Here is a 144,179-nt window from a genome sequence, read left to right as displayed (position 1 = left end):
TGACACGGGACCTGACAACTGGTAAAATAGCGGATGACGTTTATGCAGCCAAGACTGCGGTTTCATCAAGATTAAAACTTTAAATAAAGAACATCATTTTGAGTCAAGTCACCCACATCATGTCTCTCACAGTTTACTTTAAACAACATATCGAAATAAAAATACGTAAAAATAGTATTAATATTGGATATTAAGTCTTTTTAGGAATATAGTTTCTACACATGTAGGTTTCTGTAGTCTCTTGTTGTCCATGAAGTGATGTCAGCTTGAATTGGTCCATAATGGCTTGATGAATTACTGAGTAACTTTTAAATAGTCGTGGTAAAAACTACAGCATTATTACTAAAGCAGACAGCAGCTCTAAACAGATAAACAGCACCTATTTATTATTGATTGACTATTTTCAAAGCATTGATAAGCTGCTTAAAATACATTCTTTTACAGCATTTGTCCATTATTCACAACATTCAACCATGCACAATAAAATATATGGATATTATGGGCAGTGAAATGTTTTGTTTATAATTTAATTATAGACTATAAAATAAATGTATTATTCGATGACTGAGTTTGTGTATTTTGTGTATTTTTTTTATTTTTTTTTTATCTCTGACACATTTGAAGGACAATTCTGTGAAATGTTATGACTCAAAATTATTATTCTCCATGTTTTTGTGGTTAAAGAAGAGCTCAATGCTCAAGCAAATATCAAATTATTATTTTTTATATCTTCTGCGGCAGCTGCTGCGAGACACACAGACACATCAAGGATTTAGGTACATGAGCAGCACTCGGAACTGCCCTGCATTGTGCATTTTCCTGCATATTATCTAGAAAATCATGTCCGTGACGACATGCCCCTAATATTATCAGTGGGATTTTCCAGTGTTTTTGGATGTAGCATTTGCAGTCAAATTGTGAGACGAAACTTCTCAGCAAATGCTAATTACTAATGTGTTGACTCATTTGTACAGTATGTATTTCCCAAATCAGTCAACAGATAGAGAAAAAGATTCAAAAAGAAATCTCAGTTTAGACTATTATTCCTTTAGGTAGGGACAGAGGCGGTGGCAGCCGATTTTGCCTGGGCTTCAGCCCCGAATGTTTTGAATGTAGCCCCGAATGTATTTTGAAAAGTTGACTGACAAATATGAAACCGGACAATAGACTATGTAAACCCCCAAAATCACAAGTTGCCTTATTTCATTGTGTTTTGGCTTTGCACATACTGCATACAGCCTGTAAAAATAGACAAAGGCATAATCTATAGAATAAGTTCCTTTGCTGTCGGTAGCCTATGGGCGACTCCGTTTCTTCCTCTCCGTTGAATATTCAGCAGGTAGGGGAGGAGCTTGCACAGTCGCTGACATCAACTAACGTTACTTAGTGGCGAGTTAACAGCAGTTAGAAGGAAAGACAGCAAAAATGAAGCAAATGAGGCTTTGGGGATTTTTCCGAAAGAAGTCAGTGGGTAAGAATTCACATTTGTTTTTGTCCTTAAAGTCTGAAGATCATCATCTAGCTGGCTTTCACCCACAGGCTGAACCTCAAGAGGTCCACTACCGACTGCCAATACATGTTGTAGCCTCCTTGAATAGATTGACACAACTTGTTAGCTCCTTTTTAGCGCTTTCGCCTCTCACGCCGGAGACCGCGGTTCAAGTCCCGTTCGGAGTGTACTTTTCTTGTTTATCATGTGTTGTTTTCGCTAAGGATAACCAATAAGCATTAGCATAAAATGTATGTGTGACTTGTTTTGTGATATTAGTTTGTAGTAAATATACACTTTGATTTGATTAAATGGTTTTGTAGAGTGTAGCAAAGATGAGCAACAGACTGAGGAGCCAGCAGCAGCAGCTGTGCCAGAATCAGGCATGGAAACTGGTAACAATTGATCAGTCACTTTACTTTAGAGAAAGTTAAAAGTGAAACATTGTTTATCCCAATGATCCTAATGAAAGGATTTTGACAGATGAATTATTCTCATAGAGATGATGAGAATTATATACAGTTCGATGCCATAGTGTGTCAATGAACTTAGACTAAAGTCATTCATGTATTGCTTTAACTTAGGATCTTATACATCATTTTGACTATTTATGTCAAAAAATATAAATTATTTATATTCAATATTTTTTTTACCTCACTTTACTCACTATAATATAACTCTTTTATGATGACTTTATGGTAATGTACATGAAAATTCAAGAATCATAATAGATCTTAGGGCAATCCCACTGATCTGCTCTTCCCAATACATTTTCTTCAATGGTATTGGTCTACAATTTGAAATATGTAGCACTTGATGAATTAGTTGTTTGAAGCTGATTTGCAATAAGTTATGTGCTGTACCTGTTCTTTTGCATCACAGATGATTCGGGGAGGAGAGAGGATGTTGAGGATAGTACTAGAGTGGAAGATTTAGGAACTGTTAAAACCGGCTCAGCCAGAGCAAAACTCAAAGAATACCCTCTCACCAGCTTTGGACTACAGAGAAGTGGTTGCTAGTGTGAAAATAAAATTGTCTGGGCTAAGCCCCGGATGTCCTTCAATGCTGGAAACGCCTCTGGGTAGGGATCATTTTAAATAAAACTAAATTAATGTCAAAATTGTGTAAAAATAAACTAAATAAAATTTTTAAACAATATTAACTCTGGTTGTAATGACTAATGCAGCTTTCACTTTCTTTAGTCTGTGTTTGAGTGGAGGGAAAAAGCAACAATTAATTGAAATGTCATCAGAACACAATCAGAATTGTGTTGAAGGACAGTTTTGTCTTCATACACATAAAGCATCTGAAGTCAGTTCAGCAGGAAACTAATAATAATATATATATATATATGAAAGGCAAAAGAGGTGTTTTTGTTATATTAATATTGACACTGTTTTCCTTAGCTGTGAAGTTTAAAATAAGCTTAAAATATTGATGTTGAGTTTACAATTACAATTTTAATTCAGACTCGTACTCGACTCTAACTTTATTGTTTAAAGACTCGGACTCGGAACACAACGCTAGTGATTGGTTCTTTTACTGTCAGGTAGAACTTTCTTTTCTACACCTGCCAAATATGGAACTACAATTTCTTCCATTCATATTAAAATAAGAGCTCTGTCTTTGGTTAAATAGTATTTAGAGCACCACAGTAGAAAAAGAAACCATAACAGAGTCAATGAGCCCGGATCGCTATGGTGGAAATGCGCTTAAGCGAATGGTCGACAACCAGGTCCACAACAGTACAACAGCCTCGATTTTTACAGCCTCTATTTTTTTTTTTCTTGAAATTTACATAAAAAATGTATTGTATATTCTGAATGAACTATAGAGACAGCTTTTGTGGAGCTATGGAACTCTAAAATGTGTGGTTAAAAAATTTCCTGCTGGACACAGGCTCTGCTTGTTGCCAATGGATCATTGGGAACAACCTGGATGTGGCTAGCATGAAGTGGTGCGGGATGGGTGATTAAAAGCCCCATTTATGACACTTACCACTGGCCCAGAGTTGAGGTCTGCTTTGCTAAAGCTCAACAAAAATGAGAATTTCAAAAGAGAGACTGGCAAAAGCAAGAACAGGATGTTGTGTACCGTCAGGATAAAGGTTTTATCCATTAAACAGGCCATAATGGCCATTCATCAACACAAGACAGCCTGGCACATTGTCAAAGAACATATCTACAAAACAAAAAAAATGTCTGTCAAATACGGCGTCAGGCTTGACATTTCTGAAAAATGCTCATTCAGCTGTCCATCCAATCTCTGACCTCTCTCTCTTTCTCCGTAAATGTTAGGATATGCAAAACTACCACCTCTGTGATTTGCAGGTGGTTAGAGGCTAAGAGGTTAAGGGCAGAAGTGTATTTGTAGTGTGACAGCACTGGAATGTGCCGATGTGTTCACGGTGCTAATATGTAAGCACAAGAAAACAAGACATGTTCCAACAGCTCACCCCCTAAGGTCCCTAACTGGCTTTGGCTTTGCTGTGTGTTTGTTTTGAGAGTGCTGAATGAAACCGTGCACTCTCTACGACATAGCCCCATCGTAATGCCTCCTACACCTAGAGGATTAATTTGTTTCTTTGTTCACCTCTCCAACCATCACGTCCGGAATGGTGAGCACAGGCGTTTATTCACAAAGCAATTCTTTCAGGGGCCCAGAGCCCTCAGGCAAGAAGGTCCACAGAGTTGAAGAAATGGAGGTGTGAACAATCTCTATTTTCTCCTGACCTGGTCCCGAGACCATTCGGCTCAGTTCTGCAGCCAAAACAAGTTTGCTGTTAAGTCTTTGAAAAAATTTGGGACTAAAATCGTAGAGGCTAATACAATGATGTGCTGCCAACTGGTACTGGGCCGCAGAAGGGCTTTAAGAAGAAAATGACATAAAGAAGAATGAGAGGGAGAGAAAACATAAGGGGGTTTTCCAATTCAATGGCTATTCATTTGGGCTTCAAAGATTTCAATCACTCTTTAAGGCCAGCAGATAAGATCTGCCAAAAGTTTCCATTAACAAGCACTTCATCTCTATTACCCAATTACTGTCTCTTGGGGAAATTTGAGTCAGAACAGTTCAAGGTACAACATATAATTATAAAAGATGTTATTTATATCAGGTAAGTGAGGGTTGGCAGTAGTAAATATAGAAGCTGCTCATAAGGATAAGAACAGGCGTTGAAGAAGGAAGAAGCTGGATTTGTACCCATGAATTATTCCACTATTTAACCTCCTTAAACCTGGCAACTTTTACCAAGCTGCAGTTACATCTGTTTAACCATTTATATGTGGAACCTTGAGTATGCTTTGCATATGGAAATGATGTTGGTCTTTAACAGTAGGGTTGAATAAGTGTTGCCAGAGACTCAATCATCTTGACTTCTGTTAAACTATGATGTTTTGCTCTGGAGCTGCACCGTGACACATGACTGCCTGAACGTCTCTTTGCATATGTGAACGAGTGCGAGTGCGTGGACATATTATCCTGCAATAAACCAGAAAATTACCTCAGCGGGCAAAAACGCAACATGTTCCGCTCACTACATCTGGTTCACTTTAGCTCCAGCATCCCAAGGAGCTTTCACCTCAAGAAGCATGCACACACTCACACACACAGAATATTAGATTTGTGTGTGTGCAGGGGGTGAGTTGCAATGGATTAACTTGAATAGCCTCCACTCATTGTATTTTTCTTGAGGTTTTAGGGCTAATGTTTTATTTATCAATAACTTTACTGTGTTATGCTTGAAAGAGCCATCCATATTCACAGAAAGTGCTGAAGGGAATAGCACAGTCCAACTACACTTTCAGTGTACCTTTCATACACTGAAGCGATCTGCCATACTAGGTTGTGGTCTGTGATCCAAGCTGTCAATAAAACAGGAACTTGTGATGAATTCGCTTGAACTGTTTTCTACATAATGTGACTCATTGCAGCTGGAACTTTCTGCTTCCCTGAAACCATTTTTAGCTCTGAAATGCAAAACGCAGAATAACTGGCCTTGATATGAAATTATTATGGCACTTATGTGATACGGGACTGTACTACAATACCAAATGTACCCCATGTTTACAAGTGAGATACAGTATGTAATTTTTTTCCCATGTTAAAATCCTTTCGGTAACTCTATTTTAAGGGTCCAAAATAATGCACTAGTTAAGCATGAAGAAGACCGTAATTAATACTTCACTGAATAAATTCTAAGGCTATCTTAGCCATAATTTACAACATTTTAAATGTCTTATTTGTGTGTAGAAAGTAATGTAATTAATGCTCTTTCAGAGATCATCTATCAAGTTTACTAAACAGAGTCAAACTGTCCTTATTTTAAAAATGATTACCAATTAGGCATGCTGTCATAATATATTTAAATCAAATTAAACTGATTAGCCTTAATTACTGGCATAATATTGTTTAGTAAACTTAATATATGATGGATTTCTGAAATACAGCATTAATTACTTAATAATTAAAGATAATGACTTTCTACACTAAGGAAGGTGTTTTATAAATGGTAAATTATGCCTAAGCTAGCCTTAGTTTGCATTCAGTTTATCGTTAATTAAATTTGTATCCATGCTTAACTGCAGAATCATTGTGGACCCTCAAAAGAAAGTGTTACCATATCCTATCCCAGCCTAATTTGCAAAGACAACAATTTGTAGGTTGATTTCCTTTAAACTTGTAAACACTGAGGCACTGTAGTGCTATCAAAACACTGTTTGTTGTGTTGTATCCTAAACCAGCATGACACAGCAACATTGGCTAAACCAATGGCATGAGTTTGGGGTGGGACTACCTGTTTCTTTGACCAATGGAAGATGGGTTGAGTGTCCAGGGAACCTGCTGTTTGGAAACACTGAGCAATATGTTGGTCATTTCAACTTTACTGTAGTCTGACTCCTGAACATGTTTCTTTAACTCTGCATACCCAATTTGTTCATGGCTTTCAAAAATAATTATGTCACATGCAGTGTTATTTATTTATTTTTTACACAGCTGTTTTAGCCACAATTTGTATCTTTTGACGGAAATCTCTTTTAAATTTAGTTAATAGTTCATCATGTCATCTTAAACATGGGCACAAGCCGCTCCCACTGCAATAAAACGCATAGGTTCTTTATATAATCGAGCAATAAAACTTTTGGATAAAAAACCATTACGATATCATCATTGCAGCATCTTTAAGAAATATAATTTAATGAATTTTGATAGCTTTAGCAATTTTTCCTTTCTTAAACTAATTTATAAGTGCATTAATCATTTAGCACCTGAGCCACTAAGTACATTTATTGAGAGGCAGGACAACATCCGAGTCACTAGGAGCTCCACAAATCATGACTGTAAAATAGCATACTGCAGGACCAGCTTTGGACAGATGACCTTCTCTGTGAATAGTTCTAAACTCTGGAACTCATTACCTTTTGAAATCAAGACTGTGCCTGACTTTAAGATGTTCACTTCCAGGCTTAAAAACTGGTTAAAAATAAACCAAAAGTGTACTCATTTTTAATTATTATAAAAGTTGTACATGATATGTATGTATGTTTATATTATTATTATAATTTTTTATTTAATTTTTTTTTATTTAAGTAGTTAATCATGTACATTTTATTGTGTATAAAAGCCCTTCCAGGGACAGGAGTTGAAAATTAGCTATAGCTATAAACTTTATGTGCAACACATTAGTGACATGCTTGGTTTTGACACTATGTTTGTTTGCATTGTCCCTGTCAAATAAAATTTAAATAAAAATAAAATTCATTTGAGTCAATATCCCTAATTTTAGTTGAAACAATTCACATATTTTAGTTGACGATAATGTGTAAAATGACAAAAACATGTATCAAATTGTGACAAACCAAAGTTTAAACAAATATTCAAATATTTTGAAACATCTATTATTTTATTATTATCAATTATTTAAATGTGTACCAAACATATTAGAGATTAATATGAGAAATCTGTCAAGAAAACCTGAGCTCCTGAAATAATATCATAAAACACAATTTTAAGTAGAGATGTCCAGATCGATCGGCTGCCAATCAAAATCGGCCGTTATTCGACTGGAACAGCAAATGGCAAACTGATTTAAAAAAGAAAGTCCAGAGTTCAGTAAGTAGCATCACAGTCTAGCTGGAAGCTTGCATGTGGTAGGTTATTTCAGTGAAGTCCATCCTAAGTCTGAGGTTCAGGTAGTGGCAAAGTATTTCAATATCTTACAGTTGGGCTTGGCAGCAGTTCATCCTCTGTGATGTCCATCATAGTAGACTGAAGAGATTTCTGGCTGGCACAAGCTGTAGTCAGTAGTCATTACTTAGCGACACATAGGGGTGGGAGTGGGACATCTTAGAGGACCAGAGTTGGATCTAGCAGGCTCTAGTAAGCTCAGGATGTGTATCCCAAGGATAAGACAGGGAAGAAAATAGAATAATATTAGCATAGATGCCATTTAATTTAATACAGATTTAGAGAATCGGAGGAGTGTTTCTGGTTCCAGTGGACCTGATTAATGCAGCATAACTATGAGTTGAGGGATAAAGTAGGTGTATGCCTGGCTGAAGAGATGAGTCTTTAGTCTAGACAAGAGATGCCCAAACCAGGATCAGCAGGCCAAAGTTGACCTATGGGCTCATGATGACCTATAATTTAGCCCACCTTGCCATATATGACAAGAGCAAAAACAATAAAAAAAATATGCCATTGATGCAGATCTTCATCGCTTTAGTTACGCAGATTTCAGAGTTATGTTTTTACTATATATATATATATATATATATATATATATATATATATATATATATATATATTATATTTTAATATAATACAATTTGATATAATGCAATGTTTACTTTCGGTCCAAAGCCCTTAATCAATTTGAATATTGGCACTTTGTAGGAAAATGTTTGGGCACCTCTGGTCTAGACCTAAATTGAGATAGTGTGTCTGAGTCCCAAACAATGCTATTAACAGAATTTTAAAATGAATACAGAATTAACAGAATTTTAAAATTAATACAGAACTTAACAGGAAGAAAATGTTTTGATGATAAAATGTGATGATATAATCATTTTTGCTGGTTCTAGTCATCACTCTAGCTGCAATTTGAACCAATTGAAATGTATTTATTGAGCCTGCAGGACATCCTCCCAGTAATGCATTACAATAATCTCATTCTGAGGTCATGAACACATGAAAAGTTTTTCAGCATCAGAAACCAGAGAGCATGTATCGTAACTTAGCAATATTTCTGAGGTGGAAGAATGCTGTTCTACAAACATTGGAAATGTGATTTACAAAGGACAGATTGCTATAAACTATAATATAATAATAAGTTATTTACTGTAGAAGATGACGTAACAGTTCATCCATCGAGTCAAATTTCATTTTAGCATCTTATTTTAGACGTTTTTTTCCCCCTAATTATTAATAGCTTTTCCAGAATTGAGTAAAAGGACATTTCAAGCCATCCAATCTTTGATATCATTGATACACTCTGGTAATTTGGAGAATTGGGAAAGTTTGGTTTCATCGGCGTAACAGTGAAAACTAATTCCATGGTTCCTGGTAATGTCTCCAGGGAAAGTATATACAGTATAAGGACAAAAGCAGAGGCCCTAAAACTGATCCCTGTGGCACTCCATGCTTAACTTTAATTTGATCAGACTATTCCTCATTTACGCAGACACAGTGGTAGTGGTCATATAATAGGACCTAAATCAAGCTAATGATAATCCACAAATGCCAACATAATTCTCAAAACTATCCAAGAGAATATGTTGATCTATGGTGTCGAAGGCAGCACTAAGATCTAAAATCACTAGAAGTGAAATGCAGTCGAAATCAGATGAGGAGAGCAAGTCATCTGTAATTCTGTAAAAATTAACATACTGCAGTTGGGAGGACAATACCTTTTCTAGTGTTTTAGATATAAATGGGAGATTTAAGATCACTTTATGATTAGTTAACTCTCCAGGATCAAGCTGTGGTTTCTTGATAAGCAGTTTAATAACTGTCAGCCTAAAGTTTCTTGGCACATGCACTAAAGATAGCGAGATGTTAACAATATTGAGAAGAGGTCCTGAGCTAACAGGAACCACCTCTTTCAGTAGCTTAGTAGGGCTAGCATACATGTTGTTTATTTTTATGCTTGAATAAATGTTTTGAGCTCTTCTTGACCTTTGACAGTGAAGGACTGTAGTTGCTCTTAGGGGATACTATGAGACACTGCCTTCTGAGGTGCAGTTGCAGACAGTTGCATAATTCCAATTTTGTTTCTGATGGATTAAATTTTATCAGTAAAGAAATTCATTTAGTCATTACTACTGTAGTGGAGGTGTTCATAAGTATATTTGAGAGCAAATAGGATGAATAGAGAGAGAGAGAGAGAGAGAGAGAGAGAGAGAGAGAGAGAGAGAGAGAGAGAGAGAGAGCAACAGAAGAGAGAAAAACAGGAAAGGAATGCATATTGTGTTTATAGTCACACTCAGTTAAGATTCAAAGCCAAAGTGTATATCCAATTCCAGGGAGCAGAAAGTGGAAAGAGATGCCAAATCTCACTGAATGCCTCAACTGTGTGTACCCCACATCAGTCTAGAAGGAGCCCTTCCAAACACATGTACAGCATTGAGGTTCACTTCAGCACCTATAAAGGAGTCCCACAGGCAGGCTAGTCCCACTCTACTAAACCTGCTCTCTGTCCTATTTCCCTGTACTGAACAAAGAATTCTTTGTTCCACTAGTAATACTAAAGCAAAAAATGGCAGTAATACTGTTCCATGCTGTAAATCACTCCAAGCAGATGGGTTGCTGTTTTTGGTGGAGTTTATTACTGCTTGGGCTTATGGGGTATAAGTCCTTTGGGCTCTTATGAGTTTGATGCACAGCTGGAAAGCCAAGGCATGTGCTGTATGGACGATATCTGGGCCTGATTCCTGGGTTACATCAAGTTTCTATTTAAACTCGCTCCTCAATATGGTCCACAAATAAATCTAAACCTGCTTCTGTGTAAACCTCAAGAACTTTACAGCATGAACTTTTCCTTCAACGAAACAGGTATTTTATTTATCGCATATGGTAATTACAAACCTTTTGAAATTTGTAGTTTGTTTGTCTTAGCACACATTTAAGACATTTAATATCATGGTCCTGTTACCTTGCCAGGTTGGGTTTTTGTCTGAGGGGACTGTAGCATCATCGCCCCATGTTCTGTCTTGTATTTAATGGCCTGTCTTTGAGTTAAGCGCACTGATCCGGGCGTGACTTACCACCATGTGCTCTTCAGTCGGTCTTGTTCATGTCCAGGGTATTGTGTCTGGATCCTGACTTCCTGTCTGGCTCAGTTTTGGTCTGTGTTGGGATCCGGACACTCATGCTCCATGTTCTGTTTGTTTTGTTCCAAGTGCGTTGACGTTTTCTCCCATGTGTGTTTCAGGTGTCACTGTCCATGGGAAGCCTTATTGTTTCCATGGGAATGGTGATTATGCCATCTTTCAGCTACAAGGGGCACATGTCCCTTGTTTGTTCCTGCATGTTTTAATCCCCTCATGTGTCCTGTCCTTTGCAGGACTGTGGAATGTAGTTTATTGAATGTTGTCTGTAGTGGTTGTTTGTGTGTTATCATTATAGAAAGCTGTTTGATGTGAAGTACTTACCTCACTCTCTCTGCCTAGTTGGTCCTGTCTCGTATATCTGTTTGGTTACCCATCTCTGCCCATGTGTCAGGAATGTGGTTGCCTTCCAGTTTGCTGTATGCTTGTTCTCTGCGCTCTCAGTTCTGCAACGGAGGACTCCTCATCTCTGCATTCCGAACAAAACTTCTGCGCTTGCTAAGAGTCAGTTGTATTGTTTTGAAGTGGAGAAAGGCTGAGAAAGTGAGAATGGCACCCAAGTCCGTAATTGGTGTTTTTGCTTTGTTGAGATATCTATAGAAGAAATGCTTTAGAAATTTTGGAAGTGAGTGATGTCGCATACATGCAATGGAACACAGAACGCCGCAACTGCACCTGCTGGCGCCACCTGCAAGTCCCTGTTAAGAATGACACATTCATTTTTGCTTTATGTGATGTCACAAAAGAACATTTGTGCCCTGCAGAATATTCAGTGTGAGCCTGCATACCCTTAATAATGCATTTTGTCATTGCTTTGTATAAATTAGGTTCCCCCGAAGAGTATTGTGTATAAATATGCATATGCACCACATCTCTACACATGAGCACAAGCTATTTTAGAATACAATTGAGAATATTTGGATTCAAACGTTAACATTGCTAATATTTTTCTTTTAATCTGATTGTTTTAGGTCTACACCACCCCTTCAATCAGATGGAAATTTCATTCGAATCCAGCTCAATCGGATAATATTGAGCATTCGGATTCTAAACAGTGTCATGTTCACTGTTGTCTTCTGTTTTTGTGCTTTTATGTTGAAGTTTAGTTTAGTTCCTGTTTCCTGTTTGGTTTTTGTAGTCCTTTGTAGTTTCTTTTTATTATTGGTGTTCCCCTGATTGTTCCTCCTTCCCTCATTGTCTCCCCCAGGTGTCCCTCATTCCCTTGTTTGTTCCTTTTGTATTTAAACCCTGGTTCTTTGTTCAGTCCTTGTCGATCGTTGTTGAATGTTGATTATGTTTTCTAGTGTTTCCTGATGTTTGTTCATGCCTGTTCATGTTTTCTCCTGAATGTTCTTTCATGTTTTTAGTTTCATTTTCCCATCTTGGACCTTTCATTTGTTCCTGTGTTTGTCTGATTATTGTCGCAATAAACCGCAGTTAGATCCAAACCTCCCGTCTGCCTTCTCCTGTCTTCCCACAAGCATAACAGACCGATCGACCCAACAATGGATCTAGCGGTGCAACACGCCATCTATCGTCTGCTCTGTCTGAAACAAGAGGACCGTCCGGTGGAAGACCACATCCGTGACTTCCTGATCCTGGCGAGTATCTCGGATTTCCCAGACTCCTCTCTGTGGTCTTCTTCAGGGACAACCTGCATAATTTGGTGAAGGAGCGGTTGCCACCGGCGACGCGTGGCTGGACTATCCGTGACTTCATGGAGGCGACGTTACTGGTCTGCGGCTCGCCATTCACTGTGGATGTTGTGGAGGAGGATCCTGCCTCTCCTCCCACAGTGGTGACCCTCCAGTCGTCCATGGCTCGTCCTGTTTCGCCTGCCCTACCTGCCAGCAAGCCAACCCCCACACCTGTCGCCGTCAACGAGCCAGCACAGCCCACTTTGTCTGCCCGGAGGAGGAGGAGAAGAAGGGCTTCCGCCTCCCAGCCTACGTCTGCCCCGGTCTGCGAGCCAGAGCCAACGTCTGTTCCGGTCTGCGAGCCTGAGCCCACGCCAGCCCCGGTCAGCGAGCCTGAGCCCACGCCAGCCCCGGTCAGTGAGCCTGAGCACACGCCAGCCCCGGTCTGCGAATGTGAGCCCACGCCTGCCCCGGTCTGCGAGCCACAAGCATAACAGAACGATCGACCCAACAATGGATCTAGCGGTGCAACACGCCAACTATCGTCTGCTCTGTCTGAAACAAGAGGACCGTCCGTGGAAGACCACATCCGCGACTTCCTGATCCTGGCGAGTATCTCGGATTTCCCAGACTCCTCTCTGGTGGTCTTCTTCAGGGACAACCTGCATAGTTTAGTGAAGGAGCGGTTGCCACCGGCGACGCGCGGCTGGACTCTCCGCGACGTTACTGGTCTGCGGCTCGCCATTCACTGTGGATGTTGTGGAGGAGGATCCTGCCTCTCCTCCCACAGTGGTGACCCTCCAGTCATCCATGGCTCATCCTCTTTCGCCTGCCCCACCTGCCAGCAAGCCAACCCCCACGCCTGTCGCCGTCAACGAGCCAGCATGGCCCACTTCGTCCGCCCGGAGGAGGAGGAGAAGAAGGGCTTCCGCCTTTCGTCAGTGAGCCAGCACCTGTAGCCTCAGATGTCCCTGAGCCAGCGCCTGTAGCCTCGACCGTCCCTGAGCCAGCACCTGTAGCCTCGACCGTCCCTGAGCCAGCGCCTGTAGCCTCGGCCGTCCAAGAGCCAGCGCCAGTAGCCTCGGCCATCCAAGAGCCAGCGCCAGTAGCCTCGGCCGTCCAAGAGCCAGCGCCAGTAGCCTCGGCCATCCAAGAGCCAGCGCCAGTAGCCACGATCGTCCAAGAGCCAGCGCCAGTAGCCATGATCGTCCAAGAGCCAGCGCCAGTAGCCATGACCGTCCAAGATCCAGCGCCCCTCAAGCCTTCCTAGGCTCCTCCTCTCGAGCCTCCCAGGGCTCCGCCTCTCAAGAGACTTCAGAACCTTCCAGGTCTCCGCCTCTGAAACCTCCTACGGCGCCACCTCCCTCAGCTCCACCTCCAGAGCCTTCCAGGCCTCCGCCTCTAGAACCTCCTACGGCGCCACCTCCCTCAGCTCCGCCTTCACAGCCTTCCAGGTCTCTGCCTCTAGAGCCTCCTACGGCGCCACCTCCCTCGGCTCCGCCTTCAGAGCCTTCCAGGTCTCCGCCTCTAGAGCCGTCCTACGGTGCCACCTCCCTCGGCTCCGCCTCCGGAGCTTTCCATGTTTCAGCCTCCCTTGGCTCCGCCTCCTGAGTCTTCCTCGGCTCCGCCTCCTTGGCCTCCCGAGCCATTCTCGGCTCCACCTTCCTCAGCTCCGCCTCCTGAGCCTCCCATGGTCCCTTCTCCTGAGCCTCCCACAGCTCCGCCTCCTGAGCCTCCCATGGTTCCGCCTCCCTTCGCTCAGCCCCCTGAGTCTCCCTCGGCTCCGAATCCAGAGCCTTCTATGGTTCAACCTCCTGAGCCACCCATGGCTCTGCCACCTGGGTCTTCCATGGCTCTGCCCTCAGAGATCCCCATGGCTGTCCTATGGCCACCTCCCAGGCCTCCTGAACCTGTCCCTGCCCTGTGGCCGCCTCCCAGGCCTCCTGAACCTGTCCCTGTTCTGCGGCCACCTCCCAGGCCTGCCCTCTGTGCCCCCTTGGACTGCCTTCTCGCCCCTTGTGCCCCCTTGGACTGCCTTCTCGCCCCTTGTGCCCCCTTGGACTGCCCTCTTGCCCCTTGTGCCCCTTAGACTGTCTGTCTGCCCCTGTTACCCCTGTGGTCTGTCTGTCTGCCCGTTGTGCTCTCCTGGTCTGTCTGTCTGCCCCTTGTGCCCTCTTGGATTGTCTGTTTGCCCCTGGTGCCCTCATTTTGTTTGTTGTGGGTTTTTTTTGTCAATTTTTTTTTAAGATCGTCTGGAATCCAATCCTTTGAGGGGGGATTCTGTCATGTTCACTGTTGTCTTCTGTTTTTGTGCTTTTATGTTGAAGTTTAGTTTAGTTCCTGTTTGGTTTTTGTAGTCCTTTGTAGTTTCTTTTTATTATTGGTGTCCCTCATTCCCTTGTTTGTTCCTTTTGTTTGGTTCTTTGTTCAGTCCTTGTCGATCGTTGTTGAATGTTGATTATGTTTTCTAGTGTTTCCTGATGTTTGTTCATGCCTGTTCATGTTTTCTCCTGAATGTTTGTTCGTGGATTACCTTGCCCTTCATGGATGTTCTTTCGTGTTTTTAGTTTCATTTTCCCATCGTGGACCTTTCATTTGTTCCTGTGTTTGTCTGATTATTGTCGCAATAAACCGCAGTTAGATCCAAACCTCCCGTCTGCCTTCTCCTGCCTTCCCACAAGCATAACAAACAGATTATTTGGTTGAATGTAAATGTCGCTTCTATCAGCTGAAAAACAGCAAATACTTCAGTGTAGTAAATTATTAAAAAAGTAGTGTTCCATTTGAAATTATACTACACTTTGAAAAGTCATATACTAGCTAGCTGAGTGCACAGCTTTAAAATATTTGATGGAACAAACCTTGCTAACTTTTGTAAATCTAGCAACTAGTTTTTCCTTCATGTGGCATCATGGTTCTTTGTAAACATGAGTTTGCTTCCCAGTGTGGACCGATAAAACCCTACATCATGACTACAGGTTGTAGGGTTCTTCTCAGAAGCTAGCCAGTCAGATTCAAGCTTGTCATTGAGGCTATAAGGGATTGTGGGATTACTGTGGAATATCAAGCTTTGAGTTTATTAGCATTTTAGCAATTTACAGGGCCCTAAACACCATAGATATCAGAGGGCATAGCCTCTCAATATTAAGATTAGTGGTTGATCAATATGGGTTTTTCAAGGACAGATTCTTAAACTTTTTAGTTTTGTTGCTGTTTATTTCATGTGGGCCTACCTACAGCTACTCTCTGACTGTGCTCTCTGAGGACTTCGATTAATTATTATTCTAGGTCAGTTTTTAGGCCGTCTGCAGGCAAACTCGCTATGTAAATCCTGCCAAAGAGATCAAGCCTTTGCTACATCGGTAACTTGACAACTAATCATAAAACGAGGTGTGCAATAAAATAAAAAACCTACAAGAAAATCTGTAATTCTGTGGGAGTTTAAAAGCTAAGCTGTGGTCAAATATAAAGACAGACAGGGGGAGGAGAAGTACCCAGCAGGGAAAATTGAGGCGGGACAGCAAACTTAATTTTAGTTGTATCTGATTCTGTAATCCTATCTCCACAGCCACTCTTTGTGTGCTCGAAATAAGACTGTGGGCTTTGGCACTTGCTGATTCCTAGCCTTGATAAAACTTCCACTTTTCCACCCCCATCAGATGATTGTATAAGACAAAGAGATAAAAATACAAATAAAAAGAACATGGGGACAGAGGAATTGGGGAGTTTTAGATGAAAAATAGAAGCTGGGGAGAGAGATTTGATGATGAGGAGAAAGACAGAAGCTAGAAAAAAAGGAAACTGAAAAAATAAAAGAGGTAGTGAAGAAGGAAAATGGAGAGAGGGGTGAACTGAAGTGCAAAGAGAGTTGGGCGAGAGGATAGGGATATTCTGGGCCCAGCTGTGGCTTAATTTGGAATTTTGACTGGAATTCCCTGCTGACAAAATACGTGTAAACCTGGTCTCCCAGCTTGGTCAAGCTGATCTGTTTGCTGTTTTAAGAGGAGTTTGTTGCAATTGTCAGCAGGTCAGGCTGGAAGTCCAGATGGCCAACCATTTAAACCATCTGCACACCAGCCTGGCCAGGATGGGAGACCAGCTATACCAGCTTGGAGAGGCTGGGAGACCAGCTAAAGACACGCTTGAAAGGCTGGGAGACCAGTTAGACCAGCTTGAGAGGCTGGGAGACCAGCTAAAACCAGCTGAATATCCGCTTGAGAGACTGGGAGAGCAGCTAGACCAGCTGAAGACCAGATTGTAGAGGCTGGGAGGCCAGCTAGACCAGCTGAAGACCAGCTTGATGGGCTGGTAGACCAGATATACTGGCTAAAGACCAGCTTGAGAGACTGGGAGATCAGTTAAACCAGCTTGAGAGGCTGGGAGACCAGCTAGACCAGCTGAGGACCAGCTTGTAGACTAGCTAGACAAGCTAAAGACCTGCTTGAGAGGCAACGAGACCAGCTAGACCAGCTTAAGTGACTGGGAGACCAGCTGAAGACCAACTACACCATTTTAAACCAAATAAGATCAGCAAACAATCTCAGGCTGGTTTAATATTGTTTTTGTTGTTGTTGTTTTTAGTTTTTTGCATCAGCAGCAGCAGGAATGTCAAATTAACTTGAATATGATAAATGGTTAAGCTATTTTGGTATTTCACCAAACCTGAAGACCACAAGCACCTCAGAGGGAACAAATAAAAATGTATGACTTTAACAATGGGGAAACCTTCAACCTACTCAAGTGAGGTATTGTCGAGAGTGACCGATCACAGGCCAAGTTAGTTAACCTTTGATTGCGGTATCATTGCCTAGTGCCAGCTCGATATCATCAGAAGGGAGACCCTGGGCCTGAGAAGGCAACATCAGAAATGAGTAGCTACACTGTCTGTTCCCAGGGACAGATGCTGAAGTGTTTAATAAAAAAAACCGGGTGGGAGAGTGAGAGACTGAGAAAGACAGACTTTGAAGGCTACCCTCATTGTAGCAACACAAAATCTGCTGCCAGTCATAACATAACTACTGTTCCACTGAGGAGTGATTACTCCCTGCAAACAATGAATCTATCAGGGAAGCTCTGCTATGTGTATTGGACTACTCATTTTTCTTCAGCTGCTTCTGGTAGCAAAACTTCTCAATGACAGGTTCATTAAATTGACCCACTGGTAAACCTAGAGCCATAACACAAAACAAACAAGTTTCAACTCTAACACAGTGGTTGTCAACTGGTTTTGGAGTTTTGGCTTGGAGTCAAAAAGGTTGAGAACCACTGGTTTAAATTTTAGGGGAATCAGCCTATCAATGGCTCACTTATAATTGTCTTTGCATATTAATATGGCAAAGTAGAAAGTAATTTAACATCCAGCAGCTTTAATAAAGGAGATCCGCCATAACAATATAACTAATGTTTAATGATAAAATAAACAAAAAGACAAACACACAAAGGTGTCGACAGCTGCCTGTAAATCTCTCTCTCTGTCCCACTGCAGTCTCCAGTCGGCCTTTATCCCTCTCTGAGGCTTGATTAGCCTGATTAGGGGACGGGTGTGTAGCATCATGACCCGGCCCTGCCCCGCCCTCCGCCCTGTCACAACCATCAAGCGACCTCATCTTTCTCTATCAAGATTTTGAAAGTTACTTTTTTCTTCTGGAACCTACTGTTGCACTGGATATCTAAGTCCTCAAAATAAGAATAAGACTTTTAACTAATTTTATGCTAGCTTGCTGTAGTAGCAGAGCTAACCCTGCCTTTCTGAATGTAAACAAGTGTGGCTTTGTCTTCATAGGGTGACACAGATAACACAGGATTGTGTTTTGTCTGTGCAAGCTTCAAGCAGTGGCGCTTACAGTTTATCTCAGCTGGGGAGTGATGTGACCTGTCAACAGGCTCAAATCTTAGGAAAATACAGTTCAGATGAGGCTGGGTTTGGGCCAATGCATCTGCCATTAAAAAACACAACCCTCAGTAAGACATTGACCTCTATTCACCTCACGACTGACACAGAGCGTCACCCCCACACCTGCTTCGCAATAATCTTGCAACCTTTTACTATGCCGTACTTGTATGAACCTGCATCAGCGGTAAGAGAGGGTAAGTGTTTTTTGGCTCTTTGTCCTCACGGAAGGTCGTAAGCCCTATGTATACATCCTGTTTCAGCGGGGCCACACTGACCCCTCAGGGGCAGACACACACGTGGGGCTGGCAGGGACAGGCACACATCCTGGTCCTGAAACAACAGGTCAGGCAGCCTTGGAGGGAAGAGCACCCTGCCTGTGACCTGAGCCATTGTGTCACTGTTTATCCCCATGGATCTTTGCCCACCACAACATTCACACTTTTCATCATTCCAACACATCTCCTATGCCTTCGTAGTAAACACGAGCAGAGGGGCAGGTAGCTTGTGCATGTGTTTGTCGAGGGAGCTGATCAGGATTGCTGTTATCACACAAAGACTATCACTTCTTCACTATTCACTTATGTTGAATAAGAAATAGTAACCATCTGCCGTTTTGTATACAGACAAAATGCAAGAGTCCTCATGCTGCAATTATGTATAAGTATGCTCAAGGTGTTGCTTTTCTTGATAGGATACAACACTTTCATCTTTTGTATACTTATAAGTGTGCTAGAGAATGTGTACACAACTATATATGAACCATGAAATTGAGAAGCTTTGCTAAGATCTTCAGCTGTTGTGTGTCATTGTCTCTTTAATATTAATTTAATACTTAAGTCTGTATATTTATATTTCTGTATAATACAGTTTCCTTCCCTGCTATTTAGGGGTGGCACTGCGGAATAAATTATATTTTAGAAGAGATAAAAAGTCGGGGTACTGAAATAAAGACTTTTTACTACATAGTCTTCAGTGGCTACAGCCAGGAACAAACATACTAATGTAATCTGATTCATGAAAGAATGATTGAATGAAAAAGTCTTCCAGAGCCATGTGTTTGGATGGAATCATTGTAATTATAGGAACAGTTCACCCAAAAATTACAGTTAAAATAAACAATTTGCATGACATCATAATACTTTGTCATGTAATACACAAGAATCAAGGAGGTTTGATGTCGCCATCTTGGATTCAGCACTGTTTACATAGTATATTAAAGATTTGAGAGTGAAAACAACTTAAAATTCCAGTCTTTTCATTATAAAAAGTGATTGTATGCTTTCAAAAGTCTTTGAATATAATGCATGAACTACTGTCATGTTCATTGGTGTCTTTTGTCTTCGTGCTTTTATTTTGAAGTTCAGTTTAGTCCTTGTTTCCTGGTTCCTGTTTCCTGTTTGGTTTCTGTCATGTTCACTGGTGTCTTTTGTTGTTGTGCTCTTATGTTGAAGTTTAGTTTAGCCCCTGTTTCCTGTTTGGTTTTTTGTAGTCCTTTGTAGTTTGTTATTATGATTGGTGTTCCCTTGATTGTTTCTTCCAGGTGTCCCTCATTCCCTTGTTTGTTCCTCTTGTATTTAAACCCTGGTTTTTTGTTCAGTCCTTGTCGATTGTTGTTTGATGTATGTGCATGAATGTTTGCTGCCCTGGTTCTCCGTTTAAGTTTATTTCCCCCTTGTGGGTTTTTCCTTTGTTTATTCGTTTGTTCATTTAATAAAAGTCTAAACTGCATTTGGATCCGCATCTCCTCGTCTGCCTCGCTGCTCAAACGACTACAGACTACTTTTAGGACATTTGTGAGTGCTACATTAAGTGAGTCACTAGCTGGGGTTCCATTTGTATGCACATTTTGGGATATAGCATAAAAATGCTGGATGGAATCACCAAGATGCAAATAAAATCGCCAAAAAGCTCAAAAACGTATATGCTCACTAAAGGTGGATCCGTTTTTTTTTTAAACATTTTAATCACATGCATTTGCCTCAACAAATCATGTGACTCAATAATTCACTCATAACCAGACTAGCCAATGGACTAATATCTTCGCAAAGCATTTCAAAAGTTGCTCTGGTCATTCTGAAACGCCAGAGCCAAAACCTGTAATTAAAATGATTGGCTATAATTACCTTCCACAACTGCCTGACATGCTTTTGCTCCCAGATATAAAGCATTTCATCTGCAAGCTGTAAACTACAAGTAATTGATTACATTCAACAGGGATGTAGCATCACTATTAGCTACTACTAACTTGCATTGAGACAGATTTTGTACATGCTAATGCAAATACCAGGCACTCCAATAGAGCTAATGAGAATTTCTAGCTGTACAAAAGAGATTGCAGGTTCAAAATGGAGCCGTTGACAGGCTCACAGCGGACTCACTGGAGCAGATAACCGCACAATTCAAAGCCCCTTTGTTGCAGGCAGAGTGGGACAGACCATTTTCCATCTAGTGCTGCTCTGATCTCACCAGCCAGTGGACAAAAGATGGGCTCCATGTGCACGAGACTAACCACATCACACACAGCTCCGTCTTTCCTTTCCACTAGACCGCAACTGTCTAAATACACACAATCTCTGATTTGATTCCATCTCACCCTTTCTTCCATGGGGAGATGCAGGGAGTGGGCTCAGAAATACATTGTCAGGCTGTAGTAACTGCAGTCTAGTCAGTGAGTCACTTATTTATAAAAGAAGAAATGTTGTAAACTTACAAAAAAGTATAATGATTTTTCTTGCCAAATTACACTGGGATTCACAGATTCTAAGAGTTATCAAGCTTAAATCAACTTTGCAAGAATTGTTTCAGCCATGAGAGCAAAAAAAAAAAAAAGAAAAGAAAAGAAAAAAAGAAGCTAATCAGCAACAAACTTAGGATGTAACATGAACAAATAACCACTTAAGACAAGGAGGAATACAGAGTATAGACATCCACAGAAACCACATCCTCAACCCTGTTCTAATGCACTTCATTAACTCTCATCAACAGCATATCTGATTCAGACACTCACAGCTAACAATTGGAAGTCCTGTCAGCCTGGCTGAAGATAGAACAATGGCAGCATTTGTAAAACAGCTACTGCACATCTCCAAGGGCATCAACCCATGACAGTGAATCAGGCTGAAGACTGACACAGCTGTTGGTGTACTGTATATTGCTCTATGGAAAATGTTTTGCAGTAATCAGGGAATGCTAAAATTATGGAGAACCTCCTTCAAAATAAGGAGCTGATGGAAGTGATTATAGATGTCTGGGTGTAATTCAACGTCCCCCAGTCTTGGTTCTTAAAATAACCTGATAAAGAACGGGGAGAATGGAGAGTGGATGTGGGAGTTCCTGCTCTCTGATGTGGTGGCTGGAACCACACGAGTATGGCTGCATGCCCACCCCTGGAGAGATGATACACACATGCCCTCCAGCTCAAATAGAGACCTGCAAGGATCTTCACGCGTGGACACACCACCTAACCACCAAAAAATGATTGTGAAAGAGCAAGCATATGAAAAATATTGGGATATCATCTGTGTTTTTAGAATTGTAATGATGTCCAGAAATATTGTCGCATAGCCCACTTCGTAGCTTATTTTGGAAAAGAACCTCCCACTGAGACATAAATGGGCTGTTTGACAAGCAAGTTAATTTTTATTTATTTTGTATATGATGTATAAGTGCAGGTAAATACTGAATTGACTATTTCACAATAATGGAGTGCAACAGTGCCCACCCCATTTTTGGGTAAATGTTCTGACCTTGGCACACAATCCTACAAACACAGCTCTTGGCATTCGGAAGTGTTCCACAGCTGGTCATAAAAGAGAGTCCTCATAAAACAGTGTACAATTGCTCCAGTACCGCAAATACAACTCTCCCCTAAGGAGATCATTCTGCTACTCCACGATGACAAGGCTTTTTTTATTTTATGAACAAACAATTCTAACAATTTACATGACAATGACCATATGTTACTGTACATGTCAATATACAAATACATCTATTTACAAAAAGTAATCCATCCTGAAAAGGTAGGCTCCATGCACGACGTAGTGAATGAAAACATGCAATGATTAGCATTTGCTTAAGTCAATGCACTTAATAAATGCAAAACTCTTGGATGGAAACCCAGCTAATGTGAAAACTCATTCAAATAATGTTGCAGCAGTCTCTGCGAATGGATGAATTTAGTAGAAAATATAGAAGAACTTACCAAAGAAACTCCTTAAGAAAGTTCTTCTTAAAAACGAATATGTAGATAAGCTCAAGGATATCAAGTTTACTTGCTACAAGGTGCATCAAACCAAATTTAGAATTTCTTAAATAAAAATTAAATTCCATAAATTCTACCTTCTCTAAAATTATGAAGTGACTTAAAAAAATTCAGATAATTGTTTCCCTGCAGACTAGTAAAAAATCTGTTTCTGACTCTGGAAATTGCATAGAAGCCAGCCAATCAGATTCAAGCTGATTATTTTGAAAAGCCCTTGCCTTTTTTTATGAGCTATGTGCATGTTCCCACTTGTGCAAAAGCAAACTGCAAAGGCTCATTAGTTTCAAACAGGGCTTATTTTGTGTGGCGGTACAGTTAAAAAAAGATATCATCTACTGCTCAAGTCAAAAAGATGTGACCTCATAGGAAATGCCAGTCATATCATAAAGACAAAGTTACACAATGCAATCATATCTTTGTGTTATGCATAACAGTTCATGTGACCAGGAAATGTTGAATTACTAAAAATCTCCACCTGCATCATATGACACAAAATTAACACTAAAAGTGTAAAGAGTCAAAACAGACAGTCAAAGGGTCAAACACAAGGAAGATTATCTAATTTGGGTTTCCTGTAACATGCTTTGAATCCCTGTCTCAGTCCTGGGGCCCTCGAGGGTCCTTTCCATTTGTTTTTTTTTATCACAAGCTTTTCGCCTCAACCCCTCTAAATAACTTTGTGTGCTTTGTATGCTCCTATTCAGCAGTCATGGCTTCATCGTGTGCTTTGCAGAACAGATCACAATGTCTTTTGCACTAGGTTGTCAGAGAGACTTTAACTTGTGGTTATTATTTTCTTTTAGTTTTGTTAATATATATAATTTGGAAGAGTTGGTGGTGTAGCCTAGTGGTTAAAGATCTGGTCACTAGATTAAGGCGTAGTCCACACTAATACGTGAGGCGGCGTTTTTGTCCACGAAAACAGCTTTTTGAAAACGCACTCCAAAGTGGATACATTTGAAAACTGCGTTTTAGTGTTGTAGTGTGGACTGTGAGAACGGATGCTTTGGAAAACGATGATGCATATTTAGTCATGTGATCTATCCAACCAAAACAATCAAGATGTCAGCCTGTGTTATAGTGGCGCTGTTGTGCCTGATACTTACTTTGATAGCGTTGTTAAAAAATAAATGTCACTTTGTACAACCTTCACATTGCATTCCTTCAAAGGTGAAGGGAATTTACCCGTGTAAAGGGATCAATAGAAAGGAGGAGGCGAGAACCGGCTTTTCAATATAAATAATAGTTTTAATGATAAACTTAAAAGAAGACATAAACACACACACATGACGGACATGTCCGCTAACGATCTCTCTCTCCCGCACGGCCCTCTGCAGTCAGCCTTTAAACCTCACGGAGGCATAATTAGCCTAATACGGGACCGGTGTGTAGTATCACGACCCGGCCCCGCCCTCCGCCCTGCCACAACCCAGAATTGGTGTCCGGCGACGAAACACGAGGACAATTGCGTTTCAGACCGTACATGCAGCTGGGATTTTCCACCTGCGCAGTGACACAATTTAAGCATTTTCATACGTTTCAGTGTGGACGAGCAACTTTTGGAAAACACTAGAAACCGTGGTAACACTTTAGAATACTGTATCTTACTTAATGCATAACTAATAAGGAATTACTGCAGAACTAATACTACTAAGGAAGATGTGTTAACTAATCAGTATGTAATAGCATTTTATAGTTGTGTTAAGTAACAATTAGCTAATCAATAACTATTGAATTCAGTCATGCCTCCTGATGAACTACTTTTAATTATCTACTAATTCAGCTTCAGGAGAAATAACTATTGAGTAACTACTAATGAACAGTTACTTAACACAACTATAAAATGCTATTACATACTTATTTTTTTAACACATCTTCCTTAGTAGTTAATAGTAGTGACTTAAGTGTTAATGAAGAATTACTTATTAGTTCGGAGAGCATTTTGAAATGAAAATGCCGTTTTCAAATGTATCTGGATTAATATAGACATCCAACAGCTAAAAGATAAAGTAGTAAAGCTGGATGGAATAGATACAAGTATCAGGATGCCAAAGCACTTAATTGAATAAAGCTGTCGAGTAGAAAACTCATACTGACATAGCTGACCAGCTAGTCACAGAACTCTGAAATATTGGAGAAAAAACAGCAGGCAGGCCTGTTATATCCTTAACAAGACAATCCTAACTATAGTTTGTAAATTCAAATGGGTTTTATGTGGTGGAAAAACTTCCTTGCCTAATTTTTCTTGAAGCAAAAGCTTTACCACCTGGAGCTTTCTTTCAGTGATTTATGGGTAAAACAATTAAACTAATGACATCTGAAGAGTGTGATGTCATTAATTTTGACTGATAATTTTTATCTTTCAAATGGAAGTCTACGGAACCATTTCTAACTAAATAAGGAGAACAAAATGTAAATGGTATGTACCAATTTTTGTCATAAAAGTTGCAGTATAAGGTCAGCCTTGTCAAAGGAAATTTTATGGAGTGCTGCAAAATGAATCAGACAAGCTGTACGAGCATATGTGACTTACATTTGACATACAATCAGGGTTTGTGCTTGACCCTAGAGTAACTAATTCCCTTGGTCCAGCTGTGCCTGAAATCCAGAAGGACCCAGGGTCGGCAAACAGGCCCAGAGTGTGAGAAGTCCTGTCACTGACCCTTCTTGGCCCAGTTAAGGCCTCCCTGTACATGTTTGGATTGGCTCAGCCAGATCCAAGGGAACAACCGTTAATCTACACAAGAACATCTTTTTAATTATCAGTGAATTCTGAAGGAATTGCATAATGAGATCCAAATGAAGAGTGCGGGCAGGAGAAGGTACAAGGGAGAAAGGAGATACAGCTCTGTGGCTGAGACTGACCCCTGGCTGACCCAGCACATGTACGCCTCCAGAAGACTGGCTCCAGGCTGAGTGGGTTACTGTGAGCTGGGAACAAGATCCAGAATAACATTGACTAATAGAATCACATGGGCCCTAACTACATTATCTAACGCCCCCTCCACTAGAGACCATCTCTGTATGATGCAGTGCGCTGATCTGGATTGAAGAGACCTTTGACATCACATTGATTTGGCCACAGGATCTTCATGTGAATGCAGTGGTATAAAAATCCAAAAGTCTGACCTTAGATACCTGTTGCTGGTTGAGAGACAAAAGGAGTAATTCTATAGCTCTCTGTAGCAGACATAACACAGCACACTGTCAAATCCACATACAACATAATACCAGAGCCGCCTCATTCATCTTCATTGGATGTGTCGGAATCACAATTATGATGCATGGCATTCCGTCTGTGCTCCTAGTCCCAAGATGCAGGGGAAGTCTAGACAAATACTGTAGATAGAGTGAACTTACCATGAAAGCGACTTCACTGCAACTTAGACAAACACCACAAAAGCAAAGTACAACATCCTTCTATTATGTGCATCTGATGGAGGACAACACCTCTCAGTTCCTCTGTGGACCACCCTGAAAGATGGACTGACCATTGTTTCTGATTGCACAGTGCTGGCATTAGGCCAGAGCAAACTAGTCCTCGTCCCTCCACAGGATGCAATGCAGTAGTATGGCTATACTGCTACTCAGCCAGGTACCAAAGGTTCATCCGGCAGCCGTTAGCCCAGCGAGAAGCAGACGCTAGAAGTGGGTGGGAAGATCATGAAGGCTATCATTGCACTCTCAATAAGGCTCAACATACACCAGAGGACAAGCAGAGTAGACCAGGGTCAGGGCAGCAATGGCCCCATCACCAGTTGGCTGCTCTTTCAAAAATGATCTCATTCTGGACAAGAGCCAAACTCAGGCCTTGAATCCCGAGCCATCCCTATGAGGTCACAAACCAAAACACTGCCCCCTGAAACCCTGTCAAGCCAAATGCTATCACCAAAGAAGTCGAGCATTGACGGAAACCCGTGGTCATATTTCATACATGATGAAGATATGTTTGGCAAAGGAAAACACTATTTGAGAAAAAGTTCTGAGAAGACACAAACAACATTCGTAATCTCAATTACAGGATGAGGCTGGTCATTCTGAGCATTTTTGGCTCTGCAGGAAGCCAAGAGAGGTCTGCTACTTTCAGGTTGAATCTGGACTCCAGATCCATGTTATGTGGTCCGTTGAGCCAGCAATTCAAGAACAGTAAATTAAAAAATAAGAGAACAGCATAAAATTATACACTCGATGCTCAACAAACTAACAACATCTAAAGTCAAGTAAACACGTTAAATGGTGTTACTTCATTGGGTTAAAATGAATGGTTTAAGCAAAACAGTTGACCAGGTAGATTTTAGCCCATTACCTGATTACGCAAGTAGCATATAAAACCTTTACCGCCTTTTTATATGGTAAGTTTTCTCTTTCAGGTCAACAACAGTCATTCACTTCACTGTTTGTATCACTCCGAAACAACCAAGGGGGACCCAGACAAAAAGTGAATCTATGTTTTCCCTTGTGGCGCGACCAAATGCATGTCACATCAACATCGTGGGAAACCTGGGTTCAGATACTGTGTTAAAACCAGGAAGTAATCGCGTTCACATAAAAGTTTTGTCCGCAATTCTTAGATTGCACTTTTCTCTCTAACATAAAATGTTTACTCCACTGATGGTTAGGATAAGGTTTGGTTTGAGGTGTACAGTTTATGAAGTATGTGCAGCTGAAAATAACTTGCCTCACAACTCTATTTTGGCACCCCTCCGTGGACATTTCACCCTAAAAATGGAGCTCACGCGTGCTCATTCGCCCAACAACACTCACCGCTTTGGCCACTGGGGGTAGTGTTTCACATTTTGTTAAACACAGACCGATTTTAGCTAAAGAAAAGTCAACCTACTGTTTTACTATGAGAACAGTCTGTTTGTGTACTCGTGTAAAGTATGTTTTGGGCCTTACTCCTCATGGAACATCAGATCGTGACAGAGACACACAGCCTCTTGTAAGAGGAATCTGGTAATACTTCTCTAGGTAGAGAGAGAGTGATAGGGAAATGAGAATCTAATTGGGGGCTGTCTTCTTTATCACAAGCATGTCCACAGGCACAGACCTATGGCTTAATAAGAACAGAGAAATGGGAAGTAACAGTATTTATAGACCAGCAGAAGACCAGTAGCTAATCTAATTTAATGCGATAAGATAGAACTCATGAGCTAAAATGCAAACAAAAATATTACTATGAATGAACTGATAATGGCAGTGTTGTTACGAAATGAGGCATACTGACTGTGAAATAAACTGTATTGTGTATCTGAAATGTCAGTTAACTTGAAAATTCATGGATAGTTTTAGATTTATATATATACATACACTGCCGTTCAAAAGTTTTGAAACACTTTTGAAACACATTTGAAGATGTATGCTTAAATGTTTGAAATTAGTTTTGATGACTTGGACCGAATAATAAAGAAAATAAGCTAATAAGTGCATTGATGGGAATTCATTCAATACTGTTTGAAAAGTATCTCAGTGTGAAACCTCAAGAAGTTGGTTGAGAAAATGCCAAGGGTGCATTTCTGCAAATTCTAGGCAAAGGGTGACTACTTTGAAGATGCTAAAATATAACACAGTTTTGATTTATTTTGGAATTATTTTCAGTCACAACACAATTCCTATAGTTCCATTTCTGTTTTTCCATAGTTTTGATGACTTTACTATTATCCTTAAATGTGAAAAATAATAATAATAAAGAATGAGTAACTGACCCTGAACTTTTGACAGGTAGTGTATATCAAAATTAAGATTTTAGGTTAAAATTCATATGAATGTATAAAAGAAAGTTTATTTTTTAGGTGCTGTGACCACTGGTCACACATTTTAAACAACTTTTCTCTCTTCACTGGTTTTAGATTTACATTTAGATTCTATTCATGTTAATGCACAAGGTAACATAAACTAACAATGGAGAATGATTTGTAAAGCATTTATTAATTGAGCTTACTCTACGCCTGCGTCATACGCCGGAACTCAACTCTCCCGTTAACTCGTGGGCGGCTGTTACCGGAAGCCAGTGATTATAGTTTATAAAGTTGTAAATATGAATATTTTTCTTACAAAAACACATCGCTTAGCTTCAGAAGGCCTTTATTAACCCCCTGGAGCCGTATGGATAACTTTTTTGATGGATGGATGTGCTTTTTTGGGGTTCAAAATCTAAGGTACCATTCACTCACTTTAAAAAGCTTGGAAGAGCCAGGGTATGTTTTTATATAACTCCGACTGTGTTTGGCTGAAAGAAGAAAATCATATACACCTAGGATGGCTTGAGGGTGAGTAAATTATGGGATAATTTTTGTGTGAACCAACCCTTTAACTCTTCTAAGTTCGACATCATCAGCCACTTATCAGTAACCAAGTGTGACCTCCCAGTCAATTAGCAACATAGGCATACATTTGCACATGCTATTGTATATAAAAATGGCCTGCCCATTAACCCGCATTCTAGCCGCGATCCAGAATCCTCCGTTCACAAATTACTATAATTCCTAACAACAAATTTATGAGGCGGTGAGCACATGCCTCGCAAACTGATCATTAAGACCTTTTGGAAAGATATAAGGATTGTGGTTTCCTGGTGAATGACCGCATCAGCTGTCAAAATGATAATCATAGCATCTCTAGCTATTTCTACTGTAATCATATAATTACAATATATCTGCTATTTCAATCATACAATTACATTATTTGCCTATTTTCTCAGTAAGATACCCTTTCTTGAGCCTCTATATTTTTCAAAAATGAAATATCTGTGAAAGTCCAAAGATGTTTATCTAGGAGAGAGCCACGTGTTTGCCATTTGAATCTCTGCTTTGACAAATGTTGAGTTGGCTTCCTAGTTGCAAGTAGAGGCCGCTAGCCTAATATATGATAACATGATGATGAACCGGCAAGGACTTATATACATATATATATTTTCTTACAGAGTGTGAGAGCAAAACATTTCCTGTAGATCCTTGTTCCACCACACACAGAATGAGATCTAAAAACATGATTCTTTTTGAAACAGAAAGCCCTATCTCAAAACAAACATTGGCTCATTAGTTTTTATAACAGCAGCGTTGTGAAATCACAGTTCTCTCACAGTTGTCGCAGCTAGTTTTTCATGTTTTTGAAAACGTATCTCTTTAAAAAGAGGTTCCTTTGTCTGTATGAGATAAAATTGTTTTCTCTTTTTACTGGCCTTTTGGAAAGTTCATTAGTGGAGACAGCTGGCATGTTTTATCAAATAGATGAGCTATACTAAGGCAATACTTTGATACTGTAAGCATTTTCTAAAATATCACACATTTTGGATCTGCATTTTTTTAACATTGTAGCAGAATGGGCAGTTCCTCTCTAAAATATGTTTGATAGGCCACACCCACTTAGGATTGTGTTAAGTCATTGGCATCCTATCACTGCATCTCTGCAGAGTTTATTATGGCAGTTACGTGCCACCTCGGTAGGTGTCTTTGTTGGATGACCGCCCCTTCTGTAATTCCGTTCGTGCGTCCATGCTACAGCGCCCTTTCATGAGTATATTGCATGTTTTCATTGAGTGCCTTCACAGAGCATATTCACAAAGTTTTGTTGGAGGCAGCTTGTAGCATGGCTTTTGTTGGAGGCAGCACTGAGCATGGCTGACTGCTGCCTTCCAGCCTGCTTCTGCCAATTGAGTTTTTTGGCTGATGAACTAATGACTGCGTCTCCTTATTCTGGTTGTGTGTTTCCCGACAAACTGATGACCGCATTCCCGGTGAATATAATCTGCAATAGCAGCAATAGTGAAGCAGCAATAGTAAAGCAGCAATAGGGTCTCAGGGCTTAATTTTTGATACTGCTGTTTTATTTGTATTTTGTTTTGCTGTTGTTTTTTTTGTTTTGTTTATTTGATTGCAGTGTAGCCTTGCCCTTCATATTCAAACAATAATATTTGGGGGTTGACAAACAAGCTAAAACCGCTACTGGTGCCCAGAGTTCTGTTATATTACTGGGTAAACAGTGTTTTCATTGTTTCCGATTCTGTTGTTAATTTGAGTCTTTGTGTTTGTTTCAGGAGCTGAAGGTCCCAGAGAAGGGAGGATAGCCATTTCCCCATTTTTGGTGGTGGTCTCCCCTTCACAGAGTGCTGTGTTGCTACATTCACCATTGTGTGTGTGTATGTGTGAGTGATGCAGTGCAATTGAGGGTTATGTGTATCGTATTTTAGAGGGATCACTAAGGCTTTGGCTAGCCTGCCCACTACTGGTAAGCCTCAGCTCTATGCATTTAAATGTTTTTTTTTTTTTCTTTTGGATGTATTTATTAATAATAATAAAAAATTGACACATAAGAACAGTTTATCTGTCCTGGAGCCTGTATCTGACATTTCTCAATCAATTGATTGTGTACTAATTGTCTTTTTAAATTGACTTTCTTACACATTGCAGAAGTTTTCTATTTCTGTTTTTTAAGAGATTCAAGAAAGTAACATAATTTTGTATCCACATCTCTTGCCCTGCTTATTGGAAACTTGAAACTGTGTGCCTTTTTGAGTGGGGTTATTTCCCTGTGTATGTTACAGTGTTTGCACAGTGAGGAAAGTCAATCTACAAATGGTTTATTTGTAGTTGTCTCTGCATATTAAGCACTGACATTTTTTTTAGCTTTCATTAGCACCATGGTCCATAATTAAAGACCCTCCACAGCTTCTCCCTATTAAATCCTGGTCATTATAACACAATTATATCCAACCAGTCTTTGCCAGTCAGGCACTAATGAGCTCAGGGTGTAATTTATCTCCCATCAGGTGTTAGAAGCTCCAGGATTGAATGGTGTAGTTCCACCTGTGTATAATTAAACACCCCATTTATTTATCACAATTTTATAAAGGGCCCCACATACACAGTTACCTAGGGCTGCTTCCAGCAGGGCTGAATTTATGACTCACTGACCAAGCCTTCCGTTGAATGACATACATATGATGCGGTTCTTATTAAGAACTGCTGAAATAAACAAAGCAAATAAAAAATTTATGTTCTATGTGGAAACCATCATTTGGGTATGTACATGAAAATCATTATGCATGCAAGCTACACAAACCAGAAACATTTGGTAAAGAGAAATGCAGCCCATTATGTTTACGCTAATTGTTTATGCTAATTGCTTACCAGTAGAGGTAGGCAATATAATGTATGTGCAACAGTTCTACTATACCGTCCATACAGCATCATAACTATGGGATCATATATTAAAAAAATGACAAAGCTGAAAACTATCATTTATTCTCCAAACTGTGTTGTAGACAGCTTGATTAATTATAATGGAGTGATTTTGTTCTCACACATATTGCTTTACTTTTAACACATTTATTTTATATAAAAATTAAAATTTTTTTGATGATCCAGTGAATTTAATCAAAATAAATGTAAGGGTGGTATATAATCAAATTTATTTTCCTATAATGCTCAAACCAGCCCGTCTGGCAGCACGGGTCTAAGAGCAGTTTGAAATGCACCTTATTTTCCATATTCTCAACAGTATTGTACAGTAATAACAAAATAAAATAAAACAAAATTTATATTCAAATGAAGCTAAATGACCCACAGATGTGTTCATTTTGAAAGTTTTTAAAATAATTACCATGTTTTTTTTTTTTTTTTCAACTTTTGAGGAAATAATGTCCCAAAATCATCATGTTTTTCAACACACTGACACACGAAAAACTAATATATATCTACATCTATATCTATATCTATATCTATATCTATATTTATTTCCAGGAAAAATTATTATATTGACACTTTTACTGTGATTCTAAAATTTCTTATACCCTGAGATAAGATTTTTGTCATAACCCCCCCTACTTGTCTACTTGTATGACAGCAGGGTGTGTCTAAAAACATAAATGAATATATGGAGAAGATATTTAATTAGACATGCTTTTCTTGTCCTGGACAAGATACCTTAGAAGAACATTAACATGGCCTCTTCCTGGAATTATAGTTTAGAGACACACGCTGCGAACGCTCCACCCAACAAGAGGACACATTGTTCTTTCCAAAAGGATGACTGAATGAAAATAGATAATAATCAAAATCACAAGGTCTGGATGAACAGAGTAGAAGAGATATGTGTCTTTGGCTACACGTATTTCCACATATAGTGCTGAGATGAAAGCAGTTTTTCATCTGTACATATACCGAACTCTCAGAGCTGCATTCAAAATGAAACATAACACATGCAATGCACTTATTCTTATGAAGAGAACGATCAAGTTGACATACCTCATATATCCTGCTGTATACATTTGGTTTCTTCTTCCATCCATATGTGGAGCAAAACTTACAATGCGATACAAAGGTGTGATAAGCTTGTACCATGTTTACAATGGTGCATAAATGAATTAAAGAAAACTTGGTTAATGGATCAAAATACGAGAATTGCTATGATATTTTTGTGGTTGTTTGCTTGCTATTTGTCTGTTTCTAAAAGAGAAATAGTCACTAGGGGACTACTATGGCATTAAAAATTACATCCATGTGTGGGAAAGGATAAGACCATTTATATTTGTCAATCTCAAAATGGATTGGGCATAGCGACTTGACGTGGTTACATGGCAGGATATGGAAACATGGTGAAACAAAGCTCAGGTGAAAAGATGGCATGGAGCATGAGACCAGGGGGGAGCCTGTGGGCGGTGGAGCCATGAGAGGCTCCAGGGGTGGAGTCATGGAAGGCAGAGCTGTGAGAGGCTCGAGGGGCAAAACCATGGAGAACTGGATACCCGGAGAGTAGCTGAAGACTCGAAGGGCCAGAGTGGAGCCGAGGCAGGGAGGACCAATGCGGTGCCATTATCTCAGCAACCATGACGTGGGACTCAGACTTGGCGTGGCCATGACGTGGGACTCGGGCTTGGCGCTGCCATGACGTGGGACTCGGGCTTGGCGCGGCCATGACGCGGGACTCGGGCTTGGCGCGGCCATGACGCGGGACTCGGGCTTGGCACGGCCATGACGCGGGACTCGGGCTTGGCACGGCCATGATGTGGGACTCGGGCTTGGCGCGGCCATGACGTGGGACTAGGGCTTGGCGCGGCCATGTCGTGGGACTCGGGCTTGGCGCGGCCATGACGCGGGACTCGGGCTTGGCGCGGCCATGACGTGGGACTCCAGCTCGACATCGGCCTCACCCACAGTGAACGTGGAACCAATTATCTGCAGGGCAAAGTCGATATACTGAGCCAGATTTAGGGGACTGCAACCGCCAGGCATCAGGGAAGAGATTGGCTCATTCAATCCCACACGGAAAATGTTCTTGAGGGCGACTTCACTAAAGTCCACCCGGCAGCGCAGAAGTCCTCCACATAATTTTCCACGGATCGATTCCCCTGTTGAAAACGAAGAAGCTGGATTGCTGGGTTCATTTTGGTCGGTCAGGTTTTCTGTAACGCAGTCGAAGAGACAATTATGTGTGATGAACCCAAGTGCAGTTTTACATACAAACGTGATATCCAAAAAAACATAATTATATATGTGCACAAAACTAAATATGAACTTGACTAAACGTGACTTGAACTAAACATACAACTAGACTTGACTTGACATTACATTACATGACTTGACTATGAACTTGGCATAAACAATAACTTGATGTTACACAAAAAAAAAAAAAAACAATACCTGACCATGGACAAAGGCAAACATGAAGCTTAAATACATGGACAAGGGAGAAACATGACAATGATAACCAATGACAAGACAGAACTGATAACAAGGTAACTAGACAATTAACCAAATTAAACAAGACACATGAACATGAAGGAAACATGAATCACATGACCAGGGGACCACATGACAAGGAAACAGGAACAAACATGGCATGGAACGAAACACATACAACTAGCACTGTTGTTAACATCACATTGGAGAATGCATTTGAGCGGACATGTACTCCACCTGATGATCCATGTTTTCCAGCATGATTTGAGAATGTTCCAAAAGCATCTTGAGTGGAAATCTGATCTTTTGTACAAAGAAGTTAATATGGCCAATGTCACAAATGTGCTTACATTTGATAATTGTCATAGAAATTTAGCAGAATCCTAAACATTTATTTTTCATTTTAGGTCATTGATGTTTCTTTGTTTTAAATCTTTCAAACACCCAAAACTTTGTGTATTTCCAAGTTTAAATTATATTTTGATTCCCAGATTTTCTGTGTGGTCTCAGACTTTCAGACCTCTCTGAATTTCAGTGAAGAAATGCAAGATCTTCTACTCCTGAGAAAGTGTTTTTTATCCACTGTGCATTTATATGCAACTTGAATCTAAGCTAGTAAAGTTCCCTCTTGTCAAGACAGTGGGTTTATAGCTTGTACTTTATTAAATCACTATTAACAGAGAGCCATAATCTCAGAATGGTGTAGATCGCTATGGGCGGCACCTAATTCAATAACAAACAGCAAAGGGGAAAGTAGAAAATGCCCTGCCGCAAAATCCCAGCACTGCTGAGTGGATGAGAACCAAACCCCCCCCCCCAGCCTCTTTAAAAGGCCTCCATTGTACAGGAATCATTGCCATGGCTACAGTCGGGCAACTGTAAGCCTTTTAGAATTATTAGCATTCTCCCTGACTATCGGCACTGTAGCAGATCCCCTCGGTATTCAAGCAACCCACCCAGATAAAAACACAGGTCTTTGAATTACTAAAAGAACTTTCCATCTCTCCCCCAAAATTAATTAAATTTGAATTACGAAAGGTTGGAGGGAATGAGAAGTTGAAACCTCATACCATCACAACACCCAGAGATTGTGTAAGGTGTATGGATACCGCCATATGGACTGCGGTGCTGGCTTTGCACAGCCATCATGGAAGAAACTTCAGATAAAAACTCAGCAGTGCTTAAAACCATAGTTTAACCGTGATAAAGTGAGAAGTGATAAACTTCCTTCCATGCATAGGGATGTTCACACTGACAGCAGTTGGACACAACAAAGTGAATAGAAATCATTCATTTTCAATGAGAGATTGACAGTAACATGGGTGACAGTAATATTTGGAGATGTGACAGTTGAAAGGAGCTCAATTTAAGGAAATGAGCAGTGATGCTGTGACTGCCAATGGGAGTGCAGGCAGTGAAGTTCACGTGACTCGCTGCCAGATACAGTTGAATAAAATGTCAAACAGCAAAACAAATCTGTGATCTCCAGCGATTGACTAAGCCAGTTAAATATATGTTTTTTGTCATGACAAGAATCAAGGACATTTTGACAGATGGTTTCTATTTCTGCATTGCACTGTAATAGAAACTGACTAATAAAATAGTTGTTTTTTTTCACCACAAAAACCAACCTGGTCTTAGAATTACAGCACTATACCAACATTTTGGAGAAATAATTTTTATGTGGCTCGTTGTACATTTTGTTCCAGTTTTCTGGTGAAATGAACACTAGAGGTGCTACAACAACAACCACTTTTATTTTCTTTCACAAATCTCAAGTTGAACGGCAGATTATTAGTTAATAAACACGTTTCATCTTATGACATATAAACATTTTACTATAGTTCATGACCAAATACATTTACAAGCTTGTTCAATTGCAATCAAAACATGCAGTAGCTCAGCTGATAGAGTGTTGCACATACGATGCAAAGGACCGGGGTATGAGTCCTGAAGAGCACAAAAGTTGACAAGTGAGCCGGAAGTGTCATAAAAGCATCACAAAATGACGTGGTCCCTTCAGTAATTTTCACGTCACATTTTTGTTTTATTATAAAACTGTCAATTAGGTTTAGGTTAAGGAGGTAGGTTTTGTTGAAAACCTCATCAAATTGGAAGAAAATGTATACCGTTTTTAGCACCACACAGTGGACATTTTACCCCAGAACTGCTTCAATAAGTGTATGGAACCATGTAATTTTTACATTTTGTTTTGTATCAAATTTGCAACGTGATAAAGAAGCAATAATCTTTTATGTAAATCTGAGTTTTTGTCTTAACCAGCCACAAGTGCAACAAGCGACAGGACATTGTGTTGGTCAGTTGGTTTATATTTTTGCCTCATAGCCCACAGTAAATGTCATCGGACCAAAAACCCACCCCACATAGCAATTCACTAATGAAATAAGTTCTGATTGGCTGTGATTGTGTTGCATAGTGGATTATTTTCGCAATGGACAGACAGACGTTACTTGGGATATTGTCACGTCGCAACTGTTTAGGTGTTCGTTGTATCCAGGACACTGTCCCTCTATGACAAAGAACATGGTGTTCCTTTATTTCAGGAGTACAGGCTGTTTTAGCAACAAAGGCACTTTGCAACAGATTATGGTGACTCCCTGTGTAGGAGACCTTTCAGAAAACTTAATCAGCTTTGCTGATATTTGGAATGCCATTACAAAAATGTCTTTGTTTATTATATGAAAACCCTATATGTGTTTTTTCCTGGACCTATAATTAAATGCATTTATTTATTAATCTTACAATTCCTGATCAATTTCTGCATTTTGATTCCAGCAAGCTTAACTAGATCTTAGACACAACAAGGGCACTCTGTGAGATACAATCATAATACCCCAACCAGATTAATAGTAAAAAAGTTCTGTCATTCCTCACTCCTTGTTGTTCCACACCAGAATGCTGTCATTTTTTTCTATGGAACACAAAATGAGATTTTTTGAAGAATCTTCATGCATGTCTTTTTAATACAACCACAAGTACTTAGTGATCATGACTGTAAAGCTCAGAAATAAAAAAAAAAAACACCTGGCACGCTATATTCAAATGCAAAAGCAATGTAAAAGTAGAATAAAATGTATTATAAAATACATCAGCTTTTATTGTTCACAGAAAATCTCCTCTGATGCAGCTCTCAAATTACTCTCTCTCTCCATGAGTGTATTTCAAAAATATATTTTAGACAAATTTTTTATATTTATATTAATATACTAATGTCAATAATGATGCAGCAGTGCAGAAAACATTGGAGCAATTGTATAAAATATGTAAAGACTCTATGGATCAGAATTTCTCTAAAAAAATAACAATTAGAATAATAAAAAAAAACTACATAAATAAAATATTAATGTCAATCATGTTAATTAATTCAAATATGACTTAATTTCATAATCATGCCATATTATATAATATTTAAAAATATATATTTTAATGTCAACATTAAATATTTATATTAAAATATTAATTTCAATAATGACACAGTCTCTGAATGGATGTGCAGAAAACACTGGAGCACTTGAATAAAATATGTAAAGATCAAACTTTCTGTTCCAAAATTATAATAAAATAAAATTAAATAAATAAATAAAGAGAGACTAGCCACTTGAATACATGCCATCAGAGAAAACCAGGACTGATATGACCTTACCAAGTGAAGTCTGTCCTCTGCCAGGGCTTCCTCCCCTGTAAATGTTACCGCTTTCCCTGGAGTATAATGAGGCAGATTAGATTGAGTTTCATTGCTAAGTTGCTTGACTGGAAAGCTGTTGTGTTGGCTGTGAGACGGAGGGGAACGGAGTGGAAGAACTAATTGTTTGAGGGTGTGAGAAATGGATGTAATCTAACAATAGGTCCCTGTGCTCTTATGTTCCCTCAAAAAAAAAAAAAAAAAAAATACCAATTTGAAGGGGTGAGTCAAAAGCACATTTTCTTAAGAGAAAAAGCTGGGGAATGCTGAGATAATGTTTATTCCATTGAAGCTGAACACAGAAACCCCACCTTCTATGCCACTAAAATAAATGTATGCTGTGCATATGCTTGATTAAACATTAAATGTATTAATTAAAATGTTGTCAATAACTAGCAATTACCCTGTACAACTAAGAGTAGAGATGCAGTTTTTGTTAAACATGTGTTAAGCAGTTTATGACCACGATTAGACCTGATATTAACATCTGTTTCGGATCCACGTGGATATCAGTTTACAGTATACATGTGTAAAAGGGGTCTGATTTGTTTTGTGTAAAACACACCCTATTATTTACAGTATGTTTCAGCCTGCATTCATCAATAGTTCTCTAAATTTACTAATTCAATTGCACAAGCTTTCCTTAAGATTTTAATGATGGCTGGTCATGTGGTATTAGCTGAACAACATTATCTGACAGCAGTGAAGAAATATGGTGACGTCTGGTGGCCTGCAGAGCCGCCCAGGTGCTTTTGTCCAGGTAAGAATGAATGGAACTATTGGGGTGAACTCTGAAACAGACAAATGAGACAGAACAAACAGAAGACATGACAAATGCGCTAAAACCAATATAAAGGCCTATTCACAAAACTATTCAGCTCCAAAGGGATTCATAAGATATTGGCGTTTTGGTCATGTACTTGGAATTAGCTTGTACGCTATAGATATTGCTAGTCTCAGAGTACAGGTAATTACATGATAAAAGCTTTTGTTTTAGTTTCATTCCAAAAGATATACTGGATACACATTACATTTTTATATTTGCTCTGAAATATTTTAAGGGTTAGGCCAATTAGATTCAAGATATTCATTCATGAAATCACCTGATTAGTTATGTTATATTAGCTATATATATAAATTAGGGCTGTTGATTTGTTGTGTTAATTCAGTGTGATTATATAAATATATATATATATATAATGCAATTAATCATGTCTCTAAAGAATTTTCCTAATATCTGAGCATTTCAAGCTTAAAATATTGTAGTGTACACAAACCTCAACTTTTTGTATTGGCTAATCACTGCTTTAATCATCTGCCATAATAATGTAAAGTATTTTAATTATCAGAAATATATACAGTTGCTATCAAAATCACCCCCAAGACAGTAAGGATTTACAAAGGTAAGTTTTTCTAATGACCCAGTATATATATAAGTTGAGTGACACATTCAAAGTCTTTTGCTCATGAGACACGCAATTATATATCGGTCTATTTGAAGCTTTTGCTCATGAGACACGTGTACAAATTCCAATAGAGAAGTGTCCGAAGCCTGATAACACTTACCTGAAACATTTTATGGTATTAAGGATAAAGGATGCTCCACAAATGATTGGATTTGTGGTTGAATATTTTTTACATAACATTTGGGGAGATAATTAATAATTTTTTATTTTAAAATTTGGGTAAACTGAAATCTTTGTTCTCAAAATCACTCAAATGTGTATTAAAAATGTACTTTGACTGTTAATGAGGATTTGGTTGATGTGTTTTAATTCACATTATGAGAATGTATTGCTGGTCTGGGGGGGTTTAATAATTTTGATTGCAAATGCATATACACCACTGGTCAAAAGATGTAAACACTTGACTAGAATGTTTCTCATGATCTTATAAATCTTTTGATTTGAAAGCGTATGCTTAAATGTTTGAAATTAGTTTTGTATGGATGACTTTGGATGACTTGGACCAAATAATTAAGAAAAGCAGCCACTAAGTGCCCAGCATATAGATGGGAACTCCTTCAATACTGTTCAATACTAAAAAAAAAACATCTCAGGGTGATACCTCAGGAAGTTGGTTGAGAAAATGTCAAGAGTACATTTCTGCAAATTCTAGGCAAAGGGCGACTACTTTGAAGATGCTAAAATATAACACAGTTTTGATTTATTTTGCATTTTGCATAACATAATTCCCATATATGTTATTCCATAGTTTTGATTACTTTATTATTATTATTCTAAAATGTTAAAAAAATATAATAATTATAATAAAGAATGAGTGTTTCAAAACTTTTGACTGGTATGTATATATATATATATATATAATTGTTTAGTCATTATAGATTGAATAATTTTTATTTGGGGGCTGTATTCAGAAAATATCGATGTATGTGATTAGACATGATTAATTTGATGAATTAATCGACATATCATGTACTTAATTAAATACAAAATTTGAATCGATAGGCAGCCCTAATATAGATTATTATAGTTTATAATCAGGACATGTTTTCACTAAATGAACTTAAGGAAGAATTATATTTCTCATTTAATTTGTATAAATATACAACACAGTAGTAAACAGCAATACCACCAACATATTTTTTTAAATATATTTTAATAAATGAAAAATGCCATACAGGGGCGCATTAACATTTTTGAGTGATGACCACTGATCTATAATATTTCTATATCAGTAGTGATGATGCAAACAAGTAGTTGAATCAGAGTTTTGGATTTATACATTGGACTGATTCACAAAACTGAATCTAACGCAATGTTTACTATTTAAAGGGGTCACGATGATGCCTTTTTTATCATTTTAATATGTTCCTTGAGGTTAATTTATAATATGAGTAAACTCTTTTGTGCAAAAAACAAACAAAATCATATATTTGTAAACCATGATCATTTTCCACCCTCATTCTGACCCTCTGTCAGACACTTACAACGACCTCTTATATTGTGTCAAAAGATCAAGGAAAATGTATTTCCTCATTTCACGATCCCCTTAAGTTTAAACATTGACGATATGAAAAGAAATGTGGATAATGTATTAGATTTTAGACAATCTGCATCAGACTCAGTGTAAACAGGCCTAAAAAGACATTTTGGACTTTATAATGCAATTCAAAAATGACTTCATATTAAAGAAAAGGGCATCTTAATCACAGATAGAGAAATCATCTTTTCAGCTGAAATCTCATGGTTTCTGGTTCTGATTAGTAAAGCTGAACATGCACTAATGCATCCAAACACTTTATCCACCCACCATCGGATGAGTAATGACAGAAGCAGCATCTGGATTTCAGATGATGAATGACTCACACAGTATTCTTTCCCACAAACCACTTCTCCTTATGTGTTACCTTGGATATGAGTGTCAGCCTTGGCAGTCCCAGCCAATCACAGAGCTGATTCCTGTTTGTCCGCACTGTGGCAATGTCACTTTCCCCTAGAGAAAAAACAAAACCATAAAAGCTCATTGGTAGCTCATGCTCAACAGTGTAAGAGAGTTTCGGACCAACTGATGAAATTGTCACTTGCCATATAGGGCCAATGTTGCGTTGTCACTACTTTTTGTGAAGTACATATACATATATGTGAATTTTTTATTTGTCTCACAAACATAAACATTTAAAAATAGTTAGAAATAGGCTGATAATAGGTTTAACCAATATTTTTAACCGATATTTACACTTTTTCACTTAATGGATTTTCGGTTCTTTAACCTCATGTGACACCGTGACCACATTGTATTTTGACTTCGCTATACGCAATATTACGCTGTATTCTATACGCATAATTTCAATACGCTGTATGCAAAATTTCAACTCAATACTGTTCACAACTCTCTACACTGTCATTTAAGGGTTAAACTTTTGCCGCCCTGAGTCATGTGACACAACAGCATGACTTTGATTTCCATGAAGCGCTTCTACGTGCGTAGCACCAACAAAAGTGCTACGCACTTTTAACGTTTTTTAATTGATCCCTGTTTGGGTGTAAAGAGTAGCGCCTCTAGATTTGTTTGATATGCCACTTTAAAAAATGTATTAATTTATCAAATTTTTCATTTTTTGCTGATATACATGATGTCCACATATGTGGAAAATGGGACATTATTCACTCAAAAGTTGAAAATAAACAAACATTTATTTTAGTTTGAATAACTTTCAACATTAACACATCTGTGGGTAATTTTGCTTCATTTTAATATACATTTTGTTATATTTTATTTTGTTATCAAATGTAAAATACGGTACAATTCATTAACATTAATAAACGCATTCCTATGTTCACTGTACATTTTCACATTGACAATCAATGGGTTCATCCAAAAGCTGAAAAATGTTGCTTTCAGAGGCTTTATATTGAGTTAAAATTAAAATAAGGTGCATTTCAAACTGTTCTGGGACGAGTGCAGACAGAGAGCACACTGGATGTTAGTCATTCGCTAAATAGGGAGCAAGGGAGCATACTATAGCTTTCTATACAGCTAAGTGCATTCACTCAAAATCTGATCAAACGTTCAGTTTCAAGCTGCAGATGATGTTTGGAACACTCATCATGTTTGGCAGACATGGGACAACGGAATTTTATAATGCAAATTTGTATCTTAACATGGTTGGCAGTGACTGGATGATGCTGACCATTACTTTGAATAATAATGATTTATTCAGCTTTACAGAAATTCAGTTGTAATGTATATAACGTCTCAAAAACATGAATAACCAAAACTCCTGGAAACAAACAATTTGATAAAAAAAAAAATACTTTCTATAGCTTGGCATTATTAAAAATTTAACAACTTGGTCCCGCAGTCCACATATGTGGACATACATTTTTAGGAAAACTACAGTATTTGCTCTAGATTTTTATTTTTGCTTCTTTATTAGGTGCTACTAGTTACAAATGAAAAAGGCACATGGAAAATGCACACAGCAGTCACGCTCAGGTCTCAAGGGGTTATTTTCGGGTTTAGAGTAGGACACGAAATACTTTACATTTCAAATAATAATTAAATTTGAACAAGTGCATATTGCAACTAAAACTAGTAAAATATTCTTTGTATAATATTAGTTTTGAGTGTCTAAAGTGTCTAAAAGTAGAAATAAAACAAGAATTAAAAATCGGTTATTCATATTGGTTATCAGACACTTAAACATAAAACTGATCAATATCGTATCTGTCATCAAAAATCTATATCGGTCTATCTCTACTTTGGTAGTCTTGGATCAGCATCAGTTAGAATGGTTGAAAATTATTAAAAAATCAGCACAAACAAATGTGTTGCATTTCTTACATTTATCTAATGTTACATTTGAGCTGTTTACAGGGGTCCCACTCTTTTTGACCAATTAATAAAAAATAACAATAATAATTTAATTATTTAAATTCACACTATTTTTCTAATGGACCATTCAGACCAAACTGTAAACCAGTTCAACCGATTCATTGAAAAGAACTGACTAAAAAGAACAATTCACCCACAAAACAACATCACTTTGGCTTGAGAGGAAGTATATGTAGCTGATTAAATATTTTGTTTGCATAACAAGAAAAATTTTCACTACTTTCCCATATTTTTTTATTTTACTGTATAAAACACAATTTTACAAATCCCTGATATTTCCAGGCAAGCAATTGAAATCCTTACAGTTAAGCCCCTGTCATCTGCCCTTCATTCTCCAATAAGCCCTGTCTCAACACTCACCAATTAGTGTCTCTAAGCGAGGCCATATCATCAGCCAGCAATTGATCATCATCTATGACATCATCATAGGTCAAGAGCATCTCATACACCTGGCTGGCAGTCGTCTTTCTGATCTTCACACCCAAGAGAATAGAAAGACACAGAACAGAGTCGATGATGTCAGAATTATATCCAGGATACAAACTAAGTAGTGGCTACAGTATGTCTGGGGTGAAGTCTTATACATGTATGTTCTCCCTGCAGACTGTCGTAGACCTAATCAGCTCATGTATAGAGTCAGAGAGTGGACGCACACAACGGGGAAGGGGTGACAGAGCAACATCAGCAGCTGCACTAAGACAATCTTCCTTACATCACCCTGAAACTGCACCATTCCACAGAACCTAAGGGGAGAAGAGGAAATATCAATCTCAATGTTTTAAACCTTCTAAAATATTACATATAAACTCAACAAAAAAAGAAACATCCCTTTTTCAGGACACTGAATTTTAAAAATAATTTAGTAAAAATCCAAATAACTTTACAGATCTTTATTGTAAAGGGTTTAAACAAAGTTTTCCATGCTCGATCAATGAACCATAAACAATTAATGAACATGCACCTTTGGAACTGTCATTAAGACACTAACAGCTTACAGACGGTAGGCAATTAATGTCACAGTTATAAAAACATAGGATACTAAAGAGACCTTTCTACTGACTCTGAAAAACACCAAAAGTATGATGCCGGGGTGCCTGCTCATCTGCGTGAATGTGCCTTAGACATGATGCATGGAGGCATGAGGACTGCAGATGTGGCCAGGGCAATAAATTGCAATGTCTGTACTGTGAGACGACTAAGAAAGCACTACAGTGAGACAGGAAGAACAGCTGATTGTCCTTGCAGTGGCAAACCACGTGTAACAACACATGCACAGGATCAGGATCGGTACATCTGAATATCACACATGGAACAAGTACTGGATGTCAACAACAACTACCTGAGTTACACCAGGAATGCACAATCCCTCCATCAGTGCTCAGACTGTCCGCAATAGGCTAAGAGAGGGTGGACTGAGGGCTTGTAGGCCTGGTCTCAGGCCTCCAGTTGTAAGGCAGGTCCTTACCAGACATCACCGGCAACAAAGTTACCTATGGGCACAAATCCACCTTCACTGGACCAGACAGGATTGTCAAAAAGTGCTCTTCACTGACGAGTCACGGTTTTGTCTCACAAGGGGTGATGGTCGGACTTGCGTTTATCAATCAAAGGAATGAGCGTTTCACCATGTCCTGTACTCTGGAGCGAGATCAATTTGGAGGCGGAGGGTCCATCATGGTCTGGGGCGGTATGTCACAGCATCATCGGATTTAGCTTGTTGTCATTGCAGGCAATCTTAACGCTGTGTGTTACAGGGATGACCTCCTCCTCCTTCATGTGGTACCCTTCCTGCAGGCTCATCCTGACATGATCCTCCAGCATGACAATGCCACCAGCCATACTGCTCGTTCTGTGCGTGATTTCTGCAAGACAGAAATGTCAGTGTTCTGCCATGGCCAGCAAAGAGCCCGGATCTCAATCCCATTGAGCACGTCTAGGATCTGTTGGATCGGAGGGTGAAGGCTAGGGCCATTCCCCCCAGAAATTGTGGGGTAACATCTCACAGCAAGAAATGTAAGCGCAGCGTAGTTCTAGCGGGAAGACTAGCAGCTGTACATCATCGCACCATTAGCTGGGTAATTCCCAGCCAATCACATGTAAGCCATTGCTTTATAAGTCTGCTCAAAATCTATCACATTGCTGTTTCAGTGCGCTAACACGGCAACCTCCACCACCCCACCACCACCAGTTGAGTCCCGTCCTGCACAGGGGTAGGTTCCTCGCCCCTGCCTCCTATCTCCGGCAGGATATGACGGTTCCGAGTACAACTTTAGATGGTGCCTACGCCAAAGAGAGACATTATTTTTATGTTTTATATTCATCAAATAAATGTTATCTTAAATTTCACTCAAGTCTGCAAGTCTTCCTGATCTGATGGCAGATCTGATGCAGTCCAAGAGAAGGAGATGCACTGCAGTACTTAATGCAGCTGGTGGCCACACCAGATACTGACTGTTACTTATTATTATTTTCATAGATTAGTGTGTGTATATGTGTGCACATACAAAGTTATGGAAATGTGATAGCACTTCCACAAATATACATAACAACTTCTGCACATCTTTGGACTTCTTGATTTCCTCCTTACATAGTGACAGCATCTCTACACCAAATGGATGACTGAAACGAGAGATGATATCAGACATGCACACTTCATCTTCCTGTTTCAACACATGACTTGGCTGTGCTCATCCTCAGTTCTCTGTGTGAGTGCTCTTTGTGTATTTCTGCCATAATATCATGTCTCCTGCAGAGCTCTGGATGCTTTGTGTATCTGAGCCAAGGGAGGCAATGAAGGACACACGGCTTTCCCATGCTCACCTCTCCTCACTGCTGAAGAGTTCAAAGCAGTTGTTTGCAAGGATTTAGTCAATAATCTTCAGTAAAGGGACAGAGACCCTGTGGAGGAACAACGAGTTAAGTACCAAATCAAAATACTGTCAATCATGTAACTGAAGCTGACATCAATGAAAGTATTCACTTTAAAAGGAATAGTTCACCCAAAAATGAAAGTTCTCTCATCATTCACTCACCCTCATGGTATCACAGATGGGTTTGACTTTCTTCACCAGAACACATTTGAAGAATAATAGAACAATATCTTTGCTCAGTAGGTCCTTAAACTGCAAGTGGATGGAGATTTCTCTTTTGAAGCTCCAAAAATCACAGACAGTCAGCATAAACATCATCCATACAACTAAATTAATGTCTTCTAAAGCGAATCATAGCTTCCCGTCAGCAGCAGTATGCGTGTTCACATCATGAGAGAGCTGAATTCACGCGGTCTCTCGTGAGACGTAGTCAAGTTGGCATGTCACAGACGTAATCTCACATGAAAAACATACAGAAACAAATACAGATTTAAACCAAAACCAACAAAGCACGTGCGCCAATTCTCACATTAACACGCCAGCGCAATTACGTCACAAGCGCATACCACTGCTGAATGGAAGCAATGCTTTATAGTTAAAAAGTACTTAAATATTGATCTTTTTCACACCAAAAGCAATCGTCTTGCTTTAGAAGACATTAATTTAACCGCTGGTGTCGTTTGAATGATGTTTATGCTGACTGACTGTGATTTTTGGAGCGTCAAATATCTGATCACCATCCTCTTTCATTTTAAGGACCTACTGAGCTAAGATATATTTCGATTTTCTTTAAATGTGTTCTGCTGGAGAAAGAAAGTCATAAACACCTGAGATGGAATGAGGGTGAGTAAATTATGAGAGTAATATTGGGTGAACTATCCCTTTAATAATGTAAAACTTCAACTCCAAATTTAATTGAAACAAATACTTTCCAGGGCAGTAATGACTAATAAAGAGCTTGAAATGCATCCACATAAACCCTCACAGTAGGGCTGAACAGTATGATGGTAAAGTGCTGTAAAAAAGTAAATAGACACCATGAAAAATTTTCTCCTTGTTTAACATACATGGGCATACCGATACAGGAACTTTATTTGGACAATAATGATGGATGAAGGTGATGTCATTTAACAAATAACAATATGACTTGGAAATCTCTTATGCAAATAAAAGAGTTATAATAATTAACTTGCCTTATGTGACTCCTACATTTTGTAGCTGTTTTGTAAGCATTTTCATTCATTATTTTCAGTATGTTACATTGACTAGGAGACATTACTGTCCATTCTTCCATGCAGGGGTTGAAGGGGGTTATTTCATGAGTTCGCCAGGCAAGAAAGCAGGAGGTGAGCACAGTAAACATTAAAAACATGTTTTGGAGAAGAGAAAAAGTCCTGTCTTTGATACATACATTGCAGAATGCAATAAAAGGACTCCACTTCACGTCATCGAGGCTGTCTCGTTTAATTTTTTTTAATCATTTTTCTTTTATTGGGAATGCAAAAAAGGGCAACAATTGTATAAATGTAAGTGCATATACATAAAAGGCATTGACAATAGATACAAAAATAAGAAAAAGACAAAAAAAAAAAATTAAACGAGACCGCCTCGATGACTTATGCGGCCGACAAATGCAACCTCCTGAGGACGCAGCCTTCCAAACGAGGCATAGTCTATGAAACTACATTCATAATGGAGTTCAGCTGGACTATATACACCCTGACCTGATTACTGCCAGCCCTGTCCAATCAAACTAAATCAACACCTAAGCAGAACATTTTCAGCAACATGAAATTGGCTAAAAGGTCTCACCCAGTAGCACACTTTGCCAAGGTCGAAAGAAATTCCAGAAATGAGGGAAAAGGTGATTGAAATACATCAGTCTGGGAAGGGTTACAAAGCTATTTCAAAGGCTCTGGGACTCCAAAGAACCACAGCGAGAGCCATTATTCTCTAAACAGAGAAAACTTGGCACTGTAGTGAACCTTCACAGAAGTGGCTGACCTTCCAAAATTCCTCCAAGAGTACAGCTCTTGGATAGTCTACAGTATATAGATATCACAATTTAAAATTACTCAGATTTTAGTCATGCCCAGCCTTGCATAATTGCATCTGTGTGACATAGCCAGCTGTTGTGTGACTGTGCTGTGTTTAGCATTGCAGCTGGACCTTTCATTGCACAAGTTATCTCTGAAGACGTGTAACAGTGTGTCTCCAAACTGCTTCATTTCTGTGGCATCCTGTTGAACGCCCTTCAAGTACTCAAAGACTGAGAGGAGAAACGCACCTACAGACATACACCAAAAAAAAACAAAAAAAAAAACAATATCGGTTTACACTTTTTTAATTTATATATATATATATATATATATAAAATAAAAAAAGGGAAAACTGATATTGTTATTAAGTAAATATTGTGTAAAACAATTGTTAATTTCAGAAATTTTGTAAATACCTCATTTGCTGTCATAAAATTGCACTTAATATATCAGGGTTCCCAGATCTTTTGAAGAAAATATTTTCTATGATTTGTACATTTCCAGTTTACAGAATTTCCCAGTTGCTTTTGGTTACTGGATACATATTTTTAAACATCAAGCCACTGTTTTTGGCTCAGCAAAAAAAAATCAAACACACACACACACACACACACATATATATATATATATATATATATATATATATATATATATTACATAAATACAAATATTATACATATACACTAACAAATTGACTTAAAATGTTTTATATAAAAAGTGATTAATTTCCATGACCTTTCCAGGCTTGGAAATCACAATTCTCTAATTCCTTGATACAGTATTTTCAGGTTTCTTATAACATGATATCTATACACAGCTAGCCTGCTCTTTATTATTGATATCGGCAAAAGACATTAAACTGAATCGGCCGATGACAATTTTTCACTTTTTGGAGCTTTTGGAGCAGACCCGACTCTGTATGAGTTTAATAAGAAATCTGGTGTTAAAGATGTAGACTTGAAAACAGGGCTCTGTGAGTTCAGCTTGCACTGAATCAAGTGTGAAAACAGATTCAGTTTCAGTATGAGTCAGTGAAGTAATGGTTCTTGCTAACAGAACTTCTGAAACAGAAGGTTCCTGTAGTTTCTGAGTGAAAACAGGAAATAATCAGCAGAAAAAGCAGCACTTTCAATCAACTTCATTAGCATAATGGAATTACCCAGTGGACTGACATTTAATGCAAACTTCTCCCGTGTAGCAGTTTCACACGTGGTTGTATGTAAAGGGTCAGCTAAAGTATCATTAAGCACAGTATCAGTTCATAGTCTGCTCTGCGCTCTCATAGAGAAGCCCTGTACACTGTTCTCCATCATTCAGCAGCTACTCTGTGAGAACCGCTCATACTGTATAACCATCAAAAAAGAGAGAGACAGAGAGAGAAAAATGGCAAAACTCTGCATGGTCTAACGGAGGAGTGGTTTATATGGCCAGTTGGCAGATAAGTTGACATTTATTGTACTCAAAGCTCCTATTAAAGGTCTTTAACTTATTTTTTCTTCATCTACAAATACTGATGGCTATAATTAACACAAGCTTGAAGATAATGACCCAACAGCCACTGGAGCAGAGGCTCTGAGCCTAACACACTAGGGGTTTAATAGTGAAAGAGAATGTTGGGATGGATAGAAAATTAAGAGAAATAGTGCGTGTGAGAGAGAAATATGAAGGAAGAAAGAAATAAATTGTTCAGATCTGGTTTTGAATCATTTTGACTGAATCAAAATAATAAAATTGCTAAAAAGATTTGACTTAATTGATTTGTTCACGAATCGGTCATCATATCATCGAACTGCACATAGTTTACATTTGCAGATGTGTTATCGCAAAAGTAAAAATACAAATGATAAATGTTCTCTTCCAAATGTAGTGAAGTAAAAAGCAGGGCTTGACTGGTAATCTGGCATACCGGGTATTTTCCAGGTGGGCCGACACACTTTGGGGCCAATCTGGGCAGACTGGCCATAGGGAGAACCGAGCGGGCCGGTGGCTCGGCCGCGAAACGGGCTGAGATAAGCTAAAATGAGCTGCCACGTTATGCAGAACGGACCACAAAACGGCGCTGCGATATGCAGAAAAGGACAGCGAAAGTTCTGTTCACAATTCGCTTGCATTGTATGGACTTACAGAGCTGAAATATTCTTCTAAAAATCTTAATTTGTGTTCTGCCGAAGTAAGAAAGTCATACACATCTGGGATGACATGAGGGTGAGTAAATTAACTTTCATTTCTGGGTGAACTATCCATTTAATGCCGTTCTCATTACCAAGCACATGGTGTGAGGATAGAAATGTAAAAATATAAAAATAAATCAACAGTGAAAAAGAAAAAGAGGAAAAGATCATATGTGTGTGCTGATCTCACCGGTTGAAGATCCCCTCCGAGGGCCCTCAGTCACCACCAAAATGCATGTGAGGGGACATGGTGCCAACCCCAATCACTCTGTTCCAGCTAGATGTTCAAACTGAAGTCTGGCCCATTGCAGGACCTGCGGTTCTGCCTCCAAGCAGTTTACACAAACCCTGTGCATTTTAAGGCAAGGATGGGCAAAGACTTGCATTTGTGGCAAAAAATTTGGTTTATTCAAACACATGCCTGCCATTTTCAAGGAAAATGTGAATCCAAAGCATTTCAACACTGGCTTATTTTGAACGCCCAAAATAACAGACCACTTTTGTGTTGTTAGTCTTGCAAAGTTGAAATGTAGTAATGCAAAGAAACAGTAAATGGTCTAATAGTATAATTTTCCTTGAGACTATTTACACTTCTGTCCGCAGTCACCAAAGACAAACTCTCTGGTGAACAGTGTTGATGACTCCCCCTGTTGGCCACTATTGGTTATATAATCTGTCTTTCTCAATGCAATTTTAGCTAACTGTTCCACTCCTGCAAAGAAATCAGATCTAAGCCAGGGCTTGGGGCAAATATGCCACCAACATTCAAAAAAATGCTGTTCAGTGTGTAGCTAATGTGAAGTGGTTAAAAAGGAGTGGTAGATTAAAAAACAAAAAACATACAAACACTTGAACACATACAATGAGTACAAAATGTGAACTGGCAATTTTCAAAACCCACCATGACAGAGTTGTACAATCTTATTTTACCCTCATAAAGGTAAAAAAAATTTTTTTAATCCCTAAAAATGAATTCTGGTGCAATTATTAATAAAAATTACTTAACTGTATGTTATTTATATTAATTTATTTTAAAATCATAAAAGTACATTCCTGACACTGCTGCGAACCCACCGTGCTTGCCTCATCTGGTTATGATTATGGTTGCAGTCTGGTTGTGTTGTATATGTGTTTAGAACAAAGTACATTAACCAAGCCTCTCAAAGGAAAAAGAGGCGGCTAAGGGTGAATTGTGCTTAATGCTTGTGTTTATGTGGTGTAAACCTACTGTAGATTCGGTGAGACCACCCACAGACATAGTGAGGCCCAGGAGCGTGTGGTACTGGTACTGAGGCAGCCGCAGGAGCTGAGTGATGTGAGGGAAGGCCTGTGATGCAGCATTCCAGATGAGTGAGTGTCCCGTCTCTCTGCTGTACACATAAAAAACACCCAGAATGAGAGATAAACACAGATCAAGCATTCAGGGTGGGACTTTTCATCTACGGCTACAATTGTAAGCAATTGCAACATAAAACTGTTCTTTAAAGAAACTTTTATGCAAAAGTGCACCTCTTCAATTTAATGAGATAATTCAAGCCTTGATTATGCTTGACACATTCACTCTCGCGCAGGTAGTGTGCGCACCTCTGAGGCACTGAGAGGCTGAGGCCCATGTGAAGATAGATTAGCATATAAAAGAGGTGGACAAACAACAAAACTCTAAACAACTTGTCTCTTGTGTTGACTTCAAATAAATTAAAATAAAAAAAATCAAACTGCGTTTCTATGCATGGTTGAGAAAAATGCATTTATTTTTACACTGTATAAAATAAAACAGAATTGTAATTTTTTTTTTTTTTTTTTATAAAACCATAAACTATTGTGTGTTTGGACATTTTTTGTTTGTTTAACCCCTTGCCAGCTTCTATGGCTATTTTCATGGCAAAATCTAGGGTAAAAAATAAAAACAGGTAAAAATATTTAAGGTCCATTTTTTTTTATCAGAATAAAAGTCCAATAACATATGTTTGACAGATAGTGGACTCTGGCATGAGGCACATACGTAGAGCAGTAATTGTGGAGCGGTAATGTAGCGGTTAGCTCGCTGCGCTACGAACCTGGCGACCTGAGTTCGATTCCCGCGCATGGCCAACACCAGTGACGATTATCTGAACCGGTCCCGGGCCTCCCCTAGGTTGACTCAGCCTAAAACGAGTACCTGGTGCGGTGTGTAATACATCGCCACTGGAGAGGCAAAGGCGGTTGGGCATGGTGCTGGCCACCCACCCCCTCGTGTACTGCTCCGGCCTTCATAGGTGCTCGCTAACAGCACTTGCCCCTACAGTCTGTTAAGGCTAAATGGGGGATCTTTGTCTTGTTGTTGTCTGGCATGAGGCATATATGTAGGGATCTTCACCTAAAAACAAAGATCTGTGTGCGAGTAGCTTGTGATTGGCCATTTTTAAACAGTGAACAATAGGTAGTGGGCCGTTCAGACAGAACACGTTCGTGCACAAAAAAAAAAAACATCCTACATGCACCACCACAATAAGAGAAGAGCGCATGTGTTTTTACAAGTTGAAGTCCTTTTTAACTTGACTCTGTGTCTAAAAAAACACAGCTCCAGCACAAAATTATCAAAATGCATCGCAACAGTAAAAAAAGCTAAACAATGTCTAACACGTTAACATATGACAACAGTAGCTGGGTTTCCATTAAAATGTTTTGCATTTTTTGAGCACATTTCTAAAAATTTAACTACAGAAAATACGAATAATTGTGCGTTTCCATCCACTACGTTAGGCACGTTATCTTCTGAACAATCTCCTTGCTTGGAGCAATTGTACAGTAATTAAATGCTGCCAGGATAGGGCACAGAAAAAGTGTAATATCTGATATAATAAGGGCTAAAATGAATGTGATGCCCATTCACTGCCAGCCTCCACATCCCTGAGCACTCACATTTTTAAACTGTTCTAGCGGACTGTGAGGACCCACTTTAAAGACCAGCTAGGGGTTAGACACTTCCGAATGTCAAGGGCTTTGTTCATAGAATTGTGTGCCAACTTCCAAAGCTCTGTCTTTTCATTGGGCCAGTCACATCAAGCTATTGTACACGCAGAACACCTGCATGAAAGGTTAAAACACGAAATTGTTTTGTGAATAAACTGTTTTTGTGACCTTAATGCTCATTTGAATTAATGTAACACTCTAGAAAATCCACCTCCTCCTTGTGCATTAAATTATATGCGAAGAGTTTAATCGCATATCAAGCGTTTACATTAAGGATTTTTTAAGCGCAATTTAAAAATGTGCATACAAATAGTTTGATGGAAACCCAGCTAATGGTAAAACTGCACAGATGGACACAAAACCTGCTCAATTTACTACTAATCCCCACCAATAGGAGATTTTGTATTCTAATATAATAATAATAATATTAAAAATTCCATAAAAAATTACAATGGCAATTTTAAAGGAAAGCTTTGAAAATGAATGAATTTCAGATTTGGTATTGCCTCTTTTGCTCTAAAGATGGCATGCACTAAAACTTGCATGGACTCCACATGTTTATGGAAACTGTAATGATCCATGTTATTGTGTTATCCAAGTATTTTGTAGAAAGTTGTTAGCACGGTCAATGTCACAAATCTGCACATATTTGACATTTATTTGATGAATATAAAACAGAAAAGTAATGTCTCTCTTTTGCATAGGCCCTGTCTGGCGGTCTGAAGAAGTTGAACTCGGAACCATCATATCCTGCCGGAGATGGGAGGCAGGGGCGAGGAGCCTACCCCGTGCAGGACGGGACTCAACTGGTGGTGATGGGTTGGTGGAGGTTGCCGTGTTAGCGCACTGAAACAGCAATGTGATAGATTGTGGGCAGACTTATAAAGCAATGGCTTACATGTGATTGGCTGGGAATTACCCATCTAATGGTGCAATGATGTACAGCTGCTAGTCTTCCCGCTAGAACTACGCTGCGCTTACATTGATTAGAGACAGAAATACTGCAGCATCCTAAATATTAAATAAACTTCTTAATAACTTCATGTCATACATTTTCTTTGTTTTAAATTGGTTATCTTAAATTTTTTAGTAAATCTTTGTTTATTTTCAGGTTTAAATGACTAAAACTAGATACTGTATATTAGAGGTGGGTATCTTTACTGGCTTCACAATTCAATTAGATTCAAATGGTAAATATTCGATAACAAAACGATTTTCAATGCATCACAACGCATCTTGTCCTTCATTTTGTTTATCAATACACACAAGAATAATATATTAATACAAATGTATTGTTATTATTATTATTGTCATCATTAGTATTTGTTTACAATTTATAACAAGATTTAAGTGGAATGGGTTCCAAAAAATGACTGTGTGAATGAAAAGTGGACTGATGACTTTGAAATGGAAATCCAATATTCAGGACCTTTCCACTGTGAAAATAATTTTGAACATCTAAACTATGAAGCAATTTCATCGCCTCTCTCGCATAGATGCTCCATATCAACAACGCGTCTGGATAAGTCACTTCAGGTAAACATTTGGTGTTCTTTGAGAAAATACGTTAACTCAAAGGCTTATGTAAAAGATCTGGTAAATGATAGTGGACAGTTCAGGGTCTGTGGCATTCTAATTCCTTTGTTATTGTTTATATCATTGAAATGGTCAATGTGCACGTCTGACCATTTGTTTAGCATCTCACTTTGTCTCTGGCACACAAATAAGTGCCACTGCACTTATGCACTGATAAAAACTGGTGTGTGCATGGCCACGTGAAACAGAGCATTGTGGATGCAACGCACCCTGTCACAAGTGCTGTGATTATGTCAAGACATTTGGTGTGCTAACACTCGTACATGCTTGTCCAGACACGGAAAACAAAACACATCAAGTTACATTTTTATCTAAGCGCATAATGGGATTGGGATCTATAGTATTTCTTCATATATAGGGCTGCATGTTAATGGTAAAAACCATAATCATGATTATTTTGTCATTTGAGAACAAGTTTTTTTTATTACAGGGCTGCACAATTTGGACAAAAATCACTGCTGCCATTGCATAGATAAAAAAATAAAAAGAGCAACTCTCATGTTGAACAATTTGTTAAAACTATAAACTAATTTGTGATTACTTTTGACCAAAATAAAGTAATTTTTGGCCCATGCCTTACTGCCATTAGAAAGAGTTACTCTGTAGGGTGTTCACACTTATGTCCACTTTAAAAGATATATGTTATACCCTATTATAATTAGTAATTATTAGCAATATACAATAGTAATATACATACACCGAGCACTTTATTAGGAACACTATGGTCCTAATCAAGTGCCAGATAAGGTGTTCTGCTGTTGTAGCTCATCCGCCTCAAGGTTTGACATGTTGTGCATTCTGAGATGCTATTCTCACAACAATTGCTCAGAGTGGTTATCTGAGTTACCATAGTCAGCTCGAACCAGTCTGGATATTCTCCGTTGACCTCTCTCATCAACAAGGCGTTTTCGTCCACAGAACTCCCACTCACTGGATGTTTTTTGTTTTTCGCACCATTCTCTTTACACTCTAGAGACTGCTGTGCATGAAAATCCCAGTAGATCAGCAGTTACAGAAATACTCAAACCAGCCCGTCTGACACCAACAATCATGCCACAGTCCAAATCACTGAGATCACATTTGTTTCCCATTCTTATGGTTGATGTGAACATTAACTGAAGCCCCTGACCCGTACCTGTATGATATTATGCATTGCACTGCTGCCACATGATTGGCTGATTGGACAATCACATAAATAAGTAGGTGTTTTAGCACCTGCCATTGCTATGCAGTCTCACAACATTGTTTTGCCGGAAAAGTGTTTGGGAAGCGTGTGTGTTGTTGTTTCTGTGTTTAGTTTGCAAAAGCTTTGTGCTCATCTTTCCATACATGGTGAAATGCTCTCATCTCCTCCTTGCTCGACAAAACCCCAGTGCCTTGGAGTTACTTTAGATTTGTTTAGAAACTTGTAATGGCCAAACATATTTGGAATAAAGCTTTATTCCAAACATATTTGGAATAAAGCTTTAAATATAACGTGGTCAGCACAAGCTACCAACGCACATGAACCAAAACGAACTCGGAGCACGTCTGTTCTGTATATAACATACATTATCAGAGCACAAGATGGAATTTGTGAGTATCGAGCACAGAACCGATCTGAAACCGATGAAACACTGCATTATGAGCCCTATGTGTAATACACTACAGATCAGAGTGCCACACATACGAGACATGCGTTACTCGTAAACATCTGCGGCTAAGTATTTCAGAGCGTGCTCGAAAGTGAAATAGTGATTGGACAACATGGAACTTCTCAATAAAGTGTGATAGGTCAGTTGAGTTTAAAATAGACTTTGAAAAAGTTTGTGATTTGGTATATCATCCGTAGACACAGCTTATAATAAAAATAAACGAATTTACAACTTTACCTGGCTGTAATATCTGCTTGCTAGCTCACTAATATCACTGACATTTATGCTTAACAACAGAAGAGAGGCAGAAACAGTGATCACAGTTAAAAAAACATAAATATTGTGATTTGAAGTGAACAGCAGTTCATTCTGTTTAGAAAACTGAGAATGGGCCACATGTCCAGAGCACAGTTAGACCCCTCGGGCACTTACGGAGGGAAGATGATTAGTAGCTCCTCCCGGTGGGAAATGTGAGGTACTGTGGGCTCCGAGCTGTGGAGCAGGCATAGGAAAATGGTGCCAGCATTGGCTCGATAGCGGTCTATCTGCTGGGCCAGGCAGCACATCATACGCTGTACACTATAGAGAAAGAGAAAAATATAAATTAATCTGTGATGAAAAGGAACAGGCCTCAAGTTTTTACCAATTGATATATGAGAATAGAATGTTGCATAAAGTGGCCCAAGAGTGTAACATTTTGACTTCCATCTATATAATTAGTGATAGACTGATATAACGGCCACACCAATCAATAAGCAGAAATGTGACTATTTTGAGATTATCTGCCAATAACTGTCCACTTGGCTGATTAACAGATGTGGGCCACATTTCCCAAAAGCATCATAAGCCCAAGTAGATCATAGAATCCATTTTATGGTTCATCTTAATTTTGCGGCCGGTTTCCCAAATGCATTGTAACTTAATATATACTTGAAAATGCTTGTAGATTAATGAGTGCTCTAAAGCAGACATCTCCATTCTTTTTTGCACCATGGACAGGTTACATTTTTAAAACATTCTCGCAGACAGACCTGTGGGTGGTGTGGGGTTACTTTAGTTTCACACTCATGGCTAAAGATGAAATGACTTTGAATCCGCGTTTCCGAGTTCTTTCGAACTGCAGATTTCATTGGTGACATAGGCAGTGCTGCAGTTTCAATCATCTTTTAAGCTTAATATAATGTAAAAATGTATTTGAATGTAATAAAAGTTATTATAAAGTAATATTTATGATTTACAGTTAAGAAATGATGTGGGTTCTTTTCAGAAATATCATCAAAACAAGTTTAAACTCATGTAGGAGTGGTGGTGTAGTGGGCTAAAGCACATAACTGTTAATCAGAAGGTCGCTGGTTCGAGCCCCACAGCCACCTGTGTCCTTGAGCAAGACACTTAAATCCAGGTTGCTCTGGGGGGATTGTCCCTGTAATAAGTGCACTGTAAGTCGCTTTGGATAAAAGCGTCTGCCAAATGCATAAATGTAAATGTTAAACTTGGTTCAATGAGTGTTCATGTCAGACATGTAACAGGTTGATTAATACACATCATAACATGTTTAACACACTTCTAAAGCCTAAGAAATGTGATATATAAAATTAAAAACTACCACAAATGCAATATGTGTCTTTACTGCTTAAATTTTAACCCACATACAATAAATAATAATAATCTTAGTTCAGTATGATCATATTCCACATCAAAACTTAATAACAGCTGTTTTTCGATTGAACAATATAATTTACTGCATTCTAAATAAATGCAAAGACATAATTTTAGCAGTTTGACATTATTTTTATTCACTTATCATTTCACAAATCCATGTTCTGCGGTGGTGAAGACGGGTCCCATTCCTCCCAGTATATCGTATTTGGTGTTCTTGATTATATAATCATTAGATTATATTTGACCTCATATCTGTCACAGCGACAGCACTTTTGAAATTAAAACTGCTGTTTTCGATCCGAGTTTGCTTTATTTCTTCATAAAAAAGTTAATTTACACCAACAGCTGCCTCTAATAGAGCAGACAACAATGCGGTAACAATGATGGTGACCCATGAAGTATCATCATTTATGTAAAATCCTGTGATTTTCCTGATGCAATGGTCTGGTGGGAATTTAAAGAAGCCCTAATCTCCAATAATCTGTGGAAAACGTGGTGTTTCAATCAGCAAAACAGCACTTTTTGGACAGTTTCATAGCAATTTGAGCAAAGCACCCATAGACAGCTGTTCTTTTCTGGGCAACCAAAAGAACCAGGAAAGGGCGGGGCAGAGTGTTTGTTTGTAAACAGTAACTTCATATATAGGAATTGTGAAACCAATGTTTTCTGAAGTCGTGCCTTTTATGTCAATTTGGATAGTGCCTTCTAAAGGACAAAGGGCATATATTAGTACTGCACAGACATTTTTCCCAGAACGTTCTCACGACCCGGTAGCAACTCTTCAATGGCCCGCGAGCCAGGGGTTGGGGACCTCTGTTCTAAAATACTCGTACAATGCTATTATTATTATTATCATTTTTAACTGACAAGGATAATAATAATAAATATAGCTGCAAGCAGTGATTAACGGGGCACAAGCCTTTAATGTAATTTAAGTACATCCTGCAACAGATATTAAGTATTTATTAGACAGTCTGTTAGCAACTAAAACAATGTTAAAGTGCCTCAATTTCGAGAAACATCAGGTGAGGTAGCACATAGGTATGGTATTTTTTACATTCCTGACTGTTATAGTGGCACCAAGAGTCAAAGGTATGCAATTTTTTCATGTGTCCTCAGAATGACCCCATAAATACACTGGCGGCCAAAAGTTTGGAATAATGTACAGATTCTGCTCTTATGGAAAGAAATTGGCACTTTTGTTCACCAAAGTGGCATTCAACTGATCACAATGTATAGTCAGGACATTAATAACATGAAAAATTACTATTACAATTTGAACAATTCAGAACTTCATAAACTACTTTAAAGTGTTCTCATCAAAAAATCCTCCACATGCAGCAACGACAACTTTGCAGTATAACCCACTCGAACCTTTTCTTTTTGTTTTTCTGTTACATAAGTGGCTTTTTCTTTGCAATTCTTCCCATAAGGCTTGCAACCCTGAGTCTTTCCTTTTCATGCTTTTCAGCTTTCAGATGTGTTTGATATAATGGCAAGTGATTTTACTAGAACCAAATGATCAATTTAGCATGATTACTCAAGGAGAAGGTGTTGGAGTGATGGCTGCTGGAAATGGGGCCTGTCTAGATTTGATTTAGACTTTTTTCAAATAGTGATGGTGCTGTTTTTTTACATCAGTAATGTCCTGACTATACATTGTGGTCAGTTGAATGCCACTTTGGTGAATTGAAGTACCAATTTCCTTCTGAAACAGCAAAATCTGTATATTATTCCAAACTTTGGCCGCCAGTGTAAGTGCCTCATATTTTGAAAATATGAAAATATCTCATTCCATTTAAGAGTTAGAACTGTTTAAGTAAAAGTGCCCTTTTACTTAAGTTTGCTGCGTATGTTTTGGTGTAGCTTTGCGACAATGAATTCGAAAGTTTAAACTTCATTTGATAATTATTAATAAAGGGACTCCAGAGAATCTTTCTGCAATGGTTTGGTTCTGATCGGCGAACGGCCTAGGACTAGTTCAATATAGCATCTAAAAGATGATTTTGTTGATGGTGGCCATGTTTTTCAAGGTAGGCAAATGTCCTCATAGTCCCTGATGGCACCTTGGACAAAGACACAACATACAAAATTTAAAGTCGATCAGCACAACAGTTTCATAGTCAGAGCCATTTTGACGTTTTTTACTATAATAGTGCCACCAAGAGATAGAACACAAAATGTTTTTGTATGTCCTTAGAATGACCCCATACATATGTGTACTAAATTTGTTGACAATATCTGATTCCTTTCATGAGTTATAACAGTTTTAGTAAAAGTGTCCATGCACATTATGTTCGTTTTGGCGAACCATTTGATGATGAAACAAATTTTTGGATAACTTTTCATTATGGGATTTCATAGAATCTTTCTGCACTGGTTTGGTTCTGATCGGGTGAACGGACTAGGACTAGGTCGAAATATAGTTAACTTTAAATATATATATATATATATATATATATATATATATATATATATATATATATATATATATATCTTGACTGGTTGCCCACTAAAGCTAAGCAGGGTTGCTGCTGGAAGTGGTATTAGGGAGGCCAGAAGGGGGTGCTCACCCTACGGTCTGTGTGGGTCCTAATGCCCCAGTATAGTGACGGGGACACTATACTGTAAAAAGGCACCATCCTTCAGAAGAGATGTTAAACCGAGGTCCTGACTCTCTGTGGTCATTAAAAATCCCAGCACACTTCTCGTAAAGAGTAGGGGTGTAACCTTGATGTCCTTGCCAAATTCCCCCCATTGGCCCCTATCTAAAATGGCCTTGTATTAATCTCCATCCCTGAATGGCTACATCACTCTACCCTCTCCCCCCCATCCTCACTACATTCTATAGAGGGACTATTGAGAGCATCCTGAGCAGCTGCATCACTGCCTGGTTTGGGACTTGCACCGTTTCGGACCGCAAAGCCCTGCAGAGGATAGTGAGGACAGCTGAGAAGATCACTGGGGTTGCTCTTCCCTCCATCAAAGACATTTACAAAAAACACTGTATCCGCAAAGCAACCAGCATTGTGGACGACCCCACACACCCCTCACACAAACTCTTTATCCTCCTGCCGTCTGGCAAGAGGTACCGAAGCATTTGGGCCCTCACGGCCAGACTGTGTAACACCTTCTTGCCCCAAGCCATCAGACTCCTCAATACTAGTTTGACACACACACACACACACACACGTGTCCTGAGTTGCACTTTAATTACTGTCACTTTATAACTGTCTGCTACCTCAATAACTGCTATGTGCATAGAACACTATCTTATAGTATGTTATGTTTACGTTTTTAGAAACTGTCATCTTTTTGCACTACTGTGTACTGGTCGGCGCTGCACTGTGTCTATTGTCCTGTTCATTGTCAGAAATTTGTTGTACTGTCACAGTACTTTTTGCACATGTTTGCACGTGCACTTATATAGTATATATATATATATATATATATATATATATATATATATAGGTATTTTATATAGGTATTTTATTTTGTTGTGTAGTCTCATGTGGTCCTTTGTTGTTTTATGTAGCACCATGGTCCTGGAGGAACGTTGTCTCGCTGTGTACTGTACTAAACTGTATATGGTTGAAACGACAATAAAAACCACTTGACTTGACCAATAGCTGGTGTGTGGTGGGCGTTCTGGTGCACTATGGCTGCCGTCGCATCATCATCCCTATACAATGTAAAGCGCTTTGAGTGCCTAGAAAAGAGCTATGTAAGGAATTATTATTATTATATAGTTAAATCATTATTAAATGTAACTATTATATAGTTAAATAATCACAAATATTTAATAAACAATTTGATTCACACCAATGGTTCTTGTGACAAAGTGGTTCAGAAAGAGGTCATATGATATGATAAACGTGTTTCTTTGTGAAAGACAGCCATATATACATTAATTTACATGAAATTAAAATGTGATAGCACCTCCCAGTGGTCAATTTTTTCACATTTTGCACAGCCCTCTCAGGCCAAGTGACAAATACTACATTTCGATATGCCTTTTTTAACCTAGTCAAATAGCTGCTAAAAGCTGATTGTTCGATGGCGGCCATGTTTTCCAAGATATGTGACTGTCTACATAGACCTTGATGGCACCTTGGACAAAGACACTGCATGCAAAATTTCATGTCGATTGGACCAAAGCTATTTGGCATGACACAAGGAAACAATGGAAACAGAATAGTGTTTCTAGGCCTTATGGTTAAAAAGTTATGGCACAAAATGTGAAATGTTGTTGTTTTGTTCACTGTAGTTTTTTTTTTAGGTTGCTGTGTCATGTTTTTATTATGTCAAGTAGTTTGAAACAGAAAAAACGAAATATTCCTGCATTTGGAATTGCGGTCCATCCAGCTGAGTATGAGCGCAAGAATAGGTTCTCATCTTGTGTTGTTGCTAGCATCAAGCATGTCTAAGTGTGGTTTGTTGTCTGAACAGCTTCTTTTTGACCATGCAGTTGGAATGTGCTTACTGCCCCCTGCTGAATACTGGTGGTACTTCAATCTTGAATTGCTCCGACAGTAGGAATATTCCTTATTACGATCTGGGGAAGTGATTCATTGCATAATGTTTTTTACACATTATATTTTATGTAATTATTCACACTGAATTAATGTGTCAAAAACACAAACTACATGTTCATTTAAATTCAGCAGTTGTATGTACATCATATTTGCCATCATCAAATTTAATTCCAAAAATCTGCATTATATTTGCCATCAGCCACTCTGCAGTTTATAAATTGACAAAAATAGTATAAGCCATAAAAAAGCCATATCGTCAACCACTACATATATTGACATCATTTGGGCTTTTTTTTATTTGTACCCAATGCCATGGCAATAACAATGTTTAATGTTAACCAATGCACTTGGTTGACTAATGTTCCCCTTCTGTCGCTCTCTCCACGTTGTGTCAGAGAAGCGACACTAGGGGTCTCTCTTGAGCGCCGATATTCACCTCTGAACTATGAAAAAAGGCCAATGAGAGTTGGCAACCAGTATTTGCATGTCCCGCCCCCCGACATACGGGTATTTAAGCGGCGCAAATACGGGAGTTCATTAAGAAAATTTCTTCGGAGCCGATGGTCGTGCATGCAGTCTGCTGCGAGTTACACACACAGTTCCTGTTTTAATCCTCTGACGCTCTGCATGCTGTTGGATCTGACGGCGCATAACAGCGGCTTTCTCATTCGTGCACGGCTGTGCATTCTTGCCCCTGGGTGCTTCGACAGCACAGACAACTCGAAAGAGTTATTCTAAAAGAGTAATTTTCGCTCTAAAAGAGCAAAAACACAGCGGCGTTGAACGTCCTTCTCAGGACGCATCTTTTTAAAGACGATTCTCCGACCCGGTGTAGTTTCTGGATGCGTTGATTCTCCCCACCTCTGACGACCATAAAAACTGCCTTGCATTCCTGGGTTGCGATCACACGCAGGCAGCGTTTTTATGAATGGCTTATGTTTTCAGTGCGAGAACATAACCATGACAGCATTGCGGTCGTAGGCTTTTTCTTGTAGTGAGAAAACGCCGCTTCAGCCGCCCCCCCCCCGCGCCTTGCCTCCTTCCTACGGGATTGAGGCAGGCGCCGCGGGCGATGAAAACGATCTGGGGACAATGACGGGCTCCGTTTCGCCGGGTGAACCCCCTCGAAACCCCCCGCCTCCCCGGCACGCTTGCTTGTTTCCGTCCGAGCTCGGGATGAGCACTCTCTCCAATGGGTTATGTTTTCAGTGTGAGAACATAACCGCGGCAGCGTTGCGATCTCTGCTTTCTCTTGTAGTGAGAGAGAGCCATTTCAGCCGCCCCCCGCGCCTCGCCTCCTTCCTATGGGATTGAGGCAGGCGCCGCGGGCGATGAAGAACGATCTGGGGAGAAAAACGGGGTGCTTTCGCCGGGTAAATTCCCTCGAAACCTCCCGCCTCCCCGGCACGCTTGCCTACTTCCCGCGAGCTCGGGATTAGTGCGGCCTGCTTAATGGCCTACCGTCCGGTCCCTTGAGCTCCCCGGCATTGGATGATGACATCACAGCTGCATCGGAGAGCGTAACAGCGGCGCCGGATGCGGATAACTCGCCTGGGCTGCCACCTTTGGGTCCCCGCCCAGTCTGAGCCTGACGCACGAAGGTCCGCTATGCTTCCCCGGGCTTAATTGGTTCTGCGGGCATGTGCACCGCTCACAGCCGCGTCCCCCCCCCGGTCCCTTCCCGGACGTGCATGACGAGCTGAGCATCCACGCTCCTCTGCTCTCGCTACCCTCGGTGGTAGAATGGTCCCAGACCGCTCCCCCCTGCACGCCATGGCCCCCTCCTGCAAGTCCACCGGGCCAGGGCACTCCAAAATCTGCACTTGGGTAGTCCTGTTCTTGACGTGCTGCAGGAACTGCACTCAAACAGGTGATGGCCACTCCGTGGTCCAGAAACGCAATGATGGAAAGGCAGTACAGGAGGCAGACAAAGCACGCTTTCTCAAATGCCCCCGTCTCCCAGTTCCGTCCATTCGGCGACGCCACTTGACGACTTCGCCCAGCAGTCCTCAGTGGTGAAGAAACAGACGAAGGCTATTTTCACACATCTTGCCCTGATGCAAACCTGCCGCCAGGGGCCATGCCCTGTCTGCTCGCCGAGGGCGCCCTCCTGCGGCTTTCAAGGAAGAAAGAGAGTGAGTGAGTGGGCCCAGCCCTCAGCCCCAGCATCGAGCTCCCCGCAGAAGTTGGATGCCCATCGTCTCACGGACCCCCTTGAGGACCCAGAAGGCTCCCAGGCGCCCCTGAGATGACTGACCCAGAGACCGAGACAGTAGCTACGGAGCTGGTAAGACCACTCCGTTCCCCGGTGGAGGGCCGGAAGGAGAATTTTTTGTTAAATTCTTTACACACTATAGAGCTATTTCCTTGTTGTCTCTGGGTCACCTGTCCCGCAAATGCCGTTCTCACGGCACTCTGCTTTCAGGCCTCAACAGTCCCGGCTCCCTGGATGCGGTGCTCCCGCCCTCAGCCCCACGACTGTTCCCCGGCTGGCCGGTTCAGACGAGTCCAGAGGACGCCAGCGTCGGACCTCCTCCTCAGTCACGAACCCGCCCCCCGCCAGGTGCGCGGAGCAAGGTAAGTGCTTTGAGTTTGCTCTCAGCAACAGAGCCTTGGGATGCCGCGTTGTCCCCGACGCCGCGTTACCTGTTCCGCACCGCTGCGAAGCCTGCCGGGTACATCCAAAAAACCCGTCCCTTTGGTGCCCCTTGCACGGAGCTTAGAGGCGTGGCTTTCACTGCCCAACCCGTCGCGATGGCTGCACCGGACCATTCCACTCGGTTACGCAATTTAGTTTGCCAGGTCTCCACCCCCCTTCGTGGGCGTTCGTTTCTCCGCAGTGCACGACAGACACGTTCAGTCTAGGGATGTCCCGATACCACTTTTTCCACTTCCAATCCGATTCCGATATCGGAAATCTCAGTATTGGCCGATACCGATCCCGATCCGATACAGTGTTGTTTTTTTACATAATCAGTTTATAATATCTTTACAGTATTGTGTGGAAATAATTGGGTGTACTCTTTAATAGGCTATGTAAAGAAAAACAAACTGTTAACTACACATTATTTCAATATAAATGTATAGCTTAAGAAACACTTTATTATTAACTAGCATACTGGCACTCCCTGAGTTCTGATTACACGCACTTGCATATCATTAGTGGCTAATCAATGACTTCATAAATAACCGCTTTCGCACACGCTCACACACACACACACTCTCGCTCTCTCTCTCTCTCTCACTCACACACACACACACACACACACACACACACACACACACACACACACACACACACACACACACACACACACACACTTTCTCACTCTGTGCCAGTTCTCATCGATAGTATTTCTGAGACTCCAGAACTTTCTACTATGTCAAGCATGTGTCTTCATTATTGCCTGCATGTATCATAAAATTGTTTTGAGTTATCTCTTTCATCATATCTATACACTGTCTGGATATTACTTACCTGCTGTTTGCCACTCTGCTTAACTGAATTTACTCACAGTATTTACATCACTGTTTCAATCCTCTGCTCAATAAACCCTGCTACTGAGTTCATATCTCTGCCTCTCCGTGAGTCTCCCGTGACAGCTTTAACTTTTAAACCCTCACCCTTATTATTCACAGTTTAATTCGCTTCTTAATTAAATTCTGGTTAAATGCACCTCCAGTGCCTTTCTAAGTCCATATTATAAGTGAACCGAACTGCTGAGCATCTACATCTGAGATGTTCATTTGTAGCGCACAAATATTGTGCACGGGTGAAGGCTATAAATAGCCGCGCGTGTGTGTAAAAGCACCATTCACTACCGCGCTGAAGCTGCGCGTGCAAGAACGTTGTTTACTTATTAAACACAGCCTATTGCAATTCACAGAGCTATCCCGTGGCTTCAAGTGGCTTTGAATAAAATGCACTAGTCATATGAACCGCTTTAATGGTGTTTTAACAGTTCTTTTATGTCATATTTTAAGCTTGACAGTAACGAACATGACTAACACAGAGTATCGTATTTGGGTCGGGCTCGTCGGACCGATACCCGATCCGTCTAAAAACGTCAGTATCGATGCGATACCGATCTAGGTATCGGATCGTGACACCCCTAGTTCAGTCCCTGCGTGAAGAAATCGCCTCCCTTTTAATCAAAGGCGCGATAGAGCCTGTCCCTCCAACCGAAACGAAGAAGGGATTCTACAGCCCTTCGTTGTACCCAAGAAAGGCGGCGGCTTACGACTGATCTTGGACTTGCGAGTTTTCAATCGGATCTTGTCCAAACTCCCGTTCAAAATGCTCACCCAGAAACAAATTCTATCTGGCATCCGGCATCTAGATTGGTTCGCAGCGATGGACCTGAAGGATGCGTACTTCCATGTCTTGATTCTCCCTCGACACCGACCCTTTCTGCGGTTCGCTTTCGACGGCCAGGCGTATCAGTACAAAGTCCTCCCCTTTGGCCTGTTTCTGTCCCCTCGCGTCTTCACGAAGGTCGCAGAGGCGGCTCTTGCCCCGCTCCGAGGAGCTGGCATACGCATACTCAATTACCTCGACGATTGGCTTATTCTGGCCTCCTCGTGGGAATTACTATGCGCACACAGAGACCAGGTGCTCAAGCAACTCGGGCGTTTAGGGTTTCAGGTCAACTGGGAGAAGAGCAAGCTCACCCCGGTTCAGAGCATCTCTTTTCTCGGTTTGGAGTTAGACTCAGTCTCAATGACAGCACGTCTCTCCAACGAGTGTGCTCAGTCAGTGATGAAATGCCTCGCTTCCTTCAAGCCAGGCGCCGTGGTCCCTTTAAAAAAACGTTTCCAACGGCTCCTGGGGCATATGGCATCCTCCGCGGCGGCCGCGCTCTCTCTCAAGACCGCCCTGCTGATCGCGCTCGCCTCCATCAAGAGGGTCGGGGACCTGCAAGCGTTCTCTGTTAGCGACTCTTGCCTGGAGATCGGTCCGGCAGTCACTTTCGTGATCTTAAGGCCGCGACCGGGCTATGTGCCCAAGGTTCCTACCACACCCTTCAGGGATCAGGTAGTGAACCTGCAAGCGCTGCCCCGGGAGGAGGCAGACCCAGCCCTTTCACTGCGGTGGCCAGTACGTGCTTTACGTATCTATCTGGACCACTAGACGCTCTGCGCAGCTCTCCTCTGCTTTGGGGGACAGCAGAAAGGGAACGCTGTCTCCAAGCAGAGACTCGCCCACTGGGTTGTCAATGCCATTTCCCTGGCTTATCACACCCAGGCCGTGCCCCCGCCTTGCGGGTCCGAGCTCACTCCACCAGGAATGTTGCGTCCTCGTGGGCACTGGCTAGGGGCACCACCTTAGCAGACATCTGTAGAGCAGCGGGCTGGGCAACACCTAACACTTTTGCGAGATTCTATAATCTCCGAGTTGAGTCAGTATCGTCCCGTGTTTTCTCAGGTCTGAGCCCGTAGAACTCGGTAGCACGCTAACGATCTGACCGGGTGAACCGCTTGCACCTAGCGCCCTTTCCCCCTAACCAAGGGAAAACAGTGCGCCTCTGTCCCCAGCAGATCCCATTTTTTGGGCCCTTGTTGACTCCTCCCTAGCCCTCGCGGGTCCGCAGTTCAGCGGAGGAACTCGCCGACCCAAACCACTGCGGGTACCGCAAGCTACCCTGTACTGGTATAGGTGCTCCGCAGTTAAGGCCTTCTGTTCGGATTCCCCCTGTGTGTAATGCCACGGTACTGTCCCCTCACGAGCTGACTGCCGTGTCTCCCTTAGGCAGTTACAGCTGCCTCGGTCGCCGTGCTGTATGCTTCCCCCTCTACGAGGCTGGATCTACCACCGCACCAACTTTTCCACATAGGTCCTAAGTATAGGCCATCTGATGTATTTGCCACCCCTCCCGGGTAGGTGTGGCCTCCGCAGGGTCTTCTCCGCCCTGATGAGGGCTAAGACCCCCTTCCCTCAATGCGTGTAAGGGCCCCGGCCGTAGTTGCTCTATGCGAGAAACATAGAGAGAAAAGAGGCCCAGCCAGGCTGGCCCGTTCCCATGTTGGCGGCCATCACCTTGTTCCCCCTCCAGGGTAACCATCAGGAGTCTGATGGCTTAAATGGGGCATTGGGGAAGGGTACGTGCAGCCTGATACAGTTGGTCGTTCTGCACGTAAGAATACCTGCTCGCTCCTGTATCAGCAGTTCACGTACACGGCTCAGCGCATGGCACTTTTTAAGTGGACCCCTAGTGTGGCTTCTCTGACACAACGTGGAGAGAGCGACAGAAGGGGAACGTCTAGGTTACGTATGTAACCTCCGTTCCCTGATGGAGGGAACGAGACGTTGTGTCTCCCCTGCCACGTCGCTGAGCCGAGCCACTGTTGTGGCTGGACCATTTCTGGCTCCTCAGAAAAATCCTGAATGAAATCCCGGGGCGGGACATGCAAATACTGGTTGCCAACTCTCATTGGCCTTTTTTCATAGTTCAGAGGTGAATATCGGCGCTCAAGAGAGACCCCTAGTGTCGCTTCTCTGACGCAACGTCTCGTTCCCTGATGAGGTTACATACGTTATGGCCTTAAGACTGAAGTTATTAAATAAACAGGTCAGAGGAGAGGAGACAGCTCATTGCTGCCACCCTCAACCCGAAACACAACCAGTGAGAAGAGTCAATGCTGAACTGTGTGTGTCCAACACCTCTCAAGTGCCACAACCACACAAAGAATGCTTTAAATATTCTGCTGTTTTGTTATTTTTTAAAGTGTTATGATCAAAAAGTATTTGGAAACTTAAGCCACACCTTCCACAAGGATGAAAGTATGCATTGGATAAGTACCAAACCAACTGCTATTTTTGGGGTCACTATATGTTCATTGAGACATGTCCAATGTCATGATGAGGTTTTGCTATGCCTGGAGGTCCACTATGGAGAGGAATGCATCACTCGTTGGGCAAAGAAGGACAGGCTGCAGGGCAGTGACAGGCAGGCATGGTGACATTCCTCAGTAATTCCTCAGCAATTTCAGTCTTGGGACCCTTGCTTTTCCTAATTTATATCAATAATATTTGTGATAATTTTAAATTTTGTAAGTATCATCTGTATGCAGATGATACAGTTCTGTACTCCTGTGCCCCCACAGCTGAGTTGGCCTTCGCAAATGTGCAAGCAGATTTTGACACACTGCAACATGCGCTAATAGATTTGAAGCTGCTGTTAAACCCACATAAAACGAATCGGTTACTAACGTAACCTCGGTTCTCTCTAGATGAGGGAACGAGTATTGCGTAAGCTAGCTTACGCTACGGGAAAGATTCATCTTTTCTGAGATATTGAAGCCAAAAAATTATCCTTAATTTTGTATCCATTGTCAACGCAGTGCGGCAGCTGCAGACCTTGAGCGGGCTCGCTAGCGAGCTCATTGGTTGCTCTGCGGCAACTGCTGCAGCCTATAGACGAGCTTGGGCGAACTCGCATCCAATGAGAGGCGTCCGCGCGCTCACTGCATCAAAGCCCGCCAAAAAAGGGCGTGACTAGAGTGCATATAAGCGTAGTTCGTAGGCTGGAACACTGGTTTTCATTGAATGAAGCGAAAAATCGCTCGTGGCGCGAGCACGGCCGGTTACGCAATACTCGTTCCCTCATCTAGAGAGAACTGAGGTTACGTTAGTAACCGATTCATTCTCTTACGAGAGGTTCTCTCGTATTGCGTAAGCTAGCTTACGCTACGGGAACCCTTTGTCAACGCCGTGCGCGCCAAGCATCCACTGCATGAACCCCAGGGAATTAAGGGGGACCCGGGGGAGCCCTTATGAGTGGGGAATTAATATTTGGCCGGCAAGAGTGCGGGCCAGTGTGTGTAGTACATAAGCACAAAGATGAGAGCGGCGGTGCCGGTCTGTGTGGACTGTGTCCCATTAATGCAGCTCACCAGGGGAACTGTAGCGTATTAAACCGCTAGCAGTTTAGCCTGCAGAGCGGGTACTTCCAGATTGTAAAATCTGACAAAGGTGGAGGGGGAAGCCCAGCCCGCTGCCACACATATGTCATGAATGGAAATCCCGCTGGACCATGCCCACGAGGAGGCCATGCCTCTAGTGGAGTGAGCCTTAATGCCTAGCGGGCATGGTAGGTCTTTTGACGCGTACGCGGCAGCAATAGCGTCCACTATCCATCTGGACAGTGTCTGTTTCGAGGCGGCGAGACCTTTGGTGCGCCCTCCGAATGAAACGAAAAGCTGCAAGGAGCTGCTGAAAGATGCGGAGCGCGCAGTATACAATCTCAGTGCTCTGACTGGGCAAAGGAGATTGGCATCGCGTTCGCTATCATATGCTGGTAGCGCCGACAAGGAAATGATCTGTGCTCTGAAAGGAGTACCGACCACCTTGGGGACGTAGCCGTGTCTAGGCTTTAAAATGACCTTGGAGTCACTTGGTCCAAACTCAAGACACGCAGCGCTGACAGATAGCGCGTGAAGGTCTCCCACCTGTTTAACTGATGATAGGGCAGTTAGAAAAACGGTTTTAAGTGAGAGGTGTTTCACATCCACGGATTGAAGCGGTTCGAAAGGGGGGGCTTTCATAGCTTCGAGAACTATAGAAAGGTCCCAGATAGGAACCGATGGGGGGCGCGGAGGGTTCATCCTTCTAGCTCCCCTGAGGAAGCGGATGACCAGCTCATTTTTACCCTGTGACTGGCCGTGCAGGGGTTCAGCGTAACGCCGCGACGGCCGCCACGCATCACTTTGAGCGTGGATGGGGATCTGCCCTTATCCAGCAGCTCTTGTAAAAACACGAGCAGCGGCGACACCCCACATGTCCGTGGGTCCAGGTCTCTGTCGGTGCACCATTTTGAAAACACAGACCATTTTGACGCATAGAGTCTTCTCGTGGAGGGGGCTCTAGCGTGTATGATGGTGTTTATTACTCCTCCTGGCAAAGCGACGGGTAGTCGTTGATCACCCACGCGTGTAGCGCCCAGCGCTCTGGGTGGGGATGCCAGATCGTTCCGCGAGCTTGCGAGAGGAGATCTGCTCTCACTGGGATGGGCCACGGCACTGTGACAGCTGCGTAAGCTCCGGGAACCATGTTTGATTCTCCCAGCGCGGGGCTATGAGGAGCACCGAGTGGCACGTTTCCCTGATCCTCTGCATTACCTGTGGCAATAGCGAGACGGGAGGGAAGGCGTAAAGCGGGCGGTTGGGCCAGTCCTGGGCCAGCGCGTCCTCGCTTTTCGAGAAAAATATTGGGCAGTGAGAGTTCTCTTAGAACTCAAAGAGACGCAAAGAGGTCTATCTCTGCTCTGCCGAATATGCGCCATAACGTCTGGACTGTTTAAGCGTGCAGGGACCATTCCCCTGGGGGAATATTGTCTCTGGACAGTCTGTCTGGGCCGTCGTTCAGGTGGCCTGGCACGTGCGTCGCCCTCAGCGAGCGCAGGTGGCGCTGGGACTGACTCAGTATGCGTTTCGTCAGATGGAAGAGGTTCCTGGATCTGACACCGCCCTGATGGTTTAGATAGGATACCACAGACCTGTTGTCCGAGCGGACCAGGACGTGGTGACCCTGAATGATCGGGAGGAAGCGCACGCGGCGTACTCGACCGCTATCATTTCCAGACAATTTATGTGAAGGAGCTTTTCCTGAACTGACCATAGGCCAAAACCGGAGAGCCCTCGCGAGACCGCGCCCCAACCCGTGTTGGACGCATCTGTCGAGATGACTTTTCGGCGAGATACAGCTCCCATCATCACTCCCCGCTGATACCACTCGGCCACTGTCCAGGGCTGCAGAGCTGAAATACAGGTCTGAGTCACTCTGATTGGCTGGCGGCCTGTGGCCCAAGCCCGGCGAGACGTGCGGGTGTTTAGCCAATGCTGAAGCGGCGCATGCGCAGTAAACCCAGTTGAAGTACTGCTGCGGCTGAGGCCATGTAGCCTAGCACTCTCTGAAACTTCTTCAGAGGTGTGAGGCTGTTCATCTGAAATGACGCGGCTAGTCGCTGCACACGGCGCGCGGCTGTGTAGATAAGCGAGCCGTCATTGCCACTGAGTCTAGTTCTATTCCAAGGAAGGAAATTGTCTGACTGGGCTGTAGTGAGCTCTTGGTCCAATTGACTGCAAGGCCCAAACTATTCAGATGACTGAGGAGAACTGTCCTGTGAGACAGAAGCTCCGTATGTGATTGTGCCAAAATCAGCCAATCGTCCAAATAGTTCAGAATTCGCAAACCCTGACTCCGCAGGGGTGCGAGCGCCAGCGTCCATGCACTTCGTGAAAGTACGGGTGTTAAGGACAGGCGGAACGGAAGGACGGTGTATTGATAAACCTGGCCGTCGAGGCTGAATCTCAAGAATGGCCTGTGACGGAGATTTATCTGAATCTGAAAGTATGCATCTTTCAGATCGAGAGAAATAAACCAGTCCCCTGGCGCACATGCGCGAGGAGTTTGCTGGTTGTAAGCATTTTGAACGGTCTTTTGCAAGCGCTTTGTTCAAAACCCTGAGATCTAATATTGGTCTGAGGCCGCCGTCTTTCTTGGGGACAAGAAAATAACGGCTGTAAAACCCCGACTCGCTCAGGGAGGCGGCACTCTCTCTATGGCCCTTTTGCACAGAAGGTTTGCTATTTCTGAACGAAGCATGCACACTGCTTCTGTGTTCACAGTAGTTTCGAGCCGAGCTCTGAAGCGAGGAGGACGACGATCGAACTGTAGCAAATAGCCCTGTTTTATTGTGCTTAACACCCATTCGGATATCCCTGGAATATCTTCCCATGCTTTGAAGCGTAATGTTAGAGGGTGAGTGGCCAAATCGCTCTGATTGCCGCACACAGCGAGCTGAACAGAATGTGTGAGCGCGCTTACTGTGCTTATGCTGGACTGCTCGCAGACAGCAAGGACAGGCTGTTCTGTGAGTGACTTCCCGATTGAGGTGAATGGGGAAAGAGTTACGTCTGTTAAGTGATACGCAAGCATATTCACGGGCACGGGACTTACATACAGAGAAGTGTTTGCTGGCCGTGTGACAGAGCGGGCAGAGAATGGGCGCGCGCACGTATTCATGAGCGCATTTATTGACTCTAACACTCGAGTGGTTCGTAACCGCTTTTGAGTGTGCTCTGATGGGGACACGGAACGTGTAATGCTTGTGTGTAGAGGTGAACACTGGATTGTGGGCACATTTTCTACACATAAGGCTGGTCGTGTGACAGAGCGGCCAGAGAATGGGCGCGCGACGGATTCGTGGGTGCGTTTATTAACCCTAACACTCGAGCGGTTCGTAACCGCTTTATGTGAGTGTGCCGTGATAGGGCCACGGGATGTGTAATGCTTGTGTGTAGGGGTGAACACTGGATTGTGGGCACATTTTCTACACATAAGACATGTTTGCTCTCTGGTATGGACACGGGATGTGTAATGCTTGTGTGTAGAGGTGAACAATGGGTTGTGGGCACATTTTCTACACATATGGCATGCTTGCTCTTTACCAGATTTATTTGGGTCGCGTGAAAACGGCGTTTGAGCGCAGGCAAGCGGGCGTTAACACCGGCTTGTTGGCTGCTGAATCTACCACTGTAGTAGCCTGAAGGAAGGGGACTGACAGGGGGCGAAGCTTTGACGGTGGTCCGGCCGCAGCGGGACTGATCCGTCGTTTTGTCAACAAAGCTAGGAGGACTTCGGTTGTTCAGGTTTCAGCGCAATTCTAGTCCAAGGCCCGCGGGGGGGCGGCGGTCTGCGGCGGCTGTCTGAGCGCGATCGAGGGCGGCCACCCTGTTGACGCTGAGAAGTCTGGCTTTGTTGAGCTGGGCGCTGTGAAGAGGCTCGTGCAGGAGGCTCACGTGGGCGGCCTGCAGAGGAGCTAGCGCGACGAGGCAGAAAGAGATTCATGGCTTGTGGCTTTTTGGACCTCTGAAAACCGGTCAATGATACCACTCACCGCGGAGCCGAAGAGACCGGATGGAGAGAGCGGTGCGTTGAGGAACGTAGAGCGCTCTGCTTCTCCCATGCCGGCTAGCGTTAGCCACAGATGTCTCTCGGTCACAGTCAGCGCGGCCATGCACTTCCCTATAGCTTGGGCTGCAGCTTTGGTAGCGCGGAGGGCGAGGTCCGTAGCACTCTGTATGTCTGCAACCGCCTCTGGATGCCTGCTTTCCTCATCCCACTCCCGCAGAAGGTCCGCTTGGAGGATCTGTAGGACGGCCATAGAGTGAAGAGCAGATGCAGCTTGGCCGGTGGCGGAATAGGCGCGGCCAACACAGGCGGAAGTTGTTCTGCAGGCCTTAGACGGGAGCACTGGTTTAGACCGCCATCTCGCGGAGGGCGGGCAAAGGTGTGCTGCTACCGCATCCTCAACCGGAGGGATGGAAGCGTAGCCCTTCTCAGTGGCGCCGTCCACCGAAGCAAGAGAGGTGGAGACGTGGGATCGGACCCTGGCCGAGAAAGGCGCGTTCCATGATTTGGAAAGCTCGGCGTGGAGTTCCGGCAGGAAGGGAGCGGCCCGGATAGCGGGTGCTGCGCGGCGGCGGCTCTGTAGAAAGCAGCTGTCAAGTCTGTTGGGTGCCTGCTCAAGGGGCGGTGACCATTCGAGCCCGAGGCGGTCGACGGCCTGTGTGAGGAGGCGTGTTAGTTCCCCTTCGACTCCGGCGCGGGTCCTGCTGGATTCCTGGGCCGAGGAGGAGGCGTGTGAGCCTGACCACTCCTCGCTGTCCGAAGCCATGATGGAACAGCCCTTATCCTCCGCTTCTTCGTCTGAGATGGCAGCAGAGCAGCCGTTCGGCGGCAACTGCGCATCCCGGGTGGGCGGGGAGGGTGAAGGCGATGCTCGAGGGATGGGCTCCGGCGAGGCAATCGCTTCTACCACTGTTTCCGGCAGCCTTTGAGAGCGGCGCTTTTTTCTGCGTGGCTGAACGGAAGGCGGCGCGGCGGCTTCGGTCCTGAGCGCTTCCAGTCGAGCCCGCAGGGTCGACATCGGCAGCTCCTCGCAGAGATCGCATCCGCCTTCGGCGAGGGCGAGCTCTGCATGCCCCAGTCCCAGGCAGAGAGCGCAGATGATGTGGCGGTCTCCGGTTCTGAGAGGAGCGCGGCATGAGGCGCAAGCGAGGCATCTTAAAAAAGACGCTCGTACTCTTTTGTGAAGTTCTTTAAGAACTAGCTTGCTTTTAAAAAGGATACGTCGCCGGATGGCGTAGCTCACAGGACGGCTGAAGGTGGCGAAGATGGCCGGCTTCTTCGAGCGCTGTCCACGCTTGCTTGATGCCCCTCGAACGGCGACGCGGCTTCCGATTCAGTGATCGAAGAGCTTCGCTGAAGAGATGAAAATCAGGGTTCCAGCCTACGAACTACGCTTATATGCACTCTAGTCACGCCCTTTTTGGCGGGCTTTGATCCAGTGAGCGTGCGGACGCCTCTCATTGGATGCGAGTTCGCCCAAGCTCGTCTATAGGCTGCAGCAGTTGCCGCAGAGCAACCAATGAGCTCGCTAGCTAGCCCGCTCAAGGTCTGCAGCTGCCGCACTGCGTTGACAATGGATACAAAATTAAGGATAATTTTTGGGCTTCAATATCTCAGAAAAGATGAATCTTTCCCGTAGCGTAAGCTAGCTTACGCAATACGAGGTAACCTCTCGTAAGAGAACTAAAGTTATGGTTTTTAATACGGGCCGATTAAAGTTGCCACCTCTCTCCATCGCTTCACGGGATGGAGTCTGTATCCAGTCTGTAGATAATTATAAATATCTGGGAATTTGGATGGACAAAAAACTTAATTTTAAATACCATGTTGATTATCCTGCAAAGAAATTAAAATTCACATTGGGTTTTCTGTATAGGCTAAACTCCTGTTTCTCCTTGGCTTCACGAAAACGCCTAGTTGCTGGCCTATTTCTGTCACAGATAGATTATGGGGATACAATCTATGGGTTTGCCTCTCTGTCCACTTTGTCCAAACTGGACCACCTTTATCATTCAGCTCTTAGATATGTCACTAACTCTAGTTTTAGGACACATCATTGTATATTGTATAGTTTGGTAGGATGGTCATCTCTTCATCTGCGAAGGCTTGAACACTGGTATATTTTAATTTATAAGGTCATTTTAGGAAAACTGCCAAATTATTTAAATAGGAAATTTTTATTATATCGAAGTTGTCATAATCTCAGGTCACAGAACTGGCTACAGTACAAAGTGCCTGCTATTAGAACAGAGGCTGGAAAGCTAAGCTTGTTCCATTACGGCCCTTGGTCTTGGAATGATGTACAGACTAAACTCAAACTACAATCCCTCATCTCTCTAAATGATTTTAAACATAGAATAAAGGAGGTGGTTACTGCTAATTGCAGCTGCTTTGCTAATTCTATCACCACTTAACTCCTTACTAAACCTATGATCAAATGTAGTTATTTATGCGAACAGTACCATGTAGGGTATTATGAAATACCTATATGTTTGTGTTGTTATGCTGTGTTTCGGTGTTGTATAACATTGTGTCATGGTGACTTGTTTTTTCTGTGTTTGCTGTTGTCTAATGATGATGTTGCGTTTGGTTCCTTGTTGCTTGTTATCTGTTTAATCCTGCTATCTGACCCTGTCTTGACTAGGTCCCACTTGTAAAAGAGGTTTTAACCTCAATGTGATTTTCCTAGTTAAATAAAGGTTAAGAAGAAGAAGAAGTAAGCGCAAAGTAAACGTGGCCTCAGGGAATGTGTGAGAAGTGACTTCGAATTTGCATACCACAGGCACGTCTGGTGAACCTACTCACCAGACCCCAACGTCCCCTTGGCTGTCTGAGCTGTAGTTGTTCATACATCCCAGCAAGGCTTCATACATGGGCCATATGTTCTTTTCATACAAGACGTGGTTTAGGCTGCCCTGTGCACACACACCAATGGCTACGCACACCCTAAGAAAAGGAGAAAGTGAAGGATAGGGTCGCATTTTAAATTTTGAAATTTCATGCTGCCGACTTTATCTTACTGTAAGATATTATTCATATTTTTGTAGTCAATTTGAGCCAACTTCTCTTAAGTTATTTTCCTGCTCAAAAACACAATATAATGGTTGTATTCTGGAATTTTCTGGCAAATATGTTGAAACAAGCTGCTTGGTTATTTGCTTATAGGTTTTATAAGCCATTTGTACTTAGGTTTTGTGACCCTGCTTGGTTTAAAAATGGGCCTGAACTGTCTCTAAATTACATTTTATTTAAATATTAAAATAATACAGTATATGTGATATTGCTTGTATACAACAGTTCAATGAACTAAGTTAAAGTAAAAACGTGCCTGCCCACTTTTTCACTTCGTCTTGCTTTCGGTAGAATTTTTCCCATTACTTTTTCCATAGGGATTCAATAAATTTGTTCATAAAATAATTCTTAGCCATGAGTCAAACAATCACAAGATTACAAACATTGATTTGAAGCAAAAAAGCTAAAAAAAAGGTACAAGACTGTGGACTGTACATCTTAAATGAGAAAAGAACAACAATAACATGATGCATTCTGAACAACATAATCAGATTAGAAATTATGGGAAACTATGAAGCTATTGATTTAAAGTTGCTGATAGAGTTCAAAATCAATATATTTAATATAATTATATTGCAAATGATTCAGGTATATAGAAATATATAAGTAGTTGAAAGTGTAGGGAGACCGAATTGATTGGGTCATTTGCAGTGTGTCATGGAAGTGTGCGGCAGCTGCAGAGCTCTTTTACTTCTGTTTGCGGTGATTCACTGATTACTGGATTTCCCTCCCTTTGGATTCATGGGTAGTGTAGTTCCTTACCAGTATTTTTTGCTAATAAACATTATTTATTTTTTAATATTGGCTTAAGTAGAAGCAAATACCATCAATTAACAACCTTGGAGCTCACTGTAACTGTCTTGAAAGGTTTGTAAATTACCTTTAATAATCAATTCCCCTATGGAACCAGACTGTTGCACTTTATATAGGCTGTTATTATGTAAAGTTTTCCTCTACTAATTAAAAAAGTCTGAAAATGAAGCTAAAGCAAGAGGACTGGAACTAACTGCTGTACAATTTTTTGTTTATACATGTTAAATGATAGGCAAATGTATCATGCATTGGGACTTTAGGCCCTTCTTTGTTGTATATAGTAAATAGCTTGCTTGTGCCAGGATGTGTCCCAGAGGAGTTAAAGACTGTGATAGTTCAACCACTTCTGAATAAGCCCTTTTAGGTCTTTCGGATACAAATAATATTAGACCAATCTTAAAATTACCTCTCATCTCTAAAATAATAAAGAAAGCAGTAGCTAAACAACTGTTAGTGAAGGATAACAATATGTTTGAGACATTGCAGTAAGGTTTTAAGAGAAAACCACAGTACAGAAATTGACCTTCTTAAGGTGTCCAATGATTTATTGATGGCGGAGGATGCTGGAGAGTGCTCCATTTTAGTTTTGCTTGATTTAACTACAGTGTTTGATACAGTTGATCATTCAGTTTTACTTGATACGTTGAAGACATGGATGGGAATATCTGGGGTGGATTTAGACTGGTTTGTATCATACTTGACCAACAGGAAATCTGTAGTGTCTGTTTGAGATTAGATGTCCTCCTCTTCAAAAATGAATTGTGGTGCTCCACAGGATCCCTGTTAGGGCCAATTTTGTTTTCACTATATGCTATCTCTTGTTTCTGTGATTTGAAAATACAACATTTTTTCATTGCTATGGAGATGACCTGCAACATTTCCTCCAGTTAAATACTGGTGAAACAGTGGTTGCAACGACTGGGGGAGAAAAAAAAAAAAAAAAAGAGTCAGACTGAGTTAGTACTTAATCAAGTAGTCCCGAATATTCAGCAGGTGGTGAGAAATTTGGGAGTCTATTTTGATACTAACTTAAATTGTGAATATCATGTCGGGAAGTTAGTTCAATCCTGTTTTTACCAGTTAAGGAACATTTCCAAGGTAAGACATTTCTTGTGTTTCAAGGATACAGAAAAGCTCATACATTATTTTATTTCATCTCATCTTGATTATTGTAATGCACTTTAGCATGGCTACAATCAGTGCAAAATGCAGCAACAAGACTTTTGACACAAACAAGGTCTTTTAATCATATTACTCCAGTTTTAGCTTCTTTGCATTGGTTACCAATTCATTTTAGGGTTGATTTTAAGATGTTATTAATTACACATAAGGCATTACATGGGCTGGGACCAGAATATTTAGCAGAGCTTTTAAAACCTTGTGAAACAGTTAGACTTCTTAGATATTCTTGCCATGAACTGTTGGCTGTTCCAAAATTTAAATACAAAACAAAAGGTGATAAGAGCGTCCGTCCCGACAACAGCCTGCCCTGGGTTATTAGATCTGCTATATCTGAGTCTGTTTTTAAGTCGCTTTAAAAAATAATTTGTATAGACTTGATTTTATTACTATGTGAATAAGTTGTGTTTTACTGTGTGTGTTGCTTTTATTACTCTGTGAATATGTTGGGTTTTACTGAGTGTAGTTTTGATTTTATGTTCTGCTTAACTGCAAAAAGGTGCTATATAAATAAATTTATTATTATTGTTATACTCATTATTATTATTATTATTCACAACTGCATCAAGGTATCAATTTATTATGGACACCAAGGTGGTATCAGAGCTGGTATTGTACCACAGTCGATTATAGTATAAAGCCAAACCTAGTGCATGACGCATGAGCATCGATTCAAGTCAGGACAAAGCAGTGGCTTGAGACAGTAATGAATTTCAGGTCCAGCAGGATGAAGCAGGTGTTGACCATGCTGGGCCAACTGGTTTGTCAAGTGCAGAGGAGTTACTTTGACATGGATGTCGCCACATCCCTCCTGCCTTCAGTTAGACTCACCACTTTCTGTGCCACTATGCAGGCAACCTGGAGCCCAGACAAGGTCTAGGAAACACACATGCATACTCAAGACTAACAGTTTCAATACAGACTTGAGCTGAAAATGAGAGATGTTTTTGACAGGGGGTGTTACCTGCTGTAGTTTGCCATGAATCATTAATGAAGGCAGTGAGCCTGGGCGAGAGCACAGCAAAAGTGGGTCATAACCTCTGGACTCACCAAGGCACATAGGTATTGACTAACCAACTGTATGGTAACAAATGTATGTAAGCACAGCCACTATACTAGCCAAAGCCATTAATTAGAACAGGGTATCCACATACATTTGGCCATGTAGTGTACATGGTAAGTAAGTGAATGAATGGTATGGTCAGTCATTAGTGCTCAGTTTTTGCTTACCTTGCATTTTCACGTCCGCCACCCCTGGCTCAACCTGATAAAAACTGCCGCCACAGTGCTGAAACTGTAGCATCCTGTAGAAAGCACGTAAACACTCTATTAACTATTGATAAATTGGTATAGTCAGGGTTCATACACATTTTTACCAATCATTTTCCATATTTGAGGCAAATGTTTATGACCGTACATTTCCTAAAACGTCTATGTAAACATGTCAAATAAGAAAAATCACAGCACATCTTATCTAAAATGAATGGCAACTGACAAGCTATGTGGATTACTACAAAATAAAAATGTATTTATATAACGCTCACTGACACATCAGTATGACTGTTAAATAATATAGTGTGTCAAACCCAGAGAACTCCATTGTGTAGCCTTCATAAACATAAATGACTCAAGAGGGAAAAGAATGTTTGAAAGAAAAATTAAATAAAAATGTCCTTTAACACTGACATTAACTTAATTAAGATTAAAACAGCAGACTTTAATAATGTGGAGGTGCGTTAGGTCCCAATGCAAGATAACTACAATGAAAGAAATGCTTTTAGGATAAATGAGCCGCAGGACACATTAAACCATGTGGAGGGCCGGATCCGTTCCAAGGGACGTAAGTTGCCCAGGTCTGGTGCTGGTACCAGAAACAAAGACACAGTCAGTCAGGTGTTGGAATCCTATTAACTAGACACTACTGACATGTAACACAAACTTGTAATGTTTGAAATTCAGCTATGCAAAAAAAATAAAGAATCACATTGCGCTCGCCTGTGCGTAATCAAACGCATCAAGGGAGACTGATGCTGAGGCAATTATATTAGATTTTGCGTCTTTGCCTCGGACAGATGAGTTCTCGTGGCAGTTTTAATTTGGTTCTGGAGGCTGAACCCAGCATAAAGTGTCATAGATTATAAGCACACACACATCTCTGAAGCTCTAATTCAGCTACTCCTCTAAAATAACTGACAATTCTGCTCTAAAAATAAAGTTTGGGCTTAGATTAAATGAAAGGAATTGTCAGGAACAATGCACCACTTTTTTGTGCTATCATTTTGTTATTTAACTTTTTTGCAGTTTATTGGAGGTTTATAACAAAAAAGGACAAATAAGCATAAAAAGAAAAAGACAAGACATATTCTTGCCCATCCCAGTGGTTAACTTTCATAGCCACCAAATGGTCAATTAGATGTTTGGTGCATTCCTCAAAACCAGTTATGTACACACTGGAAAAAAAAATATGACAATAGGTCATAATGCATAGGAGGGTGGTATAGCTAGTGTTTAAATGTCTACAGTAGGCATAGCCAAGGGTGGGTCAGGGTGGGCCTGGGCTCACCCAAATTAGAACGAGTCCCACCCAGAATATTAAAGATAATTCTTTGACTTCAAAATTATATTTATAAAATAGTAAAAAAAATACATAAATTCTGATTTCTGAATGTGTCTGAATGCATGCTTCTCTGCTGTTACGAAAAATTGGGTAAATAAAATTGGTCTAAAACTTGGTCCAACCATTTTTATTGAGGCCCACCCAAAAGTAATTTCCTGGCTATGCCCTTGCTACATAGTAGATTGACATGATTATTAGAAAAGAGCTAGAGAAATCCTTCCATGATATGTCACCATTAAAGGAATAATGCATGTTCAAAATATGTTGAGTTCAACTAACAGCATTTGTCGCATAGTGTTGATTACCACAAACATTATTGACTCATCCCTCCTTTTCTTTACAGTGAGGCACTTACAATGGAAGTGAATGGGGACAATTTTTTTTAAGGTTTAAAAGACAGAAATCTAAAACTTCTGATTTTATAAAAGCACTTACATTAATTCTGTTAAAACTTGTGTATTATTTGATCTGTAAAGCCTTTTAATTCGTCATTTTTGTGGAATTACAGGGTTTACGTCATTACATCATCATGGCAATGAATAAAACTGGTTAAACACTGATTTTATCATGCTGCATCAAGTTAACATGCATGTTGTTTTGTCTTGTAGCTATACTATTGAAAACAGTAAATAGTTTAACGTATATGGATTGGCCCCCATTCACTTCTATTGTAAGTGCCTCTATGGAATCCAGACGTTTTTTAAAGAAGGGGCGAGTCAAAATAAATTTTTAAAATCAATATTATGCCACAAATGCTGCCGATTGAGCTTAACTTGTATTGAACATGGGATATTCCTTTAAATGGAACCAAAATGTAAAAGTTGCTTTAAGTAACACAGTAGCAGTACATTACGCAAAATATATCACTTGAAAAGAAATGCTCAAATCAGCAAAACTTGTATTAAAAAAAAATCACATTCAATCTGTGGTGTTGGGGGCGTGGTCGTGTGTCTGTCTGCAGGAGACAGAGTGTGGTAAGGCTCATCACAGAGTTCTTGCACCTTTTCCAAAGTCAAACTCAAGCACTTTTCAAGCATTTTCAAGCTTTTACAGCACCTTACAACTGTGGTAAATTATGTTTACATACATATACGTACTTCATCACATTAAATCAGATGTTATTGTTCTATTTAAAAAAAAAAACATGATAGCATTTGTTATAGCATTCTACAGAAGGGTGACAAATTAAAGGAAAACAAGTTTCATGGTTAAAAATGTATCACCTGTCTAAGCAGACTTGACATCCTATATAACCTGGATGAGTCGATATAAAACAACCACTCAAATAATAACTAGACAAATAACTTCAGTTTCAATCAATTCTTTATTGAAAATGTGAAAAATAAGAACATTAGTCTTTGAGGTAGGCACTCAATCAGCTCCCTGATTCTTTTTCAATAAAATATATAAAAAATATTGTGCAAATCAAAAGAAATCAACTTGAGTTGACGTCGTAAGTGCAATTCATCTCCTTAAAAAAAGAATCCTCCTCCTTTTCTGCCTTCTGCTCATCTTGTTGAGCAGCCGTCAAACACACGGCATGAATAACATGCAGGGTAATCAATGAATGCTCTTTGAAAATCAAAATATCAATAACATGAGTTGGAATTGTAAGTGCTATTTATGCCCTTGAGTTGAAAAAAGCTGAACATCACAAAATAGTACAAATACGAAACGGCAATGAACAACACAAAACAGTGCAAAATAGTGCAAAAACAAAACTGCAATGAGCAACACAAATGTTTTCAAAAACGATAATTGGCCTATCCAAGGTTAGACCAAACAGGGTAGGGCCTATTAACCCTCTGGGGTCTGAGGGTGTTTTGGGCCCTGGAGAAGTTTTGACATGCCTTGGCATTTGTGCTTTTTTCAGTTGCTTAAAAACATATTAATGGCTAAAGTCTAATAACACTGTATTCAACACAAACTGGGCTACAATAATATGTGAGCAACATGTACAGGTTTGTATTTTTTAGAAAATAACATTTATGCGTGTTTTTTGAAAAAACAACATTTTTAAGTCATTGAAATAAGGCCATATAACACATACTAAACATTTGTCCATACGACTTTTGAGAACTGGATCTTGTAGCCTAGAGTTTTTGCTACAAAATGATGTGAAAACCATCTTGATCACTCATTCATACAAAACAATATAGTAATTGAACTTTTGTAAGACAATTTTAGTGTTAGAAATGTCATATGCGAGAAGGTGTGAACTATCATGAATATTGAGGTAATTCACACCTGAGGAGACAAAAGACCCCTCCCCTGGGCCTATCAATGAGGAATGTGACAGAAAGAGAATTAATGTATGGAGACTTAATGATCAAAATCAAGTTTTAAGTTAAAAGAAGTAATCTGACTATACATTTTCTTTACATAAAGACTTTACTTAATTTTAGACCTACACTACCATTTAAAAGAAGTCTCTTCTGCTCACCAAGACTGCATTTACTTGATCCAAAATACAGTAAAAACATTGTGTGAACTCATTTTACAATTTAAAAGAACAGTTTTCTATTTCAATATATTGTAAAATGCAATTTGTGATCAAAGCTGAATTTTCAGCATCATTACTGCAGTCTTCAGTGTCACATGATCCTTCAGAAATCATTATAAGCTGCTGATCTTCTAATATGGGCATATTTAAAGCGCATTTTACTCAGGAGTAAATTTATTGCAGGAAAATATTTGTTTTAAATTTGAATTATTTTATTTAAAAGTAGACATTTTAAGCTTTCTTTAGACATATTTTTCATGTTTGTGTGATAAGTATTCACAGAGTTTCAGTTAATTTTTGTGACGTATTTCAGAAATATGCTCGCGAACACAGAGACTGCTGAAAGCTCACCCTTTTTATTTTCTTTATTTTACAAAAGCACAAGGTTTTGTTGTTATTTTGAGTGTACACAAATAAAAGTAGACCCTTTATAGTCTCTAATGATGTCTTACACTTATCTGTATGCCCCAAAATGATGGAGTATTTTAAGTTGTTTCCGCTGTAATGACAAAAATATCCAGCAGGATGTGCCGGCAACGGTCCGTCGAACCCAGAGGGTTAAAGAGTGTCTTTTAGTTCCTTCAGTTTGTCGGTTATCTGTTTCTTCAAAGTCTCCAGACTTCTTTCTTTTTCTTTTGCAGCTCTTCGAAGGCCATTGTACTTCGAGATGAAGCTCAGTTTCCCATGTGACTCAGCTTTTTCTGCATTGTGATCAGCAGAATTCAGGAGGACCCTCATATCCCCCTCCATTCTCTTCTTTTTGGATTTTATCTCTGTTACCTCCGCCATTAGTCCTTTCCTCTTCTGTGCCTTCAGTTCATCTTGTTTTAAACGTCTTTGGTCATCAAGATACATGTGATATTTCTGCCTGGAAGCAGCTCCTTTGTGTAGGCTATGTTTAGCAGCCCTCCAACACTCTGCACATGATCATGAATAACCCGCTGGGCAATCAATGAATGCTCTTTGAGGTTCTCCACCATCACCTCCTTGTTGACAGAAAACCCTCTCTCAACAGAGGCTTGGCCATGTGAAAGGATCAGGACAAGTTTTACTACCTAAACATAAAACATAAACATTCATGGTAGAATTCATCCAAACTTCCACTTTCTGGGTTGAAGTTTCTGAAGGAATATGATGCTGACATCAGGTTGTGGTCATAGAAGTGAGCAAATTCCCTCAAAATCTCATCACAACATTTCTCATCAATGTGGACAGTTTCCACAAGGAGCTGCAGAACTGTGGTGAGTATTCAGGTGCTAACCTCTTTGCTCTTGAGGAGCACTCTTGCATCCACCAGAACAAACAGGCTTCTCACGAGACGATATTTGAGTGGAGCCTTTTCAAAAAGCATGGAGACCATCTTCAGCAAAAACAGCTTGCAGTTCTGCCTGAACTCCAGCCTCAGCCTCAGCATTTTCAGAGTTCTTCATGTGTTCCTCCAGAACTCGCTGTGACAAATCCCACTCTCAGTTTGGTATCATCCATGTGGTTGAATGGGTTAGCATAGTCAACTTGCAGAATAACCACTTCAGACATATAAATATATAAATGTCCAACATTCTTTTGAATGTCCATGTACTAAAATAAAATATTTGATGCCACGAGTGTACCTTAATTTACAATTACTATTATTTTGAATGGTCATTGAAAATGAAGCAATGTAATAACAATTTTACCTGGTCACAAAAAGTAGTCTGTTAATTCTACTTTCACCTTTGCACGCATCACCCACTGCGTTGTCTCCTGATTCCTCCATTGCCCAAAAGAACTGTCCCTACTAAACTATCATGTTCACATCAGTTAAATTTTATATAATTGCAAGCTACAGTGATAAGTAACCATAAATATCTAGATTTCCTGTTGTGCCTATTTGTTCGAGATATGTCCCACTCTGTAATTTTGCATTTTTACATATTTTTCCTGTTGCTCTCATGTGTAAAAAATGTAAAGTCGTCCTGTCCACTGATAGCCGCACATAGATAAATAGTACAGCAAAATCTCTACTGGTTATCACATTTATATCATGCACAGTATTTTCAATTTAATTTGTATAGTGCTTTTACAATACATGTTCCAAAGCAGTTTTAGAAAGTGTAGCGCCTTCTAATGTTCCGAATGAATATGGCTCTTTGCTCCCTAAGGCTAGCATTTTTCACATTGCTCTTTTCCCAAGTGCAGATACCATAGTCAATGGCAACATTTTTCCGCAGGGTGGACCCTTCTTAAAGACACAACAGCGTAACTGCTGCCTTATTAACAGAAGTATTCAAATCATACCATACCGATGTGCATGCCTTTGTATTGATGGACTGTTCTCAGAATGGGGGTGTACAGTATGATTTATATACTTGTTGCTGCAATGTTCACAGTGTGTATTCAGGAGCACAATGTAGCTCAATTAAGCATGCTAACACTCCTCTTAGAGACTCATTTTCACCTCTTTATTCTTTACCTGATTGTCAAGTAGCAGTTATTCAGGTTACCGATGGTAAAACAGTTTGCTGCTGTGAGAATATCTATGCCATGGGGGAAGGTGCCCTGTGTAGACAGGATATAAAAGATCATTAGAGACCTAGCGCTTGCTACAGATAAAGGATACAGGACCTTACACAAATATGATGTCCCTTTCCTTTTTTAAAGCATTAGATAGACAAATCACATGTTTTTTCTAGGTTTTAGTTGTGTATAGTCATAACATTATTGACTTTATCCAACAATTAAAATCATACACTAAAGTCACAATTTCAATATAATATGTTAAGAGTAATATTCAATTAATGACAGTAAAAAACAACGTTTAATGAACTAAATTGTAATTACCAAAAATGTTATGTTAATCTGTGCCCTTCCCTTGCATGATTTTAATATAACAATATTTATTACTCAATATAGTATGTATATATGCTCTTTCCTTTTCAACAAATAGGCATTGAATGGGGTGCTGTGATATATATTACAGTAATTTTATCTATTTTCTTTTATTATTTTAAAAAAAATAAAATTTTGATGTATAGTTTGACTTCCTGCGGTTAACAATCAACCTATTTTGAAAGTTAAACTCCTTTCACAGACCATTTGTAGAAAAAAAAAAAAAAGCAAATGTCTTGAGATGACTTGAATGGTGTTTATGTAAGTAAATTGGTTTTCTTGTTACCTGTCTGCCCACGTTCTCTTGGAACGCAGCCTAAAAACAGAGAAAAAGTATATTTCATTTCCTGATTTTTTTTTTTTGTATGTAGAACATGAATTAATGTGGAGGGAGAGAAAATGAGAATATAAAAGATGATTACACTGTAATTTGATCATGCAAATCATATGCTTTGTAGAGTGGAGCTGTAGATATAACCACAGTTTATGCAGTTGTAAAAGATCTAGCGTAATCAAATCATGACAGAAAATAATAAAATAAAATAAAACAATAAAACAAATAAAATGTGTGTGAGATGGCTTTCAGTTTTGCATCAAACTGTGAAATCTTCCCAGTGGGCATACAACAAAGTAGCACAAGTAAAGTAAAGGCACTGGGGTGAATATGAAATGCCTGGAATAATGTTGTGCTCTCTCTCCTATTATCACTTCTTTTAGTAATTTTAACAGGAAAAAGAATGTAAAAATGCTACAGTAAAAGTCTGTTAATTGGTTAACTGTAGGTTACCTAAACATATGTAACATTTAACCCTCTACCGCATGCATTATGATAGATACATACAAAAAAATATTTGAATCTTTTTCTTTTCTTAGAATAGCTTAACTTGAAATGCTGTAATATATATATATATATATATATATATATATATATATATATATATATATATATATATTATTTTAAAGTAGCCTACTTTATGATAAAGATCCTTTATTCATTATGAAACTTCACAAAGCACTTTTTTTCTTCAGAGGTGAGGCACAGGTACAGCTCTTATTTGGTGCACTTCACCCTAACAGTACCCTTACAGCCAAAACACTTACACCTGCCATTTTGAGACACAATGTATTGTGTGTCATACTCATGCTAAATGGTGTGAATTCTGTGCTAAATGTAACATACGACTAACCAACATGATATCAATAGAACTAATGCTTTTATCTTTGAACAGCTTAACAGATTCCCGCTAGCTTGCTAAACTATTGCTGTAATGTCGTTCCACTTCTGCAGTACAGACATTTGATCGATTTACCAAACACAAATTTCATTAAAAACTTTTTTGAGTGATGAATATGTCATCATAGCTTACCTGACGTGATGTTTAAATTTTTTTTGAGAGGTGAAATCGGCTGGTCTTTCTTTCTTACTGATGTTTTAGTCAGCAACTTTGATTTAAAGACCGCAGGTTGTCAGAAATCGCGCCACAGGAAAGTACTGCATGTCATGTGACTTAACCAAAGCACATCGTTGGATATACTAAACTCTTCTCTTTCCCCTCAAATTTTCATTTTTTTTTAATTAAAAGACAGTGGCAAATAAATGAACACAAAGACAATGTTGCCATATGGTTACACTGTGCGGTAGAGGGTCAAAATTACAAACTATTTACATTTAAAATAATATTATTATATTTTATAATATTTATCAAAAACAACACATGTACAGTATTTTCTTTGGACCTTTAATATAAAAATTATACAGTATTTATATTATTAAAAAGTTCAAGTAAATAAAATCAATTTTTCACATTGAATTTGTATAAAATCTCATTTAAATAGTTTCTTTTCACTTTTGTTATTAGTTATGTAGTTACATTGGTTATCTATTGGGGGTATTTTATATGGCATTTTACATTATATTACAGTAAGTGACATTCATTTTACCCTTATTGTTTTGTCTTTGTGTGGGTAACACTGGACACTTTCTATAGTTTGTGTAATTAATTATATAAGTTAGATTTTGGAAGGCCATATTTGATAAAAATCATCATGTGGCCTTTCATTGCACAATTTGTATCATCAGATGCATTTTAACAGCATATTTTTAAAGGGGTCATGACGTGAAGAATTACATGTTCCTTGATCTTTTGGAATACAGTATAAGAGGTACTACAGTACTATAAAACACACTGCAAGATTCAGAACTCAAAACATCCTCCTCTCTGCAAAAAGAGCATTTGTCGAAAACCAAGCTGCCGAAACAACTCGTTCTCTAATTCCTCCACATTGTGGTGTCACACTGTAGTAGACCTTTGCATCTGACTTGTGTTGTCAAAAGCAGGGGTGAAAATTTCATCAAAATGTTGGGGGGAACAATAAACATAACAATTCTCAAGAGCAATTTTTGAAGGGTTTTTTTGTTGTTGCCCCATTTGCATTTGTATTATTTTATTTCTTAAACAATTATTTTAAGAATATATCATTATATTATTTACAATACACATATTTTACCAGCGCACAGTATAACTGACACCCAACAGCTTTAAAATGCACACATGCTTATTATGAACACGTGCTCCGTTACTCCTTGTACACTGAAATGCACAGTTACTCATATTAAAATAATAATAATATATCTTAATGTGATTTATTAAACTGCTAAAGGCTGCAATCTTACTGCGGTTGAGCTGCGCACTTTAAATAAATCCGACACCTCATCTACAGACATTAAGAATCATTCACACGGTATTAGACACGGGAGAGTAGATTCCAGCGGGGAGGTGAAAGTTCAGACCTGACTTAAAAGTCCTCAGTGATTACACTGGGCAGTGTTGCGAACTGTTTATCCGGAAGCAAAAAAAAAACACGTCATAATAAAAGCACAATTCAAAATAAAATCTAGATGCCTGAAATGGAAGAAATTGAATAAAAATATATTACAACTGTATAGTAAAATGTAATATTCACTGTAATAATAACAACAATAATAATCATAATAATAATAAATACATCACAAGACAGCTGTTGAATAACATTTTGATAAAAAATGCATTCAATAAAAATTTATTGATTATACACCATTTTGATGATGAGATTAAACTTGAATTATTAAACTATAATAATTAAAATAATGATTACATAATAAAAAAAAATAACTAAATTGGTGTGTTTAATGGCACATTATCATATTAGCATATTTTTCTATAGTAATGAAATTGGTATCGGTACCAACTACTGAAATTTTGGTACCATGACAACACTACATCTGACCAATTTGTTTTACAAATATATGACTGTTTTTTTTTTGTACAAAAAGCTTTACTCATATTATAAGTGAACCTCAAGGAACATACTGAAATAATACATGTCATGACCCCTTTAAGTATCAAGAAAATATCTGTAGTTCAAGTAAGGTGGTATTTTAACATTATATTCTTTGATGATATATACAGTTATAAACATCCTGTAATCCCTGACCTCACCTGTCTGCTATTAACAAACAAATGATTTAGCCCCAAAATCATGCCATTGGTTGATGCCAATCATGCCATGCGGTCATGCTGGGCTGTTCATTCAAAGTGCCACAGAATTAGTATTTACACTTTCTTTTTGAAAAATAACTACAAACGGTATGCTTTTAGTTATCTCTGCATATTAAGCAAGTATTTTAAGGCTGGTATAGTATGTGTTTTAACATATTACAAATCTAATTAATTGTGTTCTAATTCTTGACAGACATTTATTTAATTAGTTTTGCATCCTGAAGTGAAACACATTTTCACATGCTTTCACTCATATCTCCCTCCTCCCGACTGTAATGAGGCATATTATTAAAAACAAGTGAGTACTTCTCATCTCAAAACTCTTCTATCATTTCACCCATCATGCTGTTTCACTTTTTTCTCTCTAGTTCACCACTCCTCCTCTCGCTCTCTGTCGAGCTGTGTGAACGTGCCCGCGAGGTATTCCCACCGTCAGCCACAGCCTGCGAGAATCAAATACACAAACACATGCACAAGCCTACGGGCTTAACACAGCCACGCTGGTTTCGATGTGCAACTGATATGGCCTGGAGCAACATAAAATGGACAGCAACTGAACATGCATGCAGAACTAGCAGTGCCACAGTTTCTACTTGTACTCTGGAAAGGGGGGTGTCAATATTTCGCAATATTTTAGCTTATAATAATGCTTTATTGTTCTAATGACAAGTATTAGTACGTTTAGTTAATTTGTTATTACATTATTGTTTTTGAGATGAAAGATATAGTGTGTGTGAGAAGCGGAAATGTTCTGCGGCATTTGGTCAACGAATATTCAAATTATTTCTGACTAATGCGAAAATCCGAATGAGTTCAGAATATAAGTCTATAACTTGTTTAATTTGTAAGGATGTCTGTACAGATCCTCAGTACAGCTAGCTTTCAAGGGCTGTCATGTAATAAAAAACACGCTGGCTCTACAATGAAGCAAGCAGAGAGTTCAGCATTTGTTGCACTGAGCACCAAAGTCCAATTAAGATGAACGAGAAAAGAGTTAAATAACAGAATAAATCAGTTTTGATCACTAAGCACCAAACATAAATTAGTATGTTAGTGTACTGCAATCTCATTTCACCAGGTCCCTGCTGATTCTCAAACCTGTTGTGCACTTACTTGTGTTCTAAAACAGAAAAGGCTCTTAAATGCAGTGAAAACAAGGGGTTTTATTTAGACATACAACTGTTTGTCTAAAAACTCTCCAGAATTCAGTAAAAAAAAAAAAACTTATAATGTCAAGCAATGCGATAGTTTCTAAAAGCATCAATGCGCAAAAAGAAGAAGCTTTGACTGCTGATGAAATTGGAACAGGACTCGACAGGCCTAAAACCTGTGTGCGACCGAAACCCACGACAGCAGGCGAAACCTGGCAGCAATGTGAGTTAGGGAGGAGGGAAGTTGCGGGGAGGGCAGACAAACTGAAGAAGCAAAGTAAGAAGTGCACCATCAGTTACATGCAGGCCCACACTTGTCTTTCAGCTGTGATTCTCGTAATATCATTACATTTTTATGATGACTTGAAGACTTTACTGTTGAACCCGGGAGGAATCACTACATCACATAGTGTGATAAAATCACTTACCAACCTTTTCTGTGTAAACATATAGTCAATTTGAAAGCTTTGTTACCATGACAATATTATGTCAACAAACCCTATAACCTTAAAATGACTGTAAAAATGACAATTTAAACAACTTTACATTTTATTTTATTTTTTTAAGATTTTTTTTTTTTTTTTTTTTTGCTGTAATCAACATTATGCCATAAATGCTGACGATTGAGCTTAACTTGTACTGAACCAGGAAATATTTCATTAACTACATCTGGCCATATTCACTTTAATAATAAATGCAATAAAAAAAATATTTTTTAGGAAATATAAGAGGTGGTTGCTAGGTTGTTCTGAGTGGTTGCTAAATGGCTGCTTGCTGGCTGAAAACAAAGAAGTAATTGCCCATGTATTGCAGGGGCAGGCAAAAAACCTAAATCAGATTGCTTAGAAAAGTAATAGCACACTGTTCCTAGATTTGTCATTTTTGGGGGAACTATCCCTTTAACCACTTATCACTCCTGTATGAGAGCAACATGTTTGCTTTAATAAGTACACCAAAAATGTAACTAAAATAATATAATATTTGATTACAAATAATCTTCCCAAACATCTTATTTAAAAAAGGAAGTCTAATATAAGGGCTAAAACTGGAACCAATGAAATACTGTTTAGCAACAGTGGGAAAAGCAACATCATCTTCACTGTGTCCTATTCCATTAAATGAAGGCCTAAACAAGATACTTTGTCTTTCATCAAGTTTATAAAAACTAACTGTACATCACAAATGCTTGTATATGGATGTTGCTTCTCATTCAACGCCAAAGGTATTAATGCACTCGTAGATGCATAGATCAACAAACTAAACCCTACTTCTCAGCAGGGAGAGGTTCTGAGCAGGGAGGTGTATAAACTGGTTTTAAGGCGGTAAATAACTCTAGCCGGGTGAACAGGAATGAGAAGACGCTATTAAGCAGGGCATTTTTAAGCGATTTATAATTCCAGCATTAAGTGTTCCCTCCTTTAAACTCAAGTCTCCACAGAGTGCATAAAAAGAACATTGTCTTTGTGGAGTAACTCCTTATGATGAAATTATCACAGAGAGCAGTTTTCTGTGACAGCAAGGAGAAAATATTCTTAAAGGTGAGGTGTGCAGTTTCTGCACCACCCACCTCACCAAACAGAATTGTAAACAATAACTAGAAAAAAAAGTTCGTCGAGACAAACTTTAAGTTGGCTTGTGAAAGTTTGGACCAGAAAGTTTGAAGAAGTTTAAATTAGTTTGAAGTTTAAATTAGTTTGTAGTTTAAATTAGTTTGAAGTTTAAATTAGTTTAAAGTAGTTTATAGTTTAAAGTAGTTTATAGTTTAAATTAGTTTAGTTTAAATTAGTTTAAAGTAGTTTAAAGTTTAACTTAGTTGCCAGATAGATAGATAGATAGATAGATAGATAGACAGACAGACACTCAGATAGATAGAGAGATAGATAGATATTTACCCTCAGATAGATAGATAGATAGATAGATAGATAGATAGACATTGACCCTCAGATAGATAGATAGACAACAGACAGACAGAGAGACAGATAGATAGATAGATAGATATTGACCCTCAGATAGATAGATGGATGGATAGATAGATAGATAGATGGATGGATGGATGGATGGATGGATTGATTGATTGATCCTTGCTACCCTGAGTCCCATGAACAAAGCCAGAAGTCTTTATGTTGTTCTGTTGCAGAGATATGTGATTTGTTACTCGGTTGCTAGGGTAACCCCATATGGTTGCTAGGCAGTTACCATAGTGATACTTATCAAGTCTTCTTGCCATCCTGATTGAAATAAATCAACCCAGAAGTCTCTACGATTTTCTGTTGCAGAGATATGTGATTTGTTACTCGGTTGCTAGGGTAACCCCATCTGGTTGTTAGGCAGTCACCATAGTGATACTTATCAAGTGTTCTTGACATCCTGATTGAAATAAACCAACCCAGAAGTCTCTACGATTTTCTGGTCCAGAGATATGTGATTTGATACTCGGTTGCTAGGGTAACCCAATGTGGTTGCTAGGCAGTTACCACAGTGATACTTATCAAGTCTCCTTGACATCCTGATTGAAATAAATCAACCCAGAAGTCTCTATGATTTTCTGGTGCATAGATATGTGATTTGTTACTCGGTTGCTAGGGTAACCCCATCTGGTTGCTAGGCAGTTACCATAGTGATACTAATGAAGTGTCCTTGCCATCCTGATTGAAATAAGTCAATCCGGAAGTCTCTACGCTTTTCTGATGCAGAGATATGTGATTTGTTACTCGGTTGCTAAGGTAACCCCATGTGGTTGCTAGGCAGTTACCATAGTGATACTTATCAAGTCTCCTTGCCATCCTGATTGAAATAAATCAACCCAGAAGTCTCTCTGATTTTCTGGTGCAGAGATATAGTTATTGCTAAGCGGTTGCTAGGGTACTCTGTTTAGTTGCTAGGGAGTGGCTTGACAGCTGCCAATCATGAAACTCCAAAGGCTGCTTGTCAGTATGAATGATATAAACCAACTCCCATGCCTCTGTGACATTCAGAATGGAAGATATCCCTCTATGGATTTTGGTTGTTAAGGTGCTCGACAATGGTTGCTAGGGAGGGGCTAGGAAGTGTTGAGGTGATTCATGATTGGCTGTTTGCTGCCCGAGTCAAACGAGACCACCCTTGTGTTTCTATGACACTTCTATCCGGAGATATCCCTTTGATGTCTTTCATTAGAAGTCTATGGGAGTTGTTGCTAAGGTGCTTTAAATTGTTGCTAGGGCGTGGCTTGATAGCTTCACAATGATCCCGAGAGACTGATTGGTCGTCTGAGTAAAATGAGCCGCCCCTTGTCTCTATGACACTGTGATCCAGAGCTATGTTCAATACAAAATCCCTATGCAATGAGGGAGAGAGAGAGGGAGAGATGCAGGGCTGACAGGCCCTTTTTGTCTGTGTGTGTTCCCAAATTAATGACTCTAATGAGCCAGTTCTTTTGAATCTAAAATGTGAAACATACAGTGTGACCAGTGTAGTCTGATTCCCAAATTAATGACTCTAATGAGCCGGTTCTTTTGAATCTACAGTGTGAAACATACAGTGTGACCAGTGTAGTCTGATTCCCAAATTAATGACTCTAATGAGCCAGTTCTTTTGCATCTAAAATTTGAAACATACAGTGTGACCAGTGTAGTCTGATTCCCAAATTAATGACTCTAATGAGCCAGTTCTTTTGAATCTACAATGTGAAACATACAGTGTGACCAGTGTAGTCTGATTCCCAAATTAATGACTCTAATGAGCTGGTTCTTTTGAATCTACAGTGTGAAACATACAGTGTGACCAGTGTAGTCTGATTCCCAAATTAATGACTCTAATGAGCCAGTTCTTTTGAATCTAAAATTTGAAACATACAGTGTGACCAGTGTAGTCTGATTCCCAAATTAATGACTCTAATGAGCCAGTTCTTTTGAATCTACAATGTGAAACATACAGTGTGACCAGTGTAGTCTGATTCCCAAATTAATGACTCTAATGAGCTGGTTCTTTTGAATCTACAGTGTGAAACATACAGTGTGACCAGTGTAGTCTGATTCCCAAATGAATGACTCTAATGAGCCAGTTCTTTTGAATCTACAATGTGAAACATACAGTGTGACCAGTGTAGTCTGATTCCCAAATTAATGACTCTAATGAGCTGGTTCTTTTGAATCTACAGTGTGAAACATACAGTGTGACCAGTGTAGTCTGATTCCCAAATTAATGACTCTAATGAGCCAGTTCTTCTGAATCTACAATGTGAAACATACAGTGTGACCAGTGTAGTCTGATTCCCAAATTAATGACTCTAATGAGCCAGTTCTTTTGAATCTAAAATGTGAAACATACAGTGTGACCAGTGTAGTCTGATTCACAAATTAATGACTCTAATGAGCCGGTTCTTTTGAATCTACAGTGTGAAACATACAGTGTGACCAGTGTAGTCTGATTCCCAAATGAATGACTCTAATGAGCTGGTTCTTTTGAATCTACAGTGTGAAACATACAGTGTGACCAGTGTAGTCTGATTCCCAAATGAATGACTCTAATGAGCCAGTTCTTTTGAATCTACAATGTGAAACATACAGTGTGACCAGTGTAGTCTGATTCCCAAATGAATGACTCTAATGAGCTGGTTCTTTTGAATCTACAGTGTGAAACATACAGTGTGACCAGTGTAGTCTGATTCCCAAATGAATGACTCTAATGAGCCAGTTCTTTTGAATCTACAATGTGAAACATACAGTGTGACCAGTGTAGTCTGATTCCCAAATGAATGACTCTAATGAGCCAGTTCTTTTGAATCTACAGTGTGAAACATACAGTGTGACCAGTGTAGTCTGATTCCCAAATGAATGACTCTAATGAGCCAGTTCTTTTGAATCTACAGTGTGAAACATACAGTGTGACCAGTGTAGTCTGATTCCCAAATGAATGACTCTAATGAGCCAGTTCTTTTGAATCTAAAATGTGAAACATACAGTGTGATCAGTGTAGTCTGATTCCCAAATGAATGACTCTAATGAGCTGGTTCTTTTGAATCTACAGTGTGAAACATACAGTGTGACCAGTGTAGTCTGATTCCCAAATGAATGACTCTAATGAGCCAGTTCTTTTGAATCTACAATGTGAAACATACAGTGTGACCAGTGTAGTCTGATTCCCAAATGAATGACTCTAATGAGCCAGTTCTTTTGAATCTACAGTGTGAAACATACAGTGTGACCAGTGTAGTCTGATTCCCAAATGAATGACTCTAATGAGCTGGTTCTACAGTGTAGTGTTAAAAAAGTTTAGCTTAGTTGCTAGATAGATAGATAGATAGATATTTACCCTTAGATATATAAAGAGATAGATATAGATAGATAGATATTTATCCTCAGATAGATAGATAGATAGAGAGAGAGATAGATATTTACCCTCAGATAGATAGATAGATAGATAGATAGATAGATAGATAGATAGATAGATAGATAGATAGATAGATAGATATTGATCCTCAGATAGATGCTAGCACGTTTTTAGCATGTTTTAGCGTGTGGCTAGGAAGATTTTAGGTCATTACTTTTTGGCTGCTTGATAAAAGAAATCCTCTGAGGGAGAGAGAGAGGGAGAGATGCAGGGCTGACAGGCCCTTTTTGTCTGTGTGTGTGAAAATGTCAGATGGAATTTGAATTTCTGAACATTCCGCAATGTTAAGTCAATGGGAGTTTTTTCCTCTCACAAGCCAACTTAATGATTGTTTTCAAAAAGGTTTCCTTGAATATTCCTCCCATTTGCCATTGGTGGGCAAACAGAGAGTGCTGCCCCAAGTTGATCCAATATTCAGGATGCTCAAACAGTGCAATGCTTTGATAGCAACACAGAGCCATAATGTTTACAATTTACAGGGAAATCATCCTAGGAATAGTTTACTAATTGTTGTCTCTGCATAATGAGCTGGGATTGAAAAGAGTATTTTATTTACCAAAACATTTCTATTACTTCACCTTTAAATAATTATCAAGCAGTGTGAAGAAAAGGTATTATTCATTCTGGCATAGAGTGTAGCATTTACTAACTAAAGAACTAACAGTCCTCAGTACATGGGCTGTAGATTTGCTGCCAGCCTCACTATTCAAATTCCACAGCCTAACCTCACTTACAAAAACTGTATTTTCATTTAAATAGATAGAAAGTGCAACCATAAGGTCAACAGAGCCACCCAAGTTGAGCTGTCATTTTTTACCAATCACTTACTCTCACCACAGATCAGCTCTCACCACAGTTGGTTCTGGTGGGAAAAAATGTTTCTCCTGGAGAGTGTCCAAAAACACCTTCACAAAGGACTAAGAATGGTCACATCAAACGCTTGTATAAATAGAGCTGTTCAAGTGTCAGTTTCCATCCAGGGTTAGGAAAGAATATATATTTTTTATATTCTAAGACTCTAGGCCTGATCCAGATTCCTGGTACACAAGAACCTATTGAGGTAGTCTATTTACACTTACGTATAAACCAAGGTTGTATATAAACCAGATTTCTGAACTATTTTAAATTTTCTGAAAATGTGAGTGGTGCTTGCCAAGGCTCAGGTCAAGTCTATTGTCTGATGGCTTAGAAAAATAATTGCACACCTCTCCTAGAGCTGTACAATTTGAGGCATCATTCATGTTCGAAGCACAAACAAGTTACGTGCCAAAGTTTAATAATCAAAGTTAGGGGTTTGAGCAACAGCATTGGCAAGCAGAACTGATGATAGGAGTTTAATGCAGATTCAATGAATGGAATACATATGAGGCATTGTGTTTCAGTAAATTGCAACAGCTGAGTCGGTGGTGTGGGGTTCTCACCTGGTTAACGTAAGGCTTTAGTTCTTTGGGCTTGTAGGCATGGGCAAAAGCCCAGCACACATAGCAGGCTGCATCACAGACATTCGAGTGGTGATTGCATGCTCCTCTTTTCTCATCATATGCCAGAGCTATTAGAATGAGTGGCACATCTGTAGAAGTGATACAGACAAAAAATTAGGCATCATATCAGTATCATATAGTTGGCAAAGACAAATGAAACAATACTGCTCAAATAATGTAGGCCTCATCATTGAGCGGTACATTGAATATGCACAAAATCAGAATTCACATGATAAATTCATACTGAAAATAAAATCAGTGTGAGAAACGTGACTTTATATGAACTAGATTTGTACTTGTTTAGTTCTTGCTTGTAACATATTGAATCAATTTGCCCACAACAGCTGTTTGCTTATGCATTTATGCATAGATTTTATTGCTGTTTGAAAAAAAATTCAAGGTAAATCTTAGACATGTTCTGTGATGTCCATACATTGTTGGGCATTGTTAGTAAACATAGAAACTAGTAACACACACATAATTCTATATATATATATATCCCCCAGCCCAACTCATCTGGAGCTTTATAAGCACAAAATTTAATAATAAGGGGGAAAGGGTTTGATAGATGACTTTTGGAAAGATTTGATTACAGCGAACTATCTACCTAAAACGTAGGTGTGGGGCTAATATTGAAATTACGGAGAGTTTATGATTCATGATAAACAAACGTATGAATTTTCTTTGCAAAACAAAACCAAACTTTATCAATAAATTCTTACAAAGTAGTACATTGCAGTTTTCTGAACATAACTGCTAAGAAAAACAATTTTCTTTGTCATATGCATATGATGTTTTGGTGCGTTGCTATTGAAAGACACTTCACATCAGGAGTAGCACATATTTGGCTTTATGCAAATCTCACATGTTTGTTCTCAATATCTCCACACCCCTCTGACAAACCTTCTGAAACCTGCTTCACACCTAACTCTACCACTCCTGAGATAATTCAACTTTTTACAGAAAAAAAAAGCCACGGACAGTCCTGACTGGCTTCTAGTCCATGTGGCTTTTCTCTAGTAGGTGAGATGGAAGGCAAGCTAGCAACGTATTGTGGCTCGGGGCTTGCCTAATATCAGGCACATTGATGCTGCCTCAGGGCTCTACTGCTTGGGCACAGACTCCACCCCACACAGAGTCATCACCTTAGAGAGTAAGCAAGAGACTCATCAGACTCATCAGAAACCTGAAAGACAGAACACCTATTAGAGCGGACATCCAAGTTCAAGTGCAAACCACATTGGGCCAACTGTTGGGGACGTTATACTTTTCAGGAGGTCTGCAGTGGACATACAGCACCAACGACCAACGACGATACATCCAACATCCACAACGTTGAGTCTGACAAAAGGTAACACCTCCACAATGTCAATGGGATTTTCAGAGGCATGTATGTTTGCTGTTACTACATAGTTTTAGCATATGTAACTGCTGAATTGCTTCTGTACTCATAGCAGGTGTTTCTGGGCTAGCACTGAATTGCTGACTTCAGATACACCTGTTCAACTTAGATATAGTAGTAGCTACTCTTATGTATTTGCCATGTGGTACTTATTGAAATTATTCAGACTATGTCTAAATAACCAAACAATCGCATTTCCAAGAAAAAAAAGAATCTATATGGAAAGTTTCATATTATGCCAATATCACAAATTATCTAGGTATCTATAGAAGTATAATAACATAGAAACACCAAGTAATGGAGCGAAAAGAGATTACACAAAACAAAACTTTTCAAAAATTATTTTGTGCCTTGAGGAGGGAGCGGCAAAAACTTGAGCCACCACTTCTTGCGACACCGTGTGACAAGCAGGTTCCTTAAGGTGGAGTCATTTTCAGCATAACTTGCCTGGTAATCTTTTCTCAGATCTGCTTTCCAATACAAACCTTCAGGCCTCAAAATCTTTGCACACTTACCGGACCATCGTGTATCAGCATTCAGAAAAACTGTACATTCCTTCCCTCAAAGCCTTAAAATCCAATTGGTTACTAATGCTCTAATATTGATGAAGTTTAATTCTAATAGCTCTGGTAGCTTCTCTAGTTCTAAGTGTAAGTGAGATCAACTATTATATGTCTGGAGTTTGTATCCTGCAGATAAGGTCATGGGAAAAAGGTGTATGTAGTTTCCCACGCCATCAGGTTTTGAAGGAGGGAAGCATGTTTCTACAGGCCTATACTGGCATCAGCAGTGCAGCTAGAGAGTGTGATGCTAACACAAAGGCCAGCAAGCAATAAAAAAACAGCCCCAGCATAGTTGAAAAGTTGAAGGGAATTGTTATGCAGTCTTTCTTTCTATAAAAGTATTGACCCAACAAATAAAAGAAGCTCTGGTGGAAGTTGTGAGAGGATTGTAAATTTTTTTTCCTGTTCCCAGACAGGGCTAAAAACCACGCAGTATTGGATTCAGACAAGAGCGCCAATATGGACACTCTTCAGGGGAGAAAACCAAAGAAACCGCATTATATTCCTCGCCCTCCTGGCAAGCCTTTCAAATATCAGTGCTTTCAATGTCCCTTCACCTGCAACATCAAGTCTCATCTCTTCAACCACATGAAATACAACCTGTGCAAGAACTCCATTTCTCTTGTGTCTCAGCGCATGGAGCAGACAGGGAAAACACTCAGAGTCTCTCATCGTAACTTTCCTTTTGATCACAACAGTAAAGCACCACTCCTGGATGTTGAAGCCAGCAAACTGATAGATAAGGCCAACGACAAGGTTCAACAAGTGGAGATGGGTAAAGAAATTAAAGAAAAGCCTGAAAGTCCAATCAAGATGGTTACTAAAGTTGTTCTTGGGCCTGTTTGTGAGACCAGGGACAAAAGTGCAGACATGGACAATGCACAGAACAAAATATCTTTGGCCTTCAAGCCAGTTCTAAAAATGTGTGAAAGCAAAGCTCCCTCACTGCCTCCACACAAAGATGACCAATCATCTTCATCTATTCCTCAGTTCTACCAACAAATGATGCCATGGGTCTCACCCGCTTCCACAACACCCCTTCCTCCTCTAATCCCAAACTACTCGCCATTCATGGTAACTGAGAGGTCTTTGAATTCCCTGTACACACCTTACCCACAGAACCATGCAAACATCCAAACCTACCAACTCACACCTCCAGAGACCCAGAGACCCCTGGTGCCATCAACTCTGGTCCCACCCAGTACATCTCTTCTCCACCCTTATAGATATGGCCATTCTATTATACCTGGTCCACTACCCTATGGTCTCTATCAACACCCTGAACTACACATGCCTTTACAGAAGTCCAGATATTTTCCGCTGGATGTGTACAACCACAGATTTTATCCCAGAGAGTATGCAGGGCACCTGGTCCCCCTATCACATCATGACCCATACAACAGGATTCTTGAGGACAGGGATGTCCAGGAGCACAGCAGGGCTCTGGGTATCCACCAGAGTCCATTAGCAGGGTGTGCCGCCTCTGGGTCTCCAGACAGGCCCAGTGCAGCAGATTTCACCCAGCATGTTCCTGTTACACTCAGACACACTTCCCATGGGGAGTCACCTCCAGACTGCGAATCACAGCATGTCATGCAAGGGCCAACCACAGCCACTGACAGTTTATCAAAGAAATCATGTGGACAACATCAAGAGAACACGCTACAAAAGAGAGAATGGTATGTAAAGAGTCTGTAGATGGCAATTATAAACAAGTAAATCTGGTTAAGAAGAAAGTAACAAAATGTATATCATTCACAGAACTTGCAATAACAATCGCATCTTGCTTTTTTTTTTCAGTGATAAACTGCATATCACAGTTTCCACAAGAAACAGTGACATTTCATCAGAGCAGGAAGATGTAAAGACTGAGGAAGAGACAGGCCCTCTTAACCTTTCAAAGAGGGACCAGACTGCATCTAGCTACATGATGCACTACTACCCTGAACGAGAGCTCCATTCTGATTCAGAAAGTAGTCAAGAGGATGCGCCGCTCAACCTTTGCCTCAGGGCAGAGTCCAATGACCAAGCCCTGCCAAATACCACAGGTTCTGAAACTCCAGAGAAAGAAACCATCCTAAACGCTGAGGCATGCACAATTACTTCAGACGAAGAACAAGATTCAGACCAATGTGACCAGAGGCACTCAGCCGCCTTTGCTCTGTGTCAGCTTGCCAGCTCAAGGGACATTATCAATGACTCCCTTATTGGCCAAGAAAAAATTACTACGGGCCAAAACAGCCAACACCTACCTTCCCTAGACAAGCATATAGCTAAGGACGCTATAGACACACCCAAGCAGAGTACTCGGGCACTGGGACAAAAACGAGCAAACAACAGGCCTCTGAGGCACACTACCAAGAAAGCAAAGGTAAAAGTACCAGCTCGGACCCAAAGAAAAAGGTCGCAAAACTGCTAATGCAGCTATTTCAAAGAGTGGACAGGAAGGAGCTCCGATCATATGATCAATAGTTGCAAACTTTAGAGGAAGATGACCAGCAGATACACTAAAAACATTTATTATTACTGCATTTATGTCTGTGAAATGTATAATTGTGAAGATGTTTAATAGTTAATTTTGAGCATATTCTTGCTGTTCAACATTATGCACTGATTGGAAAAAGAGGGTGGCACAGATTCTACACTTCTGTAAAGTTTTCTCTTCGACAGACAAACTTTGAAAAACTTGATACACTTAACTGTTTATTAAAGGCAGCTGGGTGATGGTATTTTTGTCAAACTTGTAGTATTTTAATAAAATATTTGAAGCATGCTTGATGCAGATGAGCGATTTGTAAACTGTTAAAAAAAGGTTATAGCCATAATACAACAATTTATGCCATCAGCAACTTATTGCCAAAGGATGCCTGAGATTGAAAAGAAACAGCACATATTTAACACAAAAGTTTCACAAGAGAAGGCAAACCAACCATCTAATAGCCATGAAGGAAGCTCTGCAAGAGCCAGGGAGCCCCCATGCCAGGCCATGATTTTTGGAACATGTAATACAAACATATCAATTATTCCAAGAAACACAAAGTGTGTAAAAACACTCAAGTCATACCATCGTTAGCCTCTTGTTATAGTATAGGCACACTTGAAACACTCTAGAACAGATTCCACCTCCATCGTCCGGCAGTCTACCAGTCACCCTTCCAATCCTGCAGGTGGTTGAAAAGACAAAGACCAATTAAATACTCCTTACTAGGGCTTCAGAAATGAAAAATTCATGTTCAGAAAGTTTAGTTTTCTAGCATGAGCTATCTGATACTAGCTTATTCCATCCATCCAAATGCCATGCCAATGATAATTAAACATTTAGTTAAAATAATGAATAGGAACAGAAGGAACGTTTGAACACCAGACTGAGATTCATAAATAAATCAATAAATTGAGTCAGCTTAACTTTACCCACACATTAAAAGAACATGTGTTTATGTTTAAGTTTAACATAATTAAGTTTAATTTATATGTTTAAGTTTTCAGAGAAGAGAGTTCTGCCAGAGGAACGATGCTGAGCCATATAAAAAGAGGCTGTCTGTCACGTTATTTAACTATTCAGGTGAGAGTAAACCGGTCAACACAAATCTCATTTGATTGGTTACAAGAAGCAATTAGACCCACCTTCCCCCTCACACTTGCAAAACTCATTTGAGTGAGAAGTTCATGCCAAAAGTGCAACAAAAAGGAAGACGGAACAATGAATATCGGATTATTTATGGGAATTATTTTCACAATAGTAAAAAACTATTTGCATTTTAATTTATCTTATTTGATAATGCTTATTTTATAACCTTTTTTAGCATCCAACATTTATATCTTTTAATAAAAGTAAAATAAAGGAATTTAGTAAAAAATATATAAATTAAAGATATTACGACAATCATAATAATAATCCTAATTCACTTTTACTTTATTGACATAGTATCACTATCCTGCTTTTGTAATCTCAGCTTTGTCAAAGACAAGAATGGGACTGAATTACCTAAACTGGCCCAGATACAAAATAAATAAATAAAAAACATAAAGCAAACTGTAATCATGAACTTGACACATCGTTCTTACTCATTAGCTGAAGACCATCGCACTATTGTCTCTTTATCTTTCAGCCCCACCAACAGTTGTTCTGCAACAATGGAAAGGTAAATTAGGAGTACAAGAGACCATTCAGGTATATTTGTCAAGCAAAAACATACTCAAGAAATGACTTCCCAATAACTTACATTCTCCACTTCTGGCATGTCATAGACTTCTTCTGCACTGATAGACTCTAGATCGGGTTTTATGGCCTGTACACCTCCAGTGATGGAAGACTGTGCCAGGTTCACTGCAAGTGACCGACTGCCTCTCTGGTATCTGGATACCATAATATAAAAATAAACAAGTCAACCTTTTTAAGCAAGGATTCCTTGGAACAGTCATCCTATTTTTGTCAATCAGCCTCCATTTACCTCCATTTGGCCAGTTGCGGTTTCAAACAGATGAGGCCCAGTCTCTGGACTACCTTTACTCCCAATTTACGCAACATGGCCTGTTTACTCTCCACTATTCTGTTTTGGTTCAGGCATTGAAGCACTCTGGGGGCTGTCGAACAACAGAGGTCATGTAAAGATTTTAAAACATTTACATGGTTGTGAATTTTTATAATGTTGAAATAGAACAAAGAACTTGAGGACTTATACACACCATATTGTAGGAAGTCATCACGCTTCCCATGCTTGAAGAGTTGGGCCTGGTAAGAAATGGCCAATTGATTAGAATAATGGCTCTGTCTTGATCAAGCACGTCAATGAAATCCATACATATGGCATTCTTATTTATCTCAATGGCAGTTGTTTGGCTGGAATCTGACCCTTCAGAAGAATGCAACCTGTATGCTGCTATCTTGGGCACTTATTTCTAAGTACAGACGTTTCTGAACCAATAACCTGAACCAAAAAATGTACAAAAATGACAGCCCCATGCACTTTACTAGCTATTATCTTGAGCTGTGTTTTCAATGGCAGCAGAAAGGGGGAATAAAGTTTTTTTTAAAGTCACTGCCAAAAAAATCTACCAATATATTCTTAAATATTTGCAATTTAATTGTATAATTTTTGCTTGCAAAAAAATAAAAAATATTTTGTCACAATACACGGCCACTTTTGAAAGGCTGTCAATGGAGAAAGATGATTTTTGGCCCCAAGAATGGAGCAGTTACATCATCTAAAGGCTAATTTTCCCACGCTAGCCAGCTAAACACTGATTCCATGGTGTCGACTAACAACCATTACCCTTTAGGAATCTTTTGAGCCCTGCTTTACCTATGCTTTATTACGCTGACGTGAAGTCAAATTCATTTAACCGGTTTGCAGTGTACCTTGGGAAAAGATGAATCCCGTTAAGCTCTGTGCAAGAAGCAGCAGCCTCTTGTAATTTGCGAGCTTATAGGAGCACTGTACATGTTCCTGCTCGCTGCATTGTGGCATTTCCAGCATATATGCAAAGCTTTGATGGCAGTTTTAGCACCCCGGGCATTTCAAACACACAGAGCCAGTTTTGAGTGCCTCAGGCGACAGAGAAGCACGCACTTTACAAAAGAATAACCTCAGTATCGTTTTAGCAGTGCTCCCAACATTAAAGCACACGTATGACATGTTTAATGTAAAGAAACAAATCCTGATTAGGATCAGTCAGTAAGATGAACAAACGTATGTGTTCTAACACAACAATTGAAAAATACAGGATGGAGGGCATGCAACCTCTTCAGGTCTTAGCGTGCATAGCGTGTGTGCAGCTTAAAGACAGGTGCAGGAATTGCAGGCCAAACTGTTTGACCTGTGAGTAATTACAGCTGTTAGTCAGTATCAGTAGGCCTAAGCATTTGAAAAGTTAAATATGTTTTGATGTTGTTTTAACTGCTAAATCTTCATGTAATCATTTTTATTTAATAATGAATGATAAATAAAAAACCTTTAACACATTTACCTTTGCAAATCCAATTTTTTTTTTTTTTATCAAACTATAATCCAAATTACGTAACGGAATTGGTCGGAATGGCATGCAAGCTTACCATTTTCTGAACACTATGCAGTATGTACAATGTACACTAATAAAGGAAAAAATTGTAAGTTAAAAAAAATGCATTAAGCTCCTCGGCGCATTCTGCACATTTTGCCAAACGTTGTAGGCATGTGAATCCCTAGTGGTTCATTATGGTAATGCAAGGCGTTGATAAACTGATAAAAATTATTTATTAGAAAATGTGTAAAATCAAAACAATTAAAATATAACTTTAGTATTAAAAACAAAAATTAGATTTATTATTCCTTATATTTATAGAAAGGTCAACAAAAATGAATACTAGAACTCTCAGGGATACTTTAGGAAGGCCTAAATAATGCAGGTCATAGAGGATCAACTCACTACAAAATAAATAAATAAAAGAGTGGAAGGGTCAACTATAGATCAGCTTTGGTTTATTTATTCGAAGAATTAAAGGGCTTGACTGTTTTAATTCAGGTAAAGAAGTGAAAGTGGAAGACAAACTAGAAGATCTTCTTGTACTTGGCTGATCTTTTGTTGTTGTTGTTGTTGCTGTAATGTATTAGCTTTCTTATAATGCATAAACATGAGCAAGCCAGACCAAGTGCTTGTGGGGAATATAATGTATTGAATTTACTGGCCTGATATTGACATGCATTGGATTTGCATCTGAGGAACAGTTGCAATGTAAAAGTATCTGACGTGTAATAAATAATAATAATAATATATACACATCATTCTTTAGCATATTTTTCTTCATATGCTAAACATACCGGATTTATGGCTCAGCAGTGAATGTAAAGCTCCATCGAGAGCCACAGTTCCCTCCATGGTCAGCTCACTGGTCTGAGAGATGGTGGTAAGACTCCAGTCCAGAAAATCACAAAGTCGCTTTTGCTTCACATGCAAATGATTGAAGCAAAGCAATTCATCTACACGTTCAGACAGCACCCTCTACTGCTCAGAGAGTGCAACTAACAAAGAGGATTAGCCACCTGGTTTTTGAGTGTGCAAATAGAAAAGAGAAGAGTGAAAATCAGGAATCGTTTTTATTACACTTGGAAATATGTCTGGGCGATAAAGCTTATATTCAGCCTTTTTACGATACTTGATAATATATTTGTCAGTATTTGCTCTGAAATAGCTCAAATGCTGTTGTTATCAGAGGAACCATCATTTCAGTAGAACAAAAATGCTTAAAACACGTAGTAAAATATAGTAAAAATCTACAGATAAAGCTTCTAATGATTTTTCCCATGTTTACGTTGTGTAACGGAAGACAACAAATTATAATTAATCAATTTTATTTGTATGCACAAAAATAAGAATAAAAATAGTAACAAACAGCCATATTTATTTACATTTATTTTTACAAAATCAGTTTAATACTAAATCAATTTTAATTGTGATATCATGATGCTGCTTTTCTGTATATTGTCCAACCCAAACCATATGCACTACTGTTTATTGGGGAAAAAACTAAAACAAACAAATTAACTCAAAGGTATACAGTAGTTCACCCAAAAATGAAAATTCTCTCATCATTTACTCACCTTCATGCCACCCTTTGTATGGCTTTCTTTCTCCTGTGGAACACCGACACATTTTTAGTAGAATATTTCAGCTCTGTATGTCCATATACAATGCAAGTGAATGGTGAACAGAAATTTGAAGCTCCAAATATCACATAAATGTAGCATAAAAGTAATCCATATGAATCCAGTAGTTAAATCCTCTTCTGAAGAGAAATGATAAGCGTGGATGAGAAACAGATAAATATTTAAATCCTTTTATAGTATTAATTCTCCTCCCTGTGCAGTAGGTGGCAATATGCGAAGAATGCAAATCACCAAAAACAAAAGAAGAAAAATGTGAAAGTGAAAGTAGAGATTGATGGTAAAAAATGACTTAAAAATTGTACTGTTTCTCACCCACACCTATTATATCACTTCTGAAGGTATTACATTAACCACTTTTTTTGTGTTCTGCAGAAGAAAGAAAGTCATACACATCTGGGATGTCATGAGAGTGAATAAATGATGAGAGAATTTTCATTTTTGGGTGAACTATCCCTTTAACTTAGTAACTTACTTTGATATCAGCACTACTGCAGCACCACAAGATTTGTCACTTGCTCTGAGATAAGACTGTAAGACAATAATAGAACATGAAGACAAAGGTCTTGTTCAATCATAAGATAGTTTTCTCATGACAGTATATCACTCAAATATCACTGGTAGATTGTTAAATAGACAACATCCAATGCTTCTCCATTGAGATTTGGGAAGTTCGATACAAATAATAATGATCTTATTTCTTCAGAAAAGACCTGCTTGCATCTACCAACTCATTTCCAATAAGATGTGCTAGTTTCGAATCAAACCCAGTGATTCTCAACTGGTAGGTCATGATTTATTGAGAAAACTTGCCCCAAAACTTTTAAGGTTGCTGTCAAAGACTGTGTGTCCAATCAAATTCTGTTTTTTGGCACAAATTCATCTGTTACTAAGTAATACAGCTAATTCTAATACAATAGATCACACAGTATACATTCTTGTGTTCAAATCATGTAAGAAATGTGCTTCATAGACCTAAAGTTGCAAATTACCTGTGCTATTCCTTCAAAGAAATGTTAGGCTTGTCTCTGTATTTTTCTCCAAAGCACAGGGGTCATATGACCCAGACTCGAACTCTGGCCTTGACATAAAGTTTATTTTAAAACAATGACCCAGATCATTTTAATCTGATCTAAACATTTTGAGTGGCACATTTCAGCACATATACTTCTGTGATTCTGTCCCAGAGTCAGACAGGCTTTGGAAAGAGGCTGGGGAAGAAAATAAATTAAAATAAAAATGGACCTCAGGGAAACAATTACATAATAAAAATGTATGATTTGACCCCTTTAAGAACTCTAGAAACTATTTAAGCATGCATGCTTATGTCTTGCTGTGTAATGGGGCTCATTACAGAGCCTATGACCAGTTATGAAACCGAGGGACTAACTCATCTCAGTGTCTTTCGGGTCCTGTCTGCATAAAAGGTCCAGAACTGGCTGAACATATGACATCTCATGGGGGAAGAGCTGCATGAAGATTTTGTAGCCTCTGACCTACAAAATCACAAAATTCCAGATAGAAAAAATAAAATCCCCTCACTGTATGTCTGCAGAGACATTATAAGTCAAACTTAGAGAGATGTGTACTGTCTTGCCTTTAAGATGATGTAAAGGGGATGTATAGGGGTGGCTGTGGCTCAGGTGGTAGAGCGGGTCGGCCGCTAATCGCAGGGTTGGTGGTTCGATACCTGGCCCACATGACTCCACATGCTGAAGTGTACTTGGGCAAGACACTGAACCCAAAGCTGCTCCTAATGGTAGGCTCCTCTGCCACCATTGGTGTTTGAAAAAAGGCGCTATATAAATGCAGACCAATTTACCAAAAAAGGAATAAAGGGACCAGCAGAGTTGGTGACTTCTCACTGAGGATCATCTCCAAGAGCATGCCCAGAATCCACTCTGCACAACAACAACTAGAGCTAACCGAACAACATACAATCGCTGAGATCATATCTCATATCCACGATACTAGTCGTCTAGTTTCAGTGACTTGAAATCCTCTTGCATAGATGAGGGTCTATGAGATGTGGCTGCTCCTGGTAGTGATCCAAGAGAACAGCAAAAGTTAATCAGAACACAAATTTACTTTCCTAACTTCTTATATAGGTGGGATGGATGGATGGACGGACATTGATAGACATATAGGTGGGATGGATGGATGGACGGACATTGATAGACAAATGGAAAGATAGATAGATAGATAGATAGGATATCTGAGCAGTTCGGAGACAGCGCCACCTATAGTTCAAAAGATAACCTACACCTGTTTGCTGACTCTAACATTGGCAAGTCTCTTTGCCACTCTGAGTGGCACAGTGTGTAAAGTATTTGACTGTAGTTCCAAAGGTTGTGGGTTCAACCCCCACCTAGAAAAGTAGACACAGTTTCTTTTATTTTGTATTAGTGGTATTTGTAGTGTGCTTACTAAATAGTAGCAGGCTTTATAACTGATCATTTATGCATGCAGGTATTCTTATGGTTCTTCTTCATATTAAAGTTGTTCTTCTGATTTATACATTTTATGAAAAACACATATTTTGAATGCACTGTTCAATTTAAACAATAAACATTATGTCCTGAGGATACCAGAACTGTAAGTAGACAGTGTCACCTATAGATGAAAAGATAATCCATATTTGTGTACTGACTCTACTGAATTGTTATGTCTCTTTGCCATGGTTGAACTGTGTCTACTGCGTGGCACAGTATTTTAGGTTCTTGACCATAGTTCCAAGGGTTGTGGGTTCGATCCCCACCTCTGCAAGTCCCATCCATCCATCCATACATCTTCAACCGCTTATCCGAAGTCGAGTCGTGGGGGCAGCTGCTCCAGCAGGGGGCCCCAAACTTCCCTATCCCGAGCACATTAACCAGCTCTGACTGGGGGACCCCGAGGCATTCCCAGGCCAGTGTGGAGATGTAATCTCTCCACCTAGTCCTGGGTCTTCCCCGAGGCCTCCTCCCAGCTGGACGTGCCTGAAACACCTCCCTAGGGAGGCGGCCAGGGAGCATCCTTACCAGATGCCCAAACCACCTCAACTGACTCCTTTCGACGCAAAGGAGCAGCGGCTCTACTCCGAGCTCCTCACGGATGACTGAGCTCCTCACCTATCTCTAAGGGAGAAGCCCGCCACCCTTCTGAGGAAGCCCATTTCGGCCGCTGCAAGTCATGCATTAGAAATAACTGTAGTTCTGAAGATTTTTTGTTCTTACAGAATGGTTACTGGGCTTTCCCCAAATTACATTTTGATTTTCATCATTGTTGAAAAGCTACATGAATGAATATAAAGTCGATAATGGTGACTGCTGTGCTGTGGCTGTGTGTGATTATTCTCTGTTTGGTATATCCCTTTAGTGACAGTTAATGTTGAGGCTGTGTGGAGCACAAGCTTAGGTTGACATTTATTTAGCAAAAATATCTGTATTTGCTTACCGAAATGTAACACATTTCCTCCAGTGGCCAAAGCGGTAAGTTTTGTAGGGCGTATAGTCATGTGTGAGCACCATTTATGTCTAGGAGAGGTCGACAAAAGCTAGTTGTGAAGCGAGTTCCTATCAGCTGTACAGGATGTTATACAGTGAAGAGGAATGCATATTTTATGGACTTTACTCCACAAACCCCACCCAAACCTAACCATTAGTGGAGTATAAATGAAATGTTATGGGGGAAAGTGCAACCTTCAAATCACGATGCAACGCAACAAACTGCACTGCCGGTCGAGCCACGTGGGAAGTGGGAAGCTAAAAATATCTGGTGGGAATATCATGTCATATCTGGTATGTTGCATTTCAGTGACCTAGGGTAATGGAACTTTTCGGACACAGCATACCAACTTCCTGTGTGATCATGTTGGTGTTCTTGGTGTTCAGCTATATTTTATTTCTTTATGTTTGATATATATCTGCATTTTTGATAAATTGTACTTGTTCTTTTCAGTTAAGAGTAGAGTAATCTGAGGATTTTAATTTTGAAATGCATACTACCTATTGCTTCATGCGCTTTTGAGCATGTCAAGTCATTGCACAGAAGGCAATCGAAGAGAAAGGGCTCTGTGAACGCAATTAGAGAATGCACTCAAAGTTTGCTTCTTTAACAAGATTTTCCACAAAGTTTAATGTTGTTTAGTTTCTGGTTTGCAGTGGAGAACAAGGTATGTTTGATGTTAAGTGGATCAACATACTTGTAATTTAAAGATTTTGTTTTCTAATTGTGCAGACTCATTCTTTCAAACAAAGCATAGTTTTCATATTACGGTCTCTGTCGCCGCCTTGTGGCAAAGTGTTCAATGATAATTGCAGTTTTGCCTTTTCTTCACACAATTTGTACACGCATTGTATGCTTTATTTCATTCTTTATTTTATGTTTTTTCTGTGTATACAGCTTTTACGGTGACTCATAAATGGTGATTCATAAACAGTGACTTGCGAACGGTGACTTGTTAACAATAAAGGAATTGTGAATCATCAGTAAAAGAGTTGACCATCAGTAAACTAGAGAGCTACAGTATCTGCTAAGATGTGTTGTGAAAACCCAGAGCCAGGGCCATTTCTAGATATAAGTGGGATAAGCGGCTGTTTAAGGCCTCCTAGCCACCAGGGGGCTGCAATTAATAATTTTCTTGGGGCCCCATATGCTCAGAAACGGCCATGCTAAAAGCAAACATACAATGAGAACAAAGAGGAAGAACAACAACAACAAGAAGAGGTAGAGCGGGTAGAGTAAGAGAAAGGTTTTCTCAACTCTTTTAAGGGTGGGCATTGAGCAAATGGAGGGGAAAGAGCAAGTAAAGATGGTGTAATAACAGTGAAGTTACACAGAGAAGGTTTGTAAGTGATTTTATCACACTAAAATCATGTTTACACTCATATCCTTTGTCTTGAGGCTAAACCTTTGGAAAAGTGATATTTTAAAGTAAAAAAAATTGGTCCCCATTCACTTACATTGTAAGTTCCTCACTGGAACCAAGATTTTTGCTTTTTTTAAATGCATGATGAGTCAAAATACATGTTTGTGGTAATCGACATTGTGCCACAAATGCTGACGATTGAGCTTAACTTGTATTGAATTCTGAATATACCTTTAAGCATTGATGGGTTAAGACCAGCGTCTAATCAATCTTGAAGGATCTCAGTTATACACTGGGTCTTTGCTATGTGAAGAGCACCACTTTGCAAACACCTGCCATTTTAGTGCATAGAGGCGTCTTGTGGACAGTGTTCTAGCCTGTAAAATGGTGTTTATCACCGACTGAGAGAATTCCGGCAGGTTCAATGTGCTCCATTCAGGGCCACACGTGTAGGTTCCACAGCTTTGGCTGGGGATGCCAAATCGTGCATTGTGCTTGAGAGAGGAGGTCCCTCCTCAGTGGTATTTCCCACGGAGGGCCGTCCAATAACTCTCATCTCTGGAAACCAGGGCTGGTTGGGCCATTTTGATGCAATCAACAGAACTGTTTCCTTGTCCTCTCAGACTTTGCTGATGACAGAGTGAAGGAGGCATACCGGGAGAAATGCATATTTGCATTTCACAGGCCATTTTAGGGCCAATGCATCTATTCTCAGCGGGGCTTGGGACATGGCGTACCAGAGGGGACAGTGGGCATTCTCTGTGGAAGCAAATAGACTCCTGCTCTGCCGAATACATCCAAAGCCCTCAGACCTGTCTGAGGGTGAAGCCTCCACTCCCCCGGTAGTGCTCCCTGAGTGACAACAGATCCGTTCCGTAATTCAGGTGGCCCCAGACATATGTTGTGCATAGGGAAAGGAGTTGGCGCTCGCTCAACTGGAGGAGGCGTTGTGTCCTGCACATTAATTGTGGACGATCGGCTTCCACCCTGGCAATTTATGTACACCACTACTGTCGTGTTGTCCGAATGAATAAGAACACCTTGCTGATAGAAGGATGGATCTGTCCAAGGTTCTAATGCAGGCAGATAGTGGTCAGTTACCCAAATGCGCATACACACGTGGTGCCAGGCATGTTGTGGTACATGTTGTTTGAGCCAATATTGGAGAGGTTTCATGTGTAACAGACATAACAGTATGATGGCAGATGTCGCCACCATTAAAAACCCTGTATTTTCTGAAAGGACATCAGTGGACATGTTTTCCCCAGTTTTAACCGAGTCAGACTCTGAAGAATGGCCTGAACGCACTCACTTGTGAGGTTTGCACTCATGCTCACAGAGTTGAGCTGAACCCCCAAAAAGGAGATTTGCTGGCTGGGATAAAGTGTGCTTTTCACCCAGTTGACATTCAGACCTAGGCTTTACAGATGGCAAAGCAATAAGTCTCTGTGTTTGCTCAGCAGAGCCTCTAATTTGGCTCAGATACAGGATTGTGTTGAGGCACAGACCTGAGGAAGGCTACAAAAACATTTTGGCTGCATTGAAAGTTCCAAGAGCACAGTGGCCCCCATAATTCTTAAATGTAAGAAGTTTGGAACAACCAGGAGCTGGCTGGCCGGCCAAACTGAGCAATCAGGGGAGAAGGGCCTTGGTAAGAGAGGTAACCCGATGGTCTCTCTGGTTGAGCTCCAGAGATGTGTGGAGATGGGAGAAACTTGCAGAAGGACAACCATCACTTCAACACTTCACCGATCTGGGCTTTATGGCATAATGGCCAGAATGAAGCCTCTCCTCAGTGCAAGACACATAAAAAAGCACTTAAAGGACTCTCAGACTTGAGAAACAAGATTCTCTAGTCTGATTACATTTCTTTTAACTGTTTGGCCTCAATTCCAAGAGTCATGTCTGAGGAAACCAGGCACCGCTCATCACCTGCACATTACCATCCCAACGGTGAAGCATGGTGGTGGTAGCATCATGGTGTGAGGTTGTTTTCAGAGGCAGGGACTGGGGGACTGGTCAGAGTTGAAGGAAAGCTGAATGCAGCAAAATACAGTGATATCCTACCTAAAAACCTGGTCCAGAGAGCTCAGGACCTCAGACTGGGCTGAAGGTTTACCTTCCAACAAGACAATGACACTCAGCACACCATGCAAGTGGCTTAGGGACAATTTTGTGAATGTCCTTGAGTGACCTTGCCAGAGCCTGGACTTGAACCCAATCGAACATATCAGGAGAGACCTGTAAATGGCTGTCAATTGACGGTCCACATCCAACCTGACAGAGCTTGAGAGGAATGGCAGAAAATCACCAAATCCAGGTGTACAAAGCTTGCTGCATCATACCCAGAAAGACTTGAGGCTGTAATCGCTGCTGTCTCAATACATTTGTCAGTGTGACATTTCAGTTCCCCTTCTGTCACTCACTCAACGTTGTGTCGATGTATAGAGTGACCCCTAGTGTCACTACATCGACACAACGTCTCGTTCCATCAGGGAACGGAGGTTACAAAAGTAACCATGACGTTTTTTCTTTTTCATAAATGCGTGAAGTTATCAAAAATCTTTTTTTTTTTTTTGCTTTGTCATTATGGGGTATGGAGTGCAGGCTGATGTGATAAAATTATTTAAAGCATTTTAGCGTAAGGCATATATATATACATATACACACACATACATATATGATTCTTAAATTATATAGTTTTATATCTTCTATTTTTCTTTATTGTATACATATACCATTGTGCATGAAATGAGCTAAAGTTGCCCTGCCATGTCCCATTCTGAATACAGCCCTAACGTTTTACAACTACATTACAATCAAAAATACAACACAAAAACTTCGTTTTAAAGTTTTATTTACATGCGCACACAGAATGTTTTCCTGAATATAACAGCCTTTGGATCTGATGAGACTCCTTCAACTGAAAAGCAGCAGTAAGATCATCAATTCATCAGTGGGGAATAGAGTTTATAACACTGAAATGGAACTTGTTTGTTAGTACTCAAATAACTAAAATCAGATGTGTACTTGTGTACTTTTGTACTTGTGTACAAAAGTACACATCAGATTTTAAAGCAAAGTGCCATAAGTTGCCTCTCTTCAAAACATTAGTTTGTAGTAAGGTTAAAGTGCAATTCACTAAAGGGAATGATGCATATAAAAAACTTTCCTGGACATTTTTGGAAGTATATGAATTCACAGTTCTATCTTTTAAAATATTAAATATTTAACATATTTATCACCTGTGCAAACAGCTTTTAAGATAATGGATTTTCTCATGTCATCTATACAGTGTTTTTTGTGCCACCAGACTGGTAATGTTAAAATCAATTAATTTGATCATGCACAAAGTGTGTTACTTGACTTGCATCATACAGCATGATTACCAAATTAGCAGACTTTTCAACCAATAAGCAAAATGCATCAACTGCTGTGGGTTAGTCTAACATCCACCCCTGTCAAATAAGACTTGAAGAGGATCCTTTATGAATTAGAGTCAATCTACTTTGTTAGATCCTTCATGATGCGTAGAGAAGAGCCCCTGTAGCCAACACCAAAGTGATTCCAGTGGTTCAGGTAGTGGAAAAGTTGGTATAGTTGTTGTCTCTTTGCAAACCCAATGGTCTTGGGGATCTTCTCATGGTAAGCGTTGTAAAAAGAGCTCCCAAAACCACCAAATATTTCAGAAATACATAGCTCAAACTCTGAATGGCCATAAAACGATGCTGGGTCAAAGATGATGGGACCGTCAGAACATTCAGCCACATTTCCTCCCCAAAGGTCTCCATGTAGCAGAGCTGGGGCCACCTCTATGTCAGTAAACAGCTGATGGATCTTCAGCTAAACAGATCATGCAAACAATGAGAGACTGGAAATAACTGTGATTGTATAACTTAATAAGGCATATGGATGACGCTTATGCAGACATCTGTTCTTTTTGGAGCGTCAAATGTCTGATCACCATCCACATTCATTTTAAGCAGGGATGCACCGAAATTTCGGCTGCCGAAAACGTTCGGTAGAAAAAGGCACTTTCGGTTTTTGCCCGAAAGACAAAAAAGGCAGAAAATATGAGCCAAAAATATATACCTCCACGCTCCGCCCCTCAGTGCTCATATTTCACTCTGGATCGATCTAGCCCTTATCACAGCGCTACCCAACAAAGGCCGATCATGTCAGCGGTGTGGAAATTCTTCAAAGTTTCTGATAGGACATCAAATTTGCGATCTGCAGTGTTTGTTCAGCAGAAATTTCAAGAGGGGGTACGGTGCCAAAGAACTTTTCCACGACAGGTTTGATACGCCACCTAAAAACACGACATCCAATTCAATATACAGAGTACAGCAAGAGAATCTACAGGAAAGTGCCCCGATCCACAGCAGTGCCGCAACTAGCGCAGCTATACCACAACTTGAGACATATCTAGCAGACGCGGTGTCAGCTGATTTTGCCGGGGCTTCAGCCCCGATTGTTTTGAGTGTAGCCCCAAATGTATTTTGAAATGTTGACTGACAAATATGAAACGGGACAATAGCCTATGTAAACCCCCGTAATCATAAGTTGCCTTATTTCATTGTGCTTTAGCTTTGCACATACTGCAAACAGCCTGTAAAAATAGACATAGGTCTTAAAAATAATCTAGCCTATAGAATACATTTCTTTGCTGTCGGCAGCCAATGGGCTGCTCCGTTTCTTCCTCTCTGTTGAATATGCAGCAGTTAGGGGAGGAGTTGACATCAACTAACGTTACTTATTGGCGAGTTAATAGCAGTTAGCAGGAAAGACAGCAAAAATGAAGCAAATGATGCTATGGGGATTAGGGTTGGGCGATGTCCCCTAAATTGGCAGTTGACGATGTTGACAGTAAAACATCGCGATGGACGATGATATCGTCGGTGGGGTGGGGCGGGGATTATATAATTTCATATAATTTTCAAAAATTATATGAAAAATTATAATTTCGTTATTTTACTAACCCAACTAATGACTCGTCGGCGCTTTATCAGTAGGTTGCACGACACGTGAAGCATTTTTTTTTTAGCTGTCACTTAAGAAGAGTTGTGCACTTTATTTTAATATATCTCTTTACATAAATACTATTTTCCACTTAAAAACTATAATTTCGTTATTTTACTCACTGATGAGTAAAAGGTCGAGGCAGAAATGACCATGTACCTGCAGGAAATGGCCATTGATGGGGAAGAGGACCCGCTGACTTGGTGGAAAACGAACGACAAAAGGTTTCCGTTCATGGTAAGATTAGCACGGATATCTGCGCATATGTGCTACCAGTACTCCATCAGAGCGGGTCTTCAGCACAGCGGGTAGTGTAGTTACTCCAAGCCGCAGCTTATTAAAACCAGATAAAGTGAATATGTTGGTATTTCTAGCCAGAAACATCAAAATTTAAACATGGTCTATGGTGAAAGATATCAGACTTCTTTACGCATTTTTCGCCATCCGTTGCGGAGCTATTCGATTTTGCATATTATTTTTTAAACGTTCATTTGTGTAGTTCATATGACCACTTTACAATATTTCAATAACAATTTATTTTGTAGCCTGTGCTGAAGTTAATTGTGCTGCTAATTATAAGTGAAATGTTAATGCTGAGTTTCGGTCTGAGTGTTGTTTCCGTTTTCTTGTTCTTTATTTGTTGTTCTTCTATGTTTTAATAAATGTGTGTTATTCATATTCACCTTGTTTCTTTCATTTGATTTGACATTATGGATTTATGGCTAAGGAAATTTTTCTTTAAAAGTATTAACCAGACAAAAGTTATTTGACGTTCGCTGGTCTGGGTTTATCTTAAACTGCCGCTTCAGTGTATACAAGAGCTATGTGACAATGAGCAAGATTTTCTGAGACACTACAACTACTAATAATTAACTAATAAAGGCTATTTTCTTGTAGCCTACAACATAAAATATTTTAATCTAAATGTACAGTGTAAGACATGTAAAAAAAAGACAAGAAGCTAACAATGTCAAGATCAATATTTGTGTAGCCTGCCTGACACGGTATTTTCACAGACTAACACGTCACGTCTCTGGCATATACTACAGTATTTAAAATAGCATATATGCATTAGTTATATTCTCAATTTAATTTACAGAGCAATCCCTGCAAAGTTTTTAGGTTAACTATAGAAGAGACTAGGATTAGTGAGTCACACTAGCAAGACTCGCAAAAGGGGGCGTGGCATCACGATGGTGGCTCTACATCGTGATGTTGGTCAGCCATCACGATGGACGATGATATCGTCCATCGGCACAACCCTAATGGGGATTTTTCCGAAAGAAGTCAGTGGGTAGCCAGGAACACTAGTTTTATCACACTGCACTTGTAAGAGAGCCAGCAGGTAGATAGCTGTGCAGTGTGTAAACCTCACTCTCCTGACGTCAAGAGGTGCACTAGCGACTGACACTAGTCAGTCTGTAGCCTTTAGCCTCCTTGTTAGCGCATACGCCTCTCGCGCCGGAGACGTCGGTACGAGTCCCGTTCGAAGTGTACTTTTCTTGTTTATCAGGTGTTGTTTTCGCCAAGGATAACCAATAAGCATTAACATAAAATGTATGTGTGACTTGTTTTGTGATATTAGTTTGTAAATATACACTTGGATTTGATTAAATGGTTTTGTAGAGTGTAGCAAAGATGAGCAACAGACTGAGGAGCAGCAGCAGCAGCTGTGCCAGAATCAGGCATGGAAACTGGTAACAATTAATCAGTCACTTTACTTTAGAGAAAGTTAAAAGTGAAACATTGTTTATCCCAATGATCCTAATGAAAGGATTTTGACAGATGAATTATTCTCATCGAGATGATGAGAATTATATACAGTTCGATGCCATAGTGTGTCAATGAACTTAGACTAAAGTCATTCATGTATTGCTTTAACTTAGGATCTTATACATCATTTTGACTATTTATGTCAAAAAATATTAATTATTTATATTCAATATTTTTTTTAAATCACTTTACTCACTATAATATAACTCTTTTGTGATGACTTTATGGTAATGTACATGAAAATTCAAGAATCATGATAGATCTTAGGGCAATCCCACTGATCTGCTCTTCCCAATACATTTTCTTCAATGGTATTGGTCCACAATTTGACATATGTAGCACTTGATGAATTAGTTGTTTGAAGCTGATTTGCAATAAGTTATGTGCTGTACCTGTTCTTTTGCATCACAGATGATTCAGGGAGGAGAGAGGATGAGTTAGTCGAGGATAGTACTACAGTGGAAGAAACAGGCCCCACTGTAGAAACAGGCCCAGCCAGAGCAAAACTCAAAGAATACCCTCTCACCAGCTTTGGACTACAGAGAAGTGGTTGCTAGTGTGAAAATAAAATTGTCTGGGCTAAGCCCCGGATGTCCTTCAATGCTGGAAACGCCTCTGGTATCTAGCTGAACTACCCATTGCCAGAAGCGACAATCCCCTTGACTACGGTTGCATAAACAAAGACCAATTTCCTTTGCTTGCGCGGATTGCACACAGGCATTTATCTGCCCAAAGCACCAGCACAGAGAGTGAGAGACTACTCAGTGCAGCATCTCATGTTCTTGATGAGCTTTCTGATCAGTAGAGACTGTCAGAAAGTTTAGCAACTTTTGTTCTTGAAGAGAAACCTGTCACTTGTACTTAAATAGAAAGCGGTCCAATATGATGTGTATAGCAATTACATAAAAATTTGTGTAGCCCTGCAACACTTGTTCTTCACTTGAGGCTAAATACATCTATTTACAGTTTGAGGTTGGATTTAGTTCTGTTACTGCTGTCTTACACTGTTGTTTTGCACAATAACTTTCACTTAAAGTAGACATACATTTACATAAACAGAATAGAGGCCCTCTGCCATTCTGTGTTTTGCCTGTTGTTTTAATTAAAAAGACTTGCATATTTAAACTTTTTGAAAGATGCTAGCCTTTTGAAAGATGCTAGTTAAGTTCATTACTTGACTGTTGTTTTGCATATAATAGTTTTCTAAAACTTTACATTATTTGGATAATTGTTAATAAAATTTGTAAAATTTGATTGTTACAGAACTAAATGAAGAATAATACTTAATATTGTTTTAATATATTTTCTGTCCAATTTTGGTGTGTTACTTTCAATAAAAGTAAATTATTTTATTGGTTTGTAGTTTTTCAATTCATATTCATTAAATTCATGAAATTAATGAAAAAGTATAATATTAATACAATTATACACAAAATATATATTTTTTTAAGTAGGTAAAAATAAAGTCAATTTCGGTTTCAGTTTTGGCCAAGTGCATCCTGGAGTTTTGGTTTCAGCCCAGAATTTTAATTTCGGTGCATCCCTAATTTTAAGGACCTAATGAGCTGAGATATTGTTCTGTTTTTCTTCAAATTTGTTCTGCTGAAGAAGAAGTCATACACACCTGAGATGGCATGAGGGTGAGAAAATGATGAGAGAATTGAATTTTTTTGCTAGTTTTTTTGGATGAACCATCCCTTGAAAAAGACAACCTTACTGTAAGGTGTTACCACTATATCACTAAAGAACATGCATTTAAATAGTTTTAAATGTCATAAAATTATGATTAATATTACAAATGCCTTCCTGTTGAAAACTACAGACAAGATCAGTTGTGTTTGTGTGATATTATCTTCAAGAAAAGAGAGTTTAGTGGAGTTACTTGGAGTTTGGCCCATAATTCCCGTGCCTCTCTGTCACCGTATGACTGCTCCACTAAGCCGAGCTGATACTGCAGCCGTTGCTGGGAGTAAAAAGACACCCAATCATCCTGCCAATCGTTTACCTGAAAACCACATTAATGCAAAGTATGACAAACTACAAATATTTGAAAAAGAGTCACTCCAAATGTTTGCACAGATGCTCACCTGAGGGATGTAACCACAGCATGTGGCCACATGGAACCCAAACATGCTGACTGTAGCAATTTCAGACTGTCCAGATCCTTTCCCTTTACAACTACGCAATTAAAAAGTACCATCAGCCAATTTAAAAAACTGTGATAATTAAAATCACAATACCAACAGTCTGTTGCTCCTTGTTTTGCTTCTCTATCTGTCTCTTGTTGTATAGATGTAGGTCAGCGAGTTTTTCCCCCAGTTTTGCTGAGCATCTACATAAACATCACATATTTTAAACAGCGCACACTGTAAGGCTTCACTGTCATGTTGACTCAATTAGTTCTTCCTTGATCACTAATGATCACACCTTTAAATTAAACCAAATAAGCTTATTGGAAATACATGATTTTGGGTCATACTTGTTCAAGCTCTTCATATCCACATGCTCCATTACAAGAAGAGCTCCACTTCTATCAAGATCCAACACTTTCACAGGTCTGGGTGCTTTCACCGTGTTTGTAGACAAGATCGCTTCCAAACTTGCCATTTCTCCATCAAACATCCGCCTTGCCTAAATAGAGTGAGACTTCATTACAGAAAAACTAATAATTAAATTATCTTATTCATAGCATCATAGCTTTGAATAACACTGTATAAAAGATTTTAATAAAAACATTCATATGCATTATTATATAATGCTTCACAAACCATTAAAAAACATAAAATTAAATAGTTACAAATTACAATTATAGATAGAATTACATAGTATAAATACTTTTTATAAACACTTTTTGTTTTTCAAAGTTACAAATTCAAATTGACAGATGGATAAATACTTTACAATATAAATTATCTTTCTATGTACTTTAAATAGAGTAGGTATTTATTTAATGCTCAACAAATCAGTAGTGAAAGGCAGGTATATTGTCAAATAATATGAATGCTTATATAGATTTTATATATATATTTACACATTTAATGAATTAAATCAGCTAGTGATCTAAGTTATTTAATGTTTTTTTTTATAATGACATTTCTTAAATCACAGGTGATCACAGGTTCTTTTGTATGCTCAGAAACGATGAAAAATCAACCAGTCCAAATCTAGAAGATGCAAATTCCCTGTAGCACCTCATTCTTGTGGTTGATCTTGACGAACACTCTGCCAGTGTCAGTGTCATAGCTCTGGCCTTCACTGATGCATCCTCCTCCTGAATGACCCGTGCTCTTCAGCATGGACGTGCCCAGCTCTCTCTTTAACAACGCCTCCATCTCAAATCTAGAGTAGACACAACACGCAGAATCTTCCTGCACAGTGTGAGTGAATTATATATCAAATATTTCCCTACAAAACTGATTAATACTACTCCGGTTAGTAAATATCTTTGAATGACTGCAAGTGCTTGTTTGTGTTTGCGTTTGCGTTTGCGTGTGCAGGATTCCTGTTGCTCAACGACCTGTCAAAATAAAAGTCCGATGTTTATAATTGAACATTTCGTAACACTGTATTTCAAATATATTTATAAATGTTTTGTAAATGTTAGATATTTATTGATTGATTGATTTACTTGCTTACTGATTTAAAAATTAACGTATGTGTGTCAAAATGACATTTTAAAATCAAAGCACGCTATATCAAAATAAATATTATTATTAGTCTTTAGAAATAGATAAAAGTGCACTCAGTAACGTTTTGTCATCTTGGATTTACAGTGACACCTAGTGGTGTGGATGCAGCATCATTCAAAATCAGCAGTTTTCAGTTACAGATGCCACTGTAGAAATTCACTATTCATAATTAGCCATGATTAATTTAATCCAGGAGTGAAAGTGTCAAATAACAAGATGGTTACTAAGATTATGCTAGTAGTATTCAGCTGGTCATGTGATTCTAAAATGGTAGCCCCCATGAGGGCTCCCCTTTCCCATGTAGAATAAAACAGGTTTTATAAGGTTACTGATATGACTAGTGTCCTCATCTCATGTGAGCAGTTATGATTTTACACGTTTCAAAATTACAATAATTTTTGGAAAACAATTACTGAATTAACTTTTAATAATAAGAAAATGGTTAATAATAATAATAATAATATAATCCACTTATAAAACTATATAAAAATTATATAGTCAAATATCAACAGCAACATCACATTCAATATAAAAAACATGTGCATCAAACATAAGAGAGAAAAATAAATTAAATGCAAAACATATAAGATAAAATACTAAAACATATGAAGGACAAACATAATAAAAAAGTAATAGGCTACAACACATATAATAAAAAAAAAAGCTAAAACATATAGAAGACAATTTATTAAAAACACAAATCAGAGTAACTAGTTAAATGCCAGAGTAAAAGATACATTTATAACTTTCTTTAAAAATATTCTGTGTACTAGCTTCCATAATATCTAAGGGTGTGCTGTAGGGCACTGCTTGTATGTCAGACCACTGCTTGTGCGTCACTGCCTGATGTCCACCCATTCCGGATTTGATCCCTTACGCTTTGGAGGTATGTTTGTTTGGCTAACTAACTAACGCTAATATGCTTGGTTTGAGGTAACTGGTTTGTTTATTTGATCGATTAGCTTCAGCACGGACAGTTTATCTCTGTGGTGGCTGGCGGCTGCCATTCCCTCAACATTCTCCCTTCAACATTCTCTCTCCACTTTTGAGTGCTTTACTGGTGTGTTGATGTCTTTTTGTTATTCGTGTGGGATCTACAGTTAGAGCTACAACATGAATGAGGAATAATCAGTGTTCTAGGAAACATCTTGTTGATTGATCCTATTTTGAGTTTACTTTTGTTTAATCTAACCTCTTCTCTGGCTCTGTACGACTGTGTATTGTGTGAATAATCACCTCTATTCGAGTGCTATATTTGTGGGCCTGTGAGGTTATTTGTTTTGTTCTGTTTTTATTTTGTTGTTGATTAAACAAATCAAATTTAAATGTAATTCATTATTTATTTATTTTTTTTGAGTTTATTATGCAGTTAACTTTTGTTTCTGTTTACAGGAGCCGAGACCCAGGACAGACAGCTAGCTAGCCTCCCTGTGCTGTGGTGGTACTTCTGTCACTGAGTTATGTGTATTCACACTTGACCTCATTTGTGTGCTGATGTGTGCGTTTTGAGTTTCGTGCACTGGGTGGTAAGATTTAATGATAGGAGCCTTGTGCTCATCAGCTAGCCTACCTGCCACTGGTGAGCCTCAGCCTCTTGTTTTGTAGTTTTTGTTTATGTTCATGTGAGCATTCTTCTGCCAAGGTCATATAGTCTTTTAAATGTTTTAAAGTTACTGCTTGATAATTGTGGTAAATAAAGATTTAGTATTTTTGGTATCCACGTCTTTGGTCCTTTTTTTGAAACAAGTGAACCTGTGTGCCCTTTATGGGTGATTTAAATAAATATGAATATTTCCCTGTATAAAAGGGTGGTGTAGTCGGCTACATTTACATGCTTAGTTTTGCCCTGCTTCCCCCAAACTCAACGTCACATAAGCACCTGGACAGACAAGGGGCCCAGTAGAACCCCGAGTCTTTCCCTGCATGATTTTATGATAAATGGCCAATTCGCACTGGTTAGCTAAAATGAAGACTGATCTTAGTCTTATTTATAATAAAAGATGATAGACCCTGTGTTCCAAACAGGATAAATCTGCCTCCGAAGAGCACTTTGAAAGGGGAATGATCATGGCCGCCATGTTGAAATGGAGCATGCATGACACGGACTGGTTAAGCCGTTGCGCACCGTCTCCAAGATGCAAGCTTGGTCCGATTTGGGGTGGTGAAGCTCATTTTTAGGATGGCAGCTGCCACCCTTCAGGCCACACCCCTGCTTTCCGGCCTCCTGGCTTTCCATAGATAAGTACCCCTGCTCTAGTGTGTAGGCGCCCTTACACGCATCCTCGTGCTGGATGTGCCATAACCCAGGCTTGACTGGATTGTGCGGGCCACTAAACAGTGTGGTACAGATCACAAAACCTGAATTAAACATAATTTATGACTTTGACGTGCTATGGAGAATGTCAAACAAGGTCAGACAGACCCAACATTTTAAACAGCACTGATGAGGAAAAGGCAAGAAAACATAATGTGTGCCATTACCAGAATGTCACTGGTTTCACTTGACAGGCCTTGCAAAAGAAAGGGCCTCACCTTGCTCTCAAATAGCCCCCCCCCCCCCCCCCCACACACACACACACACATAGTTGAGCCTGCATTCCCAATGACATAACTGATGGCATCGGAGGGCACATCAAAATTAGAACAATCGTGATATTCATACTGTAAGATGACCATATAGCCCTCCAAAGCCACAGTGGTTAATGATAAAGTCTTCAAAGGGAATAGGGCAGCGTAGGATGGATGATCACTTCAAAATGGAACACACCCCTGTCACTGTCTTTTTGAATGAATTAAGTCACATCACATGTCTGCTAACTCAATAATGTCCATCCTTCTGGCTCAGAGGAAAGAAAAATTGTAAAAGAAAAGAGAAGGCTTCTAGAATGCCTTACAAAATGAAAAGCTTTTTTATGTTGCACACTCTGCACACTTTCCAAGCTGTGGAAATGTGGCTGTGACATGGCATGGAGCAGTCTGGGGCTTGGGTGAGACATGGCACGGAGCAGACTGAGGTTCATGGAGCCTTGGGAGGCTAGAAACTAAGAGTCCTGGATGACTGGGAAAATACCTCAGTGGTCGTGAACATGAACAGAGTCTCGGGGGCGACCTCTGTGGTCGTGGGCATGGACTGAGTCTCGGGAATGACCTTTGTGGTCTTGGGCATGGACTGAGTCTCGGGAATGACCTCTGTGGTCGTGGGAATGGACTGAGACTTGGGAACGACCTCTGTGGTCGTGTACATGGGTAGAGACTTGGAAACTACCTTCATGTTTGTGCACATGGGCAGAGACTCTGAGATGACCTCAGTAGTCGTGTACATGGGCAGAGACTCGGAGACGACCTCTGTGGTTTTTAACATGAGCAGAGATTTGGAAACGACCTCTGTGGTCGTGTACATGTGCAGAGACTTGGAAACAAAAGTCTTTCTCCTCCTCCTCCGGGAGGCCGAAGTTGGCAGTGCAGGCTCTGGGATGGATGAGGCTGGCAACGTTGGCCCTGAGACGGACTACGCAATCCACTTGTTGGCCTTGGCAGGCATGGGCGTTGGCCGTGGCAGGCATGGGCATTGGCTTGTCGGCCATGGCAGGTGTGGGCATTGGCTCGTCGACCATGATGTGGGTCGCTGGATCGTCGACCATGACGTGGGACTCTGGCTCGGCAGCCATGACGTGGGACGCTAGCTCGGCAGCCATGACGTGGGACGCTGGCTTGGCGACCATGATGTGAATCTCTGGCTAGGCGGCCATGTCGTGGAACTCTGGCTCAGCGGCCATGTCGTGAAACTCTGGCTCAGCGGCCATGTTGTGGAACTCTGGCTCAGCATCCACCTCCCCCACAGTGAATGTGGAACCAATGATCTGCAGTGCGAGGTAGATATATTGATCCAGATTGAGGGGACTGTGACCACCAGGCATTAAAAATGAGATTGGCTCACTCAATCCGAAATGGAAACTTTTTGAGGGCAACCTCGTTAAAGTCAACCACTGGCCAGAGAGCAGAAGTCCCCCACATATTCTTCCAGGGTTCGATTCCCCTTACGTAGGCGTAGGAGCCGAACTGCTGGGTTCATTATGGGTGGTCAGGTATTCTTTAACATTGTTGGCAACAGACAGAGACGAAGACGATGACGAAGGAGTGAAGAACCCAAGTGCAGTTTATTTTCCAAACTTGTACTGCAAAAACCCTAACTAAAAACATGAACAAAACACATAAACGTGGCACTTTCCAATTATCAAAATGTATTAATATGATTTATTAAATGTCCCTTACTTTCTGATAAACTGTAAAAGATGCAAGAAAGATATATTTATATTGAATTTAGTGGGCTTTAGAGCACTTCTCGTTAACTTAAAAGCCTTTTTACATCCTACTTAATGCTCATAGGTAGATTAAGTGTAATTTAAGTGCTACTAACATTTCTACTTAGTTCTTTGGGAAACCCAGCTATACAGTTCACACTTTATTCCAGAGAAGTGCCATAGTAGATAATCCACACCTCACAGCAGATTACAATGACAGAAACTATTTGTGCTGCCTTGTATGCATAACCAGTGTTAATTTACATTATTCTGTAAAATTTTAGTAGACAATTTGCTTTATGTATCTTTTCACATTTTGAACAGCACTCAGTTCAAGAGACAATTACTTCTAACATTGACAATTGGAGAGAAAATTATGCTCTGTGTTCAGAGCATTCACCTTATAAATAAATACATTTTTTCTACACATAGAGCAATAGAAGGTATCTTTAGGGGGTTAAAGCTTAAGGTGGTCAACTTGTCCTGCATTAGATTCTCATTTCAAACTGACATTCATCCACTGCCAAAAAATTAAATAAAAATAAAACAGTGAGCTATCAGCGCAATGGCGGAAGGTTTTTGACTTGGGGCGCCTCGAACTGGTTTACAAAATTGGCCTCTAAAGGGCAAAGGCTGCCCCTTGCCATCACTGTAGCATCACCAACTGTAGTAACAGGTATGATATGACAGAAATGTTATGGATTCATATGAAAACTATAAAATTGGAAGGAGAAGTCTACTTAGTTTTGTTACAACTAAGGGAATTTTAATAGATTGTAAATGTTTAGGCTACTGTGTTTTCCAAGTCAAAATGCTATGGATTGCTTTACATAAACTGTTACATTGACCTACTCAATGATGAGTCATCCATGGTAAAACCTGTGGTAATTCTTTCAAATAATAAAAAATGTCAAATCAAGGGCTTCAAAGCCTGGACATCTATGAATTATGGGTCAAGCTATCAGTTTTTCACCTGTATAAATGTATTATTATAATGCTTTTGTTGAGGAAATGATTTGGTTTGCCCTCAGATATTCATATTCTCTTCATATTAAGAGAAGACTTAAATCAATATTCAAAACATAAACAAATCTAGTATTTCCATTAGAAACGCCTAATGACACGATCAAACATTGTAATATTCATTCATGTCTTGTATAATTCTTTCTAATAAAGGCATTAAATTATTTTAAGGAACTTTTCATGCTCAGATTAGTTTTTTTAGTGTCTCTATTACAATTATGCTTATGTTCCTTAATAATGATACATTTTCCTGAAAACACATTTTTGGACAGGTTGCAATAAGATAGATGGCATAGAGTGCAAAGCTGTCACTGGGCCCAAACATCTTAATGCCGCCCTGGTGTCAGTTCCAACACGAACATCTTTATCAATGGATAATAAACAATTAATGTTTTCAAGTATTTTGAGTAAAATGCATTTTAATTTCAGTATACTTTTCTACATCTAATTTGCTGTTATTGTAAACTAAAACCAGCATTGGACACTGAAAAATGCATATTCATTTCTTATAAGTCCTTATAAGAGAGTCAGAAGGTATATGGTAACATTTTATAATAAGGTTGTATACGTTAATATTAGTTAGCATTTGTTAACATAAACTAACAGAGAACAATACCTTTACAGCATTTATTAATCATGGTTAATATTAATTTCAACATATAGGTATACAAATACATTTTTAACAGAACAAGTTGAACAGGTTAACATTAATTTATGTATAATGAACTAACATTAATTACAATAAACTACTGTACATTTAGAAATGAACACTAACCAAGATTAATTCATTCTGTAAAAATATATTGTTGATTATCAATTCATGATACCTAATGCATTTATTTACTCTGTTAACAAATAAAACTTTGATGTAACGTTTTACCAGTTTAATTTTCTCGGAATTGACAACTAATCTAGGATTTGAGGTGTAATCAAAATTATTTTGTATGAGTAGTGAAAAGATATGCTCAGATATTATGACTTGACGCTACAAGACCCTCCTAATGTATACACTACCTTAAACATTTCCATGTTCACCATTAAAAACAACAGAGACAGCTGTGATAGTAAAAGCAAGACTTTAGGTCAATGATAGACCACATTTATTGTCTATTGTAACGGTTACCCTGTCTTGTCCCTCTGTTGCCCTTTGTTTGTGATTTTGTCACTTTTGGTATTCCTTAGTTTTCACTTTTGTCACGCTTGTACCTCCATAGTCTTGTGTTCACTGTTCATTGTTTGCACCTGCCCTTGTTAATTTGCCTTTGGTTTCTGTTAATCACCTTGTTATCTTGTTTGAGTTCTGTTCTTTCATTGGCCCCTTTTCCCATGTTTGTGTATTTATACCCCGTGTCTTTGTTCAGTCTTCGTCGATCGTTGTTTGATGTTAACCCGGTGTATCTTTCCCTCCCGAGTTCCCTGTTCGTGTTTACCTTGGTCAGCTTACTCAGTTTATGTTTCATTTCCCCATCGTGGGTTGTTACTTTGTGTTTTTCCTGTGTTGTTCATTTAATAAAGTTCAACTGCGTTTGGATCCGCATCTCCTCGTCTGCTTCGTTACTCAAGCATAACAGAACGATCGACCAAAAACATGGATCCAGCGGTTCAAAGAGCGAACTACGAACTGCTCTGCCTGAAGCAAGGGGACCGACCGATAGAAGACCACATCCACGACTTTCTTGTTCTGGCAAACGTTTCAGACTTCCCTAATTCCTCCCTTGTGGTCTTCTTCCGAGGCAACCTGTGTGACGGGCTGAAGGAGCGGTTGCCACCGGCAACGCGCGACTGGACGCTCCGCGCGTTCGTTGAGGAGACCCTACAGGTCTGCGGTTCTCCTTTAACAGTGGACATCATCGAGGAGAACCCCGTAGCGCCTCCCACAGTATTGACCCTCCATTCGCCCGTGGTTCGTCCTTTCACGCCTGTCAACGAGCCAGCGCGGCCCTCTTCGTCTGCCCGGAGGAGGAGGAGAAGACAGGCTTCCGCCTCCCGGCCCACGCCTGCCCCGGTCTGCGAGCCAGAGCCCACGCCGGCCCCGGTCTGCGAGCCAGAGCCCACGCCTGCCCCGGTCTGCGAGCCAGAGCCCACGCGTGTCACAGTGAGCGAGCCAGCGGCCACGCATGTCACAGTGAGTGAGCCAGCGGCCACGCATGTCACAGTGAGCGAGCCAGCGGCCACGCATGTCACAGTGAGCGAGCCAGCGGCCACGCATGTTACAGTGAGCGAACCAGCGCCTACGGCCTCTACCGTCAGCGAGCCTGAGCCCTCGTCAACCACGGTCAGCGAGCCTGAGCCCTCGTCAACCACGGCCAGTGAGCCTGAAGCCACGCTGACCAGGAACAGCATCCCAGCTTCGCCAGTCGCATCAGCCCGGAGGAAGAGGAGAAAAGGAGAGGTCTCTGCACTCCAGCCTCCGCCTGCCGCAGCCCCATGCCCTAAACCCCCCTTGGCTCTGCCCTCAGTGCCCGGCGAACCCAAGCCGGCGCATACCACGGTAACCCAGCCAGAGCCTGTAGCCTCAGACGTCAGTGAGCCAGTGCCGATAGCCTCAAACGTCAGTGTGCCAGTGCCTGTAGCCTCGACCGTCCCTGAGCCAGCGCCTGTAGCCTCGACCGTCCCTGAGCCAGCGCCTGTAGCCTCGACCGTCCCTGAGCCAGCGCCTGTAGCCTCGACCGTCCCTGAGCCAGCGCCTGTAGCCTCGACCGTCCCTGAGCCAGCGCCTGTAGCCTCGACCGTCCCTGAGCCAGCGCCTGTAGCCTCGACCGTCCCTGAGCCAGCGCCTGTAGCCTCGACCGTCCCTGAGCCAGCGCCTGTAGCCTCGACCGTCCCAGAGCCAGCGCCAGTAGCCTCGACCGTCCCAGAGCCAGCGCCAGTAGCCGTGACCGTCCCAGAGCCAGCGCCAGTAGCCTCGACCGTCCCAGAGCCAGAGCCAGTAGCCGTCGACCGTCCCAGAGCCAGAGCCAGTAGCCGTGACCGTCCCAGAGCCAGAGCCAGTAGCCGTGACCGTCCCAGAGCCAGAGCCAGTAGCCGTGACCGTCCCAGAGCCAGAGCCAGTAGCCGTGACCGTCCAAGAGCCAGTGCCTAAAGCCTTGACCGTCCAAGAGCCAGAGCCAGTAGCCAAGACCGTCCACGGGCCAGAGCCAGTAGCCAAGACCGTCCAAGAGCCAGAGCCAGTAGCCAAGACCGTCCAAGAGCCAGTGCCAGTAGCCATGACCGTCCAAGAGCCAGCACCAGAAGCCTCGATCGTCCAAGAGCCAGCACCTCTCGAGTCTTCCAGGGCTCCTCCTTCCGAGTTTCCCGAGCTTTCCGAAGCTCCGCCCTCCGAGTTTCCCGAGCTTTCCAGAGCTCCGCCATCCGAGTTTCCCGAGCTTTCCAGAGCTCCGCCATCCGAGTTTCCCGAGCTTTCCAGAGCTCCGCCATCCGAGTTTCCCGAGCTTTCCAGAGCTCCGCCATCCGAGTTTCCCGAGCTTTCCAGAGCTCCGCCATCCGAGTTTCCCGAGCTTTCCAGAGCTCCGCCATCCGAGTTTCCCGAGCTTTCCAGAGCTCCGCCATCTGAGTTTCCCGAGCTTTCCAGAGCTCCGCCCTCCGAGCTTCCCAGAGCTCCACCTCTCAAGCCTCTCGAGCCTTCTAGGGCTCCGCCTCCCAAGACCCTCGAGCCTTCCAGGACTCCGCCCCTCAAGTCTCTCGAGTCTTCCAGGGCTCCGCCCCTCAAGTCTCTCGAGTCTTCCAGGGCTCCGTCTCTCAAGCCTCCCAAGCTTTCCAGAGCTCCGCCCCCTGAGCTTCCCAGAGCTCCGCCTCTCAAGCCTTCCAGGGCTCCACCCCTCAAGCCTCTCGAGCCTTCCAGGGCTCCGCCCCTCAAGCCTCTCGAGCCTGCCAGGGCTCCGCCCCTCAAGCCTTTCGAGCCTTCCAGGGCTCCGCCTCTCGAACCTTCCAGGGCTCCGCCTCTCGAGCCTTCCAGGACTCCGCCCCCCGAGTTTCCTACGGCTCCGCCCCCAGAGCCTCTTGAGCCTCCTACGGCTCCGCCCCCAGAGCCTCTCGAGCCTCCTGCAGCTCCGCCTACGGGGCCTCCTGTGGCTCCGCCCCCAGAGCCTCCTACGGCTCCGCCTCCAGAGCCTCCTATTGCTCCGCCTCTCGATCCACTCAAGCCTTTGACGGCTCCGCCCCCAGAGCCTCTTGAGCCTCCTACGGCTCCGCCTCTCGAGCCACTCAAGCCTCCTACGGCTCCGCCCTCAGAGCCTCCCGAGCCTCCTATGACTCCGCCTCCCGAGCCTCCCACGGCTCCGCCTCTCGAGCCACTCAAGCCTTCGACGGCACCGCCCTCCGAGCCTCCCGAGCCTCCTACGGCTCCGCCGCTCGAGCCACTCAAGCCTTCGACGGCTCCGCCCTCAGAGCCTCCCGAGCCTCCTATGGCTCCGCCTCCCGAGCCTCCTCCGGTACCGCCTCTCAAGCCACTCAAGCCTTCGACGGCTCCACCCTCAGAGCCTCCTACGTCTCTGCCCCAGAGACTCCAGAGTCTTCCTGGTCTCCGCTCCTAGAGTCTCCCACGGCGCTGCCTACCCCGGCTCCGCCTCCTGAGCCTCCTTCGGTTCCACCTCCTGAGCCTCCCTCAGCTCCACCTTCTGGGCCTTCTGAGCCATCACCTCCCTCGGCTCCGCCTCAGAGGTCCTCCTTGGCTCCGCCTCACGTGGCTCCGCCGGCCTCCCCTGTGGCCACTCCATCTCCTAGGCCACCAAAACCGGCCTCTGTCCTGTGGTCATCACCCAGGTCCCCTGAACCGGCCCTTGGCCCACGACCACCTCCCAGGCCTCCTGACCCGGTCCCTGTCTTGTGGCCTCCTCCCGGGGCTTCTGACCCTGTTCCCGTCCTGTGGCCTCCTCCCAGGCCCCCTGAACCAGTCCCTGTCCTGTGGCTTCTCCCCAGACCTCCTGACCCAGCCCCAGTCCCGTGGCCTCTCCACAGGCCCCCTGATCCAGTCCCTGTCCCGTGGCCTCCACCCAGGCCTCCTGACCCTGTTCCCGTCCTGAGTCCTCTCTCCTGGCCTCCTGACCCAGTCCCCGTCCAGTGGCCTCCTCCCAGGTTCCCCAAACCTGTCCTTGCCCGGTGGCCAGCTCCCAGACCATCAAAACATGTCCCTGCCCGGTCGATACCTCCTTGGCCCCCTAACTCTCATCTCCATTCGTGCCCTCGTGGACTGTCTCATTTCCCCCCCGGACTTCCTATCTGCCCCTGGCATCTCCCGGACCTGCCTGTCTTGCCCTCTGTGCCCCCCGGACTTCCTACCTGCCCAGTGTACCCCCCTGGTCTGCCTGTCTGCCCATGTGCCCACTTGTACTGTCTGTTTGCCCCTGGTGCCCTCATGTTGTTCTTGTGGAGTTTTGTCTTTTGTTGTTTGTTATCAAGGATCGTCTGGTATCCGATCCTTAAGGGGGCTATGTAACGGTTACCCTGTCTTGTCCCTCTGTTGCCCTTTGTTTGTGATTTTGTCACTTTTGGTATTCCTTAGTTTTCACTTTTGTCACGCTTGTACCTCCATAGTCTTGTGTTCACTGTTCATTGTTTCCACCTGCCCTTGTTAATTTGCCTTTGGTTTCTGTTAATCACCTTGTTATCTTGTTTGAGTTCTGTTCTTTCATTGGCCCCTTTTCCCATGTTTGTGTATTTATACCCCGTGTCTTTGTTCAGTCTTCGTCGATCGTTGTTTGATGTTAACCCGGTGTATGTTTCCCTCCCGAGTTCCCTGTTCGTGTTTACCTTGGTCAGCTTACTCAGTTTATGTTTCATTTCCCCATCGTGGGTTGTTACTTTGTGTTTTTCCTGTGTTGTTCATTTAATAAAGTTCAACTGCGTTTGGATCCGCATCTCCTCGTCTGCTTCGTTACTCAAGCATAACATCTATAATGTCCTCAAAAATATTCAAACTGGTTTGCCTGGTCTGCATGATAGTTTAATAAAATTGATAATACTGCCATTGCTCATATGGTCTCTGAGCCTAGCACCCATCCCAAAAAAGAAAGAAAATACTCAGCTTTAGCAATTGCCCATGAGAATCCCTGGTGGTACATTAGGAATCAGTAATTACAGAGCAGTATTTAAGACACTCGTCCATCTTCAAACTTAATGTGATCTTGATTTTGATTATGACAGTGGTGTTGTATAATTGAGATGTATGCATTACAATAGACTATTGTGGTGTCATAATCAAGGAAACACAATTACAGTCTGTTCCTCAGAGAGAGAGAGAGAGAGAGAGAAATAAGACTTCATGCTGACAGCAGAAGAGCTGTAAAGAGCAATAGATTTACCACCAAACCATAAACTGTGAGGAGGCAATGTTCATGTAAAAGACAGGTGTGTAAAGGGAGCATATTCAAGGTATTCTTGTTCGGAGCATTTCTGATGAGGTCTGGGATGACAGGAAAAGCCCTCATAGGATCACAGTCTCATATGGCATGTTTGTGAAGGTAAGTTCTTTGACAGAGTGGAATGGATGAAGGTTACGTTAATTTTTAAAGATGTTTCTTGATGAAGAGATCAATGATGGATTTGTTTTGCATTTGTTTATTTATTTGTTTTATTTAAGGAAGTCATTCTTTACACACCATCGTTTTTATTTTTTTCTTTGGGCAACTTTTGAAGAATCTTCAAGCAGTTCATAGTGACAGCAGCTGTCAAAAATAGCATAAAAGTATTGTGCGCTATATTCCTAGACTTTCCCAGCCTGTTCCTAGCCATTCAAGAGCTTTGTGTGCAAAAGACAAAGTTGCTATTCAATGAAAATCTCCTTCACCATCAAGCTCAGATTAAAAAAATGTTTGAAATAATTGCACTGGTACTTGTGTGTCCTAAGCAACCGCCACTTAATGATTCAATGATAGGATGTGATGGCAATGAATCACCTTGGAAAAGGTAAATCAGAAGTAAAAAAATCCAAGGTGTTATAACTAGAGCATGTTTGACCTGCCCAGCATGCGATGAACACACTGACAACACAACTCAACACCTTAATCATAATCATAACTCAAAATACATAATATATTCTGTAAATCGCTTTATTCTATATTGAGTCTTGTTCTCTCAGCCATGGTTATAGAACAAATAGGTTTAACCCTCTGGGGTCTGAGGGTGTTTTGGGCCCTGGAGAAATTTTGACATGCCTTGACATTTGTGCTTTTTTCAGTTGCTTAAAAACATATTAATGGCTAAAGTCTGATAACACTGTATTCAACACAAACTGGGCTACAATAATATGTGAGCAACATGTATGTACAGGTTTGTATTTTTGAGAAAATAACGTTTATGCGTGAAAAAACGAAAATTTTAAGTCACTGAAGTAAGGCCATATAACACATACTAAACATTTGTCCACAAGACTTTTGAGAACTGGATCTTGTAGCCTTGCGTTTTTGCTACAAAATGATGTGAAAAATCATCCTGATCACTCATTCATACAAAACAATATAGTCATTTAACTTTTGTGTGACAATTTTAGTGCTGAATGGTAATATGCGAGGAGGCGTGAACGATCATGAATATTGAGGTAATTCACACCTGAGGACACAAAGACCACTCCTCTGGGCCTATCAATGAGGAATGTGACAAAGAGAGAATTAATGTGAGGAGACTTAATGATCAAAATCAAGTTTTAAGTTAAAAGAAGTAATCTGACTATATATTTTCTTTACATAAAGACTTTACTTAATTTTAGACCTACACTACCATTAAAAGAAGTCTCTTCTGCTCACCAAGACTGCATTTATTTGATCAAAAATACATATGATAATATGCTGATTTTCTAATATGGGCATATTTAAAGTGCATTTTACTAATTTAACCTAAACACATATTTGCAAGCACAAGCTTTGTTGATGATAATGAGGCAGCATAAACACATTAAAATATAATCTAACATTCATATTATTTTTAGATCATATTACATATCATATTTATATCATACAGCATACAATGTAAATAACAACATTTACATGTAACTAAAACTTGCCTATTAGGACATGTCAATACTTTGAATGTCAAACTTTGAATCCTGTCTGGAAACAGTCCCACTAGTAAAATATGTACATGTTTATATAAAATAGCATGTCAGCTAATGAAAACTAAACGACTTACTCGTTTGAAATTGTATCCTCTGCTGGTCAAGTCACTCTTCAAAATACAAACGTTCATCGGAGTCCCGCTCTTCTTCTCAGAAAAATGTTAACTCTTCCTTAATAGCCAAGAGTTTGATCGCCTGTGTATCGTTACAAACATGCAGAAAAGTTTAGTTGTGTTTGTTTACATCAAATCTCGCAGTCGGGGGCGTGTACTTTTCCCTTGATCGCCTCAGCACATTAGCGTATGAATGGCGCGCTCTGCTGGTGGGTGGGATCACATTACAGATAATGAAGCTGCGCCAGGAAAACCGTACATCGCTTTGTTTCATACAGATTACATTGCAGGAGAATATTTGTTTTAAATTTGAATTGTTTTATTTAAAAGTAGACATTTTAAGCTTTCTTTAGACATATGTTTCATGTTTGTGTGAGAAGAATTCGCGGAGTTTAAGTTAATTTTATTGACGTGTTTCTGAAATATGATCGTGAACACAGAGACTGCTGAAAGCTCACCCTTTTTATTTTATTTATAAAAAAAAAAAAAACACAAGGTTTTGATGTTAATATGAGTGTACACAAAAAAAGAAGACCCTCTATAGTTTATAATCACGTATTGATTGTATTTATATGACCATAAATGACGGAGTATTTTAAGTCTATGTTGCTGCTATGTGAAAAAAAACCAGCAAAACGCTCCAGCGCGTTTGCCGTCCCCAGAGGGTTAAAGAGTAACCCATTCTGTTTACCAATGTGCTGACTCTTAACATTGTAATGACACCAGTGCAAATAATTCTAAAAAGCTTCACAGTCCTTTGCACCTAATAAATGCAATGTCTAAATACTGATGCTGAATTCTACATAATTATTGTACATGCTTTAGTAGTCAATTTAATAAGAATTACTTCAAAGGCATATTTCAAATTCTGTCTTCATTCAGTCACCCTCATGTCATTCCAAACCTGTAATACTTTCATGGATCACAAAAGGACACAAAGCAGTGACTAGTATGTGGTCAAACTAAAAATAAGACCAAAACAGGGTTCCCACGCTCATGAAAAACCTGGAAATATCAGGGAATTTTAGAATTGGGTTTTTCAGGCCTGAAAAAAGTCATGAAAATCAACAATATCTTAAAAGTCATGGCAATTTCTATACGCATTTTTCTAGTTATGCTCTACTCCAAAACATTGAATTACTTAAATATTTCTCTTGTTTAGAGCTTTTGTAAAATAGAATAGAATAGAAATTGCTTGCAAGCAATAATGATGTCATTTGATTTGGTTATTTTCAGTTAATTGGTCAAAATGGTTCACAAATTGATCTGAATGATTCATTAGCAAATCAGTCTGAATACAAATGAATTCACAAATGACTGGCAAAGTCTTAAAAATGTCATGGCATTTCATTGGTCAAAAAGGGTGTGAACCCTGAAAAAAGCACCATAAATCTATAAAAGTAGTTCTATAAAATGGTAAATGGTCTGCACTTATATAGCGCCTTTTTAAGCCTTAACGGTATTCAAAGCACTTTACACTGCATCGCATTCACCTATTCACACACACATTCATACACCAATGGTGGCAGAGCTGCTATGTAAGGTGCTAGCCTGCCATTGGGAGCAACTTGGGGTTCAGTGTCTTGCCCAAGGACACTTCAGCATGTGGAGTCGTGTGGGCTGGGATTCAAACCACCAACGCTGCGATTAGTGGCCAACCCACTCTACCAACTGAGCCACAGCTGCCCTAAAACTATACATTCCAAAAGTTTTCTGAAGCCATATGATAGAACAGACTGAAATTTAAGTAATTATTTACTTAAATTTATTATTTACACTCCCCAAATCTCATTCGCTTCCCAATAATCAAACTGTATTGATTGTAAAATGGACACAAACCAAAAGCGTTTGGCAGAACTGATGTCAAACCTGGAGGGATGGGTTTATAGTGCCTCTGCAGACACTGTAATGATATTGGTCTTCACCATCTTAGAGGATCATCTAAACTGAATAATTTGTACAAGATAGCAAAATCGTAATATATCGTATTAATTTTGTTCCCAAAGTGACCAACTAATCAACCAACAACTTTTCAAATCGATACAATGTATGCATCAAATTTGAGCAAGCCTCCTTTCCAACACTTCGAAATGAAACATCTGTGAACACATTTAGCTACTCATTCCATATTTATTTATGCAATACAAAAGGCTGATGAATGTCAACAACCTATGCAAAATGATCACACAGGAAGTCTGCATGTTGTTTCAGAGAGTTCCAATACCCTAAGATTGGCCGCATTATGCCGACTCACTGACAAGAGGCATCTCCTATCAGACATTTGCATCGGGTCACACTTGTTTACCTTCCCTTGTGATGTGATCGGAAGTGTGTTGTGTCAGCAGTGTGGGAGACCTGGGTTCGGATCCCGCATTGAAACTAGGAAGTAATTGTGTGTGTATAATCAGAGATGAGCACAATTCAGATTGTACTTTTATCTTTAACATTACATTTTTACTCCATTGATGGTTAGGTTTAGGTTTGGGGTTTGGGTTTTCAGTTTAGAAAATATGCATTCCTCTGTATACTTCCCTGTAGTACAGCTGAAAACACCTCCCTTCACAACTCTCTTTTGACACTACTCTGTGGACATTACACCTGAAAAATGGAACTTACACGTGACCATACACCCAAATCCATGTACTGCTTTGACCACTGGGGGCAGTGTTTCGGATTTCAGTATTGACCTGTTTCATTTGACTGCTATTGGATGCCATAAAAATCTTCTTCTGGAGTTAAAAGCAGCTCCTACATTCATACAGACTGGATCATCACAGATGGTTTTAAATACTGGGACTAAATCATACCAGAAAACAATACAAAATTATTTACTTCTGAATGAGAGATGTTTACGGTGATGTACTGGTAAGCGTGCGTATACTTGCCGGTCACACATCACACTCACTGGTGTATGGAGGTTAATCGTGAATAATATATCTTTAAATATCTGTGAAAGTCCAATTTAGAACTATTTGTGCTGTCTTCAGACCTGTATGAACTTTTACTTGGACTGGGTATGGAACAAAAGCAATTTTTTTATGTTTTTCTTGATATCATTTCTCTGGTGTTTTTCCATTCACCACCAATGTTTCCTCTAACTGATGGTCACAAATATGGCGGCTGCTTAGAAAAGTGACGTCACTGAAACGCGCAGACTGCACTTATTTCAAGTCTCATTTAATTTTAGCAAAAGAAGAATTTACCTTCTGTTTGCGATTTCACCGTGAGATCAGTCTGACCTGTAATATGCTTCTCTCATCTTGTTCTAAACCCTGATGTATTTTATTTCATCCATGGTACACAAAATTAAAAAGTTATTTTCTATCTATTAAAAGCATGGTTAGGTTTAGGTTTGGGTTAGGGTTTAAACATAAAATCATTGTTTGTTGGGAGTAAAAGTCGTGCGGTTTTGTGTGAGCCTACTCGAACAATTTATTTTTATTTATTCATCTTTTACTATTGTTACAACTTCTCATAAGATCAGTTTGCTGTAGCTAATGTGTCTTTATGTTGTGAATTAGCTCATTTTGTATCTATCTGATGTTGATTTCATTTTATATTTAAAAGTTACAGTCATTCAGGTTGATTGGATCAATTTAAATATTTATTGTAAATGAACACCACAGTGTGTATTTTATACGATTAGAAATAAATGCCTTCATAAAAGGTAAAAAATGCCCCTCAAAATCTATTTCAGGGGGACAATATTGCCCCCTATATAACAGTACATCTCTGACAATTACATCTGACAAATGTAACTATTTCTTGAATGTTTCTATTAAGAGGTCAAACAATGTCAAGCAGATTTGGCAGCTTTCTGCGTCCCTCCCTGCTTGGTGTCTTGCTGCTAATGGGCCTGCTCATGATCTCATGCCTGCTAATGTATGACAGCTCATCCATCAGCTATTTCACACACCACTTTAAACCCATCAGACAAGAGCAAAGAGAGTACTGATTCTCATCTGGCAGTGGCCTTTTAACCAGTCTTTTGACCTAGACATCTGCAAGTCACAGTTCAACATAGACATCTGTCACCTGACTGATGATCACGAGGTATACAGCAAAGCAGACGGCGTGCTAATTAATCATCGGGACATTAAATGGGACTCTTCCAATTTGCCCAAATCACCTCATCTTAACCCTCCCCATCATAAATGGATCTGGATGAATTTGGAGTCGCCATTGAACACGCCTCAAATCCCTGGTCTGCATAACCTATTTAATGTGTCGCTCAGTTACAGGCAATATGTGGACATCAGAGTGTCATATGGATGAGTTGTTCCAAGCAATCAGAAGTTGAGAGACTTGCTCTGACAAAATGCTCTGGTGGATTGTCAGTAACTTTCAGTTTCACCATCAGAGGACAAGGTACTATGCTGAGCTTCAGAGGTACCTGGAAAGTCCACACTTTTGGTGGCTCCTTCAACCAGCCTGTTTCGGAAGAAACGTATTGAGAAATCGAGCTTGTTGTAGATTTTATCTTTCTTTTGAGAACTCTGAGCACAATGACTACATCACCGAGAAACTCTACAATGGTACAGTGCCCATATTGCTTGGCCCATCTAGAAAGAACAATGAGCGTTTCATCCCCCGATATGCATTTATCCATGTGGATGACTTCCCCTCTTGCAAAGTTTCTTCTTCTTTACAGCCGGTACTTAAACTAGAGGCAATATTTTGAAGTGAAAATCAGCCATTTCCCCAACAAACATGCTTGCTACAGCTGTGATTACATCAGGCGACACAAAGAGTATCAAGTGCTCACAAATGTTTACCAGTACTGGGATGTGAGTGAAGGATTAGAGGAGCCATGGTATATGTCCGAATACACTCTAAAACCAATCAGACTTTAATCTGGATAGATTTAAGATGTCTAAGATGTAAATGAATAGGACATATAGCTTCACCATAAAGCCCTTTCTAAAATTATTGATGTATAAATAAGTATTCAGTCTACTTCAAATGAACATGAATAACATAGAGTGTTGGGTGAGATACTTGCCCAACACTACATGTAACACTGTAAAGTAATCCATTACAGATTATCAATTACTTCACTAAAATTGTAATCAGATTACTGAATAATTCTTTGAAATAAATAATCAAATTAATTTACTTTTCAATTTAAGTAACTTATAAAAAAAACTTTCACAGTTATTAATTAAAAAATGTCATTCTTGTTCATTGTCACAACCAGCCACTCAGCACTACGTGTTTCTATCTTATGCCGAGTTTAAACTGCACAATTTTAAGCACGATTTTCGACTCACCGACAGATCTGTGGAGATCACCGACAAAAGACTGAAATCATAGGCAAATCAGAGCTCGCTCCCATGAATATATATATATTTTTTTTTATAATTTTGAAGAGAGAGAAAAAAAAAACATTTGAAGAGAGAGAAAAAAAATACATTTTGAAGAAAGAAAAAAAATTATTTCGAAGAGAGAAAAAAAAAATTGAAGAGAGAAAAGAATTTTTGGAAGAGAGAAAATGTGTATTTTTTAAGAGACCTATAATTGTATCTGAATTCGGATAGAACCAGAAGTGGGCGTGGTTTAAACCGGAAGTGCGTCAAAAAGTACAATTTTAACTCTTATATTTAGGCTATGGCTTCTGTATATAAAGTATACCTCGGATAAGCCTATTTCAATATTATTATTATTATTATTATTATTGTATTTTTAGTATTACTATTTCATTATATTATTGATGAATTCTTTTATTTTTCTCATGAAGCTGAATATGTAGGCAACATAAACTGGAACATGTTGTTAACTGTGGTTTCTCCTGGTATTTCGGACATTAATATCTGCTGAAACAAAATTTTTGTTTATGTCTGTGCAGTGAGCAATTAACAATGTTATTCTTGGGGCATGAGGTTTCAAGCACACATTTTGTAGCGAACATTAAATACAAATATGAATATTAAAAGAAATGAGAGTAAATGAATATAGCCTACAAACTGAAAGCACCATAAATCTCTATCAGAAATATTTATGGTACACTTGAAGCTTATTTTGTGTTCACAGACAAGCCTCTTTATATTTCTACAAATGAAAAGCGAGAAAAAAAATAAGCATTTTTTTTTAATCCTACACGTGAAAGAATATTATGAATAGATTTACACTCTATGAAGTATTTAAACCTCTATGGAGCATTTAAACATTTTTGGAATAAAGGATTACCCAGATAATTACCTTAATGTGGATATTATAAATGTGGTCAGCTTACAGTCGATCTCCAATATAAAATCATCACTTCTTTGTGAACTTTCTATGTTGATTTAAAATATCACTTTATGCCTTTGCTCTCAGTCTTCTGAATATTTTTTCTATTATTCTGATTAATTAGTTTTAAAATCATTATTCGTACATTTCCGAATAAGGTATTTGGCTTTGGGCACATCCCTATATCACATTTAACTAATTTGTATTGTTCAGTCTGACTTAAG

The 144,179-nt window shown here is 40.2% G+C and overlaps 3 protein-coding genes and 1 pseudogene across 3 annotated transcripts; 2 read left to right on the top strand and 2 right to left on the bottom strand.

Annotated features, from left to right (window-relative positions):
- Positions 1 to 32,403: 32,403 nt before the first annotated feature.
- tbcd (tubulin folding cofactor D) lies at positions 32,404 to 109,706 on the bottom strand. Its single transcript, XM_052131798.1, is given in 30 exon segments — positions 32,404 to 34,007; positions 37,949 to 38,778; positions 41,358 to 41,436; positions 43,700 to 43,818; positions 44,001 to 44,088; positions 45,872 to 45,964; positions 46,166 to 46,243; positions 48,385 to 48,502; positions 51,650 to 51,792; positions 57,040 to 57,186; positions 69,372 to 69,392; positions 74,705 to 74,763; positions 77,517 to 77,661; positions 80,564 to 80,655; positions 80,744 to 80,787; positions 80,790 to 80,861; positions 81,010 to 81,083; positions 87,352 to 87,437; positions 88,054 to 88,083; positions 90,442 to 90,482; positions 91,680 to 91,749; positions 99,249 to 99,316; positions 99,385 to 99,397; positions 104,338 to 104,434; positions 105,339 to 105,399; positions 105,493 to 105,629; positions 105,725 to 105,857; positions 105,960 to 105,998; positions 108,080 to 108,194; positions 109,641 to 109,706. Coding segments are annotated over 29 exon segments (2,343 nt in total). The 3' UTR covers positions 32,404 to 34,007; positions 37,949 to 38,763.
- On the top strand, positions 100,470 to 104,056 carry znf750 (zinc finger protein 750). Its single transcript, XM_052132836.1, has 3 exons — positions 100,470 to 100,659; positions 101,686 to 102,952; positions 103,074 to 104,056. Exons 2-3 carry the CDS (start codon positions 101,733 to 101,735, stop codon positions 103,690 to 103,692), a joined length of 1,839 nt encoding a protein of 612 aa, XP_051988796.1. The 5' UTR covers positions 100,470 to 100,659; positions 101,686 to 101,732; the 3' UTR covers positions 103,693 to 104,056.
- A 6,902-nt stretch (positions 109,707 to 116,608) lies between the features above and the next one.
- fn3krp (fructosamine 3 kinase related protein) lies at positions 116,609 to 124,053 on the bottom strand. The gene is made up of 6 exons (XM_052132841.1): positions 123,746 to 124,053; positions 123,034 to 123,185; positions 122,795 to 122,886; positions 122,642 to 122,724; positions 122,437 to 122,559; positions 116,609 to 117,605 (listed from the first exon to the last, which is right to left on the bottom strand). Exons 1-6 carry the CDS (start codon positions 123,884 to 123,886, stop codon positions 117,267 to 117,269), a joined length of 930 nt encoding a protein of 309 aa, XP_051988801.1. The 5' UTR covers positions 123,887 to 124,053; the 3' UTR covers positions 116,609 to 117,266.
- Positions 124,054 to 136,013: 11,960 nt separating this feature from the next.
- On the top strand, positions 136,014 to 142,408 carry LOC127647522 (4-galactosyl-N-acetylglucosaminide 3-alpha-L-fucosyltransferase 9-like; annotated as a pseudogene).
- The last annotated feature ends 1,771 nt before the right edge of the window (positions 142,409 to 144,179 follow it).

Source organism: Xyrauchen texanus, chromosome 8, assembly GCF_025860055.1.
Source record: "Xyrauchen texanus isolate HMW12.3.18 chromosome 8, RBS_HiC_50CHRs, whole genome shotgun sequence".
NCBI classification, from domain to species: Eukaryota; Metazoa; Chordata; class Actinopteri; order Cypriniformes; family Catostomidae; genus Xyrauchen; species Xyrauchen texanus.
The sequence above is the reverse complement of the archived record's forward strand: the minus strand, read 5'-3'. Positions and strand labels throughout refer to the sequence as shown.

What these genes read in the sequence shown, in the direction of transcription:
- znf750 (XM_052132836.1), top strand. Translation starts at nt 101,733, where the DNA reads ATGGACACTCTTCAGGGGAGAAAACCAAAGAAACCGCATTATATTCCT. An exon ending in ACGCTACAAAAGAGAGAATG is followed by an intron (nt 102,953 to 103,073) that starts GTATGTAAAGAG and finishes TTTTTTTTTCAG; the next exon opens with TGATAAACTGCATATCACAG.
- fn3krp (XM_052132841.1), bottom strand. Translation starts at nt 123,886, where the DNA reads ATGGAGGCGTTGTTAAAGAGAGAGCTGGGCACGTCCATGCTGAAGAGC. An exon ending in GCTGTGGTTACATCCCTCAG is followed by an intron (nt 122,560 to 122,641) that starts GTGAGCATCTGT and finishes TGTGGTTTTCAG; the next exon opens with GTAAACGATTGGCAGGATGA. An exon ending in AATTATGGGCCAAACTCCAA is followed by an intron (nt 117,606 to 122,436) that starts GTAACTCCACTA and finishes TGATCTGTTTAG; the next exon opens with CTGAAGATCCATCAGCTGTT.